Source organism: Stigmatopora argus, chromosome 3 (genome assembly GCF_051989625.1).
Source record: "Stigmatopora argus isolate UIUO_Sarg chromosome 3, RoL_Sarg_1.0, whole genome shotgun sequence".
In the NCBI taxonomy this organism is placed as follows: Eukaryota; Metazoa; Chordata; class Actinopteri; order Syngnathiformes; family Syngnathidae; genus Stigmatopora; species Stigmatopora argus.
Window position 1 is genome coordinate 3,645,376 of NC_135389.1, and position 144,179 is coordinate 3,789,554.

The 144,179-nt window shown below is 41.5% G+C and overlaps 4 protein-coding genes across 14 annotated transcripts in view; 2 read left to right on the forward strand and 2 right to left on the reverse strand.

Moving 5' to 3' along the window:
• Positions 1–1,831: 1,831 nt before the first annotated feature.
• Positions 1,832–33,346, forward strand: cfdp1 (craniofacial development protein 1). Of its 2 annotated transcripts, none has more exons than XM_077596442.1 (7): positions 1,832–2,044; positions 19,403–19,523; positions 23,377–23,572; positions 23,883–23,989; positions 26,360–26,488; positions 31,552–31,710; positions 32,915–33,346. In XM_077596442.1, the coding sequence occupies exons 1-7, from the start codon at positions 1,978–1,980 to the stop codon at positions 33,009–33,011; spliced, it is 876 nt and encodes a 291-aa protein (XP_077452568.1). In that variant the 5' UTR covers positions 1,832–1,977; the 3' UTR covers positions 33,012–33,346. The 2 variants fall into 2 exon arrangements, with proteins under 2 accessions (XP_077452568.1, XP_077452567.1); XM_077596441.1 differs by having other exon boundaries at positions 1,833–2,044; positions 31,549–31,710.
• A 12,405-nt stretch (positions 33,347–45,751) lies between these two features.
• bcar1 (BCAR1 scaffold protein, Cas family member) lies at positions 45,752–87,381 on the forward strand. 3 transcript variants are annotated; one of them, XM_077596928.1, is made up of 7 exons: positions 45,752–46,259; positions 64,077–64,730; positions 73,078–73,227; positions 75,794–76,147; positions 76,264–77,115; positions 77,525–77,614; positions 85,787–87,381. In XM_077596928.1, the coding sequence occupies exons 1-7, from the start codon at positions 46,248–46,250 to the stop codon at positions 86,321–86,323; spliced, it is 2,649 nt and encodes an 882-aa protein (XP_077453054.1). In that variant the 5' UTR covers positions 45,752–46,247; the 3' UTR covers positions 86,324–87,381. The 3 variants fall into 3 exon arrangements, with proteins under 3 accessions (XP_077453054.1, XP_077453055.1, XP_077453056.1); XM_077596929.1 differs by lacking the exon at positions 45,752–46,259 and adding an exon at positions 50,803–51,110; XM_077596930.1 differs by lacking the exon at positions 45,752–46,259 and adding an exon at positions 50,812–51,091.
• Positions 87,382–88,951: 1,570 nt separating this feature from the next.
• On the reverse strand, positions 88,952–95,277 carry tmem170a (transmembrane protein 170A). Its single transcript, XM_077596941.1, has 3 exons — positions 93,869–95,277; positions 92,684–92,854; positions 88,952–92,104 (listed from the first exon to the last, which is right to left on the reverse strand). Exons 1-3 carry the CDS (start codon positions 93,978–93,980, stop codon positions 91,974–91,976), a joined length of 414 nt encoding a protein of 137 aa, XP_077453067.1. The 5' UTR covers positions 93,981–95,277; the 3' UTR covers positions 88,952–91,973.
• A 9,484-nt stretch (positions 95,278–104,761) lies between these two features.
• The window catches only part of ppp6r3 (protein phosphatase 6, regulatory subunit 3), a 69,681-nt gene continuing 30,263 nt past the window's right edge, over positions 104,762–144,179 (reverse strand). For 3 of the 8 annotated variants that reach the window (XM_077596864.1, XM_077596865.1, XM_077596871.1), the window contains 15 exons: positions 143,491–143,640; positions 142,068–142,132; positions 141,521–141,636; positions 137,848–137,933; positions 134,002–134,088; positions 129,532–129,629; positions 127,982–128,036; positions 122,050–122,180; positions 121,207–121,322; positions 115,613–115,694; positions 115,413–115,507; positions 115,125–115,320; positions 113,456–113,473; positions 105,867–105,941; positions 104,762–105,261 (listed from right to left, as the gene is read on the reverse strand). In XM_077596864.1, the coding sequence (XP_077452990.1) occupies positions 105,210–105,261; positions 105,867–105,941; positions 113,456–113,473; positions 115,125–115,320; positions 115,413–115,507; positions 115,613–115,694; positions 121,207–121,322; positions 122,050–122,180; positions 127,982–128,036; positions 129,532–129,629; positions 134,002–134,088; positions 137,848–137,933; positions 141,521–141,636; positions 142,068–142,132; positions 143,491–143,640 (1,422 nt within the window). In that variant the 3' untranslated portion in view covers positions 104,762–105,209. Of the gene's footprint in view, positions 105,262–105,866; positions 105,942–113,455; positions 113,474–115,124; positions 115,321–115,412; positions 115,508–115,597; positions 115,695–116,394; positions 116,508–121,206; positions 121,323–122,049; positions 122,181–127,981; positions 128,037–129,531; positions 129,630–134,001; positions 134,089–137,847; positions 137,934–141,520; positions 141,637–142,067; positions 142,133–143,490; positions 143,641–144,179 lie in introns of those variants that run through there. The other 5 variants (XM_077596866.1, XM_077596868.1, XM_077596867.1 and 2 more) reach the window with 5 other exon arrangements.

The window sequence follows — 144,179 nt, forward strand, 5'->3', positions numbered from 1 at the left end:
GTTAGCGCCTCGGCCTCACAGTGGGGGACCTGGGTTCAAATCCAGGTCGGTCCACCTGGGTGGAGTTTGCATGTTCTCCTCGGGCCTGCATTTTCTCCGGGTACTCCGGTTTCCTCCCACATTACAAAGTCATGCATGGTAGGCTGATTGGACACTCTAAATTGCTACTCGGTATGAGTGTGCGCGTGAATGGTTGTTTGTCTCCTTGTTGCAGGCCACCAATTCAGGGTGCCCCCCATCTGGGGCCTGTAGTTGGCTGGGATTGTTTCCAGCATCCCCTAGTGAGGATAAAGCGGTTCAGAAAATGAGATGAGATGAGAGATCAGTGGTTGTTGAGTGAAAGTCCGTTGATGGTTCACTCGTGTGTTCGTCCAAATGGTCCAAAATGTAAATAATGGAAACAGAGGCATAAATGTGACAAACAACTCGTCATGTTTAATAAACATAGCCCTATGTGACCGTCAATGCGATACAAACAATGGGTTCTATCTCTTTGAGGGCCCCGAGTGTTGGAACATAGAACCATTATATTGGGGAGGAGGATTGGTGGTGTATCTTCATGATGACTCAGCCCCGCAGCCAGCTGGGAGCCGCTGACGCTGTGGTTATCGGTAGTTTTTGCTGATAATGATGCAGACTAGGGAGAGTTCTGCAGACTGGGGAGAGTTCTGCACAACAAGTCCCTTCTCTGTACTTTCTTAAACCGAACTTCCTTATGTCTATACATTCCCCCTTCATGGTATATACTCTTTTCACACTTTCCTGTGAAGACTGCCCAAACACAATGGTGGCACTATGCTTCAGTAAGCCTGAAGCATCCTACATTCTGGAGGGGAAATATCTTTTGAATATGACACAAATGGGAATGTATCTTTTAAACATATTACAGTGGCCAGCCAATTGCAGAGCACAAACAAACGGACGCACGTTCACATACCTGTCAACCTCTGCCGATTACTGCCCTTATAAATGATTATGATTCCCCTTACAAACCCCCCAAAAACCGTATATCTACGCATGCGCATGTCATCCTTTATCGATATTGCCGTACGCACCGCTAAAAAATACATACGATTGAGGATAATTTTTGCTGGTATACCGTGACAATAGTAACGATCGATGACAGTAGCGTCGTTGGCTACCAGCCTACGAGACTATCTGGATTTTAGCCAAAACGGTCTTGTTGAGATCGGTTTTCATAAATATTGGCATTTTTTTTTTTCCCGTACAAAAGTCGGTGTACGGCGTACATGATTTGAAATGGTAAAAAAAACGTATAAAATACGTATAAAACGTACAGGTTGACAGGTATGCGTTCAGGCCCACACTAATACCAAGGGGCAATTTTGAGTTTTCAATCAGCCTACCCTGCATGTTTTTGGGATGTGGGAGGAAACCAGAGTACCTGAGGAAACCAATACAAAAAAACTCCACACACTGAGGACCGACCTGGGATTGAGTCCGCGACCCCAGGACTGTGAGGCGGACAGGATAACCTATCGTTTGTCGGGACAGGGAACAGAAGGGTGCTCTGATGAAATGTCAGACCCCTTTCCTGAAAAAGTCCAACCCTGTAACAAACCATATTAATGTGCTTATGATTTTTCAACAACAACAAAATCACCATACCGTTTATTTTATGCATCTCGGGCGCTAATGAAAAATCAAGCCGTTTGTGATATTTAGCGAATGGGACTGACACAATATGGCCAAAAAGCGATAATGTTCATCCCATTTTATTTACAGCGCCATGACGCATCTATTTTGTTTCATACTCCAGTTCGAAAGGTGGCGATAACGTACCTAAAATCTGTTTGTCATCCTTCCAAAAGTTAAACACGAAGAACAACACGAATTTCGCAGAAGAAGAGTCTTTTCACGTAGAAGAAGGAAGGCTGTCAAAAAAATAATTGTATTTTGAAACACTGGTGTATAGCCTTTTCATTTCGCATTTCGGTCGCTCAAACAGAAACTGCGATGAACTGTTCTGACGATGATTCTGATAGCTATGTATCGAGTGAAGATGGAGATTACGTACCATCAGGTGAGATTCGCCGGCACCATGACGGAAAAGATGGCTAGTTTTGAACATTAATTGTATATCCAACGTTTTTTTTCTCGGAATTAAACCAGGCATAATAGAAAATCGTAAGTATTAACGTGTATTATAATTGAATTTTGCATTTATCTTTCTAGTTATTTTCAATTTCCCTATTGACAACATCAAAATTAACATTTGAAATCGACATGGAACAGTTTTATAGAAAAATACATACTGTGGTTGGAATTATTTTTACTACTGTGAACGAGTGGTTAGCGCGTCTGCCTCACAGTACCGAGCTTGAGGGTTAGATCCCAGGTCTGGACCTTCCTGTGTGGAGTTTGCATGCTTTCCTCGGGCTCGTGTAGGTTTTCTCCAGGTACTCCTGTTTCCTCCCATATCCCAAAAACGAGCATGGTAGGCTGATTGAACACTCAAAATTTCCCCTAGGTATGGGTGTTAGTGTTAATGGTTGTCCTTGTGCCCTTGGATTGGCTGGCCACCAATTCAGGGTGTCCCCCACCTGGTGCCCGAAGTTGGTTGGAATCAGCACCCCCGCAACCCTTTAGAATAAGTGGTACGGAAAGTGAATGTATACATACAGGGGTGACTACCGTATTTACTCGCATAAAAGCCGCCTTTGTCATACATAAAAATGATGACTGAATCGAGGGTACCCTTATATGCGCATAAAAACACAACATGCAAAAAAACTGCAAATTGACGATGCAGCGACACGATGACGTCACTTCAAAATGGCGCTGTTGCAGCCAATACTTTCATTTATTTCAAAATAGAGAAAAGATAAACTGATAAAACATCTATGAATGAAATTCAAGAAAAAGAAAAAAGTACGTATCTTGCATAAAATGTGAAAAAAATCACATTCCTGTCACTGCTCGCTCGGGACACGGCAATCTTACGTAGGTCCCGGGCAGCCATCTTACCTAGGGCGCTGCTGTCTATAACTAGTTAAACGTGCTCAGACCGGCCATACGCGAGTGGCCTTGATTTTGAAATAAAACAAAATTCCACTTTGATTGTTTTAAATTTCCTATGTTTTGTGTTGTTTTCATTAAAAAGCAGGTTACATCCTTCTTTTCGTTCAGGCACCTAGGCAGACAGCTTGGGTTGTAGTTTGAGTTGTAGTCTTTCGTAGAGAGCACTGCGAACGTTTCCAGCGGAGTTTGATTCAGTGTTCATCAAAGTTGACTTGAATGTGTTGTCAAAGGAGAATGCTCTACATTGTCAATTACTTGGATTTGATATTAAAGAAGCTGAAGAATCATCTGTGTACCTTCGTCTCACTCTCTGAACGTAGTATCTTTGGATTGGATTGGATAACTTTTTTCATCCCGTATTCGGGAAATTTCGTTGTCACAGTAGCAAGAGGGTGAGGATGCAGAAATAGGAAAGGCATTTTAGACATAAATAGATAGGTAATAAGTAAGTTAATAAATAAATACATGAATATATATATATATATATATATATATGTATATATGTATATATACATATATGTGTATATATATATACAAATATATATACATATATATATATATACATGTGTATATATACATATATATATATACATATACATATATATACATATATACATATACAGTGGTACTTCGACATACGATCGTAATCCGTTCCGAGACTGAGATCGTATGAAGAGGTTCTCGTAACTCGAGCGGACGTTTCCCATTGAAATGAATGGAAAACAAATTAATTCGTTCCAGCCGTCTGAAAAACACCAAAAACAGGATATTGGATTGGAAAAAATGTTTTATTTCTTCTAATTTGCCATCTATTAACAAAGTAACACATAACTAGTGGTTTAATAGTAATAAAATGTGTTTAATCTAACTAAAATTGGGCAGATTTCGCCAACGGGAGAGAGACGTTTGGGGGCGTGGGGGGGTGGGGTTCGTTTTTGTTCCACGACAACGCACTCGTAAACGGAACAAACGAATTTAAATTAACTTGGATTAATATATACAGACACTCAAACATACGTTTAATGTAACTTTACACAAAACTGAATTCTAGTTTTGTCTTAATTTTTTGTTACCTTCGTTTTCCGGGTTGGCGGTTTGCCACGCCTCCGCCCTCACGTTCGCTATCGTTTCCTGGTCGTAGAGAAACTCGTCTGAATTCATCGTTCCGTGCTCGTAGATATTGTTATACACGAAAGATATGCAAAATTGGTCGCATCACGAAATTTTGATCGCATGACGGGCGAATTATTCGATCGAAATTTCCGCCGTAAGACGAGAATTTTGTATGACGAGCGGTCGTATGACGAGGTACCACTGTATATATATACATATATATACATACATACATATATATATATATATACACACACACATATACATATATATATAAATATATATATATACATATATATACATACACATATATATATATACATATATATATATACATACATACATATATATGTATATATCGTTTTTTTCCCACGACAACGCACTCGTAAACGGAACAAACAAATTTAAATTAACTTGGATTAATATACACAGACACTCAAACATACGTTTAATGTAACTACACAAAACTGAATTCTAATTTTGTTGTAATCTTTTGTTACCTTCGTTTTCCGGGTTGGCGGTTTGCCACGCCTCCACCCTCACGTTCGCTATCGATGGACTGTTTGCTGTTGTATTGCCTTCAAAATATTCCCAAAATGATGCACACAAATGTCCTCACAATAGGATAACCCACGACCACTTGCCAACGAGAAATAGTCTTTAAAGAACGATCGCGGTTGCTTCTTTCCTTAGAAAGAATAACAGGAAATACAATAGTTGAGCTTACCCACGTATTGATTGTGGGTAATGAAGTTTTATTCGGAGAAAGGTTGGCATTTCCTATGGGTGTTGTGTGCACGAGTATACTTCATTACCCAGAAAGCCCTCTTTTTGCCCGCACGTTGTGCGTTTCCTGGTCGTATGAGAAACTCGTCTGAATTAATCGTTCCGTGCTCGTAGATATTGTTATACAAAAAAGATATGCAAAAAAGACCTTGCTTGGTCGCATCACAAAATTTTGATCGCATGACGGGCGAATTATTCGATCGAAATTTCCGCCGTAAGACGAGAATTTTGTATGATGAGCGGTCGTATGACGAGGTACCACTGTATATATACATATATATACACACACATATATATACACACACACACATATATATATATATATATATATATATATATATATATATATATATATATATATATATATATATATATATATATATATATATATATATATACATACGTACATACATACAGATGTACATGCATGCATATGGTAGGTCTTAACACTCAGCCATTTTTTGTTTAAGAGCTTGACAGCTGATGGGAGGAAGGATCTGCGGATGCGCTCCTTCCTGCAGTGAGGGTGCTGCAGTCTATTGCTAAAAGAGCTGCGGAGGGACTCCACAGACTCCTGCAGGGGGTGGGAGGTGCTGTCCATGATGGACATCATCCTGGTCAGCATCCTCCGCTTTCCCACTTCCTCCACAGAGTCCAAAGGACAGCCCAGAACAGAGCTGGCCCTCCTGACCAGCTTATTCAGCCTGTTCCTGTCCCTCTCCGTGCTCCCGCATCCCCAACAGACCACTGCATAAAACACTGTAGATGCCACCACAGTGTCGTAAAAAGTCCTCAGCAGTGTCCTGCACAATGACCATTTCCTTTGTCTTACTGGTGTTGATGTAGAGGTGGTTTTGCCTACACCAGTCAACAAAGGCTGTGATGACTCCCCTGTACTCCAGGTCGTTCCCGTCCGTCACTCGTCCAACAATAGCGGTGAACTTCTGGAGGTGGCAGGTGTGTCTGTATTATGTTTGAAGTCTGATATGTAGAGGGAGAAAAGAAGTGGGGAGAGCACTGCCTTGTGGGCCCCCCGTGCTGCAAGCTACCACATCAGACATACAGTCCTGGAGTCTCACATATTGTGGTCTGTCAGTGAGGAAGTCGATGATCCATGCGGCTAGGTGGTTCCTTACTCCAGCCTCTTCCAGTTGTCCTCTCAGAAGGACCGGCTGAATGGTGTTGAACGCACTGGAGAGGTCAAAAAATATAATTCTCAGCGTGCTTCCCGTGTTCTCCAAGTATGAAAGAGACCTGTGCATCAGGTAGGTGGTAGCATCTTCCACACCAATGCCTGGACGAAAGGCGAACTGTAGAGGGTCCAGCTCTGCATTCATCAGGGGGCTGAGGTGATTGAGGATGATTCTCTCCAATGTCTTGATCAGGTGAGGGGTTAATGCTACCGGCCTGGAGTGGTTTGGCTCCCTGGGGTTCGCAGTCTTTGGAACTGGGACCACACAGGAAGTTTTCCACAAGGTGGGGACCTTCTGCAGACTGAGGCTGAGGTTGAAAATATGCAGAATCACTTTGCCAAGCTGATCCGCACACTCTCTCAGTAGTCTGGAGCTGAGGCTGTCTAGACTGGTAGCCTTCCTTGCCTCGATCTTCTTTAGCTGTTTTATCACCTGATCGACAGTAATGCAGAGACCAGTGGAAAAGGGGGAGGAAGAGGAGGAGGAGAACGAGGGGGGAGAGTTGCTTCTGGTCTGGGGGGTCAGGAGAGTGGGGGCAGGACTGAATCTGTTAAAGAACTGATTCGGTTCAATGGCCTACTCCCTGTCTCCGGACTCCGGGTCTCTCTCACTGTTGCCTCCATGGCCCAAAATGGTCCTCAAGCTCCTCCAGACCTCTTTGGTGTCTCCTCTCTGAAGTTGGTTCTCTAGCTTCCTCCTGTAGTCTTTGGAGATGTGGTGTCCCAGCGCTATCAAAGAACATTGCAACGCTAAGCTAACTCGCTAATATAGATTTTTTTTCCGTTGTATTTCTTGTTCGAAAGTGACAACTATTGGAGTAATATGAACCATCGAAAGAATTGAGATATTTTTACATTAGAAGCAATATGGCTGCCACAACATCTTAAACTTGTGGTAAGAAAATATTAATTTCTGTCATTAGAAAGCATCATGTCCTCATCAAAATAGACTTATTTCTTTTTTTGAATAATTTGATATTTTGCATTTACAAAGACAAGCATATGTGCTTTTGATTCATGCAGTATCTCAGAAATACCACTTGTGATGATTTTTCTTAAGATTTTCCCTTCATAGTAACACATTTGTACTCCCTATTAAAACCATGAATATGGAGGTGAAAATTGGGAATCAGGGGGCGGCTTACATGCGAGAAATTGTAAAAATTCAAAAATTTCAAGGCAATTTTCAGGGTGTGGGTTATACGCACGGGCGGCTTATATGCGAGTAAATACGGTACATTAAATTCAGGCGAAAAACAACATACTCGATAACACCTAAAATCATTTGCCATGACCAAATTGACAACAATCTCATCCATTCCAACCAAACTCTCAAGAGCACTTAATTACCCCAACTTTTTGTATTAATACAATGAGAATAATAATTGAGGAAATAATACCTATATTTATTAATAAATTATAAGTAAATGTAACTTAGATTCTTGTAACTTAAATTATATACATCTGAATTCCTAACATCTGTTTCAAATATCATGCCCAGCTTGATCCTCCATTCAGTTTTTGTTATAATTTTATCCTGTTACTGTGATTTTTCTTTTAATCTGTGCTTTGTTTATTACCTCTATTTGGTTGTCAAGTGTCCTGAAAGGCGCTTATATGTAAATAGAGGTTGAGATACAAGAAACATTTTGAGATACGAGCATTCGAGACAGCCACGAGAGGCTGCTTATGGTTCTGCCCGCATCTCTTGTGGAAAAGCAGGAAGTTCGCTTCGAAGGCCGCGTTGAATTACATGAACCTCTTTGCCTTGGTTATTGCACAAGAAGGTTTAAACTTAGTTTAGCGTAAGATTAAAACTTTTTTTAAGTGTGTGTACAGGAATCTAAGTTCATTTAAGTTAAATTTAAAGTTTGTTACGTTACGAGCGCATCCGTCAAATGTCTCTCTGTCGCTCTCTCCCATCCGCGACCTCCCCGTTGTATTGAATAATGCCTCATTTTATTATTAAACATTATAACCCCTGGGTATTTGTTACTCTGTTAGTAGATGGTGAATTACAACCAATAAATTTTTTTTCCATTGTAATATCCTGTTTTTTGGTGTGTTTTTTCAGAGGGTGGGAATAAATGTACTTGTGTTTAGTTTATTTCTATGAGAATGGTTGATTTGAGATACGAGTAAATCGACATACGAGCTCAGTCCCGGAACGCATTAAGCTCATATCTCAAGGTATGACTGCAAATAAATAAGCAGTCCAAGTGAGGTCAGCAGAGCAGAGCGTCTGATGTCCAGGATGAGTTCCATGGTTTTGGAGACTTTCAGCGCCAAGTTGTTGATAGCGGACCACTCGCTGAGTCTATGTACCCAACAACAAACTAAACACATAGATAATCAATATATAGTAATGATAAATAATCAATAAATAGTAATAGATAATTAAGTGGTCAACATAATAAATAAGTATTATAAGTAGAAATAATAAGTCTTGATTAGGCCACAGGTGCAGAACTTGAGTTGAGCATGGTGACAGCTCTTGGAAAGAAACTCCTTGAGTTTGTTTGTCTTGGCTGTTATGGCTCTGTAGCGCCTTCCAGAGGGCAGCTGGTTGAAGTGGTGGAAGCAGGGATGCGTAGGTAGGCAATCTTTTTGAATGGCAGCTTATTGATAATGTGTTTAATTTGGGACAATAATAGGATAAAAGAGGCAAGTTGGTCTATACCAGGGGTGGGCACTTTTTGATTTGCGGGCCAGAATGGATACTAAAATTTGACAGCATTTGGACACGCAATGTAATTTATCTAACCTGGGGATTGAAATATAAGAAAAAAGACACAATTGAAGGTGAAAATTTATTTTCTAATTTACTTTCAACATTAAGAACATATTATTCAACAAAAGAGAGCAGTCTTTAAATTGAGAGTGATGAGTGGTATTGCAGGGCAAAGGGAAATGAATGAGGTCATCGATTTTTACTATAATTTGGACAATGCCGGCGGCGGGCCGGATTAAAAAGCCTAACGGGCCGTATATGGCCCGCGGGCCGATTTGAAAAACATGTACACACACGATCCGGGGCTAGCGTGCGAATCCCGCAACGGCGAAACGTCCGTTCGGCCAACCATCCGGTCGGCGAAACGTCCGTTTGGCTAACCGTCCGGTCGGCGAAACGTCCGTTCGGCTAACCGTCCGGTCGGCGAAACGTCCGTTCGGCGAATGTCCGTTGGCCAAACGTCTTTCGGCGAATCGTCCGGTCACGTCCCATCCAAGTACCCACTTCAACCTTTCCAAACCATTAGTAATGACCATTAAAAAGAAGTGCTGAAACAAGGTATATTATTATAGTATAGACATCAAACACTTGAGCTCTGGAGCTGTCACTTGAGCTCTTGGTCGACATTTCATCAAAATCAGCCCGTGAAAAGCTAGTGAGTTGGACTACTATTGCTGCCACGCCATCGCAGAGCTTTTTGAATACTGAGCTTTAGATCACAACTTCAACAATCAGCTTTAGAGTTGATTGTGCGTGCATGAGCTTGTTAGCATTAGCTTGTTAGCAGAAGTTTTTCCGCTCCTACGTAACGGACCTTTCAACTTCCAAATGCCTGCGACTACAAGATCTAAAAATAACAGACCTCCAAGTTCATCTGCTGCACCTACCTGCTCATGTAAGTGCAGTTCCTGGGAGGATCGCTTTGTAGATCTCCAGAAAAAGTATGACCAGCTGCAGCAAGCTTTCTCAGAGATACAAATCAAGCTGGATGAGATATCAAAGGCGAGCTCTGTTTGCATAGCCACGCCGCAGAGTCTGCCTGTTGCCCCCTGCACGGGTGCGGAACAGACAGCAAATTGCCATAGGCCAATAAAGAAAAGGAAGGCAAAAAAGACCAAACAGGCTCCGAAGCAATCTTCAGCTGCGAAGTTTAGCGCTGGCGAGGCGCCCGATCATGACGATGACTACGTGTCAGCCTGCTTAGACACCGCAGGTGGCAGTGACGTCATCGGTAGGCAAAGTTATGAGCCTGAAACTCAAGCCCCTGCAAATCCAACTGCTTTCGCGAGATCCAGTAAAGAGGCAGTGTCGGAACGCGAGAGGAGTGTGATAATCTATGGTGTTCCCGAGTCGCCCGAACTCCCAGCTGTGGGCAGCGCGATGAAAGATCGCGAGTTTGCCATATTTTGTATCAAGTCGGTCCTGGAGACACTGGCACCCGGGGCATCTCTCTCACTCGGAAGATCGGTGAGGCTTGGACGCGAGCCACCATCCTCTGCTGACGCGCGCCCCCGTCCATTAAAGATGACTCTTGGCACTCCATCTGAAGTCGAGACCTTCTTAACAAGCGCCAAGAAAATCCAATGGCCTGATCTCGAACTGGATTTTCGGAAGGAGTACTCTTTGAGGGAGAGGATTCGTTGGCGCAACCTTGTAGCAGAGCTGGCAGCGAGGCGGCAGAAGGGCGAAAGAGGTCTGTGCATCCGCAACGGCCAACTAGCCCTGACAAGCTACATCCACCCGCCACTGAAGGTGACCACAGAGACTCAGAACAACTGGGTGACGGTGAGGGAACAAGGGATGGCGGTGGTCCACCCCTAGTCATCATCTACACCAACGCGTGCAGTTTGATCGCCAAGTTCAGTGACCTCTTCAGTATTGTATCAGGACTCAAGCCTGATATGATCGTCATTACTGAAACTTGGCTAAGCTCTGAAGTGCACGACGCTGAGATAAACCTGGTGGGCTACATCCCCTTCCGGTGCGACAGGCGAGACAGACGTGGTGGTGGAGTTATCATCTATGCTAAGGGCGAGCTAAAGCCCTCCCTTTGTCCTCTCCCTCCCGCTGCTCAACAGACCGACTTCTTTGAGGTTGTGCGATGCAATATAACTGTGGGCGGAGTCTGTCTGCCTATCTTGGGAGTCTACCGATCTCCACAAGCTACCGCCGAAGACGACAACCACGTAATCAGTGCAATTCGCTCAGTCGTATCACACCAGGACTGCCTTATTGTTGGCGACTTCAACGCACCATCAATAGACTGGAGCGATGTCGTCTGCTCATCAGCCGACCGGTTCGACCAGGCACTCCTCGACACAGTTGATAACTGCTTTTTAACACAGCATGTTGCAGCTCCGACGCGCTTCCGCAGTAACCAACGCCCGTCTCTTCTGGACCTGGTACTCACGTGCTACCCGTCGTCTGTATCGTCTCTCATCATCCTCCCGCCGCTCTCCATGTCTGACCATGTGGTGCTCAAGTTCAACTGGCACGCAACAATTCCGGCCTTACAGAGCGAGATGCTTCCGAAGAGAAGGTTTGCTACCCTGAATCATCACGCACTGGAGGAGGCTTCCGAGGCTGTTGACTGGGCTTCCTTCATGGAGATCACTTCAGTCGGCGAGCTGTGGGCATTGTTGAAACAATCCATACTCCGGGTGACTGAGCGCTCAGTACCATTGTTGATGCCACGGCACCAGAAGCACAAACCCTAGGCGACGCAAAAGGTGAAGCGGGAACGGACTCTCAGAGATGTTGCTTGGCGCGAATTCCAGGAACGAGGCACGGCAGCTGCATATGAGGTCTATAAGCAGCAACGAAATAGGGCAGTGTTCACTGAAAGGCAAGAGCGGAGCAAGTATGAGCTGAGGTTGGCGCAGTCATCTCGTGCAAACCCCAAACGCTTCTTCGCCCATGTTCAAGCCAACAAACGTCTGCACAATCAAGTGGTTAAACTCAGGGATGCTGATGGAGTCGGTGTCACGGATGCAGAGGGGCAAAGCTCTCTTTTTGCTAGGGTGTTCGCAGGCATTTACAAAGCCGATGATGGGCGACCAACACCCCCATTTGCTCGGGATGTTCCCCCAATGCCTGCAGTTGCCATTACACCTCCTGAAGTCTACCGAGCCTTGATGTGTCTGGACGCCACTAAAAGCCATGGTCCGGATGGTATTCACCCGAGGGTCCTCCAGGCACTCGCTCCGACCATAGCACTTCCCCTCGCATATGTCTTCACACTGTCCTTGCAATCAGGTGAAGTCCCCGAAGACTGGAGACGGGCCGTCATCTGCCCTATCTACAAGAAAGGAGACCGAGAGGACCCGTTGAATCACCGACCGGTCTCCCTCACTTCAGTAATCTGCAAAATGTTAGAATCAATTATCAAAACGTCCATGATGGCCCATCTCCAGAACACAGCGGCGATCTCCGATAGTCAGCATGGATTCGTGTCCAAAAGATCCTGCCTCACCAACTTGCTGATGATGGAGGAATGGGTCACTCAATTAATGGACGATCGACAAATTGCCGACCTGGTCTTCTTGGACTTCGCCAAGGCGTTTGACTCGGTCAACCATCGCTTGCTACTCCGCAAGTTGGAAGCGTATGCGATTCACCCAGCGGTCGTGAGGTGGATTGATGCGTTTTTGGCTGGCCGCACCTTTCAAGTACAAGTCAACGGCAAACTTTCAGAGACTCACAACGCCCCCAGCGGTGTCCCCCAAGGCTCCGTTCTTGGACCACTGCTGTTCGTGGTGTTTGTAAACGACCTGCCAGAGCACATCTCCCAGCGGGTTCTCCTCTTCGCCGATGATGTGAAGCTCGTTGCTCCCCGGAGCGACTACGAGGACCTGCGTAGGTGCCTTCATCATGTGTGGAGTTGGTCGAACCTGTGGGACCTGCGGCTCAATATCACGAAATGCAGTCATCTGGCTATTGGGGCTCCTCCTGATTCACCTCTTGACTTTGAACCGGGACGCCTGGAACTGGAGCGAACTCAACGGTGCAAAGATCTGGGCATCATTGTCGACGACACGTTCAAACCAACGGCCCTATGCATCCAAGCAGCCAACAAAGCTCGCGGAGTACTGTTCCTAATGTTCCGGTCCTTTGCCGTCATCACAGCAGACATCTTCCTTCCGTTGTATGTTTCCCTGGTGAGGCCCATTCTCGAGTATGGGATCCAAGCCGCATCACCGTACCTCGCCAAGGACATCCAGCATCTGGAGCGGGTCCAGAGGCTTGCAACGAGGATGGTCCGCGGCCTCAGCTTAATGTCTTACGAGGAAAGATGCCAGCGACTCAACCTGCCGACCCTTGAGGCTAGGCGTCTGCGAGGGGACCTGATACTGGCCTACAACATCCTCCACGGTATCTACAGCGTGCCCCGCGACCTCTTCTTCACGCCCGCACCTGATCGTGGTCTGAGGGGTCATCCGTGGAAGCTGTACCCTCGCGGGTTCCGGTTGAATCGGCGGAAGGCTGCTTTTTCAGTGCGCATCGCCGGTCCTTGGAACCGGCTTCCGCAGGGTGTGGTCGAGAAGCCGACGGTCGCCCAGTTCAAGCGGGCTCTGGATGACTTTTTGGCCGTGAACCAGTGACTACACCGCGTTTTGTGCACATTTCTTGTATCTTGTTACATGGCCCTTAGCCTGGTGCTTTTTCTTGCCAAATAAATTGAATTGAATTGAATTGAAGTACTGAAAAGGGCCAAACCTGCTTAGGTTCCGAGATTAGACGAGATTGGCCGTTTTTATGGTTGAATGACGTAAATTGATTGATTTTTTTTAAATAAATAGATCAGACACAATATATATAATAGCATACAGCACCTGGTATTCCCAGAGGGTCTCCTATTCAAGTACTAACCAGACCCAACCCTGCTAAGGTCCTGAGATCAGAGGAGATCGGCTATTTATTTTGGATAGTATGGCCGTAAGCCCAGCAACTGCTTGAAAATTAGTTTTTTTTTTAAATAGATCAGAGACATAATGTGTAATAGTTTACAGCACCTGGCATTCCTAGGGAGTCTCCCAAAGAGCGTACGGAGCTACCGCTACCGGCTGCCACTTGAGCGGCGCCATCTTGGTTGCAGTAGCAAAAACGGATACAGACACAAGAAAAAGACTTTGTAGAGTTGGATAAAACTGGAACCACACACAGGAAGTCTTCCACAAGATGGGGAACTTCTGTAGACTGTGACCGCGGTTGAAAATATGCAGAGTCACTCTTCCAAGCTTATCCGCACAGTCCCTCAGTAGTCTGGAGCTGAAGAATCAACAGTAGCAGAGTACAACCCCTCGACTCCGTTTTCGGCCTGGTAAGCGCCGACAGCTCTTCCATCTTATAGGGGAGGGATCTCACTTTCCCCATAATAATAGATGGAATGGTTGGTCTGAAGTGTTGCTTCTTCTCCCAGCACTGTTGTCCAGCTCCGGATTTCCAGCGGCATTGAGGTGTTGCTCATTCTGCTGCGTATTGTTCACAGCTAATCCCATGTGTATGACAGCGTAGGCATGGCTGAAAGGTTCCAAAAAAGAAGTAGCAGAAAGAGGCCAGGCTAATAGAACAAAGAAAGTTGTAGAAACATTAAAGTAAAAAGTATAAAGCAGGGCTCTAAAACTCAATTTACCTGGGGGCCGCTAGAGGCCGAGTCTGGGTGAGACTGGGCCGCATCAGGATTTCCACAAGAAAAGTGCTGATAAAACATTCCAAAGTTATTAAATATCTTAATTTTTTAACAAAAAATAATGAATTAAATAAATTAACTTAAAGATGAATAAAAAATAAATCAATCAGTAATAAAACAAATAATAATAATAATGAGCATACAGTAGATATACACTGGCTGGCTAAATAGAGAAAACTAATTATTTTTATTCCGTTTCAAATGTCTGTATTAACAGCACTTTAACCTTTAACTTTCTGAACTTGAATGGAACATTGAACATGAAATATACTGAACACGGCTTCTCTTGCCTACTTCTTGCTACTAGAGACCTGGCAGCGCTTCTTCTCACATAGTTGAGTCACATTTGGCTTGAGGGAGGAAGCAGTGGAGACCCTCAGTAGAGCTTGACGATACTCATCAGTAAGTCTGGACCTGTACTTGGACTTATTGAGGTTCAAGGTGGAGAAGAGCTTCTCAGGTCAATGAGCTCCATTTGAAGCTCAGGAGGGGCATCTTGCACATCAAAAGAGATGGGGTCCGCAAAAATTTGAAATGTGGCTTTGTGTGTCTTGAAGTCTGCAAATCTGTGATCAAATTCCTCCTGTAGCTTCGAAATGACCTCAACATACATCTCACCACTGAATGGTGTGCCTGCATCCACGAGAGCCTTGCATGCTGGGAAATGGCAAAGGTTTGCTTGAGAGAGCTGGGCTTTCCATAACACAAGTTTAGTGCAGAATGCTCTCACGTTGTCATAGGCAGCACTGACAAGTTGCCCCTGGCCTTGTAGCTTCTTGTTCAGTGCATTAAGCTCATGTGTGATATCAACAAGAAAAGCCAAGTCCATGAGCCATTTGGGATCACTTAGCACAGGAACAGCAACCCCGTCTATCTCCATGAAGTCTTTTACTTCTGCTCTCAACTCAAAAAATCTCTTCAACACGTTTCCCCCGCTGAGCCAACGTACCTCAGTGAAGTAGAGCACATCCCCATATTCTGACTCCATTTCCTCTAAAAAAGCACGGAACCTTCTGTGCTTTAAGCCCCTGGATCTGATTTGGTTGATGCATTTCACAACGACAGACATCACATTGTCAAACTTCAGGCATCTGCTGCAAAGGGCCTGCTGATGGATAATGCAGTGCAGAGCTATGGCCTCCTCCACACCCTCCTCTTCCAGTTTTTTTTGAACAAGTGCTACCAGTCTATTCTTCCTCCCTGTCATTGATGTGGCTCCATCGGTTGTTATTCCAACAAAGCTCTTCCATGGCAAACCGGCATTCTCAATGGCATCACACAGCTGGTGAAATATTTCCTTAGCGGTGGTCTGGCCATGCATTGGAATTACTCTGAGCAACTCCTCCATTACTTCAAAATTGTCATCAACACCACAGACATATATTGCGAGCTGGGCAGTGTCTGTGATGTCTGTGGTCTCATCAATAGCCACTGAATATACACTGAAACATTGTACTTTCTCACACAGTTGATCATAAATGTCACTTGACAGGTGAGAAATGCGCTCTGCCACGGTGTTGGCAGAAAGGCTGATGTGGTTGAACAGACTTTTCTTTTCTGGACAGACAATATGTGCAGCCTGTAATATGCACTTTTTGATAAATTCATCTTCTGTGAATGGCTTTCCTGCTTTAGCAATCAACTCACAAACGGCGTAGCTAGCTTCGACTGCTGGATTACTGTCTTTGGTAGCCTTCTTGAAGAAATCCTGTTGCCTCAGAAGACGTGTTTTAAGACTGGCAACCTGGTTGGCTCTCTCATCTCCCTGGTATTTTTCGTACTCCTCAGCATGTCTCGTAGTATAATGACGTTTCAAATTGTATTCCTTGTTGCACCGCAACTTTTTCAGTGCAAATGAGACACGTCGGGGTGCCCTTGTGTTCAACAAAGAAATATTGCACTCCCCACTTTTCTTGAAACTGTCTGCGCTCATCACCGACCTTTCTCTTCGCGGCAGGCTTTGAAAGAGACATCTCTGGGGCTCTGTAATATGTGTTTCCACTTGGAATGAGTCTCGGGTTGAACATTAACTTTCAGTCGCGCAGGTCTGTGGCGCACGCGCACTTTCGCTCTCCGATCGTATTGGATCACGGCAGTTCTCCGAATTTATCAAGTGTCATGTTAACGCACTTACTGTTAAGTTTCAGTTTCACTCGCGGAGATGGCTACAGACACTGACACAGGCTAGATCACGGATCATAGCGCCTCATTCAGTTCTATGCTGAGAGCAGCGGAGGAGTGTGCGCGCCGAGCGGAGTGATCGGCTTCACGGCTTCTTCTCCGCCCATCTGATTGGAGGAATGAATGAGTGAGTGAGCGAGGCACTGGACAGCCCGGCCGATGTCCCGCCCTCCAGAGCCGTATACCTCACCGTGATTGGTTCATTCAGCTCCGAACACGACAAGTGTCATTCATATCAATCTTGCAGGCCGCACGAACAATCTTTCATATTAAGACGGGGGCCGCAAATTATCGTCCCAAGGGCCGCAGTTGGCCCGCGGGCCGCGAGTTTGAGACCCCTGGTATAAAGTATAAAGTAAAAAGGAATGTATTAAGAAATATTAAAATGTAATTTAAAAAAAGATAGAAAGGCTGTATCTACTGTGTGTTTTACAAAGAAAGAAGCAGCGGACATTCGCAAGACAGCCACAATATCCTTTTCCAAAAACACTAAGCGAGTGGTAACCCCTATGAATAAAAAAATAAACCAGCATAATGGACTTACGCCGCAGATAGGGCCGTAAAGTTGGCATGACAAGAGGACGTCCATACACTTGAATAACTCTGATCTCCTCGCCCCCAATGGTGCCATTGGCGAGTGAATTGAGACATTTTTTGGAATGGGTTCTTTTGATTTTCGCGGCCATATCTGGTCTACGATATTATCCCCGATATTCGCGGGATTACTGTAAATCTTTTTATGACTACCATTATATCTCTACTTACGAATGCCTCTGCGTATGAAATTTTTAGGTTACAAAAGCTTTTTCTATGCAAATGATTGCCCCAAGATATGAAAACAAGACCCAAGTTACAAAATCCCCCCAAACATCAATACATTTCCCATAACTGCTTTTTTATTTTGAAATTGTCGCGGATGCATAGATTCTTACTTTACAATCTCGCTACACTCTACTCAGATCTCATTTCAAACAACCACTATCCATGTTTCAAGATTGCCTTATTTACTTTTGACCGCCGTTCGTCGTCACCGAGTCTTACCGTGTTTTTTGTTGAGCATTATTAAAAGTCATGAAAGGTAGTCGTCTTTGGATAGTTTTTTTTTTTTTTAAACATCTGTCAACCAGCACTGCAGAAGGGCAACTTAAATCCAAACAGGTAAGAACCAGTAACAAGAAATAAAATGGGTGAAAAATTAATATCCACTGAAATCATAAACCGTTAATGTTGGTAATGCTGTTGTTTGAATTCTTAATTTTGTGTTTATTAGTTGTTTGTGTGCTCTCTCTGTTGCCTACCGTTAGCTTCCTCTTGTTCACCTGCGTTTCAACACGGATATATTTTGTATGCTTGTTATTCATTTTAAGACATTCATGAATCATTTTATCATTTTCTTATAATATTCTCTTATTTTCGTGTTTCTCACATATTTCATACAAAATTGGGACACTTGAAGGGTATAGTTGGTAGCTGTGTGAGGACCGGGGAACGAATTAGAGAATTGACTCATACAGTGGCACCTCGACATACGAGTGGCCCGACATACGAGCAATTCGAGATAAGAGTAAAATTTCAGGCAAATATTTATCTTGAGATACGAGACAAATTTTGATATACGAGCAGACAGCGGACGCGAGATGCTGCTTATCAGAACATCATGGGCACTCTCTCTCCCCGCAACTCCCTCGTGTAATGTCTGGTCGCAACTCCCTCTTTGTAATGTCTCTGCGAGCACTGGGCAGAGCGTTGTATTTTTTCAGTGTTTCTCCCCCCCCTTAGTCAGTGTGAATGGCTTATATACTACTTCTCGTTGGCAAGTGGTCGCGCGTTATCCTATTGTGAGGACATTTGTGTGCATCATTTTGGGAATATTTTGAAGGGAATACAAACTCAAACAACCCTCGATATTGACTGAAAGTCACTGTGGAGGCGGGGCAAAAAGAGCCAACCCGGGAGAAGAAAGGTATCAAAATGTCAAGCAAAATTAGAATTAAGTTTAGTGTTAGGTTCAATTAAACTTATTTTTGAGTGTGTCTGCATCGTAATCCAAGTTCATTTAAATTTGTTTGTTACGTTACAAGCGTGTTGCCGGGCAAAAATGCCAAACGTTCGTTTGAGTTACGAGAAAATCGACATACGAGCTCAGTCCCTGAATGAAATAAGCTCGTATCTCGAGGTACCACTGTACTTAAGAAATTTTCAACTTGTAAAAAAAGTTCTGGAACCAATTAATTTCGTAAGTAGATATACAACTGTACTTATTTATGTGTGCACTTTATGGTGAAGCTTTAAATGTCATTGTGCTTTACATTAAATGCATTCAATTCAATATCTGTCCTTCATTGCTCTACTCTGCTGGACACCCTTCCAATCCCTATCTGGCCAGCCTGTACAGCTCTATCTCTGACTCTGTAAAATCCTTCGCAATGTAATCTTTCCCCAATATTGTTTAGCCCGACCTAAAAGCATTAAAAACCTCCAATGGAACTCTATATGAACATTTCATGACAGTTGTGAGAACCAGAGAGCTTTCAGCCAAAAATATTTTGCTTGGAAATCTTCAATAATTGTGAACTATATTTTTTAATATAGATTTTGTGCAGTGTTTCCAACTTGCCAGCCAATCTGAGCCGTTTATAATATTGTTTTATTATGCTTTTCTCAATAGATTATAGTGTGAGTGAAGATGATATTAACGAGTGTGTAAAAGAAGACCCTTTGAATGAAAGCGACGTGCCACAACCCTTCAATATGACCAAAAGGACTGTGAAGAATAAAGATATAGTAAGGTTAGTTGAACATGTTGGTTATGCTCAGTCCAGGGTGTCCGCAGAGTCTAAAAAAAGTCTTAAAATAGACATTTTCAATTTTAGGCCTAAAAAAGTCTAAAATTCTGAGATATTTTCCACTGTAAGTCTAAAATCTCATTTGGGTCATTTAAGACCTAGTGCAAAAGTGCAAAATATCTTCTGTGGAGTGTAGACATGAAGATTTCATCTCCTTCCAGCCAATGCAAGAGAGGCTAGACGTATTCCTTCATGGCTTCATCAGCAAGGCATACCCAGAGCTTTTGGCGTTTTGCCAGAAGCTATTACTGCTATCTCATGGTCAGGCGTCTGTCGAGAGGGGCTTCTCTGTGAACAAAGAGATCGAAACAGAGAATATGCAAGAAGACACATTAGTCGCATACAGGCTTGTTTGCGACTATGTTGCAAAACATGGGGACGTTACCAGGGTTCCATTTACAAACGACTTGCTGAAATCTGTCATGGCTGCCAGATCCAGGTACCGCTTGCATTTGGATGAACAGAGGAAGAGGAAGGAGGAAGAGACACCAGGGAAGAAAAGGGCACATGCAGAGGAGCACTTACGAGACCTCAAAGTCAAAAGGGACAGTCTGCATAAAGTCATTGAGAGCCTTGGCAAAGACGCAGACGCGTTGGCGGAGGAAGCGGAGGGCAAGGCAGGGAGCAAAATGGCCCAGCTCCTCTCTAAATCAAATGCTCTGAGGAGGGCTGCTAAAGACAAACTCTCCCAGTTTAAGAATCTGGAGATCGAAATTGCTGCCAAAAGTGCAGCGCTACGAAGCATGTAGTGCTGCACACTATATGCGCGCACACACTCTATCACTCCTGGGCTCTCTCTTTTTCTGCCCATCTCGATATCAAAAATATGTAGAAATGTGGTTCTTTTCTACATTCAGCATTTTAAGTAGAGGCATTATTTCGAAGAAAAAAAATTAAAAACCTGAAAATGTTGCGTGTTGTAGTCTGTTTGTTTCAATGACAACAAATGTCAGTTGAATGCAATCTGGGTCTGTTTTTTCTTATTTTAATACTTCGTGAAGGTCTTAAATTTAACCCACAATGGTCTAAAAAGGTCTAAAATAGTCTAAAATTGCACTTGTTCCAACCTGCAGATACCCTGTCAGGAGGGGGGGGGATAGGGAGAGGGACGGACAGACGGCGGGACAGACGGAGAGACAGAGAGAGACAGACCGAGAGAGAGACAGACCGAGAGAGAGACAGGCGGAGAGAGAGACAGGCGGAGAGAGAGACAGGCGGAGAGAGAGACAGGCGGAGAGAGAGACAGACGGAGAGAGAGACAGACGGAGAGAGAGACAGACGGAGAGAGAGACAGCGAGACAGACAGAGAGAGAGAGAGAGAGATAGAGACAGACAGAGAGAGACAGACAGAGAGACAGACAGAGAGACAGACAGAGAGAGAGACAGACAGACAGACAGAGACAGACAGACAGACAGAGACAGACAGATAGAGACAGACAGATAGAGACAGACAGATAGAGACAGACAGAGAGACAGACAGAGAGAGAGACAGAGACAGAGAGAGAGACAGACAGAGACAGACAGAGAGAGAGAGACGGACAGAGAGACGGACAGAGAGACGGACAGAGAGACGGACAGAGAGACGGACAGAGAGACGGACAGAGAGACGGACAGAGAGACGGACAGAGAGACGGACAGAGAGACGGACAGAGAGACGGACAGAGAGACGGACAGAGAGACGGACAGAGAGACGGACAGAGAGACGGACAGAGAGACGGACAGAGAGACGGACAGAGAGACGGACAGAGAGACGGACAGAGAGACGGACAGAGAGACGGACAGAGAGACGGACAGAGAGACGGACAGAGAGACGGACAGAGAGACGGACAGAGAGACGGACAGAGGCGGACAGAGACGGACACGCAGAGGCGGACACACAGAGACAGACACACCTTTAGGGTGCACTGTAAGTCTAATTTTTTCTCTAATATGGTCAATGCGCCCAATCGCTCGGTGCGCCTTGTTTGTGCACTAAATTAAAAATTTTGTATGACCCTGAGTGTCACTTGAGTGACTGGTTTTATTTTTTGCCGACACGCTACTTATTGCAATAAACCCATCGAACGTTCACCCTAAAAATAGCCTCCCCGCGTATTCCAAGCGTTACAGTAAATTCATTCAAAAAATCCTAGGGGGGTGGCAAGGCATTTGAATTCCGTGTCCTCGTAGCGCTTTTAACCCTCCAAAACACTCAATACTCAAAGAAACAGCACTTAAGACCTATACAGAGGAAATGCCTGACGTGAATGACAACAGAATGCGGGTGTGAACGCTTGGAAAATGGACTGTAGCCATGGATTGAACACAATTTAACAGCGAGAAGGAACAGCTTTGCGAACGGCTTGGGAGTGATGAATGTTGGATGGCCGCCAACATTGAAGTTCCATACAAAGACGGGCAGGCAGCGTCACACAAGTTACGTGACGATTTGGAATTGATTGTCGAAGCCTGGGCGAAAGTGCCGGCGAGCACAGTAGTTTGAGCTTTCATCAAACCTGAATCACTATTATGAAACCCCCCCGACGAACATGGTGACCCTGACAATGTTATGGAACCCAGCATTGTTGGCAAACTCTTTATGTCGGATACAGAAGATGAGGACTTTGACAGATTTGTAGATGTTTGAATACTTTGACTTATGTTTTCGCGAATATACATTACGTAAATAAAACTAAATCAAACTCAGTTTTGCTCCTGTTGCCCTTTTTAAAACATACGCTAGCATGCATGCTATGTGCTATGCCGTGTGTCATGCTAGCACAACCATAGAAGCTTTAAAACGAAGCGCCCTATGTATTGACAAAAACAGAAAATACACTCGCAGCTGAGCCTGTGCTCTTTTGAGCGGTGTGAGAACATTTCTACCCTCGACTGGGCTCTAATTTCATCGCCCTCATTCTATCATATAATGAGCATTCAATTCAATTGGCTGTCTCACAACAACCACTATCCATGTTTCAAGATTCTCTCTTACATACCTGTCCACCTCGACTAAATCCTCCCCTTATTAACCCCCTAGGACGTGGCATCCACTTGTGGACATCAAATTTTTGGTTCTCACAATACTTACTTTTTCGCAGAAACTACATCATGTAAAAAGATAATTCTTTGTTTTTACACTCATCAGGTCCCAATTAGCCTTAAAATCTAAGAATATAAAAATGCATACCTTGCAAAAGTTTTGGTCTTAGGGGGTTAATGACTGCAATTGCCCATTTTAAGTAATTATAAACCGTACACATTTTCACACACGGCACAGGTCTCATCTCATCTTCTGAACCGCTTTATACTCATTAGGGTTGTGGGGGGTGCTGGAGCCTATCCCAGCTGACTCCGGACCAGAGGCGAGGGACACCCTGAATCGGTGGCTAGCCGATCGCAGGGCACAAGGAGACGGACAACAATGCACACACCCATACCTCGGCGCAATTTAATGTCCAATCAGCCTACCATGCATGTTTTTGGAATATGGGAGGAAATCAGAGTACCCAGAGGGAACCTACGCAGGCCCGGGGAGAAAATGCAAACTCCACACTGGTGGACATGAGCTGGATTTGAACCCAGGACCCCAGAGCTGTGAGGCCGACGCGCTAACCACTCGGTCCACCAGGGCGCCCTAGGGCACAGGCAAAAGTCTAAAATATAGTACAAAGTGGACAGCTTTCGGCCCTGGTAGAACAGGCTCTTGCCGCCGTCTGGTGTATGTGTGTGTATATATAGTTAGTGGTATATATAGTGGTAGTTTTTATGTGAACATTTGTTACCATTGTCATTTTAATGTTATTTTTTTCCACAGAAAGAGGTCAAAACGAGATTTTACTAAAGAGGATGAGGCACTTCAGGATATCGTAGGAAATGTTGCACAAACAGAAAATAATGATGAAGCTGCAAAAAAGAAAACATCTGATTCTCTCTGGGCTCATTTCTTGTCTGATGTTGCCCCTACACCCAAGCCATCAATGGCCTCTTCAGTATCTCACACCACTCTGGAGGTAATTTGAATACTGCACCATATTGCACCAGTTGTCTTTTTTAAACATTAAATCATCAAAGTGCTTTAATTTTGTGGGACAGGAAATGTTAGGCTCACCAGTAATTGAATATTGGGATTTTATAGAAATGTTGACGTGATCATTTGAAAATGCCCACTTGCACAGACTTGAAAACATTAAGTATTGCATATTTCTGTTTCATTGATTGCTTATTATGTTTAACACGTAGACTGATTGATTCGTGGTATCAGTTGTTGAGGAGGCTTGAGTTTCTTGAAACTGTTGGTCATTGATTTTTCCAATTCCCCAGGCTCATTCTTCAGATTCGAATGTGTTTAGGAGAACTGCATCAAAGGAATTAGACCCAGCCAAAGTCACCATTGTAAAAGTTTTTGACTTTGCTGGAGAAGAAGTGAGGTACAGTTTTTGATTATTCTACCAACAATGTTTGTACTTTTAAAGCATTTTTTTGTCATGCACTTTCAGGGCAAGAGAATTGTGTAGAGCAGTGGTCTCCAAACTATTCCACAAAGGGCCGCAGTGGGTGCGGGTTTTCATTCCAACCCAGAAAGAGGACACCTTTTTTCACCAATCTGGTGTCCTACAAGTGCAATCAGTGGATTGCAGTCAGGTGCTTCTTGTTTTCTGCTGAAATCTCATTGGTCAAACTGTCTGTGCTGGATTGGTTGGAACAAAAACCTGCACCCACAGTGGCCCTCAAGGACCGGTTGTGGGACCCCTTTTGTAGAGCTTGAAAAGTGGGCTAAAACGCTTAAGTTACAAGCATAACTATTTTTATATGAATCCGGAATGACTATCAAATAGCAATAAGGTTATTCTGGATTCATCTCATGATTTTAATGGCAACTTTTGGGTACTCACTCCTCTGTTCACATTTTAGACCATCCCACCAGGAATTCCATCGAGAAGATATGTAACCACAGAGTTACTATTCAATTAAAGTCAATTAAAATGAATGCGGTAACACTTGACAACTTTCAACAATTGTGATTGGTTAACCTTACCATTGCGGACATAAAGCATCCATTGTTCTTTTGGTATTTAATTTTTAAGTATATTAATGTGGCACCGTGAAAACAACTTCTGGGTTACCTTCAATGTTTTTAAGAATGGGGAGAGAGGAGCATTGCATTTAAGAGAGGTGAGATGAACCCTCATTGTCAAGTTCTTCTCTACTTCCTTCAAGTTTTGCCCCAAACTTGAAAAGGGGCCCCGATCTTTTCACAGCAGGATCAACTCAAATCCTTCCAGTTTACAATTTTATTGAAGTTTTCCAGTGAGAGGAAAGAATTAGCTTTTTCTGAACATATAGCTTTTGCTGAAAGGGTTAGCTGGTTGTTGAAAGGGTTAGGTTGAAAACCTTAAAAAGGGGGACAGAAGGAAGCAAGCATGTGACATAATTCAAGTGAAAGGTAAGCACAAAGAATGCAACTTATGGTTGTGAAAAAACAAACTAAGCATCAATCAGCTGGCATCTAAGTGGTACTTATATGTGATCCTACCAGTTGCGTGTGATCGGGTCTGAAGGGTATTTCTGGTTCCTTTGTTGCCTGTCTTGTCTTTCAAGGCTGGACTACTGAACTTATATCCTGGTTCATGACCTATGACCTCAGGCAGGAAGTGAGGTGAGGTGAGTTTGATCGGGTTTTTTTCTGCCCCCTTTTGGTCTGGAGGGGGGGGCAGACATATCTTCTCCATAGTTGACTTGACACTCATATTTACGGTCATTCGGGATTCATATAACCATTGGTACCTTTGTAACGATTCTATTCCATGCCTACTGACTATTAGATGGAAGTGCTGAGGGTGTTTTGGTTGTTAGACCAGTATCAGCGAGAAACCTTCTAAAACCTTAGTCAGCCTGTGGGAGCAGTGGAAAGGCATGTCAAAGCCTGCAATCCTGGTACAGAGAGCTGGAGCCAAAGAAGATGGTGATTGCGGAACACTCTTAATCACACTTCAAATTGTATGAATCACCCCAGACGGAGGCGCCCTTCCCTGTTGGAACAGATCCAGCTTAATCGTAAACGTGTGTAAAAGTTATAGGAGAGCAACATGCGGCAGTAACAGTATCATAGGGGGTGTGAGAGGAGGCATCAAATGTAGTGGACACTGCCAGTGAAGAACACTGGGGCTTGCAACTTCCCACAGGTTGAAACCGCATCAGTGGTCAGACACAAGGCCCTCAACCACCTCAAGTGGTGTGTCTGAACCAAGAATGCAATAAGGATCCATGAAAGCGAAAGCAGGAGAGGTTTGACATTAAAGTTCGAGGCCGTGCTAATGATACCACACCCCTAGGGGAATGAAGAGACATCAAACACAAAGTGAATTAACAAGGTACTTATACAGGAACTGGTGAAAAGGTCAAAGGACACATAATATTGGGGCAGAGGAATTTGCATGACTGGAGGAGACTGGACACTTGTGTTCTGCATCTCACGTCAAGAAAATAGGATTCAGAACACTGATGATACTGAAACTCACACCTGCTATATGCAGGCTCAAGGGATCATTCAGCGTCACCATCACCCAGTCTGCAGGGCCCGAAAATAACTTGTAGTGGTATGCATGCAAATTCAAGATAGTTTATGTTTATTGATAATACTGGTCACCTTATTTAATGTATTTTTTTTTATTTCAAATATATGGAAGAAATAACTTTGTTGCCATGTTCCCTTTTGTTTTTTATGTCCTTGTCTCATTATTGATATGAAATTAATTTTTGCTGCTTTTTCATTTGTATAACTGTCTATTCCTTTATAGGGTCAATAAAGAAGTATCAGTAGACTCCAGAGAAGCTAAAATGCATCTAAAGGTTCAATGCACTGAAGAGAGGATGGGTACACACAATCCCACTTCACCTCCACACCAATCGACTTGTTCTCAACCCAGGTATAAAGAACAGCTCATTCTTCACATGGACATTGCTAAAGTTTTCTGACACTGCCGGAATTCGTGCGTAAGATCTATTTGGACAAGAGTCACCCGACCTTTGAAGCTTAAAAAGCTCTTAAATTGACTCCAAAATCATTATAGGTATTACATTTCCGGACCGTATATTTAATGCCAATAGGAACGCACCCTGAAACGTACTCGCAGTCACCCCGTAATGGTGTTTTTAAATGGAAAAGATTGGATGCAACTATTAGAGCCTGCTGTCCGAGGTCCATTTATACACTAAGACCTTTTACCCCGATATATGGTTCATCAACCACATTCCAGCGCATCTCTAATCTTTTCAAGTAGGATAACTTGTACAATTGGTGGTTGACTAAATACTTATTTGCCCCAACGTATATGAATGTGTATAAAAAATATAAAAATCAAAAGCCTTTATTGTCATTATACAACAGCTGAGTATAACGAAATTAGTGGTGCTACTCCACAAATTGCGTGTTTTTCAGTAAAAACATAAATAAGTAATATAAAAAGTCACGTCCGGGCAATGTAAATTCTAAGATATTGCACATTCTAAGATATTGCACATTGTTATTGCACACCCGAAGTTATTACACAGAAGGGATTGTGTGTCGTGCTAATGCAAGTTCAGAGCCCTGATGGCTCTGGGGGAAAAAACTGTCCCCAAGTCTTTTTGTCCTTGTTTTGTGAGACCCGTAGAATCTCCCAGAGGGCAGCAGCTGGAACAGGTTGTGAGCAGGGTGGTAAGGGTCCCTAACAATGTGCTGCTGAAGTAGCGAGGGCTGGCAATGTCATCCAGTGAGGGCAGAGAGCAGCCGATGATCTTCTTGGCGGTGTTGATCACTCTCTGCGTGGCTTTTCTGCCATGCTTCCAGCGTACCACACTGTAATGCAGTATGCCAGGATACTCTCCGCAGCGCCTCTATGAAGGTTACCAGAAGTTTAGTGTCCAAGTTGTTCCTCCTGAGTACCCTCAGGAAATGGAGTCACTTCTGGGCCTTCTTCACCACTGCCGTGGTGTTGGTAGACCAGGAGAGCTTGTCCGTGACGTGGACCCCCAGGAATTTGAAGGACTGGACCCTGTCTATTCATACTCCATTTATGAGGAGTGGGGCCAGATCCGTGCTGCGTTTGCGAAAGTCCAGGATTATTTCTTTAGTTTTCGGTGTGTTAAGTGTGAGATTATTCATCAAACACCACGAAGACAATTTGTTGACAATTTTTCCCCCCAAGATGGCGCCGTCAGGCGGCAGCCGGTGACAGTAGCTCTGTCCACTCTTATTGGTTTTTCGTGTTTTACAGCCTTTCTATCTTTTTTTATTACATTTTCATATTTCTTAATACATTCCTTTTTACTTTACTTTGTACTTTATACTTTAATGTTTTTACAACTTTCTTTGTTCTGTTAGACTGGCTTCTTTCTGCTACTTCTTTTTTGGAACCATTCAGCCATGCCTACGCTGTCATACACATGGGATTAGCTGTGAACAATACGCAGCAGAAGGAGCAACACCTCAATGCCGCCGGAAATCCAGAGCTGGACAAAAGTGCCGGGAGAAGAAGTCACGTTTCAGACCAACCATTCCATCTATTATTATGGGAAAAGTGAGATCCTTCCCCGATAAGATGGCAGAGCTGTCGGCGCTTACCAGGCCGGAAACGGAGTCGAGGGGTTGTACTCTTCTACTGTTGATTCTTCAGCTCCAGACTAATGAGGGACTGTGCGGATAAGCTTGGAAGAGTAACTATGCATATTTTCAACCCATTTTTCCATCGCTGTCTTTTCCCGAGGAAATCACCCCCCTGGCCTGGTTGTAATGTCTCAAAAGCTCCAGTATTTGTATTCAATCAATAAATGCTGCTAGGAAGTGGATTTTAGTTAATTTTAGTGCATTTTTTGTCATTTCACGTGTGGACGTATCGACGTTCATCGCTGTCTTTTTACAGGGGAAATGATACTCCGGGCCCGGTTCTGATGTCTAAAAAGCTCCAGTATTTGTTTTTAATCAATAAATGCTGTCTTCGGCTGGATTTTTTCCCAATTTTCGGGCAATGTTTGCCCGTACGTCATTGACGTTCATCGCTGTCTTTTCCCTGGAAAATCGCCCCCTGGCCTGGTTTTAATGTCTGAAAAGCTCCAGTATTTGTATTTAATCATGAAATGCTGCTAGGAAGTGGATTTTACTCCATTTTTGTGAGTTGATTTATTGATTATTTTTGTGTCGCAGCTCTAGCTGCAGTAGAGGTTTTATAGCCATAAAATAGTTTTTGAGGGTTGGATTGAGATGTTGAAGGCGCTACGAGAAAATGCACCGTACGCCACTGGTGTGTTGTCTGTCTTGCTACTGCAACAAAGAAATTTCCCGAATATGGGATGAAATAAAGTTCTAACCAAACATCATCTCTGGAGGCAGACTCATCCCCCAATGAGATGAGTCTGACCACGGTGGTGTCATCGGCAAATTTGATGATGGAGTAAGAGTGGTGGGTCGGTGTACAGTCGTATGTGTACAGGGAGTATAGAAGATGACTCGGTACACAACCTTGAGGGGAGCCAGTGCTCAGTGTAATGGAGTGGGAGAGGTGGGGACCAAGTCTAACAGTTTGTGGACGGTCGATTAAGAAATTCTTTCTGGGGCGGCCTCACAGCAAACACCGACTCCTCCATCTGACCGGAGAGAGATCTCATGCTGCCATGAAAATGATGGGAATGCTCGGTCTTGAGCGCTGCCTTTTCTATCGAACTTGGACACTAAGTTGTGCTCCAGGTGGCTCAGTGCTGTGTGTGGAGCTACGGCGATGGCGTCCTCAGTGGACCTGTTTGCTCTATAAGCAAACTGGTGAGGGTCAACTGAGGGAGGGATTGTGTCCCTGATGTGGCGGGCGACCAACTTTTCAAAGCACTTCATGATCACAGGTGTAAGTGCAACAGGCCTGTGGGGGGGCCCCACAAGGCACAGTGCTCTCTCCACTCCTCTTCTCCCTCTACACATCGGACTTTAAACATAATACAGACACCTGCCACCTCCAGAAGTTCTCTGACGACACCGCTATTGTTGGACGAGTGACGGACGGGAACGACCTGGAGTACAGGGGAGTCATCACAGCCTTTGTTGACTGGTGTAGGCAAAACCACCTCTACATCAACACCAGTAAGACAAGGGAAATGGTCATCGATTTTCGGAGGAATCCTCAACAGACCACTCAGGTGAACATCCAGGGTACAGACATTGAAATCGTGGAGAATTTTAAGTACCTGGGTGTTCACCTCAACAACAAACTAGACTGGTCCACAAACACAGATGCCCTGTACAAAAGCGGCCAGAGCCGCCTCTACCTACTGAGGAGTCTACGGTCCTTTGGAGTGTGCAGGACACTGCTGAGGACTTTCTACGACACTGTGGTGGCATCTACAGTGTTTTATGCAGTGCTTTGTTGGGGATGCGGGAGCACGGAGAGGGACAGGAACAGGCTGAATAAGCTGGTCAGGAGGGCCAGCTCTGTTCTGGGCTGTCCTCTGGACTCTGTGGAGGAAGTGGGAGAGCGGAGGATGCTGACCAGGATGATGTCCATCATGGACAGCACCTCCCACCCCCTGCATGAGTCTGTGGAGTCCCTCCGAAGCTCCTTTAGCAATAGACTGCGGCACCCTCATTGCAGGAAGGAGCGCTTCCGCAGATCCTTCCTCCCATCAGCTGTCAGGCTCTTTAACAAAAAAATGGCTGAGTGTTAAGACCTACCATATGCATGCATGTACATTTGTGTATGTATGTATGTATATATGTGCTAAGCAACACGCTTATTTAATTATATATTTATTCATGTATTTATTTCTTGACCTACTTATTACCTATCTATTTATGTCTAAAATGCCTTTCCTATTCCTGCATCCTCACCCTCTTGCCACTGGAACAACGAAATTTCCCGAATACGGGATGAATAAAGTTATCCAATCCAATCCAATCCAATCATTCAGGCTGTCAATGGTTGGCTTTTTAGGGACAGGGATAATGGTGGCAGATTTCAGGCAGGAGAGGATGATGGATTGTTGCAGGGAACAATTGAAAATATTTGTGAAAACCCCAGTCAGCTGGTCAGCACAGGCTTTGAGCACCTTCCCAACTTTTTTTTGAATCCTTTAATATAAAATCTCTGATGTATTGAAGGATCACTGTATATTCATTTTGCACTTCAAAGGGAGAAATACTCATTTGTTTTGGGGAATAATGTAAAACGCAAGTGTAGAATTTGTGTTCACGGGGCATTGCTTTTGCTGCTAATTCATCATGTTTATTCTTGACTACATTTTCTATCCATAAAAATGGCTATCTACTGTAATTATGGACCATGTTCTTTTAAATGACAGCAACCAATACAATCACGATTATACAATTTTCAAAAGTGCACAAAATGATCCAGTTAAAATATATTAAGAGATGTACCAAAAACTCAATGGCCCTAGGGCATCAGGGAAATCATTTTTGAATAGTTTTCTCAAAGTTACCCTTGAAAGCACCCTGTAATGCAGTTGGGTCATTGTGAGAACAGCATTATTTTATCTCGATATAATGTTTTGTATACCGTATTTTCTTGCATATAAGCCGTATTTGTAACAAAAAAATGATGACTGAATCAAGGGTATGCCTTATATGCACAAAAGACTTGCTGTACTCTTTTTCACCAGTAGATATCGGCAAAGTAACATTTACAATTTGTTTTGTTATTTTCTGCTTTGCAGTAAGAACACAACCATTACTGGATGAATTAATTCCTTATGTTATTGACACTAATAATGTGCTTTTGATTCATACAGCGTCTCAGAAATACCACGTGTGATGATATTTCTAAAGATTTTCCCTTCAACACATTTGTAATCCCTATTAAACTATGAATATGCTACGTGAGAAATTGTAAAATTCAATGTTTTTTAAGGCAATTTTAAGGGTCCGACTTATACACGGGGGTGGATTATATGCGAATAAATACGGTAGTTACTATAATCTCTAAAGTAGAATTTCTACTTTTGGTGACAGCAGTTCAAAACGGCCAGCCGGAATGTCCAGTTTACTGAATCGCATTGGTGGAAAGAAACAAAAAATAAGCACATTGGAGAAGTCAAAGATGGACTGGGACGCTTTTAAACATGAGGAGGGTATCGCGGACGAGCTGGCAATCCACAACAGGGGTAAAGATGGGTAAGATATTTTGATAATCTTGGTAATCTTTAATTGTTTGTATTACTTTTGCAATAAAATAAAATGCTCATTTTCAGTTCCACTCATCCTCACAAGTGTTGCGGGGGTGCTGGAGCCTATCCCAGCCAAATATGGGCAGTAGTCGGGGCACACCCTGATTTGGTTGCAGACAATCGCAGGGCACAATAATGATTTAGAGTGTTCAACCAGCCTACCATGCATGTTTTGGGATGTGGGAGGAAACTGGAATACCTGGAAAAACCCCACACGGGCACGGGGAGAAGATGCAAATGCCACACAGAAAGGTCGGAACCCACCGGGGATTGAACCTCCTATCTCAGAACTGTGAGGTGGACATACAAACCACTATCTTACTGTGCCGCCATAACCGAATAGAGAAGAGTTTAAATGTTTTTACCGTTAATTTTGTATTTTCTTTGTGTTTATATATTCTTTATCTGACATTTCTTAGAGCTATATTTCAATTTGAAATACTGTTACAGCAAGTTCAAATGTGCGGTGAATGCCTGGTTTTATAAAAGTATAATCAGCCAGAAACATGGTTGGCACACCTAGAATAACAATCGTTTCCCAGGATACTAATGAATTATAGGTATTATAGTGAGTTATATTGTTGAGTTAACCCAACACACCCAAGCTGGTCTTTCCCAACTACCCATATTTTATGAACCAATGAAGTTTCTAATGCTTTGGCAGATCTGCCAGAGGCAGAAGAACCACTGCGGCCAAGTCTGCAACCTAAAACAGTCAGTGAAATGTTCTAGTCCGAAGAAAATGTCGTTTTCTTCTGAAAAATTGCATACACGTTTCATTCTTCAAATTTCAAATCAACTCACTCCACTCCCTCTGACAAAAGCCTCTTTACCCCAAATACAATCCAGAGAAGCAAACCCGACTATGGTACTTATGCAGTGACCTTTACATTGGAGCAATTATGTGGCCGCTTAGCAAACGTTAATGGGTAACCTAGATTTTGAAAACCAAGATTGGAATTTACATCCAGAAATAGCGCTTCATTTTTGCAAGAAGATAGAATGTTTCCTCAAGATAGAGATTGAAAGAGCGTTGTCCTCCGCCCTTAAATACTGACAATATTGTTAGGTTACTTTATCCTATCTCTGTAGATATAGGAAATTGAAAGTTGACATAACAAGCTTTTTGTATCCTCTTTTTTTCTGTTAAGGTACGTGGAGCGGAAGAACTTCTTGGAGCGTGTTGATCACAGACAGTTTGAGATGGAAAAAGCGGTGCGCCTAAAAAATATGAAACCTTCTTCGTAGTCTTCGGACTTAAAATTCTTCTGCACTATAAGCGCCAGTTCTTCCTTTACTCAAAAATATTGAATTCTTTAAATATTCAAGGAGTTTGTAATTGTAAGATGTTGAGGTTTTCATTTATGTTTCAATATCTTGTGTCAGTCATTTTTTTTGGAATAAAAAGAGTGGTTTGTAACAATGGAAAATCTGTGAGCTCAGTAGCAGGTCAACTCTTTTGCTATTTTCAATTATGTTGCTCAGTGATTATTATTTGTGTGGAATAACACTGAATATTTTATCAAATCTTCCCCTCACCCTTCACCTCCGAAAATCATGAATAAAGCAGCATGTGTATTACATTTTTAACCGCCCTATGATGAATTATTGATAGATTTTTGCAATTTGACTCCCTAAGTCACCCTATAATGCCACTCATCTAATCTTAAAATGTTACGCTATTTTCTAAAACCAAATCCTGCAAAGTGAGTTTACAAAAAGTTAACCCAAACACATTTTTCCGACAGCAAGTCGCACCTGAGTATAATTCGCACAAACCAACAAATGTGCAATAAAAGGGAAAAAATGTACCGTATTTTCACAACTATAAAAGGAACCGTCTGATGGGGCGCAGTCTCATTTGCAGGTATATTTTCAGTTTTTTGTCAATACATTGGGCGCTTCTTCAGAAAATGCGCTAGCATGACACTAGGCTAGTGTATGTTATGCTAGCTGCTAGCTTAAGTTAGTTAAAGACAGCACGAGCAAAACTAAATTAAAAGGTACATTCTGATATAAAGAGTTCAGCGTTCAACGTGCTAGGCTCCACTGTCAGTCAGAGTTGTGTATTCCGGGAACTTGATTCCACCTTTGGCGAAAGCTCGGACAACAGTCCTGGCCGACATTTGAGCCCAGTCGTCCACAATCCATTGTAACTCGCGACATGCATCACTCCCAAGCCTTTGATTCTCCTCGCTATTAAATTGGCATCGACAATTGTTGGAATAATGATTCAAACCTTTTAAATCATTATTAGTAATATTTAATTAAAAAAGGAAAAACATCTTTCAACAAATTCTGCTTACAACTTCGAAGGAGATGCAATGTGACGCCGTCTCAGTCCCCAGTGCATTCTGACGAGCGGCCTACTCTTCGGTCCATTTAGCGGCACATAACCAAAACATTCAAAGGTAATCTGATTTAAACAATTGCATACGCAAAAACAACTGTCTCTGCTGTTTTGAACAATTGTATAAGCTCAACCGAATAACATCATGAAGGTTATAAAAACACTGTCCAGCACTCAGTCCTCGGAGCAAGAACTCAGTGTATTGTTTTATGTCTTTGCGTACTTGTATCTCTCGCTGATCCCAGATGTCCTGGAGAGCGACCTTGGCGTAAGCGTTTGTCTTCGTTGAAAGCGATCAACACATATATATATATATATTGTTTAATATAGTTACACATTTAGGATGAGCAAATATATAGATTAATATAGTAAGCATGTATATTATAAGGCTTTATATTCATTGCAAACACATTTATAATAATGATTATTCCATCATTCCCCCCTATATTATAAATTTGCACATGATCCCCTTAATAAAACTTCCTTTCAGCTTTATTCCATTAATTCCAAATGAACATATAGTAACATCCCAGAATGAACCCAACATTCCCCCTTTTTTTTTATTATATGTTCGTTATTTATTTTATGGCAAATCCAAGAAGAGAGGGATATCTCCGTTGGCTGTTTTAATTTTACCCGCTTAGGCCCTACTCGTTCGGCAGGTCTGAAAGCAGAAAACAAAATCATTTTCGTCCAATCCATCCTCGTAATTACCATGCTCCTGGAATTCACTGTTAGTGTCAGCACGTTTCAGTAGGGGATATACAGACACTCCTCAACTTACGAACGCAATTGGTTCCGAGCGATTGTTCATAAGTTGAATTTGTTTGTAAGTTGATTTAGTGCTATATTTTGTATTATAATTTATGTTTAAGGCCTATATACGTATATTGAAGGTTTATATAAGTGCATTGGTTTGTACTGAAAAAAAAAACATTTAATAAAATGGAGAGAATATGTACAGTACTGTTGAGAGAGAGATAGATTTATGTATTAGAAACTGGCCAAAAGAAGCGACCTAATGACGATTGCACAGTTTTCTTCTTTTTTTCATCATAAATGATGCAGTAGCACTGTATGGCATCATTCAATTGATTTGCAAACTTTGTGCAACGTTCAATATTTGGGTCCTGCTGCTCAATCTTTCTGTTTATAAATGGTACTGAATGTGCAACGCTCACCACTCTCGCGCGCATCAAGCTTCGTTATTATTGCCACTCGTTTCAAATGAAATGGCTTGCCTCTTCCTTGCAACTCCCTCAATAGAAGCCTTTTGCTTTTTACCAACCATATTCAATATTGGATGCATGAGATATTTAATGATACAAATGAAAAAGGTTCTTTGCACACTGGAGATACATTCACGCACTTCCGCATTGCAACGAAGAAGAAGGTAGATGCTGGGTGAGCTGAGCTCTCACAGCGCCAGGCGTCGGTATTAGCGGCGGAAAGAAGTACTACTCCGAAAAAGACGCGAAATACAAAATTGGACTTGCGAACATTTTTGGACTTAAACGCAATTTGCAGACATGTTCGTATGTACCGTTGTTCGTAAGTTGAATGTTCGTAAGTAGGGGAGCGTCTGTAATTCATGCAATCTGGAATTTGTAGGGGCAATCGCAGTGGTTATAAGTCGGCTCATCAAAGATCTTAAGCAGGGAATAATACAACACCCACGTGAGTGACCGAGCCAAAGCAACAGCATTTATCAGGGAATATGCCTCGGTCAGCGAACGCAAGAGTGACAAGCGGAGCAGACGAGCAGTGCGTTCTATACGTACAGCTACCCGCAGACTGCTCGGCTCACCGCGACAAGTCCTCGAGCTCCCGTTCACCGATGCTGAACTGCAGACAGCGCTGTCCCAACTTAAAGCGGGTAGGGCAGCTGGACCCGACGACATAGCCCCGGACCTTCTAAAAAATCTTCCGGCAAACATCCTTCCCGAACTACTCCATATCATCAACACCAGCTGGCTAGAGGGTTGGTGTCCACAAGCTTGGCGAGTGGCCACCATCATCCCTTTCCTCAAAAAAGGGAAGTCACCAAAGGACGTTGGGAACTACAGACCCATCGCCCTCACCTCTACGCTTAGCAAAACAATGGAAAGGCTCATCGTGAACCGTCTCGCCTGGTGGTTGGAAGATAAACAGCTTCTCAGCCACTGGCAAGCCGGTTTTCGAAAGGGAAGAAGCACGACGGACCAGGCCCTGCGACTGTCGCAGTTCATCTCTGATGGCTTCCAGTCGACTCAACGGCAACGTACGCTTGCAACATTCTTTGACTTCAGCAAGGCATTCGACCAGGTATGGAGAACAGGTCTCTTACAAAAAATGGCAGACCTGGGGGTCCCCTACCGCTTCATCAGATGGATCGCCAACTGGCTCACAAATCGCACAGCCAGGGTCAGGATCAACAATACCATCGGCAGGAGCAGAACCTTCAAAGAAGGGCTCCCCCAAGGCTCGGTCCTGTCACCCCTCTTATTCATCATCTACATTAATGACCTCCTCGACAAGTTCAACGACTCCACCCTGGTCAGCGCCTATGCAGACGATCTGGCTCTTGCTTGTCGGGGTAGGAACAAAGAGGAGGTGGAAAGCAGACTTCAAGCGGAGGTGGAAAAAGTCTGGAGGTGGAGTTCCGAGGCACACCTAAACCTTAACACCACCAAGTGTGAGGCGTCATTTTTTAGCCTGGACTCAGCTGAGGCCAAATGGCAACCAAAGATCTTAATAAATGGCGCCACCCTCAAGCATAACCCCACCCCCACTTTTCTTGGCGTATCTTTTGACCGACAACTCACGTTTGCAGAGCAAGCGAAAAAGGTCCGCCAAACCATGTCCAAAAGAACGAACCTCCTCCGCAAACTCAGTGGCACATCCTGGGGTTGGCAACCAAACGACCTTAGAACGGTGTATATTGCCACCCAGAGAAGTCTTGCGGAGTACGCAGCACCGGCATGGGCCCCCTGGCTGGCCCAAACTCACCTCAAATCCCTTGAAACCGCCCAACTGGAAGCAGCCCGCGCCATAACCCACCACCTCAGGTCTACCCCCACCGAAGCAGTCCTACATGAGGCACATCTCACACCCCTCTCATCCCGCCTCAAGTTACAAGCACTTCTTAAGGCGGATGCCTGGAACCAGCTGCCTCCTTCTGATCCCCGACACCGCCTCCTCCATGAAAACGTTAAAATGCGTTTGCAAAAGAAGCCAGACTGGCGATCATCGACCCTTCCCCGTCTTACCGCTCTCGAACTCCATACCCCTTGCACATACTCTTCCCATCCCTGCCCACCCTGGCTATTACCCCCCCCCCATCCAAACCGCCTTTACCGCAGTCTCTAAACACATGCCGACCATCACCCAAAGAGATAAGGCAGAAGAGCTCATCAGAAGCATGGGCAAACCGGACCTACAGATCTTCACAGATGGATCCACCAAAGAAGGCACTGCGGACGGTGGTGCAGGTTTTGTCGTCATTAAGGAGAGTGCAATCATCCACCAATGGCATGGTGCCACTGGCAGCCGCAGCAGCTCCTACCACTCTGAAAAAGTGGCACTGACCGAGGCACTCTCCTGGCTGAGGGAAACAGCAGACTGGCAGACATCAATTATCCTCAGTGACTGCAAATCGCTGGTCCAAGCCATGGGAAACCCCCATACGCAAGACCCCGCCATTCGGAGACTTCAGGGTGACATCGCCCTTTTCCCTTCGCCTAAGCGACTGCAGCTACTGTGGATCCCGGGCCACTGCAACATATGCGGAAACGACCTGGCTGATGCCCTAGCTAAACTTGGCTCGTTAGATGACCAAACCAATACCCCCCCGGACGCAGCCACAAGACGTGCCATCATCCAACGTGAAGATCGCTCCCCCCCCTCTCCCACCCCCGCCTTCTGCAGACCTACACTACAAAAGTCACAGAGGAAGAACTTGCCCTATCGAAAGGAGACCGCACAGACCTGATTCGTTTCCGCAGTGGACACCACCCCCTGCTCCGCCGTTGGCTCCACCTTGTGGGGAAATCCGACTCGGATCGCTGCCGCCTGTGCGACGAGGAAACAGAGTCGTCTGAACACTTATGGCTCCGCTGTCCGGCCTTAATGACCGAACGCTACCATCGCGGCTTGGGCAACTCCCTGGATGAACTTATCCGTGTTCCAGTGGCAGCCCTAGCGCTGCTGAGGGTAATCCTCAGGCGCCTGAGGTGAAAAAAGAAGAAGAAGAAGAACAACACCCACATAATGTCAAAATCGTAGCAAAAAGGGCTACCACAAATTAGGCCAAATCATTATTAGTGAGGCCACAAATCTGTCAGCGGACATTATTCTACTCCAGGATGCTTTTTCATCTTGCGGTTTAGGGTCTGCAGGCCATCGTTGGCCCTGGTGTGGGACCCAGTGGGGGGCGTGGTGTTGTTGTGCAACATTTTCAAACGTTGCATACACCCCCTGCTCCCTCAAGAAGCATTTCAACCGCTGCACGATCCTGGAACGCCGTCAGACTAGTGGCTGCCAGTTGTTCCTTTATCGCCACAAATCCCTGTTCAGTATAATTTCCAAGTTTTTGGACATTGTAATGCAGGTAATTTATCCAATCAACATTTTTGTTTGGAGTAATTAAAAGAAAAATATACTCCCAACCTGCTGCGATCTGATTAGCCAACTTATACTCATCTGGTACGCCTCGTGGATGCCAATCGCATCAATGTATGTCGGATCACCCTCTCCGATCGACGCCGTCGCGAGGGGCCCGCCATCATACCGGATTTCTGTGCAGCCAATTGTATCTCCTCTACTGTAGATGGAAAAACAGACACTGGTAATAGCAGTGAGACCAAGGCACAAAGTCCTGCTGTCATTTTGGCAGGAGTCGTATAATTTGTTTTGACCCCACCACCACCATAGGTCAGAACGTGGAATCAGGGGTGCAGTCTGTTTTAGGACGTGGGCACACCACGTCACATTTATCGCTCCCAGTGCCGGACCGTGCCCTGTGAGGACTAAGCAGGTAAAATGATTAAACGCGACATGTGTTGAAAAGTTAGGCTTGTCCTTTGCTGCCGTTGTAACTGGGTAGACATTATTCCATTTCATACATTTTGGGCTTACATCTTTTGTCATTATCTCCTTTACACAATCAGGGGTAATTTGCGCGGGTACTACTCTTAAGAGAGGTCGGCCCCCCATACATGTTATACAGGTTTGATACAGGTTTGATTTATAATAGCTGCATTTTCCATCAACAATAACCAATTATTTCTTACCGCCTCCCGTTTGGGAACTCCCCGTTGCAGAAATGAATTCTCTGGTCATCTCAGATTTTAATTTTACTATGGCGGATCCGGGTGTTTCCATCTCTGACGACCTTCTTACCCATGGACTTAGGAAAAACGTCAGACAAAGATCCACAAGTTAATTTGTCAGTCTGAATTATGATTTGTAATGCCCCACCGTATGGGTTAATTTTATCGAAGGCCTGATGAGACCAGTTTCTGCAACAAGGTTTCCCCAATCTGTTTTAGGACTGTTATGTACCACACATATTCTATAAAATCCATGTGTATCCTTTGAAATGGATATGTAGCTTTTGTAGTTTGACATAAGGGGGAATCGCCCGTGTTTTTGCCATATATCTGCATATAGATTGAATATATAACCTCCCCCTTTTTTGAGGCATGAAATTTACCATGACTCAAAATGGTAGCCCTCCTAGATAAGACTTTTGTTTTTGTTTAGTCCCCCAGGTTCCCAAAATTTCCCATTGCAGAAATCAAAAATTTCATTTGGCGAAATTCTTTTCTTTTTTTGTTTCTGTCCTACTCTGCCACCGCCGTCCTCGAAAGGCTTATCAGCGATTTCAGAAATATTCCACCTTGATATTAGAATATTGATATATCTTGGTGGCTAGCCAATTGAAACACAAAAGACAGACACTCATCCACGCTCGCACTCATAATCAAGGAATTTAGAGTGCTCCCCCAATCATCAAGATTGATGCCTGAAGAAACTAGATAATTAATGTATTAGATTCACATGCCACATATCTAAAAATAGAAATTTGTTCAATTGCCACCGCCCCTTACCCTAGTCAGTCAGCATGTAGACTGCCATGCGAGTGGCTGTGATTAACTATTCGCCAATAATGCAATAACGGAAAAGTTGTGACACATTGAAACACACACACACCCCCTTTTTGTATTTTAACCGTTTGTAAAAACTTTATCTCCATGTTCTGGATTAAGTTACACCCCCTTTCAATGTTATCGAATTTTGCCCATTCTAGTCAACCCATCTACTTAAAGCATTTCTCCAAGGTTGATATTTTATAATTTGGAGATGTTATTTTTAAAACATAGACATTATTTCACTTGTTTCACACCATGGAAGGCCCTACCTGAATTTAGATTTTTTTTTTTTTTGTAGATATTCCCCTTTATCTAAGCTTGTTATTGCCCATCGTTATCACCGTAACATTCAGGTGTATTAACCCCATAATTGCAATGCAGTAAGTTTTGGCTAAATTCTTAATTTGTATGCCCCTAAAGTAATAGACAGTAATAACGTCCCAATAGTCATCAATATGACCTATACCAAAGCATACGCCCCCTTCAGGTCAAACAGGGAACGTCTTTTGTGCACTTAAAGACGCTCCATGTTTCTTCTAGGGAAACTATGCCTATCCTTAACCAATTATCTTATCTACCCCAGCCAGGTTCAATTTACCTAACAATTTGGATGAATGCCATGAAATTTCTCATGCCATTTCTGCATTGTTAATTTCATGTCTGATTTCTTTAACAACCAAATAACCCTTAATACCTAAGACATAAATTGCAAATCACCCCATACTATGTTTACTTAAGATAAGAGCCATTTCTTATAGCTCCCTGTTACCACAAGAAAAATCTACAATAATTAAATTAGAGAAATCCACCTTTTACTAGGCATTTCCTAATTACAATTTTCAATGCTTAATAAAGGACCCACAAATTGTAACCAATATGCCATAATATTGTAAAAAAAATCCATTCATTTTTCTTTAACCAGCCAACCATTCAAAAACAGTAATAATATCGTTTTATCCTCCAAAACTAGCTCTCTTCAATTAAGAGCCCTTTGAACTTCACAAAAAAGAAAATAAAATAATAATAATAGTATTATTCCCAATTCCAAAGCTTTCCCCAAATCAATCTTTGCCAAACAGATTTTCTATCACCTCGAAAGACATTGACCTTCATGCTCGCTGCAGAAGCAGCATCCTTATCTTTTGTTTACAAATTCCAAAGTGCTCTCTTTTCTTTGTGCCCAATGCTTCCCCTCCTGTGCCTCCTGTGAGCAATTATTTTTTAGAGAAGACTAAATTAATAAACTAAATTAATTACTCTCCCGATATCCAACTATATCATCATAATCACAATATGCTGCAAGCACAACTATATCAAGTTTGCTTCAGCACCCCCAAGGCCAATTATTTTAATATTCAGCCGCACCAAAACAGAGCGCTCCCCCCGCAATCAAAGCATTATTCGGCAAGTTTAGAGTCTGACCAAAACGCAGTTTTGGCAACCCCGCTAAACATTTAATTGGCTGTTTTGTATTTCGGTTAACCAAAATATTCCCGCTAGCAGACGGGGACGACACCAGGATAAGCCACAATAAGCACACAAAAAAATCCAATTGAATTCATTCCCAAAGAATGTGATCTCTGGTTTAAAATTAGCTCAACATCCTCATGTTCAAAATCCTCATTCAAATCATTTTGAGAAGGCCTGCCTTGTTTTTAGAGACATTTTTGTCCAGGCAATCAAGCGATATATGTAATATAAATAAGTATAATTTGAATGAGCATGCAACACATTTGAATGAGCATGCAACACATTTTTTAGCTGCTCCTGATAAATGCTGCCCACCGCGTGGTCTTCAGCGAGGCCGCTGTTGGCCTTAAAACAAGCCGTCATCCTGATTTGATAATCTGCAAAAGGCTCACCATCCCTCTGCTTAGCTCTGCTGATCACGGTATAATTAACTTTTGTTTTAAACTTCCCCGTAACCCGATCAATCAGTTCATGCACTCTCAAATTCAAATTACGACCGTCATGACACAACGGGCCACCATTAGCTTTTGGATTCGAACATCCAAATTTAGTAGGAGCCTGCTCCTTGCCCACATTAGTATTAGCAACTTCGATCATGGGATATTGTTCAATAAACACATCACTCATTGGCGGCGCCCCAGGCTGGGGAGATAGCGTTTTCTCCCCATGTCCCCCACGGGCCCTCCCGACCTGGTCATATTTGTCGGAGGGGGCCCTCCTTTTTAACAACAACAACACACTTTTTCTCCACCGGGCCAGTCTCCCCGTCCTCTTTTCTGTGGAATAACACAGCCTCTGTGTTTCCAGTCCCACCGTTATCATCTGATTTAACCCATGTATCATAAACCAATAATAGGTATCATTATATCCCTCCTGCTCCATTTTGTTAAGATTTCCCCCATGCTTAGCACGTATTTTATCCTGCAGTATCAATATCTTATGCATATTAAGCTGGCCAGCAAGTCCATATTTATTTATCCATAAGTTTAGGTGTTTAACCCTTGTAGCGCTTTGATTTTCAACAATCCAATCTTACACGGCAGACGCATCTTTGGATCGTCAATAGCCGCTTTACTGTTTCCACTACCCATTTTTGGAGTGGATTTGTGTGTATCTTTTTAGGTTTTTTTTTTTTTAACAACTACACACACAACCAACCACCGTCGACGTTTATAGAACACAACGTGTCCACCTGCTAGTGACTAGTATTCGCAGGGTTTTAAAATCGCTATCCCCAGGATGCGAGCCTTACTTCTCAAAATAAGGCCTTCGCGTGTGATGCCCTTCGCGCATTTTGGATCCCGTCAACAATATGCAGCCATCACACGCGGACTCGGCAGAAATGTCGAAAGATGCTCACCCAGAGGATAGTCGTCAACCGATTAGAAAACAGGCGCTGCTGAGAAATAGTCCGGCCTGGAAAAGGGATTCTCGCCGTGCACGGTCACTCCAGATATTAAACTGCAGCGTCTGGATTCCTTATCGATGTGTTGACCCCGGCTACTCGAAGGACCAAATGTTGGAATAATGATTCAAACCTTTTAAATCATTATTAGTAATATTTAATTAAAAAAGGAAAAACATCTTTCAACAAATTCTGCTTACAACTTCGAAGGAGATGCAATGTGACGCCGTCTCAGTCCCCAGTGCATTCTGACGAGCGGCCTACTCTTCGGTCCATTTAGCGGCACATAACCAAAACATTCAAAGGTAATCTGATTTAAACAATTGCATACGCAAAAACAACTGTCTCTGCTGTTTTGAACAATTGTATAAGCTCAACCGAATAACATCATGAAGGTTATAAAAACACTGTCCAGCACTCAGTCCTCGGAGCAAGAACTCAGTGTATTGTTTTATGTCTTTGCGTACTTGTATCTCTCGCTGATCCCAGATGTCCTGGAGAGCGACCTTGGCGTAAGCGTTTGTCTTCGTTGAAAGCGATCAACACATATATATATATTGTTTAATATAGTTACACATTTAGGATGAGCAAATATATAGATTAATATAGTAAGCATGTATATTATAAGGCTTTATATTCATTGCAAACACATTTATAATAATGATTATTCCATCAACAATTCATTCCAAAACGGTAACTTGTGCGATACAGCCTGCCCGAACTACTATGGTGGCCATCCATCAGCAAACTGTTAAATTGTGTTCGATCCATGGCTTCAGTCCATTTTCCAAGGGTTCACACCCGCATTCTGTTATCATTCACGTCAGGCATTTCCTCTGTATAGCTCTAATATGCTGTTTCTTTGAGTATTGAGTGTTTTTGAGGGTTAAAAGCGCTGCGAGCACACGGAAATCAAATGCCTTGCCACTCCCCTGGGATGTTTTGAATGGATTTACCGTAATGCTTGGAATGCGCGGGGAGGCTATTTTTAGGGTGAACATCCACTGCGTTGATCGCAATAAGTAGCGTGCCGGCAAGAAATAAAACCAGTCACTCAAGCGGTCAGGGCCATACAAAAATTGAATTTAGTGCACAGACAAGGCGTACCGACCGATTGGGCGCATCGACCATTTTAGAGAAAATTTTAGACTTAAGTGCACCCTATAGGTGTGAAAATACGGTATGTTTTGAGGGGGAATTTTGATTGGTAAAATTCAAAACAAAGAACAGACATGCCATATGTAATGTTCATATTGTAGGTACTATAAAAGATACCGTATTTTCACACCTATACGACAGAGTGGAGACCTCGTTAGACCTTGTTAGAAGAATTTAGACCTCTTTGACAGCCAGAAATCTTGCTTGTTTGTAGGTGAACAAATACTTATCTTCCACCATGTTTTGCAAATAAAATAAAATCAAACAATGATTTTCTGGGTTTTTTCCACATTCCTTCTCTCATAGTTGAGGTTTACCCATGTTGACAATTACAGGCCTCTCCAATCTTTTCAAGTAGGATAACTTGCACAATTGGTGGTTGACTAAATACTTATTTTCCCCACGGTACATTACGTCAATAAAACCAAACCAAACTCAGTTTTACTCCTGTTTCCCTTTTTTAAACATACGCTAGCATGGATGCTATGTTCTATGCTGTGTCTCATGCTAGCACAACCATAGCAGTGTGTCCTTTAAAACGAAGCGCCCTATGTATTGACAAAAAACTGAAAATACACTCGCAACTGAGACTGCGCCCTATAGGGTGGTGCGTTTTTTGGTGTGAAAATACGGTACTTTATCTATTTTATGTTGGCTACACCGGACAGCAGTCCCAAACAAATGATTACAAGACGGACAAAGATGACAACTCTTTTGTCAATGTTACAATATATCTTCAATATATAATCATCTTGCCCTCCTCTCCACGGTCAGATAGATGGAAACTATCTGAGTTTGGATCGTTACACACTTCTCTGTGATTTTTCTTTTTTTGTGATTGTATCAACTCCTGCAAAGCATCACAAATGTGTTGCTTGTTCTATGGATGCTACTACATCTATAAAGCAACAGAGAATAATGAAAAACGTCAGAATTGTGCAAGTTCTCGATATGGCAAAGAAAGAGAACACTTGCACTGCATGCATGTCTTTGGAATGTGGGAGGAAACTGGAGTACCTGCAAAAAACCCACGAAGGCCCGGGGAGAACATGCAAACTCCACACAGGTGGACCGAACTGGATTTGAGCCCAGGTCCCCCACTATGAGGCCGACGCGCTAACCACTCTTCCGCTGGACCGCCCTTATTCCTTAATATTTCAATTTTATGAGGTTGTTATTGATGCCTTTGTTATGTGTCGCAGCTGTGGCTGCAGTAAAGGTTTTATAGCCATAAAATAGTTATTGAGGGTTGGAGTGATTCAGACGTATCACAACTGAAGGCATAGGTGTGAAAGGCATGGCTCGCCACTTCATTCCTATTATATTTATATTAAGGAAATTATGTAGTTAAATATGTCACTGCGTCATTTAAAATGATGTCGTTAATTGGATTTTGTGTGGGGAGTAACTTAGGTGAGATTTGTTTTTGCCTAAAAGTGAAGGAGAAAAAAGAAAACACGTGTGTTGCCCTTTAGTTCGGATAGCTGACAGCTGAAGACGTACACAAAGGTTCATCATGAGGAGGTCCCTTTAAAGCTGCACTGTTTCGTCGGGAAAATGCCCCCGACACTTCGACGGACGTGGTCGTCTGTTCCTGCTGACAGCTTCCTAACCCGTTATTGAGAGTGGGGGATTTTTATCACGAAGGTGCATTATAAGCTAATTTTCTTCATCGTTTCCGGAGAGGTTCGTAATCGTAACAGCTAACAGAAATCTTTGGCGAATCTGATGCTGACCTGCACTAAACTCGCTACTTTCACGCCCAGCTTCTATGAAATAATTTTGAACTGACCATACTTTAAATGAAGGGGTGTAAAGGATGATAGGGGAGAATGGCGGACGCTCCGGGAAAAGTGGATACACCTTTCCTTCGAAAAATAAAAGCTTGGAGCAACCACCACCGTGCGTGAACAAGGATTAAAAGAGTCGCCGTTGGTTTAACAGAAAGAACAAAGACGTAAAGCAGAAAAATGTCTGTTCCCGTAAGTATGACAGTTGTTATATAATGCATTATTTGCACAACATTTTGTGTTATATGTTGAAGTCACGTTCTATTGCGCACTAATTCATACCTGTCAACCTCGGACAATTGCTCCCCTTATTAATGATTGCAATTGCCAATATTAAGCGATAATAAACCGTACAAACACAACGCAGCACATATTTACTCATATAGGGCGTACTTTAAGTCTAATTTGCCCCAAAGTGGACGGGGTGCCATCAGCCTTACGTATGCACTAAATTCAAGATTCTGTAGATGTCGCTGTATGACGCTGACAGCTTGACTGTCTGCTTACGGAAAAGGCGGACGTGACTGATGCGCATGCGCACATCACGCTTAAAGCATGACAATACAGTAATACCTCGACATACGCGTGCCCCGAAATACGAGGAATTTGAGATACGTGTAAAATTTCGGGCAAATATTTATCTTGAGATACGAGACACATTTTGATATGCGAGTACAGACGCTCCCCTACTTACGAACATTCGAGTTACGAACAACGGTACATACAAACTTGTCTGCAAATTGCGTTTATGTCGAAAAATGTTCATAAGTTCGATTTTGTATTGCGCGCCTTTTTCCGAGCAGTACTTCTTTCCGCCGCTAATACCGACGCCTGGCGCTGTGACAGCTCAGCTCACCCAGCATCTACCTTCTTATGCCCACTTCGTTGCAATGCGGAAGTGCGTGAACGTATCTCCAGTGCGCAAAGAACCTTTTTCATTTTTATCTTTAAATATCTCGTGCATCCATTATTCAATATGGTTGGTGAAAAGTGAAAGGCTTCTATTGAGGGAGGTGCAAGGAAGAGGCAAGCCATTTCATTTGAAATGAGTGACAATAATAACGAAGCTTGATGCGCGTTGCACGGGAATACAACTTGAATCGTTTGACCGTCAGTACCATTTATAAACATAAAGATGGAGCAGCAGGACCCAAATATGGAACGTTGCACAAAGTTTGCAAATCATTTGAATGATGCCATACAGTGCTACCGCATCATTTATGATGAAAAAAAGAAAACTGCAATCGTCATTAGATAGCTTCTTTCGGCCAGTTTCTAGTAAATCTCTCTCTCTCTCTCTCTCTCTCTCTCTCTCTAATGTATGTATACAGTACTGTATGTAATCTCTCCATTTTATTAAAGGTTTTTTTCAGTACAAACCAATGTGTGTTACTTATACAAGCCTTAAACATACAAATGCACTTATATAAACCTTCAATATACTTATATAGGCTTCAATATACTTATATAGGCCTTAAATATAAATTTTAATACAAAATATAGCACTGAGCAACTTACAAACAAATTCAACTTATGAACAATCGCTCGGAACCTAACTCGTTCGTAAGTAGGGGAGCGTCTGTATACAGCGGACGCGAGAGGCTGCTCATAAGAACGTCATGGGCACCGTCTCTCTCCCCGCAACTCCCTCCTGTAATGTCTCTACGAGCACTGGGCGGAGCGTTACATTTTTTCAGTGTTTTTTCCCCGTTATTCAGTGCGAATGGCTGGAGCGATCGCCAATACGAGAGGAGTATATACTATGGTGGTACCTCGAGATACGAGCTTAATTATTTCCGGGACTGAGCTTGTATGTAGATTTTCTCGTAACTCAAACGAACGTTTCCCATAGAAAACAAATTAATTTGTTCCAAGCCTCTGAAAAAACACCAAAAACAGGATATTGGATTGGGAAAAATGTTTTATTTGTTCTAATTCGCCATCTATTAACTAAGTAACAAATAACTAGTTGTTTAATAGTATACTAAAATGTGTTTCATAGAACTAAAATTAGACAGATTTTGCGGCGGGTAGAGAGAGACACAGAAAGGGGGGAGTGACTTTTTGCACGGCAACGCGCTCGTAACATAACATAACACATTTAATGAACTTGGATTACGATGCAGACACACTCAAAAATAAGTTTAATCTAACCTTACACTAAACTTAATTCTAATTTTGTTTTAAATTTTGATACCTTTCTTCTCCCGGGTTGGCTCTATTTGCCCCGCCTCCACCCTGACTTTCAAATGCAACCTATCGAGGGGCTGTTTGCTTTTGTATTCCCTTCAAAATATTCCAATGCACGCAAATGTCCTCGCAATAGGATAACGCACGACCACTTGCCAACGAGAAGTAGTATATATAACTCTCGTATTAGCGATCGCCTCGCTGTTCGCAATGACTAACGGGAAAAAATTGGTTGTGCGTTATCCTATTGTGATGACATTAGTGTGCATCATTTTGAGAAAATTTTGAAGGGAAGACAAAAGCAAACAACCCTCGATAGGTTGCATCTGAAAGTCAGGGTGGAGGCAGGGCAAATAGATCCAACCCGGGAGAAGAAAGGTATCAAAATTTAAAACAAAATTAGAATTAAGTTTAGTGTAAGGTTAGATTAAACTTATTTTTGAGTGTGTCTGCATCGTATTCCAAGTTCATTTAAACTTGTTTATGTTGTTACGAGCACATTGCCGTGCAAAAAGTCTCTTTCTCCCCTGTCTTTCTCACTCTCCCCTCCGCGAAATCCGTCTAATTTTAATACTACTAAACACATTTTAGTACTATTAAACCACTAGTTATTTGTTACTTTGTTAATAGATGGCGAATTACAACAAATAAAAATGTGTTTCCAGTCCAATATCCTGTTTTTGGTGGGTTTTTTCAGATGATTGGAACGAATTAATTTGTTTTTAGTTCATTCCAATGGGAAACGTTCCTTTGAGTTACGAGTAAATAATATATGATTCAGATATTTCTTAGGCCAGCAGAGAAGGCCTTGAAGGCCCTGACGGCCCGCCCCTGATATATACATATATACAAATATACATATATACATATACACATATACACACACACATATACGCATATACGCATATACGCATATACACATATACACATATACACATATACACATATACACATATACACATATACACATATACACATATACACATATACATATATACATACATATATACACATATATACATACACACGTCTATATATATATACTGTGATTCTTCGCCACTTTGCGGCTTCAACTTTCGCGGCTTCATTACATCGGAGATTTTTTTTTCTGAAGTATAAGAAAAAAGTTCATAAAAATGGCAAATTCCAGGCTGAAACTCGCAAACGGAAGACAGATGAAAATTTGCAATGAAAAATGGCAGAAGTCAGGGCACCGGTTCTCTCACTGCCAAAGGAGAAGCGATATACCATAGAAAACGAATGGGCGTGCCGAATATGATATAAAGTGCCGAGATGCACTACATCTTGCCATTTCCTGTTTTGTTGCGAGTGAATTTTGCATCGCGCACATCTGTGGAGAAAGACTTTTTTTTGACTCGCCGTTGAAAATGCCCCCTAAATATTGACGCTCCTAGATATGCTAAAGGAGTAGCAGGCCCTTTAGACAAATTGAAGTGGTGGCGCCAGTGAGTGTCTTGAGATTTGTATGAATTGGTGTAGGATAACTGAATTGCACCTTTTAATAGTTGGTTGCAGTTATGTACAGTCTGAAGACTGGGATTTGTAGTGGTGAGTGGTGACACAAGATGTTTGACTTCTTCCTCGATCTTTCACTGTCTTGCTTTTGCTGCAACGATATGCAACTCTTGCTTGTTTTAAGATATATTCCATCACTTTTGTCATCAGCATGTGGACTACATGCTTAATTGCAGTCAGGTCAGGTTATGGACTTGGTCATTGACTAACATTGCTCTTCTTTGCTTAAAACAAATCAAAATATCTCTTCATTAACCACTTCACTGTAGCACGCAATCCAAAGAGGTTGGGAGAATTTGGCTTAATATTTATAATTTTGCATAAAACATCTAAGAAATCCCCTTGCTGCTATTGTCATTATAATCGCTAAATAGAAAAGCATCTGTTTCATTATTTCCAGTTAATTTTGTTCAAATAAAGATTGGTTAAAAGGTTCCCAGTCAGAATTTTGTCCAACTTATTCTCACAAGTGTGCAAACAAATTGTCCTGCCTGCATATTGCAATTCCATTTTGAAAAGTAACTTTGAGGGGGACTTTAAGTTTACTCTCCCTTCTTTATTACTCCAACACCTTGTGCATATGCTAGGGTTCATTTAAACCAAGTCCGGTCCTTGAGAGCCCCAATCCATGTTTTCCATGTCTCCCTCCACCAAAACACCAGAATCAAATTATCGGGATCGGTATGAAGCTTCTGGACAGCTTGCTGATGAGTTGATCATTTGATTCAGGTGTGATAGAGGAGGGAGTTAAGGAAAACAGACTGGATAGGGGCTCTCGAGGACCGGACTTGGCCACCCCTGATTTAAACTTTAAACAGTTGATGTTGACACGATTTTATTAGTAAAAAAAGTGATAGGTATCTATTACATGACATCTTCCTTAACACTGTAGAGGTTTTCTGGCACAGCTAGAGAAAAGGTAGAATGAGGGTCAGGGTTCTATTTGTTAGAGTGACACAGTTTAAAGCATTGGTCACACGGGATCAGGGAATTTCAGGAAGCAACTGTAAGTGACGTGTTGGATTACACTCCCCTCCCACTTTTCCTCAGGCAATTGGGAGGGTAATGGAAGGGGCAAGACATAACAAACACTCATTCTTGTTGTGTGAGATCACAAAGCAGCAGAATTTGTCGAGATCTGCTTGATAATTGCGGGCAAGATCGTACAAGAAAGATTAGATTGACTGAGGAGGCAAGGGTGGACCGAAATATAAGTAGACAGTGGATTTTCTGGTGAGCAGAAGAGCAACGTTGGTTGGAAATACACACATTGGTTAGCCTCAGAGATCTATAACAAGGTGGGAAATGAACTTTTTGGTGAGTATGTGTTTTATACTGTTTTTTACTATTATGTTTATATTTCATCATTTAGTAAATTGGTAGTACTTGTCGGCCAATACGCGGTGTATGACAGTACTTTGGCAGGGCTTGCAAAATCACAACTGAGCCTAAACTTGAAAAAGTTGATGAGATTCGAGTGAGGAGGAACAAAAATGGGTAAAGGGCAAAGGGAACACATTTTCTCTGTTAAAACCTACCTGGTCTATACATTTTTAACTGCTGTGAATGTTTGGACTCGAGCAATAGAGGAGGGTTTGAAATTCATTATTCTTGATCAATCACCTTTTTATCTCCACCTTTGTCCCAAAAGCTAAATGTTTAAAATTGAATAGAAATTCTGTGAGTAATTTTAGCAAATAATAGTCACAGAAGTGAATATCTGGAGCATTACATTTCATTACAAAACAGTAGGTAAAAAAAACCTAATTATATTTTAAGGTAGTTTAATTCTATAACTTTTTTCATAGCAGTGAAACATTTAAATTGTCAACATAAGACAATTTAAACTAGCACACAGGACACTTTTTTTCCTTTGTGTGGAGGACCCACAAAATAAAAGGCCATTTGAATGTTTTTTATCTCCAGGTACCTCCAACAAACTTGTTTTGTACTTTAGTACCTGTATCTTTTCAACAATCAGGTCGCTGTCATCTTGTGTTCCATAGTATAGCGTGTTGACACAACATCATTAATGAGTTTTGGGACTGGAGCATCTGTTACTTTAACTTTGATTTTACGTGTATCGTTAATGGATTTGGGGATACAGATGTGTTTTTTTTTTACAGTAGACTGTTCTATCTTCCTCATTTTCCCCATTTTGTTCACATCTTTCTACCAACGTTTTTAATCGTTGTTAAATCGTCGTTAACCCCTAACCGTTATATTATCTCTTATGAGCAGAACGTTTTCTGCACATATTTTTTGGGGGAAAAAGTTGTTGCACTTAAGTGTAAATAAAAAATATATTGTGGGTTCCAGTGATGGAAAACAAAACAGGAAACACCAATTCAGGGTGTCCCCTGCCTCGTGGCCGAAGTCAGCTGGGGTAGGCTCCAGCACCCCCGCGACCCTTGTGAAGATAAGCGGTTCAGAAAATGAATGGAAAAAAAATTAACACTAAAATCCAATGAGGGCGGCCCGGTGGAGCGAGTGGTTAGCGGTTCGGCCTCACAGTGGAAGACGTGGGTTCAAATCCAGGTCGGTCCACTGGTACTCGGACGATTCGCCGAAAGACGTTTCGCCGACGAACGCTTGGCCGACGGACAGTTCGCCGAACGGACGTTTCGCCGAAACGGGATTCGCTCGCTCGCCCCACCCCCGGATCGTGTGTGTACAAGTTTTTCAACCTCGGCCCACGGGCCATATACGGCCTGTTACAGATAACATTCATTTAGGAATAACAAGGCCATGTATTGCCCCCCGCCGAACATATTTCTAAATACAATACTACAATGTGCTGCCATTTTTTATATATTTTTTATTTTATCCTTGCATTTAAAGTAATAGCCATTTGGAGATCACGCAGAACAGTATGTGACAGAAGAAATAGAGAAAATAAAGTAGTATTAACAGTAAGTACTACTGTAATGAAATAGTAAATCCAGAAATCCTACTCAAGAAAACTTACACCAGCATCGAAAACGTTGAGATTAATCTTTGAATTACGGTTTTCAGCAAATCATTTTGAATATATATATTTCCTAAAATAATGGGAAATTATTTAAAATTAAACTAGAAGTAAAAGTGTGTTCCATGGCATTTTCAGGTATTGTTCTCTAAGTCCGCTAGTCTGTCCAAGGCACTTAGAATTTCACATAAGTCTTCTAGTGTTGTTTTTTATGTGTCAGACATCAATCCCCAGCTTTGATAAATTACATTGCGTGTCCAAATGGCTACTACTTTAAAAGGCAGCACATTTTAGTACGTACTTGTATTTAGAAATATGTCCAGCGGGGGGCACTACATGCCCTTGTTATTCCTAAATGAATGCTATGTGTAACGGGCCGTATATGGCCCACGGGCCGAGGTTGAAAAACATGTACACACACGATCCGGGGGCGGGGTGAGCGCGCGAATCCCGTTTTGGCGAAACGTCCGTTCGGCGAACTGTCCGTCAGCCAAACGTCCGTCGCCGAAATGTCTTTCGGCGAATCGTCCGGTCACGGGTCCACCTGTGTGGAGTTTGCATGTTCTCCCCGGGCCTGCGTGGGTTTTCTCTGAGTACTCCGGTTTCCTCCCACATTCCAAAGACGTGCATGGTAGGCTGATTGGACACTAAATTCCCCCTAGGCATGGGTGTTAGTGTCCATAGTTGTTTGTCTCCTTGTGCCATACGATTGGGTGGCCACCAATTCAGGGTGTCCCCCGCCTCTGGCCCAAAGTCAGCTTGGATAGGCTCCAGCACCCCTGCGACCCTACTGAGGATAAAGCGGTTCAGAAAATGAGATGAAAGAAAATCCAATGAGTTCGAATGAAGAAGACATGAGCCGGCCAGTCTGATAACTGTTAACTTTTAGTTGTGAAGGGATTTTATTTATTTTTTTAATTACAGTGGCACCTATACTTAGGGAACTTTCCCTACTTCGATTTTTTCGTCGGTAGAAGCATTTTTTAAATTGAATAAGGATAATTTGTTCCACAATCTTTAATACTAGCCCCTAAACCCTTTACAAATGATGAGTACCATATTTTCACACCTATAGAACTCACCACCTGAGAGGGCAGGTTGTCTGTTGCGGGTGTCTGTTCTGTTTTTTGCCCATAGATAAGGCGCTTTGGCCCAAAGGGCACTAGCATGAATGACACTGTTAGCGTATGTTATGATAGTGTATGTTAAGCTATCGTATGTTATGATAGTGTATGTTAAGCTATCGTATGTTATGCTAGCGGGTGTTATGCTAGTGTATGTTATGCTAGTGTATGTTATGCTAGCGGGTGTTATACTAGCATATGTTATGCTAGCGTTATTGAGGTAAATGGTACTCGCGTTAATAGAAGGTAAAGCAGTTAAACATCAACAAAACCATCAAACTCCTGATCTTCTGTATCTGATATAAAGAGTTTGGCCAAGCGGATGAGTTCGCCGTTCAACATGCCATGCTCCATCTCACTGTCAGAGTTGTCAGAGTTATCTTGATGCCAGCTTTGGCGAAAGCTCGAACAATACATAGTGCGGGCCGTCACTTTAGCCCAGGCATCCACAATTCATTGACATATTGTCGCGTAACTGGCCCCCCGCTGTCTGCCTGTCTTTGTATAACTATGTATACAATCGGACCTCCATTGCTCCCAAGCCGTTTTCAAACTCTTTGATTTGAATGCTCTGTTTATGGCAATGTGCAGCGGTTGTAGTTCCTTCGTCTAGCGTCCCGTAATGACGGCATGCCCGCAGTTGTAGTTCCTTCGTCAAGCCTCCCGTAATGACAGCATGCCCGCAGTTCATATGCCGGACTGCCAAACGTCCACATTTTCACAATATATAAATATAGGGTGTCAGCAAGAAATGCACCCAGACAGTCAAGCGGTCAGCATCATACAGCGACATCAACAGAATCTTGAATTTAGTGCATACAAAAGGCTCTGCGACTGATTAGGTTCCATGTCCACTTTGGGGAAAAATTTTAGACTTTCAAGTGCGCCCTATAGGTGTGAAAATATGGTATAGTAATTTTGAATGAACTATGTATGTAAATGCATGTTTGTATCCAAAAAAGATAAGAAAATTATTTATTAAACCATTAAAATGAATAAGAAATGCAAAGCCATTTTCCAACTAGGAGGAATTTTGAGTAGTAGTGGAGTAAAAATACATGCGCGCATAATTACATAACCAAACATTGGTTTGGGCACGCTCAGAGAAACTCAACTCTGTGAGGAACAAAGGCATATGAATCAGGAATTCACTGCCAGTCAGAACTGATCAGCCATGGTTCCGTAGAAAATTTAAAAAGGGGCTGTTTGTTCGACAGTCGCGCTCAAACTCTGCTGGTGGCCGCAAGCCCATTTTGACCTGGGTCTCACGTCCGCCTGGAGCGTACTCTTTTTCGGTCAGATTGGTGCTGTGCTCCCCTGTCGGACCCAGAGGTCATTACCTCACACGGGGCCCAGGCTAGCTCTAGTGGTCGCCTACAGTGCGCTACCCTCGGTTCCGGCATCATAGAGACACATGGATGTTTTGTTTAGTTTGATGTTTTGTAACTTGGTTTGTTTTCGTATCTTGGAATTAAAAGTTTGCCGTGGAGAAATTTGATAACCTGAATAATTTGTATATGGAAGTCTTTGTAAGTAGAGGTAGCACTGTATCTGATTGAAACCTGACTTAATGAGGTGTATATTTAAGTTATACAACCACATTAGCACATGATTAGGAATGTTTAAAAAAAAAAGTAATTAAAAAACAAAATATCTGTCCGTGCTTAATTTAATACTGTATAATTTAACTCTTAAGGTCCTGAGTCTTATTTGGGGTAGTTTTTGGCTGTTTTCTTTGTTTACTTTTATTTTGTTTATTTTCTCTATGTACCATGTGAAACAGTTCAACATTCCCCACGTATCTTGCTTGGTATAATTTCAGCACAATGCCATCTATATGATTTATTACACTATAACTATTACTTTACCATATTAGGACAAAAAGACACAAAATGATCAAATTCTCACCGTAAAAATAGAAGTCAAGTGTCAGTTCTCACGTTTCAAGAGCATGAGAATGCCTGGGCCATAAAACGATAAAGGTAATTATCGCAATACAATGTTGTCATCTGAAATAGTAACACGTTTGATAAAAGTTGATACATTTAATCTGTAATTACACCACCTTTCTCCTCTGGGCCTGCGTGGGTTTCATACGGGTACTCCGGTTTCCTCTCACATTCCAAAAACATGCATGGTAGGCTGAATGGACACACTAAATTGCCCCTAGGTATGGGTGTGAGTGTGCATGGTTGTCCGTCTCCTTGTGCCCTACGATCGGCTGGCCACCGATCCAGGGGGTCCCCTGCCTCTGGCCCGGAGTCAGTTGGGATAGGCTCCAGCAACCCCGCAACCCTAATGAGGATAAAACGGTTCAGAAAATGAGATGAGATTACTCCACCAAAAACAATGGTGCCTTTGATGCGACATGGACGTTCAGGAGACAAAGTAGATTGTGAGGAACAGCCAATCGTTTCGCAGGGTTACTGGTAGAGCGGCACAAACAGCATGAAAACAAAAGGACTTTAACACAGCCAAAATGAGTGATTACGAGATGCAGGACAGTACTGAGCCTATCCACTAAAAGTTCCAATTGAAGACTTTCTGATGTGTGCTTTATCTGTACTTATATGTGTGCACCTGAGGCACAGTGAGAGCAAACATGATTGACGGAACCTCACATCGTCCCAATTCCTCACGCCTGCAGGTAATTTTCAAGACATCAGTCCATATGGCCCTTATTTCTCTAACGTGACTACAGCACATCCTAGAAGAGGTAATTGAGTGGCTAACTAATAGGGCAACATGTGAGGGAAAGCCAATAAGAGAAATTCTGGCAGGGTAGGGCGGGTTTTACTACTTTGGCTCTTCTAAACACAGACACTGAAAGTATTTCTTTCTTTAAAAAAAATACAAGTTGCTTCAAATTTTATTTCTGATTGCACAGGAACGTTTGTTTTGAAGGCAAATATATACTGTATTTTTTATTTATAAATTGCAGTTTTTTTCATAGTTTGGCCGGGGGTGCGACTTATACACTGGTGTGACTTGTGTGAAATTATTAACACATTATTATGTCATTTCACATGTTATTTTCACACTAAACCGCAAGAGAGGGCACTAGGGCTGTGTTGATAATTTCAACATTGCCGGTAATTTATAAAAACAACTGAGAAAGGCTGAACAAAAATGGCACCGAGAAGAAAATCATATTCTGCAGATTACAAGGTGCAAATAGTGAAATATGCAGCCGAAAACGGTGATCGAGCACCAGTAAGAAAGCTTGGAGTTAGCGAGAAACTTGTAAGGGACTGGCGAAAAGCGGAGGTTACCCTTACTAAAATGAAGAAAACAAAAAATGATAATCGCGTCTTTTTGGCTGGTGCGACTTATAGTCCAGAAAATACGGTAACACTTTTTAAAAGATGCCTGTCAAAATTTCTGCAGGTTTTATTATTGGTTACTTTTCATATTGTTAGGAGGGAGTTTTTTTAATCTCTTGCAAGACAGAACAACAAAAATTCTCTTTTAAATCATATTTTATATTCTGTCTTTCATTGTTTAAATAAAGTAACAAAGTTACTTTCGTAATTGAATATTGAGGAAAAGTTTATTTACTTATTTACAGAAGTTTCAAATTTATTAGTTCATTTAATGAACCGCTTATCCTCGACGCGGGGATGCTGGAGCCTATCCCTACTAACTACGGCCACACAATCAAAGGGCACAAGTTTCAAATTTGAAAGAAAAAAATATGTGATAGTTATAGTGATAATTATCAATATCGACTGATACTTTTTTGGGTGGTTTATCAGTGCTAAATAAAACTGGGTCAGAGTTTAAAGTCAGCACTTTTGAGTTATTCTAATGGCAGCGCTTTATATGAAATATTTTTTTAACGTTCCATAAAGACGCCACGCGATTGATCAGGTACAGGGATCAGCGTGAGAAACAGAACATTTTGTGCAGTAGAAAATGTGTAAGCAGAAGCTCTAAAATAAAATTGTGAAAAACAACTACTACATTAAAAAAAACTTAATGTAACTTTTTGATTGTTGTAGTCTATGCCAGTGTTTCCCAACCTTTTTTTTTTAACTACGGCACACTTTTTGGATTGAAAAAATCTTAAGGCACACCACTAGCTGAAAATCTTCTCATTTAAAACTATATTAACATTATAAATTCGTTCTCATCAAAGTTTTATTGACAGTAATTAAATACCTCCTCCCCCCAAAAAATTATTCCAAAATCTACCTTTTGCATTGAAAAAAATCTCAAGGCACACCACTCGCTGAAAATCTTCTCATCAAAGTTGATAACCCCGAACAGCTTTCAGTTCGACTGATGTTGTAATAATTATTCCAACATTTTTTTAACCTTATTTAATTTTTGACTTTTTCTCTCAATATTACACAAAAAGTATTGTGCTTACAGAGACTTTACGTCACCAAAAGTTGATGCCTCTGAAACCAAACAACTTCCGGTTCATGTACCGTAAAAACAGGAAAATGACTTAAATTTCGTGATTTATGACTTTTTCCCTCCCAATATTACTTCAACCACCTATCATTACGAAAAGAGCCGTTTTGTGCTCACACAGACTTAACGTCGACAAAAGTTGTAGCCCGGAAAACCAAAGAGCTTCCGGTTTACATAAAACTTAGCAACAAAATGAATCTAATCTCATAATATTACGATTTGAATCTTGTTATCGTACAATCTATGATTTCATATTACAGTTTAACCTTGTAAAAGTTCGATTTTAATCTCTTAAAATTGAAATTTCTCTCTTGGATTATTACGATGTATGACTTCTTGTAATTTTCCTCGGCACAACTGAGCATCGCTCACGGCACACCAGCGTGCCGCGGCTCGCTGGTTGGGAAACACTGGTCTATGCTGTTATGTGTCTTCCGCTATCTTCACGACAAGCAGAAACTTCAGTAAAACCTTATGATCCTCCAGCTTTTTGCTTTTTGTTGTGTTCCAGCAGTACACTTGGGTTTCTCATCTCATCTCATTTTCTAAACCGATTTATCCTCATTAGGGTGGCGGGGGGTGCTGGGAGCCTATCCCAGCTGACTCCGGGTCAAAGGCGAGGGTCGCCCTGAATCGGTGGCTAGCGGATCGCAGGGCACAAGGAAACGGACAACCATGCACACTCACCCATATCTAGGGCCAATTTAGAGTGTTCAATCAGCCTAGCATGCATGTTTTTGGAATGTGGGCGGAAACCGGAATACCCGGAGGAAACCCACGCAGGCCCGGGGAGAACACGAGAACTCCAAACAGGTGGACCGACCTGGATTTGAACCCAGGACCCCAGAACTGTGAGGCCGATGCGCTAACCACTCAAGCCGCCGGGCTGCCTTCAGGCTCCAGACAACACCCTTGAATTTTTTTTCTTCAAAATATCCATACTTTGGACTTTCTTGCATGCTTTTTGGCTGTTTCATTGTCATGTTGTCCTTTTTCCCACAACAAACCCGTATTCGGTGCTGGGAGCCTATCCCAGCTGAATCCGGGTCAAAGGCGAGGGACACCCTGAATCGGTGGCCAGCCGATCGCAGGGCACGAGGAGACAGACAACCATCCATGCTCAAACTCAAATCTAGAGGCAAGTTAGAGTGTCCAACCGGCCTACCATGCATGTCTTTGGAATGTGGGAGGAAACCGGAGTTCCTGGAGGAAACCCACGCAGGCCCAGAGTGAACATGCATACTCCACACATGTGGACCGACTTGAATTTGAACCAGGATCCCGTAACTGTGAGGCTGACGCGCTAACCACTCATCCGCCAGGCCGCCCTGATTACATATATGGTACAATAAAAACATGGATATAATCTTACGTAGAAAGTAAAAGAAAACTTTCAACCGATTGCGACAAACCTATTTTAGTAGTCTGCGCTTGTTTTAAATCTTCGTTCAAAGATAATGTACATATCCAAAAGGAATGTGCAAGTTTAAAATGCTAAGATTCTACTTTTTCCTCACATTAAGAACAAATGGCTATTTGTTCAAAATATTGCATCCAATGTTGTATTGCATAATTCATCCACTTTCCAAAGGTTAAATTTTTTATGCTGAACAAAAGCCTTGTCCTCCACCATATTTGAATAGTTGTACAATCCACGATTGTGCAGCTACTTCATACAATAAAATGTGTTTTAGGCCCTAACACGACTAGGTTCCCTACCTCATATTATTGTAGTGCCAAAAATTTCTGACATTAAAACAACAACAACAAAATGTATAAAGTGCAGGCATCTTAACTGCATTGAGCCTGTTTCCCGTGCATTTCACGCCCTGAAACACCTTACATTTCTCTGTTTCCGGATAACCGTTTACAATTACTGCAACTGTCATTGTGCATTGTCAGTACAAAATTATCCGCTTCATAGATCACATACCATATTTACTCGCATATAAGCCGTCCGCGCATATAAGACGCCCACGCGTATAAGCCGCACCCTGAAAATTGCCTTGAAATTTTAGAATTTTACAATTTCTCGCATATAAGTCGCCCCCCTGATTCCCAATTTTCACCTCCATATTCATGGTTTTAATAGGGAGTACAAATGTGTTACTTTGAAGGGAAAATCTTAAGAAAAATCATCACACGTGTTATTTCTCAGATACTGTATGAATCGAAAGCACATTATTAGGGTCAATATCATAAGTTAATATGCCTGTCTTTGTAAATGTAAAATATCAAATTATTCAATTTGAAATAAGTCTATCTTGATGAGAACCCGATGCTTTTTAATGACATAAATTACAATTTTCTTATCGGAACTTTAAGATGTGGCGGCCAAATTGCTTCTAAGGTCGAAATATCTCATTTTTTTTCGATGGTTCATATTACTGTCAATATGATAAGGAAGTTAATATGCCAGTTTTTGTAAATGCAAAATATCAAATTATTCAATTTGAAAAAAGAAACAAGTCTATCTTGATTAGAACCTGATGCTTGTTGTGGCAGCCATAATGCTTCTAATGTCAAAATATCCCAATTCTTTCGATGGTTCATATTACTCCAATAGTTGTCACTTTCGAACAAGAAATAAAACGAAAACAAATCAAGGTGGAATTTTGTTTTATTTCAAAATCAAGGCTACTCGCATCTGGTGAAGAAAATGTAGACGGCAGCGCCCCGAACTCACTAAGATGGCTGCGCCCCGACCTCACTAAGATTGCCGTGCCCCGAGCGAGCAGTGACGGGAACGTTTTATGTTTTATGCAAGATACATTTTTGTCATGAATTTCATTCATAGACGTCAAAATAAATTTTGTTTAGTGTTTTATCTGTTTGCGTCCCGACGTCACAGGGCACGCAACGGCACAATTTTGTCATGACGTCATCGCGTCACGGCGCCGTCAATTTGCAGTTTTTTTGTATGTCGTGTTTTTATGCGAATAGAAGTCGTACCCTCGATTCAGTCATCATTTTTTTGTCCGACAAAAGCGGCTTATATGCGAGTAAATACGGTAATCGATAAAGATTGAAAGTTGTAGAAAACCAATGCACATAAAAAATAAATCTCTATTTATGGTTAACTAATTTAGGATTTTGCTGGCCAGCTTAATACACAAAGGAAAAAATGCACCTGAACCCTTGAGTCTTTCCCCCTATCATTGTTTTTTTCTCATGCTGAAGTGTATGCGTTAGATGGAAAAGTTTTGGAAAATATTGAGCGAGCAAGTGAAATGAAAGCAAAAGCAGTCATTGTTTACAAATTACACTCACTGCGGAAATGATCTCTTCATTTGTAATTATTTATATTGACATTACTGCAGACTAACCGACGCAATGTTTGGTGTGAGCTTGGGTATTTCCTACAGATGTGTGCGTGCGTTTTGGCACTGTGGAGTCTGTCCAAGCTGTGGATTGTTTTGTGTTTACTGGAAGGATGTTGTGATCTTTTTTTAGGTGTCTTGATTTTGGTGCAGAGATAATCGTGTGATGTGAATCTGACTTGAAAGGATGTCGACACAGGTTTAAGTAAAGATGATCTTCGGCAGTGCTTATTTGGGTGTCAAGAATTAAAAAGCAGTCTTTACCTATTTTCAAAGAAAAACATTGACGGATCCCTTCTGTGAAAACAATATATCAATTGACGTTAATCATTGCTGAAGCAAACGTGTGTTCTGAAAAAAATATAGTTTTTTGCTATGTGATTAGTTTGTGTTTGCAGTATTTTTAAGCTTAGAGAGCCTTGGCAAATTGTGTGGAGACCAGATGGGAATTGATTGTGGACGGAAGTGTTAGCCGACAAGTCTGGCGGGAGTGTTCACTCATTCATCCTCCTTTTGGATGTGAGAGACGATAGCTGACAGGCGAGGGGTTTCTATTATTTGTGTTCAGCTCTCTGTGTACAAGTTTTTGACAATTGAAAGAGAATTAATGCTTTTGTTCAAAGTGTAAATGTTTCTCTGTTGTGGTGTGTGGGTGAGATAAGCTTGACGCGATATGCAACAAATTCATTTACCGTTCCATTCATCCGTGCTCTCGGCCCACAAGTATATTTAAACTTCACCAATTGAATGCATAAGAGGCTATAGTTCCGTTTACACATTTATTAGTCATCAAAACAAAGCAAAAAAGCATGTCTCAATTCCAGTAATCTCTCGAATATCACGGATACTGTACACCAGACATGGTCGCAAAGTAGGATCATCCCAATTATTACTACATACCATACTACATGTTTTCACGCCTATACAAAAATACAAGTACACGAGTACAATGATCAAAAAGTGTATGTATTAAATATTACAGTTATAAGCATATGAAAAGACTGTAATGTATTAATATCTAAATATAATGTATATATATTTTTAATTAAATACCAGTGGTACCTCGACATATGATCTTAATCCGTTCCGGGACTGAGATCGTATGACGAGATTCTCGTAACTCGAGCGGACGTTTCCCATTGAAATGAATGGAAAACAAATTAATTCGTTCCAACTCTCTGAAAAAACACCAAAAACAGGATATTGGATTGGAAAAAATGTTTTATTTCTTCTAATCCGCCATCTATTAACAAAGTAACACATAACTAGTGGTTTAATAGTAATAAAATGTGTTTAATCTAACTAAAATTGGGCAGATTTCGCCAACGGGAGACAGAGACGTTTGGGGGGGTTCGTTTTTTTTTCCACGACAACGCACTCGTAAACGGAACAAACAAATTTAAATTAACTTGGATTAATATAAGTGGGTTGGAACGAATTTATTTGTTTCCCATTCATTTCAATGGGAAACGTCCGCTCGAGTTACGAGAATCTCATCATACGATCACAGTCCCGTAACGGATTAAGATCGTATGTCGAGGTACCACTGTACTTTAAATACTGTACTCAGTAAAAATAGTTCCTGGACAAAAGAAAGGGCACCACACCATTGAGGAACTGCGACAAGCGGTCCTAAACATCCGTCCTCCTTGCAAGTGAAAATTCAAAAGTGGTGTCTTTCCAATTTCTTTATGCATGCTTTTGTGGATGTCTAACAGCAAACCTGACAGTGTGCACAAGTAGGGAGAGCTTGAAGCTTCCTGTGCCGCCATCTTGGATGTGTTTGAAAAGTGGCTCTTATACTGCGTTTTCACCGAAACTAGTGCAGGTTTTTCAATTTCGCCATCCTACTTGAAATGAAAACATGTGATAAAAATAAAATGAATGACATTGTTCTTGGTTCTTGTTTCTTTTGGCCTTGTGTTGCATTACTCGCTTCTGTCTTTTGCCATCGCCGTCATTTCTCTGAATTAAGTCATGCCCCGCCCCCATACACCAGTATGCGAGAAAAAAGGGAGAGCTTTACCGTCTCTGTTTTAACTGCATAAGAGACGAGCTGGGGTAACCACAAAATTTGAGGGCCTTCCGCACATGCTAGGCTTGGGTCAGTTTATGGGTGTTTTATAGAAACCCTAACTTTTTCCCTGTGACTGAAGGACCTGAAGAAATGAGAATAGTATTCACCGGCATGTTTGATGGCCACTATTTCAATTGAAATTTGCCAGTTACAGATGTTTCAATTGTAAGCATTTTTGTTCATAGCATTATGTGCATTCATGGTACCCACCCAGCCTTTCCTTTTTGAACAGAATAATTTGGTTATGTAAATATATTTTATAAAATCTGGAAGATGTTTGACTTTTTAGTTTCCTTTGAAGTTAAGAAAAAATATATATATTTCAATTCTGAACTAATTTTAAACTGTTAATTATTTGTTTTATACCTGTTGCAGAATGTCCTGGCTAAGGCTCTGTATGACAATGCTGCTGAGTCTCCAGATGAGCTATCCTTCCGTAAGGGTGACATTCTAACCGTGTTGGAACGGGACGCACAAGGACTAGATGGCTGGTGGCTCTGTTCACTTCACGGTCGCCAAGGCATTGTCCCTGGCAACCGTCTTAAAGTCCTTATGGGCATGTATGATAGACAGCAAAATCATGGAACTCCTTGCATTACCGAGCCAACTTCAGCCTGTTCCACTTCCCAGATGATGAGACCTCTTCCACAAAGTGGTCCTAATCAACTGACAGCAGCTCCTCACACACAATTGCCATCACTTTCTTCCACATCAGAGTCTGTCTACATGATTCCTCCTTCGCATGCGACAAAGCCAAGCCCACAAAGTCTGTACCACATACCTTCTGGCCAGTGTTTACCTCCGCGTAATGTCAAGCCAGAACTCAACATTAAGGTCCCAGCATTAGCACAAATTCAGTCTGAAATATCTGGGGAGGATGTATACCAAGTGCCACCTTTAAGTGTTGAGCAAAACCCAGGGCTTACCCAGGCAGCTTATTCTGTTGTACCAGGCAGTGGAAAGGATGTGTACCAGGTTCCCCCATCTCTTGAAAAGAAGATCTGGGAGAATAGCACTCCACTTGGTAAGGTAAGCGAGAAACTGTCTAATTGAGTTTGGTTTAGTGAAGCAGAGTCAGATAAACCAATTTGCAGGAGGCAATGCGATACGGGATGAAAATTTAGACCAAAATTACTGAAGGTGTTTAAAAAAAATATTCTTTGACCTCACATTGCACAAAACTTTCTTATCGATTCTTAAACTGTTTGAAACGATAACTCCGTGTCTTGCCAAAATAACTCCACAGAGTTTGCCAAGAACTGAGCATGTTGACCAACTTGTCTCATCTCATCTCAATACTATAATACGGACAATACTATATTCTAATTAATAAATATGATGGTACACTAGCAGTTGGATAGGTTGAGGGAATTACAAGTGAATTATATTGGTGGAATAAATACTAAGTAAAGTGTAGGAAACAGAGGAGGGGGCAAGGGTAAATAATCTTTTGAGCAGACGAGAAAAGGATTCCGCTCAAAACTATGGTTCGCAGACTCTCCGTGGTTTGTCGTTGCAATATGGGACCATTGACGGTAATTGCAGTTTTTTCTTAAAATTGGCATTGTTGGAACTTTTTGATCTCTCTAATTACAATTGATGACACAAAAAATTGTGAGACAAACAGAAGAAAGATCAATGAAATTAAGTGCTTTGTTTTAATAACAATGAAGTATTATTGATTGATGACTTATCATGCAAATTTGAGTCAAAAAGCTAGAAAAAGTAGATTAGGATAATATTGGAAATGGATGTGCAGGAGGAATATTACAATATGCTTCGCCAATGTACATGTGGACATTCCAAACTGCCTTCTGAATCCGAATCCAAAACAAAAAATAAAACAAAAGTAAGTAAAAATAAAAGTAGTTTGCCGTCATGAATTGAAAAAAAATGCTACATTAAAAAGTTGTATTAGAGTCTCATCTCATCTCATCTCATTTTCTGCACCGCTTCATCCTCTTTAGGCTCGTGGGGGGTGCTGGAGTTTATCCCAGCTGACTCTGGGCCAGAGGCGGGGGACACCCTGAATCGGTGGCCAGCCGATCGCAGGGCACAAGGAGACAGACGACCATGCACACTCACACCCATACCTAGGGGCAATTTAGAGTGTCCAATCAGCCTACCATGCATGTATTTGGAATGTGGGAGGAAACCGAAGTACCCAGAGGAAACCCATGCAGGCAAACACCACACTGGTGGACGTGACTTGGATTTGAACCCAGAACCCCAGAGCTGTGAAGCCAACGCTCTAACCACTCGCGTCACCGATGTCAGGCGAGTGAACCTCTACACCACGAGGCGGCATGGGAACATGCGTTTTGTTTATAATTTTGGCCGTGCGAGATTTTGTAATCAAATCCACTACAATTAGTGGTACTCCCGTGTGTATTGTGAATGCCTTTTTGAACCAGCTTTTTTTATTTTTAAATTGACTTTCATAACCAAATCAGTTTTTAAGAAAAAAAATAGGCTTCAGATATCGGTATCAGCCTGTAAAAGTCTCACATCCATTGACCTCTTGTAAAAACTGAGAATAATGAGTTCCCATAAATAAATTCATTTCATTTTTTTGTCCAAAGTGACATACAAATATCGCAATTATTGTCTTAAAATGTAGTATCCGGATCCAATCAAAACATGAAATGTGATACGAATCGTATCGCCAGATATTGGATTGGATAACTTTATTCATCCCGTATTCGGGAAATTTTGTTGTCACAGTAGCAAGAGGGTGAGGATGCAGGAATGGGAAAGGCATTTTAGACATAAATAGATAGGTAAAAGTAAGTTAATAAATAAATACATGAATAAATATATGAATAAATAAGCGTGTTGCTTAGCACATATATACATACATACACATAAATATACATGCATGCATACGGTAGGTCTCAACACAGCCATTTTTTTGTTGAAGAGCCTGACAGCTGATGGGAGGAAGGATCTGCGGAAGCGCTCCTTCCTGCAATGAGGGTGCCGCAGTCTATTGCTAAAGGAGCTTCGGAGGGACTCCACAGACTCATGCAGGGGGTGGGAGGTGCTGTCCATGATGGACATCATCCTGGTCAGCATTCTCCGCTCTCCCACTTCCTCCACAGAGTCCAGAGGACAGCCCAGAACAGAGCTGGCCCTCCTGACCAGCTTATTCAGCCTGTTCCTGTCCCTCTCCGTGCTCCCGCATCCCCAACAGAGTACTGCATAAAAAACTGTAGATGCCACCACAGTGTCGTAGAAAGTCCTCAGCAGTGTCCTGCACACTCCAAAGGACCGTAGACTCCTCAGTAGGTAGAGGCGGCTGTGGCCCCTTTTGTACAGGGCATCTATGTTTGTGGACCAATCTAGTTTGTTGTTGAGGTGAACACCCAGGTACTTAAAATTCTCCACGATTTCAATGTCTGTACCCTGGATGTTCACCTGAGTGGTCTGTTGAGGATTCCTCCGAAAATCGATGACCATTTCCTTTGTCTTACTGGTGTTGATGTAGAGGTGGTTTTGTCTACACCAGTCAACAAAGGCTGTGATGACTCCCCTGTACTCCAGGTCGTTCCCGTCCGTCACTCGTCCAATAATAGCGGTGTCGTCAGAGAACTTCTGGAGGTGGCAGGTGTCTGTATTATGTTGGAAATCCGATGTGTAGAGGGAGAAGAGGAGTGGGGAGAGCACTGTGCCTTGTGGGGCCCCCGTGCTGCAAGCTACCACATCAGACATACAGTCCTGGAGTCTCACATATTGTGGTCTGTCAGTGAGGAAGTCGATGATCCATGCGGCTAGGTGGTTCCTTACTCCAGCCTCTTCCAGTTTCCCTCTCAGTAGGACCGGCTGAATGGTGTTGAACGCACTGGAGAGGTCAAAAAACATCATTCTCAGCGTGCTTCCCGTGTTCTCCAGGTGTGAAAGAGACCTGTGCATCAGGTAGGTGGTAGCATCTTCCACACCAATACCTGGACGATAGGCGAACTGCAGAGGGTCCAGCTCTGCATTCATCAGGGGGCTGAGGTGATTGAGGATGATTCTCTCCAATGTCTTGATCAGGTGAGAGGTTAATGCTACCGGCCCAAAGTGGTTTGGCTCCCTGGGGTACGCAGTCTTAGGAACTGGGACCACACAGGAAGTTTTCCACTAGGTGGGGACCTTCTGCAGAGTGAGGCTGAGGTTGAACATATGCAGAATCACTATACCAAGCTGATCCGCACACTCTCTCAGTAGTCTGGAGCTGAGGCCGTCTGGACCGGTAGCCTTCCTTGCCTCGATCTTCTTTAGCTGTTTTATCACCTGATCGACAGTAATGCAGAGACCGGTGGAAGAGGGGGAGGAAGAGGAGGAGGAGGAGGAGAACGAGGGGGGAGCGTTGCTTCTGGTCTGGGGGGTCAGGGGAGTGGGGGCAGGACTGAATCTGTTAAAGAACTGATTCAGTTCATTGGCCCACTCCCTGCCGCCAGACTCCGGGTCTCTCTCGCCGTTGCCTCCATGGCCCGAAATGGTCCTCAAGCTCCTCCAGACCTCTTTGGTGTTGCCTCTCTGGAGTTGGTTCTCCAGCTTCCTCCTGTAGATGGTCTTACCCTTCCTTAGCTCTCTCTTCAGCTCCTTCTGGACCATTTTCAGGCTCTCTTTCTCCCCAGACCTTAAAGCCCTCTTTTTCTTGTTCAGGAGGGCCCTTAGATCCCTGGTGACCCACGGCTTATTGTTGGAGAAACAACGGACCTTCTTGGAGGGTACAATGTTCTCAACACAGAAGTTAATATAATCTGTGATGCAGTGGGTCAAGCTGTCAATGTCGTTACCATGTGAATTGCACAGCACCTCCCAGTCAGTGGTCTCAAAACAGTCCCTCAGTACCATGCTGGTCTCCTCGGTCCATCTTTGTATGATCCTCGTGGTAGGTTTTATTTTCCTCACCATAGGGATGTAGGTGGGGATCAGATGGACCAGGTTGTGGTCTGAGCGGCCCAGTGGGGGGAGGGGGACTGAGCTGTATGCCTCCTTTGTGTTGGCATACAGCAGGTCCAGAGTTTTTTGTTCCCTGGTGTGGCACTTCACATACTGAGTGAAGGTGGGGAGAGTAGAAGCCAAGGGAGCATGGTTAAAATCACCAGAGATAAGAAGGAGAGACTGGGGGTGTGACGTTTGCAGCCGGGACACAGTGGCGTGAAGCAGCTCGCGGGCGACTGTCGCATCGGCCGAGGGACGTATATACGCAGTTATTATGATAACGTGCGAGAACTCCCGGGGGATGTAAAACGGCCTGATGCTAACAGCTACTAGCTCGATATCTCGAGTGCAGAGTCACTCCTTCACAGTAATGTGCCCGGGGCTGCACCATCTACTATTAATAAAAACAGCTAGTCCCCCCCCCCTTTCTTCCTACCGCTCTCCTCAGCATCTCTGTCCGCCCTCACCAGCTGTAAACCGTCCAAGGAGACGAGAGAGTCCGGAATTGGTTCATTCAGCCAGGTCTCCGTGAAGCACATAATGCAGATATTCCGATATTGTCGTTGTTGTTTGGTCAGCGCCGTTAGCTCTTCCATCTTATTGGGGAGAGATCTTACGTTCCCCATAATAATAGATGGAATGCTGGGTCTGAAGCGTCGCTTTCTCTCCTGACATTTTCATCCAGCTCTGCATCCTCTTCTCTTCCTCTTTAACTCCGCGGGGAGGTCCAGGGGAATCCAGGTGTTGCGTAGCGCTAACAGCTGATCCTTTGTGTAAAACAGCGGAGGCATGGCTGAGTGGGTAAAAATATAATGTCCAGAATTCGCAAAGATAAACTAAACTAATAGCTCAAAGACTGCCTCTCGCACAACTTGAGTCTTGGAGTAGAGTCTTGAAAGTAAAGTTTTAAAACATTAAAGTTTGGAATATAATATATAAAGCAAAGTAACAAGTAAAATCCTAAGAGACAATAAAACGTAAAAATAAAGGATAAAAAAGCCCTAAAAACAGAATACGAGTGAGGGTATAGGGAGCTACTGCAACTAGCAGCCGCTTTGAACGGCGGCTATGAGGAATTATGAGGCATTACACTCCATAGAAATTACTGTATAAATAGAACTGAGGAAAAGTTTCTCCATTATTACAGTTATAAGTATATGAAAAGACTAATGTATTAATATCTATAAATATATACTATATATAAAAATATGGTAATTACTATAAATACCGTCTGTACTCATAGCGAAAGTTGTTCCTCTCCGCTTGATGTAAATCCAAAATAACAGGTTAATGGGAGTTTTAGCCCAAGTCCATTATTTGCGGATGAAGCCGTTTAAGAACTAGTCCTTTGTGAGGGCTTTCGTGATCCAGGCTTTCCTGTTGCTCATCCAGTAGACAGGTATCAAGGCTTTGTTCTTGTTTTTTAAAGCAAGAGGATGGTCGAACTTGTAGATTAAGGCTGGCTTTACCATGAAGCAACCAGCAGAATTCCCACCCATGATGAGCGTCAGGCAGTCGATCCTTTTGAACCTTGAACCTTGGCACTTTCAGTTCATCTGTGAATAAGAATGTCCAGAAAGGCATCCTCCTGCAAAAAAGGCCAGTCTCATCCATGTTAAAAACTCCAGAAGATAACCATTCTCCTGAATTATGTGAGGGAACTCTTCCTTGATGTACCGTTTCGCTGACTCTTGGTCTGCTGAGGAGGTCTCTCCATACAGCAAAATGCTTGGGAGACCATACCTTTTCTTAAACTTTTCAAACCAGCCCTTGCTTGCAATAAAACAACAAAGCTCACTAGCAGCATTAGTACGAGGTTGAGGTTCATCTTCACTGTCTTTGTCGGGAGTTCAGCTATTGTCTTTGCTTTGGTCCTAATCATGTTGATATCCAGAGGTATCTTCTCCCTAAAGTCTGAGATCCAGACTGGTAGGGCATGCTCTATTTTAATGATTTTATTTTATTCCTAGTGGTTACCACTTGGATTGGATTGGATTGGATAACTTTATTCATCCCGTATTCGGGAAATTTCGTTGTTCCAGTGGCAAGAGGGTGAGGATGCAGGAATAGGAAAGGCATTTTAGACATAAATAGATAGGTAATAGATAGGTAATAAGTAGGTCAAGAAATAAATACATGAATAAATATATAATCAAATAAGCGTGTTGCTTAGGACATATATACATACATACATACACATAAATGTACATGCATGCATACGGTAGGTCTTAACACAAAGCCATTTTTTTGTTAAAGAGCCTGACAGCTGATGGGAGGAAGGATCTGCGGAAGCGCTCCTTCCTGCAATGAGGGTGCCGCAGTCTATTGCTAAAGGAGCTTCGGAGGGACTCCACAGACTCATGCAGGGGGTGGGAGGTGCTGTCCATGATGGACATCATCCTGGTCAGCATCCTCCGCTCTCCCACTTCCTCCACAGAGTCCAAAGGACAGCCCAGAACAGAGCTGGCCCTCCTGACCAGCTTATTCAGCCTGTTCCTGTCCCTCTCCGTGCTCCCGGATCCCCAACAAAGCACTGCATAAAACACTGCAGAGGCCACCACAGTGTCGTAGAAAGTCCTCAGCAGTGTCCTGCACACTCCAAAGGACCGTAGACTCCTCAGTAGGTAGAGGCGGCTCTGGCCCCTCTTGTACAGGGCATCTGTGTTGCTTGGTGTCCTTGGAAAAATAAATCATTGCCATTTTCCGAATGCGGCTTCTTCGTTCTTGATGAAACACCTGATAGATTTATGATGCTCTAGATCAGGGGTTTCAAACCGGTCCTCAAAGGGCCACAGTGGGTGCAGGTTTTCATTCCAACTCAACAAGAGGATACGTTTTGCAAGTGTAATGAGTCAATTAAAGTCAGGTGCTACTTATTTTAGAAGACACCTGATTGGTTAAAATGTCGGCACTGGATCGGTTGGAACAAAGACCAGGACCCACTGCGGCCCTCGGCAGAATCGGTTTGACACGTGCCCTAGATGATGCAAGGGGCATTTTCAACGGTAATTCAAAATCCAGGGCGGCTTGGTGGAGCGAGTGGTTAGCACGTTGGCCTCAGAGCTCTGGGGTCTTGGGTTCAAATCCGGGTCATGTCCACCTGTATGGAGTTATGCCAAATTCCAAAAACCATGCATGAAGGCTGATTGGACACTCTAAATTGCCCCTAGATATGGGTGTGAGTGTGCATGGTTATCCAGCTCCTTGTGCCCTGCGATCGGTTGGCCACCGATACAGGGTGTCCTCCGCCTCTGGCCCGGAGACAGCTGGGATTGGCTCCAGAAAATGAGATGGAATGAGATTCAAAATCCAAACAATGCTGAAATAGGCTCGACATGGTCTTTGTGTGCAAGATGCGAAATGTAATCCAAAGAAAAGGGCAAAAGGCAAGACAACTTCCTTCTCGGCTTTTTGTATTATTCGGCGCATCGTTCTTCTATGGTGAAATTTTGCTTCTTTTTTTGCGCCGAGTGCCACCCATCTCAGCACTGAAGAAGTGGTGCCCTGACTTCTGCCATTTTTCCATCTCCTGTCTTCTGCTTGTGAGTTTGAGCGGGAATTTTAAACAGAACTTTTGTGTAATACTTAATATAAAAAATGCGATGTACTGAAGCCGTGAAGTGGTGAAGGATCACAGTGCTCCGGTTTCCTTCCACATTGCAGAAACATACATAGTAGGCTGGTTGAACACACAAAATTGCCATCTTACTTCCGCATTAGATTCAACTGCACTGTAAACCGGATGAATTCGGTTACACGAGTGCATTGTGAGTCATTCGAGTTACAAGTTCTGACAAATGATTCGTCTTTGCGACTTCGGCGTGACAATCGATTCGGAATCGGTTGCATCCTATCATTTCCGGGGTTGTTCTAAAGGAAGTAGTAGTAGACAGCACTGCTAAGTTTTATCAATATGCCTGCTCGGGATAAGTGCAAAATGGATGGCAATTTGGATTTAACTTTTAATAAGAAACCCAGCCACTCGCAGAAGTTTATTGGTTCGTATTCGACAAAATATGCCATGTTGAAGCGGTCTCCAAAAGGACCGGCATTTGCACATTGCACAACATGCAAGTGCGACCTCAGCGTGACAAAGGGTGGAATTACTGACTTTAAAACGCATGTAGAAGGACCCAAACACAAAGATAAACATATTTTCATTATGATGTTCTTTTTCAACAGTTTGCAAAAACACAATATTTCAATTAATGTAAAAACATGATAATAACAGTTTTAATTTAAATTCTCCTAAGCTATTTTTTTTTACATTTCATATCGATTTTGAGTGAATCGCATTCACTCCGGACAAGCTCCGGAAATGGGACAAGGTTACTCCTGAAATGGGGTCGACGGAGGTCTGCAGCTCTGTATAGACGTTATCAGGCATGATCCATCGTGTTTTTTTTCTTTAATTTGTATTCCTTTTCTCACATTTTTTCTTAAGGGAGGTACTGCTACTCAAGAAGACTCAGTCTATGCATATGATACAATGAAGAAGGACCATGATAAGTATGATATACCACCCAGGCATCCATTTTCAACTCAGCAGGATGTATATGATGTGCCTCCCATCCGTGACAAATACAACACTCAGGTTAGTGAGCAGCATTTAACGTGGAAGACAACACCTTGTAAATAATAACATCTATTTGTCCATCTACCCATGTATAATTTCTTGACACACCACACACAAAACGATACATCAATTCCAAAATAACATGTTTGAAGAGAAATTAATACAGTTGTACCTCGACATACGAAAGCCCCGACATACGAGCAATTTGAGATACGAGTAAAATTTTGAGCAAATATTTATCTCGAGATTCTAGACAAATTTTGATATACGAGCAGACAGGCTGCTCATACATCATGGCCACTGTCTCTCTCCACCCAACTCTCTCGTGTAATGTCTCACTGGTCGCAACTCCCTCTTTGTAATGTCTCTGCGAGCACTGGGCGGAGCGTTGCATTTTTTCAGTGTTTTTTTCCCGTTAGTCAGTGTGAATGGCGTATATACTACTTCTCGTTGGCAAGTGGTCGTGCGTTATCCTATTGTGAGGACATTTGTGTGCATCGTTTTGGGAATATTTTGAAGGGAATACAAAAGGAAACAATCGATAGGTTGCATGTGAAAGTCAGGGTGGAGGCGGGGCAAATAGAGCCAACCCGGCCGGGAGAAGAAAGGTATCAAAATGTAAAACAAAATTAGAATTAAGTTTAGTGTAAGGTTAGATAAATTTTATTTTTGAGTGTGTCTGCATCATAATCCAAGTTCATTTAAATTTGTTTATGTTATGTTACGAGCGTGTTGCCGTGCAGTCAGGGTGGAGGCGGGGCAAATAATAATTTGGAAATAAATTCTTTAAATATCAAACAATGGGATTTTCAGGGTTTTTTTCCACATTCTGTCTCTCATGGTTGAGGTTGACCCATGTTGACAATTACAGGCCTCTCTAATCTTTTCAAGTAGGAGAACTTGCACAATTGGTGGTTGACTAAATACTTTGCCCTACTGTATACACACACACACATACACGCCATTCAACAATGTTTCTCCTCATAAGAGGTCTTCTGAGCCATTCTTTGTCTGGTCCCCAGAGCTACCAACTACCCCTGAATTTCTGGGGTTAACCCGGAAATACAACGCAAACACCGGGACCCCATACAACCTCCCTAAAATCCCCCAAAAATTGTCACTTACATTTTTTTAAGCAACCATTTCGGAAAAGTACCAAATTTCCAATTTAAATGCCTCGGAAATCACACCATTGCTACGGCTTCTGCCTTCTTGATTCAATTGCACTGTAAAGCGGAAGAATTTGCTAACATGAGTGCATAGTGAATCATCCGAATTACAAAATCTGACGAATCATTCGTCTTGTGCGACTTCAGCATGGCAATCTATTTGGAATCAATTGTATAGGTAGCTTTAACATTTTAGTTTTCATTTTTTTCACAAGGGTAGTAAGTATTATTAAGGCTGACTAAAACCCCTGTGTTTTGTTTTGAAACAAATTCTATCATTTCCGGGGTTGTTCTAAAGCAGGGGTTCTTCACCTTGTCGGAGCTGCTGAACCCCACCAGTTTCATATGCACATTCACCGAACCCTACTTTAGTGTAAAATAAAATATGATTTTTTTTAAATTTCAAGATAAATAAATTCCTTTCAGCACTTATTGGCCAATAAATGTCACATGATCATCTGCAGCCAGTGATGGTCAAGCGGGGCATGTTATCGTGAATAGACATGATGAGTCGATGTGTCTTGACCTCCGTGGCAGAGGGTCCACCGAACCCCTAGGGTTCGATCGAACCCAGGTAAGGAACCACTGTTCTAAAGGAAGTAGGCGTACACAGCACTGGTAAGTCTTATGAATGTGCCTCCTCGGAACAAGCGCAAAATGGAGGATGTTGAGGCCGTCTCCAAAAGGACCGACATTTGCACATTGCACAACATGCATGTGCGACTTCAGCGTGACACATGGTGGAATTATTGACAGTAAAACGCGCATAAAAGGAGCCAAACACAAAGATAAACGTATTTTCATTATGCTATGCTTTTTCAATAGTTAGCAAAAACACAATATTTCAATTATTGTAAAAACATGATAATAACAGTTCGATTTGAATCGTCCTACGTTATTTTTTTTTTACATTTTATATCGATTTTGCGTGAATTGCAATAACCCCGGAAAACTCCGGAAATGGGACAAGAGTACTCCTGAAATGGGGTCGATGGAGCTTGACAGCTCTGGGTTCCTCACCTCAGACCAGTTTGCCATGGGTGACCCTACCAGGGGCACAAAGCCCCAGACAACATAGCTCTGAGGATCACTGGGACACACAAACCTCACCACCACGAAGGGTGATGACTCATCGGGAGTGAACCAATCAATTTTTTTATTTATGTTGACATTCACCTGGGGTGTCCCGTAGAGAGAAAATTAACTTTTAACTTTTTGTTGTTGCAGCCATGTTATTTCTTTATGTATGTATAAGTGTATTTGTAGTATATTGTTGTCAAAGAAACTATGAACAGTATATTTATAAATGTATTTGTTTATCAGGGAATGTTTATGAGAACCCTGTGAAATTAAAATTTAAAAATTCTGAATTGAACGATTGTTCAAATACATATTTTCTCTGTTTTTATTTCTAGGTTTATGATTTCCCACCCACAGTTAGTAAAAATATTTCTGTCACTCATCTTACAAAAGAAGAGACCTATGATGTGCCCTCTCATTTGACCAAAGAGAAACTCCAAGCGCCTACACTTCCTGGCCAGTACATGGTTAGTAGTCTAAATGAAGACCACAAAGCAATTTCTGCAGAGGTATATGACGTCCCACCCCTTACATTATCCAAAAAACATGGCAAAAAAGAAAAAGCTACCAATCTGGCTCAGGAGATATACAGCTTTCCAGCTGTAGGTGAACCTACTATGGATGTGTATGACATCCCAAGAGAGCAAGAAGAGCGGGAATGCGCAAATGTCTATGACGTACCACCACAGGTAGGGGATAGACTTACATAAGCAGATCTAAATTTTAGCTGCTTATTCTGTTCAAGATTTATGATTACATTTAGTTCGTTCTTCTTTGTGTGAGGTCTCTAAAACGTGTGTTTCAGGTTGTCCGTGATGCCCCGTTCCCAAGTGAAAACATGACTAGACCTTTCAAGCGACACTCTGCTTCAAGCACTGGGAGCACATTAAGCAACAGCTCTTCTTCATCCTTGGATTTGCTTCCTATCACTGACAATGAGAAGTACTTGTCATCTTCTGCCCCTGGTTTATTTCCTGGAAAGCCTCTCCTGTTAGACCTGGATCCAGCCATGGAGCGGCTTTCCCGCCTTCACCAAGCAGTTGAGCTAAGCATCTCCATAATGATGTCGTTCGTCACAAGCAACTGGCGTAGTCCGGAAAACTTGGAGAGTAATCTCCCAGCTATTCGCCAAGCTGCCGATCGGGTGGGCATTACTCTCCGAGACTTTTTGGAATTTTCCCGGGGTGCGGTAACAAACGCCAGCCAGGCAACCGACCGCTCTCTACAGACCAAACTCGGACGACAGGTGGGAAAATTGGAGGAAGTCTTTAAGAGTTTAATCACACAGACTCAGAGTTTAGATGCCGTTTCTTGGTCACATACAGAACTTGCCAAACCACAACAAAGTGATGCTTTAGACCAGCTAATAATGACAGTCCGTGGAATCCCAGATGATGCCAAACAGCTCACTTCCTTTCTGCACGGCAATGCCTCATTGCTTTTCAAACGGAGTCTCCAGCAGTTACCGCTTCCTCCATTGCCAGGAGTGAATAGCTTGGGGAGTGTGAGTTATCCACCAGGAGACAGGACGAACATTCAGTCACGGCCGTTACCCTTGCCACCAAAGTTTGCTGCTGCAGACCAAGAAAGTGAAGAGAGTCTCTATGAAACCACCGAAGAAGGATGGATGGAGGACTATGACTATGTCCATCTGCAGGTATTCTTCATTGTTCAACTCTGGCCTTACAATCCATCCATCCATTATCAATACCACTTAGGGCAAAATACACCATAGGTTGACAAGTCAGTTAGTTGTCGGACACACATAGAGACAGAAACCCATTCGCCCCCACAATCACACCGCCTCTGAGTAGGGATCAATCCCACACTGCCTGCACCAAAGGCAGGAGAAAGAATCACTGCACCTTTCGGTTTAAAAGTAAAATTTGAAAACAAAGTGAAGTATTAGGTGGGGACAGAGATGAATGATTCATCAAATGAGCATTGTCTGTTCCTACAGACAGTGTTTTCAATGCATCTTGCACAATCTTATATTCAAAACACTCCCAACGTTGCAAAACATTCAACAGCATGATAATTAAAACATATTTATGTTATTTTTTTAGGGTAAGGAGGAGTTTGAGAAGAGTCAAAGGCGGCAACTGATTGAAAAATGCAGCATCATCAAAAACAAGGCACAATTGGAGCAGCAGCAGGTGCGAGACCATTTTATTTTGTCAAATATGGATTTCCACAGTGCGTTGACTGTATGTCAATAAAGTCAATACGGAAACTACTCGCAGGGTTCTCGAAATTGTTTAGTGACGGTATTTGTGTTTTTGTCTAGTATTGTTTTTAGCAGCAGAGGCAGAATTTTGGAGGTACCATATTTTAACACCTATAAAACGCACCGCCCTAAAGGGCGCAGTCTCAGCTGCGAGTGTATTTTCAGTTTTTTGTCAATACATAGGGCGCTTCGTGTTAAAGGACGCGCTGCTATGGTTGTGCTAGCATGACACAGCATAGCACATACCATGCATGCTAGCGTATGTTTTAAAAAGGGCAACGGGAGCAAAACTGAGTTTGATTTTGTTTAATTGACGTAATGTATATTCGAGAAAATATTAGTCAAAGTATTCAAACATCTACAAATCTGTCAAAGTCCTCATCTTCTGTACTCACTGGCCAACAATGCTGGGTTCCATAACATTGTCAGTGTCAGCGTGTTCGTCGTGGGGTTTCGTGATAGTGATTCCATGTGGACGAAAACTCAAACTACAGTGCTCGGCGGCACTTTCGCCCAGGCATCGACAATCCATTCCAAATCGTCACGTAACTCGTGCGACACTGCCTACCTGTCTTTGTATGGAACCTCTATTTAGCGGCCATCCGACCTTCATCACTCTGAAGCCGTTTGCAAAGCTGTTCCTCCTCGCTGTTAAATTGTGTTCGATCCAGTGTTCCCTCTAAGCTGCGCGCGTGCGCAATTGCGCACTACTCTCGTCTTCTCTGCGCAGCAGCAATCATATGGCGCGCAGTAAAAAAAAAAAATCGGATTTTTATTTTTTATTTTTTTTTATTTATTTTTTTTTTACCCATGATGGCGCCGTTTAAGCGGCAGCCAGTGGCAGTAGCTCTGTCCACTTATGTTTTTCGTGTTTTACAGCATGTTTTACATGAAAAATGGACAGGTCGCCGAATGGACGTTCTGCCGAACGTTCATTCGGCGACCTGCCCGTCTGTCAAACGTCCAATGCGCGAAACGTCTTTAGGCGAATCATCCGAGTACCGATGATGTCGCTCACACTGGTACTCAGTGCGCTCAGGGAGGTTGACTTTCTGCTCAGACCAACGAAAAATTAGAGGGAACATTGGTTCGATCCATGGCTTCTGTCCATTTTCCAAGCGTTCACACCCGCATTCTGTTGTCATTCACGTCAGGTATTTCCTCTGTATAGGTCTAATGTGCTGTTTCTTTGAGTATTGAGAGTGTTTTTGAGGGTTAAAAGCGCTACGAGCACACGGAAGTCAAATGCCTTGCCACTCCCCTGGGATGTTTTGAATGGATTTACCGTAACGCTTGGAATGCGCGGGGAGGCTACTTTAAGGGTGAACGTCCGCTGTGTTGATCGCAATAAGTAGCGTGTCGGCAAGAAGTAAAACCAGTCATTTAAGCGGTCAGGGTCATACAAAAAAAAATAATTTAGTGCACAAACAAGGCGCACCGACCGATTGGGCGCATCGACCATTTTAGAGAAAAACTTAAGACTTTTAAGTGCCGTTACTCTATAGGTGTGAAAATACGGTAGTTCTTTTACAGATAAATAGAAAAAAATCTACTTCTTCTGCTTATCTGAGGTCATGTCGCATGGGCAGCTGCAAATTATCTTTTCATTTGTTGAGTAGAAATATCTATTACTCATTCATTTATTCTTCTGTACCATGCATCCTCATAAGGGTTGCGGGGGTTGCTGAGGCCTTTCCCAGTTGACTTTGGGCAAAAGGCAAACTACACCGGTCGCCTGTCAGCCGTAGGACACACAGAGAGACAGACAGCCATTCGCACTCAACCATACCGCCACCTGAGGAATCAAGCCCGCCCAACTGCAGCGAAGCCAGGCGATACAATCTTTTTAACTAACAATGTGGAAATGAGGCATAAGAAGCACTTATACTGTATTTTACGCATATATATGGCGCACCTTCAATTAATGGTCTATCTTAATTTTTTTTCATATATAAGGCGCACGGATTAGAAAACGCAATAGTAGTAGTAGTGGTGATAGTAGTAGTACTAGTAGTGGTAGTGGTGATAGTAATAGTAGTGATTGTTGTGGTAGTACTGGTGGTAGTGGTAGCAGTGGTAGTAGGGGATTGTGTTATACATCCTCTAGATGGAGCTGTAGTACTAGTAATAGTAGTTAGGAATTGTGTTATGAATTAACTTGATGGTGCTGTGCTAAAGGGAATTTCATACAATGATTAAAGAATATTGATCCATATATTAGGCACCTAGGATTATAAAACTTCAAGTAGGCATTATTTTCCTAGATTACTAATATTGGAGACATGAATAGTTACCTGTCAGTTATTTTACATTGGCCCATTTGAAAACATAATAACAAGTGTGTTCTGTGAAATAGTTTTATTGAAACCTGGTTTATCATATACATCAGTGATGCAGAAAATTTAATGTAAATTTAAGCACATAATGTCGTTTTTTTTAATTCAGCTAGAATCATAGCCAACTCATCTTAACCCATTAGTAGAGGGTAGAGTACTACTAGTAGTAGAGTAGTAGACTTCCATCTCTTCACTTCATCTAGCTCTTCTGGGAGGATCCCAAGGAGGTCCAGGGCCAGCTAGGAGACATAGTCTCACTAGCATGTCCTGGGTCAGCCCCCGCAGCCTTTACAGGTGGGACATGCAACACCTCACCAGAGAGGCGTCCAGCAAATGTCCATAAAAGTTATGAACAGTATCTGTGACATAGAGCAGCCTTTGCAGTGTCCAAGGCTCACTGGAAATGGATTTGACTTCCTGACAGCTACATGGACCAAGGTATGACACTGGTCATACAGGTATCAGATCCCCTGTTCCCAATACTCCCGGAGCAGCCCTTAGGTCAATATTTTTCCATCGGAAAACTCGCTTACAACTTTAGCTTTGCTGCGTGATTGCACCAATTTCACCGCTTGTTTTTCTATTTGCACATACTCCGACAGCCATTCCATCTTAAAAGAACCATACGTATTTCTTTTTTACTTTCGCTTGTTGAGTGGCTCTGCTTAGCCCAGTCATTTCACCATGATAAAGGCTTGGCAGCAGCTCCACAGAACCATTAGCTATATGCTAAGCTGCAAGACACAGGCACGTACAATGGGGCAAATAAGTATTTAGTCAACCACCAATTGTGCAAGTTCCACTACTTGAAAAGATTAGAGGCCTGTAATTGTCAACATGGGTAAACCTCAACCATGAAACAGAATGTGGAAAAAAAAGAAAATCACGTTTGATTTTTAAAGAATTTATTTCCAAATTATAGTGGAAAATAAGTATTTGGTCACGTACAAACAAGCAAGATTTCTGGCTGTCAAAGAGGTCTAACTTCTAACAAGGTTTCCACTCGTTACCTGTATTAATAGCTATATTATTAATATCTGTTTTAACTCATTATCGGTATAAAAGACCCCTGTCCACAACCTCAGTCTCTCACACTCCAAACTCCACTATGGCCAAGACCAAAGAGCTGTCGAAGGACACCAGAGACAAAATTGTAGACCTGCACCAGGCTGGAAAGACTGAATCTCCAATAGGTAAAACACTTGGTGTAAAGAAATCAACTGTGGGAGCAATTATTAGAAAATGGAAGACATTCAAGACCACTGATAATTAATCTCCTTCGATCTGGGGATCCATGCAAGATCTCATCCCGTGGCGTCAAAATGATAAAAAGAACGGTGAGCAAAAATCCCAGAATCACACTTGGGACCTAGTGAATAACCTACAGAGTGCTGGGACCACAGTAACAAAGGCTACTTACTATCAGTAACACAATGCGCTGCCAGGGACTCAAATCTTGCACTGCCAGACGTGTCCCCCTGCTGAAGCCAATACACATCCAGGCCCGTCTGCGGTTCGCTAGACTGCATTTGGATGATCCAGAAGAGGACTGGGAGAATCTGTTATGGTCAAATGAAATCAAAATAGAACGTTTTGGTAGAAACACAGGTTCTCATGTTTGGAGGAGAAAGAATACAGAATTGCATCCAAAGAACACCATACCCACTGTGAAGCATGGGGGCGAAAACATTATGCTTTGGGGCTGTTTTTCTGCAAAGGGACCAGGACGACTGATCTGTGTAAAGGAAAGAATGAATGGGGCCATGTATTGAGAGATTTTGAGTGAAAATCTCCATCCATCAGCAAGGACATTGAAGATGAGACGTGGCTGGGTCTTTCAGCATGACAATGATCCCAAACACACAGCCAGGGCAACAAAGGAGTGGATTTGTAAGAAGCATTTCAAGGTCCTGGAGTGGCCTAGCCAGTCTCCAGATCTCAACCCCATAGAAAATCTGTGGAGGGAGTTGAAAGTCAGTGTTGCCCAACGACATCCCCAAAACTTCACTGCTTTAGAGGAGATCTGCATAGGGGAATGGGCCAAAATACCAGCAACAGTGTGTGAAAAGCTTGTGAAGAGTTACAGAAAACGTTTGGCCTGCGTTATTGCCAACAAAGGGTACATAACAAAGTATTGAGATGAACTTTTGGTATTGACCAAATACTTATTTTCCACCATGATTTGTTTTTTCCCTCCACATTATGTCTCTCATGGTTGAGGATTACTCATGTTGACAATTACAGGCCTCTCTAATCTTTTCAAGTAGGATAACTTGCATTGCAAAATGGTACAGAAAGCATTGTAATGTGTCTATTTTTTTACAATACTAGTTGGATTTTATTTTGTGCGCTGCATATGTTTGCTGTGCGCAAAGAACACGAGAGTAGTGCACAATTGCACACACTCGCAGCTTAGAGGGAACATTGCTTCAAACCCGGTCTGCCAATCGAGAGGCACTGTCAAACACAAGACAAGATAAACACACAACATCCAAGTCTTTTAGGAACTCTGGGCGCATATCCTCCATCTCCGGGGCTTTGCCACCAAGGAGCTTTCTAACTACGTCAGTGACTTCAACCCCAGAGATAGAAGACTCTACCTCAGAAATCCCGGGCTCTGCTTCCTCGTGGGAAGGCATGTCAGCGGAAATCATCTTCAAAACCAACCCTATTCCTACTATACACAGTGTTGGTGGTGCACAGCATTGCCCTCCTGAGGCGCCGGTTGGTGGAGCAAAATTTGTTTGAAGCCGTTTTTCATGGCTTCGCTGAACTCCTACCATTTCCGGGCTTTTCCCTCAGAGACCACCAAAGCAGCTGCCGTTTTGGTCAGCCGGTACCTGTCAACTGTTTCCAAAAGAGGCCTGACAGGAGTCCTTCTTAAGCTTGACAGCAGCTCTTTTTCTGGGATTGTCGCCACGGCAGGCACCGACCACCTTACAGCCGTAGTTCTGGGCGGCTGGCTTAGTAATAGAGGTGCGGACCATGGTCCAGTCTGACCCAATGTCTCCCACTTCCCCTGGACATGGGCGAAGCTCTGCCAGAGATGGGAGTTGAAACTCCCTGTAATAGGGGAGTCTGCCAGGCTTTCCCAGCAGACTCTCACAAAATGTTTGGGTCTAGCGCGGCATACCAGCACCCCCACCAACAGAGACCAAATGGGTGGCACTCAGGGCAGAAGAAAAAGCGAAATTTCACCGTAGAGGAATAATGCGCCCAATAATACAAACAGACGAAAAGGTCGTTGTCTTGCCTTTTCTTTCGTTTTTTTTACATTTTGCATCGTGCACATAAAGACTATGTCGAGCGTATTTCCAGCATTGTTTGGATTTTGAATCACCGTTTAAAATGCCTGCTAAGCGTCCTGCGTCGTCATCAATGAATCTACCATGCGTTACATCAAGAAGGAAGAAGCGAACATTTGGAAGAGGGCAACAATATCCATTTCCAGGGACACCAAGCAAGCGGTAACCACAAAGAATAAAATCATCGTTAAGATGGAGAATGTCCCATCAGTCTGGATCTTGGACTGTAGGGAGAACATTCCTCTGGATAACAACATGATTAGAACCAAAGTCAAGACCTTTCACGATAGCTTAGCTCCTGACGAAGACAATGAAGATGAACCTCGGCCTCGTTCCTGTGCTACGAATGAGCCTTGTGGTTTTATTGCAAGCAAGGGGTGATTTGAAATGTTTAAGAAAAGATATGGTCGACAAAGTGTTCCACTGTACAGGGAAGCCTCCTCGGCAGACAAAGAGGCAACGAAACGGTACGTCGAGGAAGAATTGCCTCACATAATTTAAGAAAATGGTTGGTTATATTCCAGAGCAAGTTTTGAACATGGATGAGACTGGCCAATTTTGGAAGAGGATGCCTTCCTGGACATTCTTATTCATAGATGAACTGAAAGTACGGATCATCATCATATCTGGAAATGCTGCAGGCTTCATGGTAAAGTCAGCCTTAAGTTCAACCGTCCTCGTGCTTAAAAAAAAACAAGAACAAAGCCTTGCTGCCTGTCTACTGGATGAGCATCGGGAAAGCCTGGATCACAAAAGCCGTACAAAAAACTGGTTCTTAAACTCTTTCATCCCAAACGCAAAGCTGTACCTCGTTGAAAGGGGGCTGCCCTTCAAGGTCTGGACTGTGCAGGAGGACTCCCATAACCTGTTTTTGGATTTATATTAAGCGGAGAGGAGCTATTTTCACTGTGAGTACAGTATTTGAAGTATTTACAATTTTTTATACAGTCATACCTCTACTTACGGATGCATGTAGGTACGAAATTTTCAGGTTATGAAATGTTTTATATGCAAATGAGTGACTCGAGATATGAAAAAGATCCAAGTTACAAAATCCACCAAAAAGTAAATCTATTTCCTTATCCATTATTTTATTTTGAAAATATTGTCGCGCATGCATTGATTCTCACTTTAGAACATCGCTAACCTTTCCTGGGCTCTCATTTCATCGCTCTCATTCTATCTCATATAATGACAATAAAAGCATTCAATTCAATTGTCTCACAACAACCACTATCCATGTTTCAAGATTCTCTCTTAGATACCTGTCCACCTCAGGTAAATGCTCCCCTTATTAATAATTGCAATTCCCTTTATTAAGCTATTAAAAACCGTACAAATGCAACGCGGCACATTTTCACACACACGCACACAGGGCACACGTAAAAGGCTAAAACAGGGGTCGGGAACCTTTTTGATGGAAAGAACCACAAACAATTCAGATTTTCAAATATTATTCCTTGAAAGCCATACTCAGAATTTAAAAGTATACATATATGAAAGTGTGCATTTTTTGTCATTTCACCACTTTTAAAGTAAGAAAAAGTCTCTGAATTCTTTTGACAACATTTTCACACTGTTTCACAATGTGTGCAGAAATCTAATGAAGAAAAAAAAGATTAAAAAGGCGCTACAGGTAATGTCAACGCCACAGAACCGACGTGATGCTCCTATTGATGTGTACGGGGCTCAGCTCTCTCACCAGCAGTTTCCCTATTTTACCTCACAGGTTAGCGTAGAGCCTGATGCACCAATTAAAAGAGCCACATATGGCTTCCGAGCCATATGTTCCCTACCCCTGGTCTAAAATGTAGTACTCTTGCCACCTTCTGGCGGACAAACGCAGGTATCACATCTTCCATTGTAACGGCCGCGGAGGGAACTATTTCAGCGGCGCAGGGCACATTTTCATATGCTTTATTTATTTTAAGACATTAATAAAATCGAGTTTGAGGGCACGAACCGAGTGCTGGACGTTCTTCAAAGTTTGCTGGTAGACAGCAGAATTCATTCTTCCATCAATCACCAGCCCGTCATCCTGGTCCTGAGGTAGCAAAGCAGCCCCAGACCATCACACTGCCACCACCATGCTTCACTGTTGGTATAGTGTTTGTTTGATGAATGTGTTGCCATTTTTTCGCCAAATGTAACATATCGCACACCTTTCAATAAGTTCAACTTTTGACTCATCAAGTAACAAGTTAGTATTTTTTCTCTGCCTTGATAAATAAAATCTTCATTTAGAAACTGCATTTTCACTTCCCTTGGGTCGTCTCTGTGTCATACCAAAATTGATTTGATGGTCTGAAACCTGTGTGTGATAAATATGAAAAAAACGTAGAAATCAGGAAGGGGCAAATACTTTTTCACGGCACTGTATGTTGTATGTTCTTTTCTTGAAATTGATGTGCTTTGTATAAAGTGAAATGCAACTATCTAACACACCTACAATTATAACAGATTAAGCAGTTTGATCGACTGGAGCAGGAAGTGAGCCGGCCTATCAACAATGACTGTTGGGGACCTGTTTGGGTCCCCTCTTTGATTCACGCTCAAGGCCACCATGTTGCACAAAATGGCTCCTCCAAGCTCTCCGACTCTGACCGCCAACTTCTTCTTTTCTACCAAGAGCAGTCTGAGCAGGACTTTGCAACCGTTAACAACGCAGTCGATGCCTTCTTTAGTACCGTAAACTCCAATCAGCTACCTAAGATCTTTGTGGCTCACAGCAAGCTTGTCGTCCTGAGTGCGCACAAGCTGGTTTTCATTGGAGACACATTATCCCGTCAGGCCAAGTCACCTGAAGTCAGAGCTGAGATTAGTCAGAGCAGCAACATCCTCTGTACTAAACTCAAAGACATTGTAATCAGTACAAAAGCAGCAGCACTGCAATATCCGTCAACAGGAGCAACCAGGGAAATGACTGAAAAGGTGAGCAAACTGGCAGAATGTACCCATCAATTCAGAAATGTGCTGGGACAGCTGCTGTTGCTTTAGGATGAATGACTGGGAATTATGGGAAGGACCACTTATTTACAAAAAATAATTCCTCCCTGGCAAGCAGTAGCCAAGCAGCATCGTTACAAGGGAGGAAACTTGTAAAACATCTGGTATTGTTTTCCTATGCTCTTATACAGCACAAATGATATGGACTTTCGATCAAATGAGTGTGACTCTTTATACTAACTGACTTCGGGTAGAGGTTTAGCCTTGCTCATACCAACAGCCGAATGAAAGGGGGGAAAGGTTGCGTTTGTGTTTAATTGAGCGAGCGCGTATAAAGTTTTAATATACGACATGTATAAGTTTGTATATAAGATATATGCATTTTTCATGCACAGTGCATAATTCCCAATGAGTTATTTTAAAAATTCTGAAATCACAATGGGGCGGATCGGTGAGGACTGGTTAACATATCCACCTCACAGTTCTGGCATGGAGGGTTCCATCCTTGTGAATGCATATTTTTGCTGGTTGTTCATAGACTCAAGGTGACCTATTCCTTTTGAAGTGAGTCCAAGACACTGTACTGCTATTTCCCATAAAATGCTCCTGAGGTGGCAACGTGGCAAAGTGTGGACGAGCTTTTAACATTTCCCCTCTATTAATATCAGTCCACTGGAAACATTTAATATTCCAAATTGAAATTCTTGCCGGTATAGTATTTTGGTATTTGTGTGGGTGCATGTAATCTCACCAGTGTTTCTGTCACTTTTACTGTCTTTTACTGTCAAAATGACTGCTGAAAAAGATCAATCTTTAGTGGTAGTCCAAAATCTTTGCATGCTACTGAACTTGAAACAATATTAACCAATGTCACACTGGATACTGAATTCATATTTAAATACCCATTATTTGTGTTTCAATTTTATTTGTTTCAATTTGGATCAGAAAATGTCAATATTTTTCTGGCAAATTGAGATGATTCATCTCACAACATTGATACATTTAGTATGGTAAAATGAACAGTGTTGTTCTATATACACCATGAATATTGGACCAATGTTTTTGTAGTATTTTGTTCAGGGTAATACCACAATAAATGACTACAAAGATTTTTGGGGTGGATGTATTAAATAATGTTTTAAAAGTCATATTAAGATTATATTGTACTTGAAATACTGTAATACTTGACTCTCCTATAACACTATATACAAGCAACAATGATATACAGTGACAAAGTAGGCAAATTGTTCTTTTTAACTCATTGCCTGCCAGTGATGATAGACATCAAATTTATTTAAACTGGGAGGACTGTCTGTGAATGCTCATGATTCAGTCACTCCAAGTTTACTGGGAAGGGTGAAAGAATTAATTTCTTCACCCTCACTGTCAAAATGGATTAGATCTCTAGTATTGTCAATGGCAGCCAAGCAGTTAAGCTGTTGTTTTAATACTGCAGTTGGAAAATTGGCACCATATTTCAATATAAGAAAAATAAAGTGTACTTAATGATTCAAAAAAGGGAATCACATTTAAAACAGGTGCAATTAAGTAATTTATATTTTGTTCAGGTCTAGATTTTAGTCGAGATGGCTCACCATATAGCGCTTTTGGACCCAAATTCTACGGTAATGGTACATTATCGTTTCTTGTGTCTTTGATTTCCTGACCCCCTCTGCGTATAAGACCTACCCTTAAAATTGTTGAATTTTACAATTTCTCTCGTATGAGGCCCCCTGATTCACATTTTTCACCTCCGTATTCATGGTTTTAGGGAGTACAAATGTGTTACTTAGAAGGGAAAATCATCACACGTGGTATTTCTGAGATACTGGATGAATCGAAAGGGTCGTCTGCTGGATTGCACATTCCATTGAATGTTCCGAAAGGGTGTTGCCTGCAAGTGGACGAATTAAAAAAGGAAGTCACGTGAGCAGTACGACCAGGAAGTGTCCGTAGCAGTCTAGTTTGTCATAGCATCCCTAATCAACAAGTCTCTGGATGCAATAATAGCAAGAGATACACACTACATAGGTAGATTAGATTAAACTTTATTCATCCCGTACGTATTTTAATGATCGAGCACAAGACCTTCGATTAGCCTTAACAACTATTGGGATGTGCTGAAATGGTAAATACTACGAACACAAGTATCAAGGCTACTCGCGTCTGGGCAGTCAGAGCACGTTTATCTACCAGGAAAAGGTAAGATGGCGGTGCCCTCAGCGAGCAATGGCAGGCACAAGTGAGTTTTTTTCCACGTTTTATGCAAGATACATTTTTTTTCCCTCTTGAATTTCATTCAAACGTCAAAATACATTTTGTTCTATTTATCTTTTCTGTATTATAAAATAAATGACTGTATCGGCCGCATTGTCTTGCATTGTGGCGTTTGGTCGTCTTTGTTACCTTGCACTTTTGTGCATGTCAAGTCTCATTTGTGCATATATAAGCCCTACCCTTGATTCCGTCATCATTTTCTTAGTTAAAAATACGGCTTATATGCGAGAAAATACGGTAAATGTGCCCGTACTAAAAGTAATACTTGGTTATAGGAAGGTTGTACTGTACATCATTCAGAGTTTTTGACAACCTCCCATTAAGAGATGTTATTCAAATCAAATGTTGCTATAGAACAGGGATTTCCAAGTGTAGGAAAAATAAGTAAATCAAAGGACCAACTTGAAATCTACCACTTTATTTTGTTAAACTAAGGTGGGAATTGGGTTTAAAAAAATAAAATAAAAAATTGTTTTAAATTTTACTTGAAATATTTACCCATTGGAGGCTGGAGCCATTGCACACTAAATTGCCCCCAAGTATGAGTGTGAACGGTTGTCCGTCTCCTTGTGCCCTGCGATTGGCTGGCCACCAATTTACGGCATCCCCTGCCTGGTGCCCATAGTTCCTTGGGATAGGCTCCAGCACCCCCGCAGCCCTTGTGAGGATAAGTGGTTTAGAAAATGAATGAATGAATGGATGCCATTTACAACAATAGCCATTCAGTCCAATTTGACTGGGGGCTGACACTGAATGACGGCCAATGGCAGTGAAACATAAATATTAGATCACTGAAATAAACTTTGGAGAGCAACGTAAGACTGTCCAAAAATAGAGCTAACAGAAAAAAATCTTCAAAATACAACCAACAAATCTCAGTCTATCACACTGGGTTGCTGGAGCCTATCCCAGCTGATTTCGAGTGAATGGTAGACTACAACCTAGACTGGACATCAGTCAGTCGAAGTGGACAAGCAGAGATCTCATGCTGCCCGCACCAGCCAGGTAAATGAACCACTAAACCAGGGGTGGGCATTCCGGTCCTCGAGGGCCGCTGTGGGTGCAGGTTTTTGTTCCAGCCGATCCAACACAGACAGTTAAACCAATTCGATTTCTGCTGAAACATGAAGCACCTGACTGCAATCCATTGATTGTATATCTAAGATTGGTGGAAATGTTTCCTCTTATGGGTTGGAACGAAAACCTGCAACCACTGCGGCCCTTAGTGAAATTATTTGCCGACCCCTGCACTACACCATCAGTGACCCGCTGATTTGATTTTTATATAAATGTATATATTTTTAAAGCCATTTACTCATATTCTAGTTTCCTATATTGATTGAAACATATCAGTTTTTACTCCTAAACTAATGGAGAGGTGGACAGTTTAAGTGACTTGCTCTATCTAGTGTTAAAACTGAGAAGTGAAACAAATTTGCCTGAATAAGCTTTTTGTCTGGGCTATATTCAATATTTTCTGAATTTCCAGCAGACCCCAAAACAACTGGGAAACTGGCCTCGGCTGGCCCGCTGGCTGAAATTTTGTGTAGAGATCTCCTGACTAATCCTGTTGCATACACAGTAGATGTCACAGAAGAAATGGTAGACAGCAAGAAAAATAACAGGTACTCGATGTCATCGAGTATTTATAAACTTTTTTGGGGTGATATGATTACCAGTCACAATTACACCAATGATAGTGCATTCCGAAATTAAGACACTTAACTATTTTTACATTTTATTGTCACTAGAAATGTTATTAATTTCTTGCCTAAAAATTCCAAACAATGTGAAATAAGTTTTGAGTTACCAATTTTTATTTATTTTTTAAACTGAGAAACGATGTATACATTCATTCTCTTTACCTAAACTTTAAAACATCTATGGTAGCAATAAAAATCTCAATCTTTTTTCTAATATGATGCCACAAATTTAGCACATTTGCCCAATTCTTGTCAAACTCTTTATCAAATTGGATGGGTGACACCTGTGCACGGCCCCTTTCAAATTTATTTTCAACTGGATTCAAGTCTGGACTCTAGTTGGGCCACTTCAGGACGTTCACGGAGTGTTTCTGAAACCTCTAAATCTAATCTAATCCTCTAAACTCTAATTTAGATTAGATCTAAGATCTTGAATTTATGAATTAGATCTTTGTTTTGCTGAAAACTGAACTGTTGCACCAATCTAAGGTCAAGATCACGTTGGAGAAATTTTTAATCCAGGATGTCTCTGTACAGTGCTATATTCAATTTACTCCTCTTTATCCTAATTTGGCTGCAATCTGATGAGCAATGCCTGTTTTTTGTTTCTCATTGTCTGACATCCTTTCGATGCTTTTTGGCACGTTTTTTTTTTACCAGAGTGTTTTTTGTCTGGCCACACAAGCCTTATCGGCAGAGTTGCAAAGATAATTTTCCTTCTAGTAAGGTTCTTCTCTCCAGACAGAAGAACACTGGAGCTGACAGAGTAACTGTCGTACTGTGCTAATTGGAAGCTTTAAATCAGCATAAGGATTTCTGTATCTGTACCCAGATTTGTGCTTCAAGACAATCATGTCTGCAGAAAATTCCCTTGACCTCATGCTCGTCGTTTACATTCTGACATGCCGTCAACTGGGTACAAACTAAATTCACAAAAGGTGTGACTACTTCATGTGGTTTCTAGTTTCTTGCTTATTTTATATCAATTAGGAAAATAAATTACATTGTCACTATGGATTATTGAGTAGAATTTCTAGGCAAGAAATGTATTTAATAGAATTTGTAATATGACAAACATAAAAACTGGAGGGCGGCCTGGCGGCTGAGTGGTTAGCGTGTCGTGTCCTCACAGTGGGGGGACCTGGGTTCAAATCCAGGTTTGGACCTTTCTGTGTGGAGTTTGCATGTTCTCACCAGGCCTGCATGGGTTTTCTCCGGGTACTACGGTTTCCTCCCACAATCCAAAGACGTGCATGGTAGGCTGATTGGACACTCTAAATTTCCCCTAGGTATGAGTGTGAGCATGAATGGTGGTTTGTCTCCTTGTTCCCTGCGATTGGCTGGCCACCAATTCAGGGTGTCCCTCTGACCCGAAGTCAGCTGAAATAGGCTCCTGCAACTCCCATGACCCTAGTGAGGATAAATGAGATGAGATAAAAACTGGAAACAATGAAGTGTTTTCAATAGTTCCTGAATGACTCAAGATCACAACTGCTGCTACGCAAATGAAAGGCAGCCATCCAAGCCATCCACACTAGCAGGATACTGCTGCATATTTATTTTTTTCACCCATGTTCACTCCGTGTTGTTTAAGCAGCAGAAATTCAACCCTTGAACTACGCCAGTAGCAGGAAATGAAATCACATAACAATTCGACTCGTCTCAATTTGTCCGAGCCACAGCATGTTGTGACTAGTGATGAAGCCAGTTGCATCTTGCCGCTAAAGTGTGGCAAGCACTCGAAGGAATGAAATAACAAGGATCAGGAAGGACTGTCCAACACCAAAAAATAAAGCTTGCAAAGAGATCATTTTCTTCCCAGCTGCCTTGTAAACTCCTGCTATGGCTGCACCTGCATGAAACAGAAGCGAAAACAAATTTAAAACGCTTGCTTGGGATTATGCTCAGCTGACTAGTCTTAAATCACATCTTAAAACTCATTTTCTCATGCTCACATTCTGCACTTAGCTTTCAAGAGGCCATTTATGCTTACTTGATTTTTTTATTTTTATTTTATTCTGGGAGGCACTATCTTCAACATTTTTCTGTTAAAAGGAGCTATACAAATGTATCTTGATTGATTTGACAATATTTTATTCAAGTGATTAAACATAACTACCGTATTTTCACGACTATAAGGCGCACCCTCAATGAATGACACATTTTATTTTTTTTCCATATATAAAGCACACTGGATTATAAGGCACCCTGTCTATTTTGGAGAAAATTTAAGACTTAAGTGCGCCTTATAGTCATGAAAATACGGTAAGTGATGCTTGACTACAAAACAATAAAACACTAGGAATTAACTTATGTAAACCAGAAAAAATGGTACATAAAGACACTGAAACCATAGTTTTAATTCATGTTACAGACAGAAAGCATTGACTACCAACATAAAATAAAAATACCCCAAAAATCTGAAACTCACTGGTTAGTACACCACCACCTACAGGTCCAACGATGCCCATTAAAAGGATGGCGATGGGCACGAATCGGGCCATTTTGTGCTGTCTAAGTGCAACAAACGATAGCAAAGATGCAGGCAGGTGGAAGATCAGAGATGAGACGGCCGCCCATAGAAAAACACCATACCACATCTCTGGAAACACAATCATATTCAAATAAGCTGTTAATGCTGTGCCAGTGTGAACATCTCAAGAATATTGTAATATCTCTGCGGGTGACGACTCTAATTAGGTGATGGTAAGAAGTGACACCTGAGCTCAAAATGGCACCCTAAGGAATTGTAATTGTTTTGTGTAGTGAGTGTCATCTCCCATCTCATTTTCTGAACCGTTTTATCCTCATTAGGGTCACGGGGGGTGCTGGAGCCTATCCCATCTGACTTTGGGCCAGAAGCGGGGGACACCCTGAATTGGTGGGCAGCCAATCGCAGGACAGAAGTAGACAAACAACCATCCACGCTCACACATACCTAGGGGAATTTTTTAGTGTCCAATCAGCCTATCATGCATGTCTTTGGAATGTGGGAGGAAACCAGAGTACCCGGAAAAAAACCATGCAGGCCCAGCGAGAACATGCAAACTCCACACAGGTGGACCGATCTGGATTTGAACCCAGGTCCCCCACTGTGAGGCTGACTCGCTAACCACTCGGGCCGCCCTAATGAGTGTCATGCGACCTAAATATCCAGATCAGGAATTTTTCTCAACCATAGAATATCTAGTATTGCCCAAATGAAGCTTTATGAAGCAACGAGGCTTTGCAGCCAATTGCAAAGCTGCCAAATACTACGAATTTTCTGTAGTTTACTACGCCAATCTTTACCAAACTAGTAATTACTAGTTACTTTCCCTTTAATTTCAAAGGGTGCGAACGCGTAGTTTTCTTCGTTATGTTAGCAAAGATGTACAATAACTTGTTTGTCTTGAGATTTCATATGATATTGTGTTTGAGGAACGACTGCGTATCAACTTTAGAACATCGATGTCCAATTTGTGTGGAAATGCTGCTAATAATGTTATCTACTGGACAGCAGCGCAAGTTGAATGACCTCTCAAGTCGTTTTATAAAGTACTGGATAGGAAAACCTTGATTTAAACAAGAATCATTTATATAAGCACTGGCGTATACACACATATTATTAACCTACCTGAGAAATCAGCAAGAGATGTGTCGTTGAATCGGTGTGTGCTATTTATTCTTGGCACTAAATTAATACCAAGTATTTGCTGGAAAATGTCATTTCCTCTAGCTTGGTCCATGTTTCACGAGGATCTTCTGAAGTTTAAAATGTTAAATAGAAGAAATTGCGTTTTACTGGCCGAGTTCAACTTTTATTTTTGTTTTTCTTCACCATTTCCATCTTCGCATTCGGCTTCTTCGCGTTATGGTACGTGAGCAACCATATTTGCATATTACTGCCACCTACTGTTGGGAGTATGAATATATGCGAGTGTTGTCAAATATTTTTGATCCCATTGCTGGTGTTGATTCTGAGAAAACTTCGGCTTTTGTCAATATTGTTTTTTTCCTATACTTATTGCCCACCCCCTAATATTTAGTGTCTATATGTGGGGAAGAAAGACTCTTTGACCTGCTTGCAATTGAGTCCCATGCCCTCAATCTGTTTACTTGTATGCCCTGCTCAATGCCAGGTAAAACGTCAGTGGTCATACAATTCTCCCAAAACATGGCACAACGGGTTTTTTTTTTTTTTGAATATATTGGACGCTTTGTTCATACATTGATCATTTAAGTTAACTTTTTTGATTGGAGTGATTGTCTTAACCAAAAAAAAGTATAAGTTAATTACATCCTACTTTTTTCTTTCCTAAATTTTATGAATACAGTGGTACCTCGTCATACAAAATGCTCGTCTTACGAGGGAAATTTCGATCGAATAATTCGCCCGTGATGCGGTCAAAATTTCGTGATGCGACCAAGCCAGGTGGCCATGGCATTTTTTTTTTTTGCATTTCTTTCGTGTATAACAATATTTACAAGCACCGGATGAGTTATTCAGACCAGGAAACGCACAACGCGCATGCGCGGGAAAAAGAGGGCTTTCTGGGAAATGAAGTATACTCGTGCACACAACGCCGACAGGCAATGGCACTCTTTCTCAGAATAAAACGTTACCCACAATCAATATGTGGGTAAACTCAGCTGCTGCATTTCCTGTTATTTTTATCTAATACGAGGAGTATTATATTACTTCTCGTTGGCTGCTCATAAGAACATCAGGGGCACTGGCTCGCAACAGCATCCCCGGTAGCAACTCTATCATAGGCGCCGTTCAAAGCGGATGTGAACACAGATGCTACAAGCTAAAAGGGAGCCGCTAACCAGCGCCCCCGAAGCTCTCATGAGCAGCGGAGCGATCGCTGATAAAAGACTGCTGCTCGTTGGCAAGTGGTCGTGCTTTATCCGATTGTGAGGACATGTGTGTGCATCATTTTCGGAATATTTTGAAGGGAACAGTACGGCAGCAAACAGCCCATCGACAGCGAACGTGAGGGTGGAGTGTTTGTTCCGTTTACGAGTGCGTTGTGTGGGGAAAAAAAACGAAGCCCCCCGCCCCTTTTGTACCCCTCTCCCCTCGGCGAAATCTGCCCAATTTTAGTTAGATTAAACACTTTATTTCTATTAAACCACTAGTTATGTGTTACTTTGTTAATATATGGGGAATGAGAAGAAATAAAACATTTTTCCAATCCAATATCCTGTTTTTGGTTTTGTTTCAGAGAGTTGGAACGAATTAATTTTTTTTCATTCATTTCAATGGGAAACGTCCGCTCGAGTTACGAGAACCTCGTCATACGATCTAAGTCTCGGAACGGATTACGCTCGTATGTCGAGGTACCACTGTACTTTTGGTGTTGGGTTTGGTCACAAATAGAGGATTCATTCTCAATCTTTTTTAAATTATTACACTTATTGGGCGACAGTGGCGCAAGTAGTTAGTGTGACATGCTAGAGTGTTTGATTTATTAACGATTGCATGTAAAGAAGCTATGACGAGTTTGGATTGAATGTGTGTATCGGTGTTCGATTGGTGATCCTTGGATCCACATGGCAAGTGTGGGGCATGTTAAAGTAGATCGGTATTCGATTATTGATGTCTTAGCAAATAGCTTGAGGCACGGGAGGTGTGCTGAATCATTACAGTAAAAGTTTGGATTGAAGTAACAACAACATCTCGCTGTTCTGATTATTTCCCCCTGTGTGTCAAGGTATGCTGTTTGTTTAAAAGGCTGTTTGAGTTTGGGGTTTGTAATATACACTGTTAAGCGTGTGAGAAAGGAGATAATGGTTATTAATGTTTATTTACGTTTGAATTACGGGCGTGAATGTGAGAGTCTCGGGTCACGCACATGGAATAGCATTTAGCACGCTACCTTCGGCCACCATTATCGTTGACAGTGTCTATAACGGTCATAGAAAGGATTTTATATTATTGATATTGCATTGTTTGCCCTGTTGAATAATAGTAGGACTACTACAAGTTGTAAAAGGAAAAGATATAACAAGTTATGACCGTGTGTTGAACGAGTGTGTGTGCATTGTGTTTTGGGTTCTAAAGTGTTGATAATATATATATTTATATATATAGGGGTAATTGTACATTATGTTTTGGGTTCTAACGTGTTGATAATGTATATATATGGGTTTAATTGTATGTTATGGGTTTTTGTGTTAATAATGACAGTAAAAGTTGGATTGAACTAACAACAACATCTCGCTGTTCTGATTATTTCCCCCTGTGTGTCAAGATCGAATGCAGGGTGTAACATTTTGGAGGCACCGCTGGGATTGCTGTTCAGATGTCCAGTGTCCATGACCTGCTCACTGAATTCTGAGCCAGCTAAATTCCCCCACAAAACCAGGCCGATGGCAGTGAGAGGAGGTGTTGCTGTTTAAGAAGAACTGGAAGTTGGCGGTTGAGTACTTGTCATCTGAGGCCAGTACGAGATCATCAGAGGGACAGTAAAGACGTGCCAGTTCACAGTTCACTCCTGAACAGTCAACAGAGCTCCTAGATCGTCAACAAAATGGAACAGTTACTCGAAGAGGTGGTAGGAACATTGAACAACCTGACGGAAAATAACCTACTGGAAATATGTGATTTTCTTAACATATTAAGAAGTGTTAAACGGAAATCGCGTCTATCATTAGTGGCTCACATTGTAAAGTACCTAGAAAGAGAAGAACTAGAGGAAGTAGAGGATGAAGGCATGTCTGAATTGTTGAAACTGAAAGATAAAATATCAGATATGAAGCATGAAGCCAAAAGAGATGAAAACGAAAAGCAAGGATCAAGATTGGAAGAGACTCCAATAACTTTGCCCCAGCTACCAGATGCTGCGGACCCTCAAGGGGGTGTGTCTCCCCAGCCCCAGCCAAGCTCATACTGGCGCAAGGACTTCAAAATTGCTGGCCAGATAGGTGAACCAGGCCAAAGGGACAAGCTGACATTCTCCAGCCTTGTTCATCAAATTGAAAATGGACTGAATAGGGGTTACCTAGATGTGGAAATTATTGATGCAGTTATCAGAGCTATCTCCCCCAGTTTGCAGCTACGTAATTATTTGGAAGAGAAACCTAACCTCACTCTTCCCACACTCAAACGCATCCTACGCGCTCATTTTCAGGAAAGGAGTGCTACCGACCTCTATGTGCAGTTAGCTTCAGAAGTGCAGCATATCAAAGAGACTCCTCAAAGTTTCTTAATGCGAGTCTTAGTTCTTAAACAGAAGGTACTGTTTGCATCTCGAGAATCAGAATCAGGACTCCAGTATGACCCAAGTTTAGTCCAGCGTATGTGCTTGCACACGATACTCACTGGTCTCCAGAGTGACAGTGTTAGAGTAGATATGCAGCCTCTCTTGCTGAACTGTAAGACTTCAGATGAGCTTTTGCTAGAGCGGTTAAATGTAGCCTGTGCTAATGAAACAGAAAGGAGAAATAAAAAGAAGTTTAGTACCCCACAGGCAGCGACACATATTAGCAAGGTGCACTCAGAAGAACTACGACCTACCAATTGCCCTGGAGAAGAAAAACCAAAAGTGTCCCGTGAGGTACGAGCGGAGTTGACTGAACTTAAGGCAAGTGTTGCTTCTCTTAAAGATCTCAGTGCAGAGATAGCTCAGATCAGAGAGACACTACAGCAGGCTATGTTTCAGCCTCAGTCCTACCTCCCACCTTCAGTTAGAAGACCAGTTAGGGAGCCCCAGCCACCTTTTGCAAAACAAAATTACTACAGCAAGCCCCCAGCACCCCCCTGGAACACTAGCCGCCCTGCTTATGTCCCAAGAAGGTGTTTTGCTTGTCAGCAGGGAGGGCGAGATGTGAAGTGCACACATTGTTATCGGTGTGGGAGTGGAGAACATTTCCAAGCTGGATGTAAAATCCGAGGAGGCAGACCACTAAAAGAAGAGACAATAGCAGAGCTAACTCAGGAAAGGGAAGGTGTGGTTCGTGTGCTTTGTGGCACACCCAGTCCACTGGCCATCGTCAATCCTCCCAGCATGCAACAGCAGCAGGTGGGAACTCAGCAACACCTGATGGTGGAACCTACCGATTCAAAGGCAAAGATCAGACGACTTAGACAAGAGCTAGAAGAGAGGAATAGACAACTGCTAGACAACAGACACCAGCAGGAAAACATGGAGGAAGAAATAAAGAGGCTCCAGCAGGAGAATTTGAAGCTGCTCGTAGACGCCCGTGCAGCCCGCGCCTATCGTGATGAACTGGATGCGCTGAGAGAACGCGCAATCAAAGCTGACAAGCTGGAGTTATACAAGGCCAAAGTGGAGAAAGGGAGACAAGGGATGGAGGAGGCGTACACCATTGCCACCGTGAGTGTACGAAAAGCTGCAGAACGAGGTAAAAAGCACTATGACACCAAAGTGAGGAGCTCCGTGCTACAACCAGGAGAGCGCATCCTGATAAAAAACCTGACACCAGAAGGAGGAAAAATTGACAAGAGTATGGAGAGAAATAAACAGCAGCCGGTATCTCATCTTCAAGAGACAGACCAAGACAGTGGTTACGAAGATGACTTTCACTACGAGCCCCTCCAGGTGCTAAATGAGAGAGATGCCCAAGGGATGGAGTCTGAGCACAGGCCACTGTCAGCGAATCAGAGACTCGGAGTGAAGGGCCCTGCTTCCGGACCAGTACAACGAGAAGATGACTATCAGCTGGAGGACCTGCCTGGTGAGGGAACAAATCTGGCTGTTGAAGATCCTCGTGATGATCATTTATCAGAGACCTCTCCGCCAACCACTGTGAATGAACCTGAGGCGTTGACTTATGAACGGCCAAGAAGGGAGAGACATCCACCACGACGAACGACCTATGATCAGCTTGGTGTCCCCTCCTGTTATAGTACTCAGTCACCACATCAGCTGCTACCTCCTTACCCTGCACCAGGAGTGGTTCCTTGGTTAGTACACTTGCAGCCATATTACATTCAACCACCCTTTATGTATGGACTCCAACAGGCTTGAGCCTACAAGGGTGGCATGTATTATGCGAACATGGACTGTTACGACTGTGATTACAGTTTCCATCCAGTGAACGTGGACCGTACGAGTTGTGGATTATATTTGAACTGTGGCCCTTGCCGCCTGGAGTTTTCATGAGTATCAGTTTACAGAAGAGGATGTGAAATGACAAGTTCGCTAGACTGTTCAGCATAACAACCAACAAGGGGAAGATATTTGGAATATACTGATGTCGGGACGACATTTGTTTTTGTGGGGGAGAGTGTGACATACTAGAGTGTTTGATCTATTAGTGTGACATACTAGAGTGTTTGATTTATTAGTGTGACATGCTAGAGCAGGGGTCTCAAACTTGCGGCCCGCGGGCCAACTGCGGCCCGCGGGACGATAATTTGCGGCCCCCGTCTTAATATGAAAGATCGATTTTTTTTTTTTTTTTTTTTTTTTTTTTTAATTTTTTTTTTTTTTTTTTTTTTACCCCTTTCCCCATGATGGCGCCGTTTAAGTGGCAGCCAGTGGCAGTAGCTCTGTCCACTCATGTTTTTCTTGTTTTACAGCATGTTTTACATGAAAAATTAGAGGGAACATTGACATGCACCTGCTTGTGGCAGGTGTGATACTGGTGTGCCGATAGCGAGCAATGATGATGTCGTGACCGGATGATTCGCCTAAAGACGTTTCGCCGACGGACGTTTGACAGACGGACAGGTCGTACTAGTATTTGTTAGTTTAATGATTAAATACAAATACTAGTATTTGTATTTAATCATTAAACGCTGTTTTCAGCTGGATTTGACCGAATTTGAGAGCATTTTGAGCCGTTTGGCGAATGGACGTCTATAGACGTTTTTTTGCCTCCATCGCGATATCATCCAGTATTTGTATTTAATCATTAAATGCTGTTTTAGGATGGATTTGACCCGATTGCTGTCATTTTACGGCTCGGTTCTGCTACATCTGCCTGCCCAAGAGTGCTTATTCCCGGACTGCCATTGAAGGTAGACGAACATTGATTTTTACTATAATTTGGACAACACCGGCGGCGGGCCGGATTAAAAATCCTAACGGGCCGTATATGGCCCGCGGGCCGAGGTTGAAAAACTTGTACACACACGATCCGGCGGGGCGAGCGTTCGAATCCCGTTTCGGCGAAACCTCCGTTCGGCCGAATGAACGTTCGGTGGAACGTCCATTCGGCGACCTGCCCGTCTGTCAAACGTCCGTCGGCGAAACGTCTTTAGGCGAATCATCCGAGTACCGATGATGTCGCTCACACTGGTACTCAGTGCGCTCAGGGAGGTTGTCTTTCTGCTCAGACCAACAAAAAATTAGAGGGAACTTTGGTTCGGAGCTGAATGAACCAATCACGGTGAGGTATACGGCTCTGGAGGGCGGGACATCGGCCGGGCTGTCCAGTGCCTCGCTCACTCACTCATTCATTCCTCCAATCAGCTGGGCGGAGGAGAAGCCGTGAGGCCGATCACTCCGCTCGGCGCGCACACTCCTCCGCTGCTCTCAGCATAGAACTGAATGAGGCGCTATGATCCGTGATCCAGCCTGTGTCAGTGTCTGTAGCCATCTCCGCGATTGAAACGGAGAGCGAAAGTGCACATGCGCCACAAACCCGCGCGACTGAATGTGAAAGATCAACCCGAGACTCATTCCAAGTGGAAAAACATATTACAGAGCCCCAGAGATGTCTCTTTCAAAGCCTGCCGTGAAGAGAAAGGTCGGTGATGAGCACAGACAGTTTCAAGAAAAGTGGGGAGTGCAATATTTCTTTGTTGAACACAGGGGCACCCCGACGTGTCTCATTTACACTGAAAAAGTTGCGGTGCACAAGGAATACAATTTGAAACGTAATTGTACTATGAGACATGCTGAGGAGTACGAAAAATACCAGGGAGATGAGAGAGCCAACCAGGTTGCCAGTCTTAAAACACGTCTTCTGAGGCAACAGGATCTCTTCAAGAAGGCTACCAAAGACAGTAATGCAGCAGTCAAAGCTAGCTACGCCGTTTGTGAGTTGATTGATCCTGTGCTAAGTGATCCCAAATGGCTCATGGACTTGGCTTTTCTTGTTGATATCACACATGAGCTTAATGTACTGAACAAGAAGCTACAAGGCCAGGGGCAACTTGTCAGTGCTGCCTAGCATTCTGCACTAAACTTGTGTTATGGAAAGCCCAGCTCTCTCAGACAAACCTTTGCCATTTCCCAGCATGCAAGGCTCTCGTGGATGCAGGCACACCATTCAGTGGTGAGAAGTATGTTGAGGCCATTTCGAAGCTACAGGAGGAATTTGATCACAGATTTGCAGACTTCAAGACACACAAAGCCACATTTCAAATTTTTGCGGACCCCTTCTCCTTTGATGTGCAAGATGCCCATCCTGAGCTTCAAATGGAGCTCATTGACCTGCAGTGCAACTCTGCACTCAAAGCCAAGTTCAGGGAGGTGAGTGGAGAAGCAGACAAGCTTGGGCAATTTTTGAGAGAGTTGACCCCCAGCTTCCCTGAACTTTCCCGAAGGTTCAAGCGGACCATGTGCCTTTTTGGGAGCAGATACTTGTGTGAGAAGCTCTTCTCCACCTTGAACTTCAATAAGTCCAAGTACAGGTCCAGACTTACTGATGAGCATCTTCAAGCTCTACTGAGGGTCTCCACTGCTTCCTCCCTCAAGCCAAATGTGACTATGTGAGAAGAAGCGCTGCCAGGTCTCTAGCAGCAAGGAGTAGGCAAAAGAAGCCGTGTTCAGAATATTTCATGTTCAATGTTCCATTCAAGTTCAGAAAGTTAAAGGTTAAAGAGCTGTTAATACAGACATTTGAAACGGAATAAAAATAATTCATTTTCTCTACTTAGCCAGCCAGTGTATATCTACTGTATGCTCATTAGTATTATTTGGTTTTATATTACTGATTGATTTCTTTTTTATTCATCTTTAAGTTAATTTATTTAATTCATTATTTTTTGTTAAAAAATAAAGATATTTGATAACGTTGGAAAGTTTTATCAGTGCTTTTCTTGTGGAAATCCTGATGCGGCCCAGTCTCACCCAGACTCGGCCTCTAGTGGCCCCCAGGTAAATTGAGTTCGAGACCCCTGTGCTAGAGTGTTTGATTTATTAACGATTGCATGTAAAGAAGCTATGACGAGTTTGGATTGAATGTGTGTATCGGTGTTCGATTGGTGATCCTTGGATCCACATGGCAAGTGTGGGGCATGTTAAAGTAGATCGGTATTCGATTATTGATGTCTTAGCAAATAGCTTGAGGCACGGGAGGTGTGCTGAATCATTACAGTAAAAGTTTGGATTGAAGTAACAACAACATCTCGCTGTTCTGATTATTTCCCCCTGTGTGTCAAGGTATGCTGTTTGTTTAAAAGGCTGTTTGAGTTTGGGGTTTGTAATATACACTGTTAAGCGTGTGAGAAAGGAGATAATGGTTATTAATGTTTATTTACGTTTGAATTACGGGCGTGAATGTGAGAGTCTCGGGTCACGCACATGGAATAGCATTTAGCACGCTACCTTCGGCCACCATTATCGTTGACAGTGTCTATAACGGTCATAGAAAGGATTTTATATTATTGATATTGCATTGTTTGCCCTGTTGAATAATAGTAGGACTACTACAAGTTGTAAAAGGAAAAGATATAACAAGTTATGACCGTGTGTTGAACGAGTGTGTGTGCATTGTGTTTTGGGTTCTAAAGTGTTGATAATATATATATTTATATATATAGGGGTAATTGTACATTGTTTTGGGTTCTAACGTGTTGATAATGTATATATATGGGTTTAATTGTATGTTATGGGTTTTTGTGTTAATAATGACAGTAAAAGTTGGATTGAACTAACAACAACATCTCGCTGTTCTGATTATTTCCCCCTGTGTGTCAAGATCGAATGCAGGGTGTAACATTAGCGTGCGGCCTCACAGCTCTGGGGTCATGGGTTCAAATCCAGGTCACGTCCACTCGTGTGGAGTTTACATGTTCTACCCGTGCCTGCGTGGGCTTTCTCCGGGTACTCCGGTTTCATCCCACATTACAAAGACATGCATGGTAAGTTGATTGGACACTAGATTGCCCCTAGGTATGAGTGTGAGCATTAATGGTTGTTCGTCTCCTTGTGCCCTGCGATTGGCTGGCCACCAATTCAGGGTATCCCCCGCTTCTGGCCCTGAAGTCAGCTGGGAAAGACTCCAGCACCCCCTTGCGACCCTAGTGAGGATAAATGAGTGGCCAGCCGATCGCAGGGCACAAGGAGACGGACAACCATGCACACTCACACCCATACCTAGGGGCAATTTGGTGTCCAATCAGCCTACAATGCATGTTTTTGGAATGTGGGAGGAAACGAGTACCCAGAGGAAACCCACGCAGGGCCAGGGAGAACATGCAAACTCTACACAAGTGGACCGACCTGGACTTGCCAATTTAATTAAAGATTTTAAAAAAAAACATATAGAACAGTTTAATATTGGACTTTATGAACGCATGAACTAGCCACAGATACAATCTGTCCACCCTTAGAGTGTACGTTTTGTGCTCACTCAAATGTTCCCCTTGGACATCAACGTTGAGCTCAAAAATTATCATTTTAGGTTGAATTTGCAAAAACAGAATGGAAGTGAACATTTTACTTGATGACCCAGCTGAGAATTGGACATGACCATCCGTATATAGTATTATTAAAGGGACTGCACAGTCATTTTGATGTCTAAAACATGGTCTGAAGAAGACGACATGTGCACCAGATGAGAGCAACTTCGTGCTGAATCGCTGCTTTATAACAGGAAAATTCTCTTCAAGTGGCAGGACTTTGTGGGGCGGGCCTAATCAGGGTTAGAGGTGAATTGACAGAGAACGCCTCTTTCTGGGCGGGTCGGCGGCTGACTGGTTAGCGCGTCGGCCTCACAATTCTGTGGTCCTGGGAGTTAGCATGGTCTCCCCAGGCTAGTTGAAATCTTCTTGAGGAATAAAAGGAAGATGAATTTTGTGTACAAAAAGGATTTGTGAGTAAATGAATTTTAAATAGTATTGCAATTTTATAAGGTTATTTGTTTTTTGTATGGGTTGCAGCTGTAGCTGCAGTAAAAGTTTTATAGCCATAAAATAGTTGTTGAGGATTGGATTGATTCATACGGAGCACTACTGAAGGCCTCGGTGTGAATACTGTGAATATGTTGATTTGTTATAAATTGTATTACAAAATCAAAGTGAAACACCTCAATAGGGAGCACCTATCACGACAAATCATTTTTGAAAATTAGAGTGTTGACATACTTTCCATCGCTGTTATTGTTATTACCTGACACATTGTCACAACATATCCCAACGTGCGTGCAGTGTGCCCATTCTTACATGCATAGAGAAGTAAAGCATCATGTTGCATCCTTCATTGTCTGTCCGTTCTCCAAAATTAAAGTGTGTGTGTGTGTGTGTGTATGTGGTGCATTCAAAATGACGCAGTTACCAATCCTCAGCCCCCTGGAAACAATGAATGAAAGTGTGATGTGTCCATACTTAAAATTCATGAACAAAGTTTATAAGGTAGAAGAGATTTTTTTCCTGCCAGTGGAAGGTTAAAAGCAAAAACATACCATACTTAGATTTTTAAACCATCTGAAACAATACAAAATCAATCAACAAGCATAGTGCGAGAATAACTTAGGCTCTATTTTGACATTATCTCTTTAGAAAACAATTTAGCACATCTTACTGTTTATCTAATTTTGTGGATTCTCCATATTATCAAATTACATTTTAGAAAATATTTTATTGAAACAATCATCTTTTCAAACATAGTGACATTCCTAAATAAATCTAATCGAGAAGATGTCATGTGCAGATCAAAACAAGAATAAGTATAATTGGTATTTCATGACTTTTTGACCAGTAGCCTCTGCTCATTAATGAGGAGAATCTTCTCAATTGTTGATTATGTTGGCCAGAGACTGAGAATACACCATCCTCATGCTGGACCATTTACAGTGGCATCTGAGGACATGGCACTCTGCTCCAGTCTGCGGAGGGAAGGGGGAAAAACCCATTAAAACAAGAAGAAAAGTCCACGGCAATACTCTGTTTCGTGACTGCTATTGGCAATGTGAGCACAGAAATATAAACAGAACTTAATGTTGACAGAAGGATCCCCAAGTAATAAATTGCTGTTTTTGACATTGTTGAAAAAAACCTGTTCAATAATGATGCTTCTGATGAAGACATTCAAATACAGGACGGTTGGACAGGAATGGAAAAAAAGAACTGTCTGGCTTATGTCGCACTCTCGCTCTCTCGCTCTCACCTCTTTTATCAATTCAAAGTTCCATTATCATGAAATGAACATTAGGTCAAGTTCATGATTTTAGAATTCTCAGACATAATTTATCAGTTACTTACCGTTTTCATAACTAACCATTTGGCGAATCCTAAATATCATCAGATTTTGCCTTTGAATAATTTCACCTCATTATGAGCGGAAATGACTAAATATGAAAGATTTTCCAAAATAAAAAGTACTGCTTGTACAGTATGGTATATAGCACTAAAGCAAAACTGAACCAATTTAAATTGCATCCGTTTATTGACAAAATAAGGATTAAGTGGAATAAATGGCAATTAGACTCACTTGGCATCATCTATATTTGACATTTCCTCCCGAGAGTCACATGGAAATTCCATTGTGTACTTGCACTTCTCACTGCTTCCAAGAGGAGAAAAACAATCATGATAATGACAAAAACAAAAGTTGTTGCAACCCATTTAACTTTTTGCAAATTAAAACAGGATGCACACAATAAATAAATACACTTTGGAAAACAATTACCCAATTATATAAATCATAAAGCAAATAAAACTGGAAAAAAACATGATGGTAAAAGACAATAACAACTGATATTTTAATGTCTAGATAAACCAGTTACATTGACCCAGATTGATCCCGCATTAAGAAGAATGTGAATAGCTGTCTATTGCAGTAATGTGACCCTATGAAATTGTAAAACAAATCAATATCCTAAGTACTCTTCCTCGGCCAACATGGAACTAACAAAATGAATAATACCCATTGCTGTCCGGGTTAATAAAAGACTATAACTTGTATAAAAATTGTAACAAGTTGTATACAAGGAGACATCGGGTTACAATGTCCCTAAACTACGACGTTTCGACTAGTCAACGCCTGTGCCTCGCCCGCCATTTAGTCCCAGGCACAAAAGTTTCTGTATAGTGCTTAACTGTGTTTGTGAGCCGGGGGGATATTTGCCTTTTTCAGCTTCCTTTTTTCACATTCTGACCCCGAAACTGAAATCTGGATCCGCTAGCTCCAACCAAAAGAAAAGTTATTATCATGGGAAAATGGAGACACCGAAAAACATCAGTAAAGATAATTTTCCGTTCACACCAAAGTTATGGTGTTGTGCAAAACACCCTGCTTGTTACCAAATTCAGTTTGGTTGTCACAGACCTTACGTCACACCTACAGTCAAAGTCAAGCAACTACTGGTTCACATAACTTGAAAATAAGGACAGTAATGTATTAAATTGGGTTGCCAGTATGCTTTAGGGTTGGAATGTTAAAGTGCTGAAAATGTGTTTTGTGGGCTGTCTCTAAGCACACCATGTCTGACTGGAGGAAGGGAGGAAAAGATTATTTTTCTGGGGTTGGCGATGGCCTACAGTAGTTGTGTTCTGTACTTTCGGTTGCAAACAGACCATTGAGATCTTAACTTTCCTTTAATCTATCAGAGGAATATTAAGTACATAATCGTATACTTTTATTTTAAAATATTTTACTATTATTATACAAAACATTTATATTTTTATAGGAAACATTTTGATGCCTTAAACCACATGTGTCAAAGTGGTGGCCCGGGGTAGAAATCTGGCCCGCCGCATCATTTTGTGTGGCCCGGGAAAGTAAATCATGAGTGCCGACTTTCTGTTTTAGGATCAAATTAAAATGGAGTATAGATGTATATTAAATTCCCTGATTTTCCCATTTTTAAATCAATAATTTTAATGTTTTAATCATTTTTTTCTGTTTTTAGTTCTAAAATAATTTTGTAAAATCTAAAGTTATATAAAAAAAAGCTAAAATAAACATTGTTTTAGATCTATAAAAAACTGAATATTCAGGACTTTTAATCCAGTTCTTTTAATCCATTTATAAAAAATATATATAAATATTATATCTAAAATGGTCCGGCCCACATGAAATCGAGTTGACATTAACGCAGCCCGCGAACCAACCCGAGTCTGACACCCCTGCCTTAAACAGTTAAACCCGCAAGCAAGTTGCTTGTAACTTGAGGACAGCCTGTATACTGCACGTGTTATTTGCAGATTGATAACGAAATGTGTCCCTTACATACTAACCTGGAAATAATAATACAGTGATACCTCTACTTACAAATGCTTCTACATACAAAATTATCATGTTACGAAGCCCTTTTATAGACAAATTACTTTTCCAATACATGAAAACTAGATCAAAGTTACAAAATTCCCCAAAGCAGAAATGTATTTCCTGTGTCTGTTATTTTATTTAGTAATTGTCGCGGTAGCGTGGCATTCTGCTTGATAGCCTCCCTATTCTCCGCTGGAATGCTGCATTGGCTGTCTAACATCAACAACTCTCTTTTGACCAATATTGTCACAGAGTTCTAACAGGTTTTTGTCGGTAAAAATGATGACTGAATCGAGAGTACAGCTCATTTGCGCACAAATTAGACTTGACATGCACAAAGCTGCAAGGTGACGAGGACGAAACGTCATAGGGCAAGACAATACGGTCATTTATTTCAGAATAGAGAAAAGATACAGATAAAACGCTTACCGTATTTTGCCGTTTAATATACCCTGGTATATTAAATGATTTTTGCTTTTTTGAGCATCCCGTTTGTGCGCCATTTGATATACCGGATATATTAAACGGCAACTCAGCTTTTTTGGCAAGATTTGTATGGTGTTCATGGGGGCATAATTATAGATACTTAAGTTCATTAAAATTCCAAGTTAGACTTTATACAGCAGTAAGTAGTTTTAACCTGAGCAGTAAGTAGTTTTAGTCTGCAAAACGTTGATGCACCCCGTCATGGCATAGAGTGCGTAGTGGATCGTACCTTCCCGTTTGTGCGCCATTTACTATACCCCTGCCGTTTAATATACCTGGGTATAGTAAATGTGGGGTATATTAAACAGCAAAATACGGTAATAAATTTTCTTTTGATGTTTACGAATGAAATTCAAGAAAAAAACAAACCTATCTTGCATAAGATGTGAAAAAAACCTCACTTGTGCCTGCTATTGCTTGCTCAGGGTGCTGCCATCTTACCAAGGGATGACAAACTAGACTGCTACAGACACACATCCTGGCTGTACTGCTCACGTGACTTCCTTTTTGAATTTGTCTACGTGCAGGCAACACCGTTTAGGAATGTGCAATCCAGCAGACGATCCTTTCAATTCATACAGTATCTCAGAAATTCCACGTGCAATGATTTTTCTTAAGATTTTCCCTTAAAAGTAACACATTTGTACTCCCTATTAAAACCATGAATATGGAGGTGAAAATTGTGAATCAGGAGACGTCTTATATGAGAGAAATGGTAATATTCAACGATTTTAAAGCAATTTTAAGCGTACAGCTTACACGCGGAGGCTGCTAATATGCGAGAAAATATGGTACTTCTTTGGATTTCTAATTAATACTAATTTGTTTTGAATTCATAATTTGAGATTATTAAGGTGTGTTTATCTGCATGCGTTCGTATCCTTTGTTTGTTGCTATCTAAAATTCTTATTATTTTATCACATTTTTGTTTTTTTAGCACATCTTTCATACAAAATTGCAACACTGATCATTTTAAGGGTATATTTGATATTTTTAAGGACTGTGGAACGAATTAGAGAATTTACATATAAAATATAGTAATACCTTGACATTCGAGTGTCCCAACATATGAGAAATTTGGGATACAGGGAAAATTCAGAGCAAATTTTTGCCCCGAGATACGAGACAAATTTGACATATGGAGCATAGGTTCCCGGTTACTGATGCGGCCACCAGGTGGCTGAGTATGCGAGAACAGCATCGCTCTGTCTTTCTTGCCACATCTCCCTCGCGTAAAGATATCTACGCGCACCCGACGTGCAGTTTGCATTTTTGACGTGTTTTTTTTTGTTAATAAGTACAGAATTGAGTGAGAAAACAATGGGTCAAAAGAAAGACGGTGGAATGAAGGGGCGTGAGAAGAAAAAGCGTATGATGACAATCGATATTAAGCATGAAATAATAGAAAGAGTGGTGTACGCGTGACAGGTGGCTCGCCAACGTGAGATTAAAACTTATTTCTAAGTGTGTGTGCAATCTACGTTCATTTAAGTTACATTTTAAGTTTCTGTTATGTTACGTAGTATCACAAAAGTGTAGCGAACCGAAACATGTCAAGTCTCACTCCTCCTCTGCTGCACACAGGTTTGGGTTAGTAAGAACTCCATACAGTACTGTACATAATAATGTCACATTTTAGTATTGACAATCATAACCACTAGATAGGCATTTATTATTTTGTGAGTCTAGGTGGTGAATTAGAACAATTAAAAACATGTTTTCCATTGTAATATCCTATTGTTAGGTGTTTTTTTCAGAGCGTGGGAACGGATTAATTTGTATTTATTTTATATGGGAAAATTGATTTGAGATATGAGTTGATTGACAAACGAGCTCAGTCCTGAAACGCATTTAGCTCGTATCTGTACTGTAATACTGTACTGCTTTATTTATGAAAAATCCAAGTTATGAAACAAGTTCTGGAACCAACAATTTTCGTGAGTAGAGGTACCACTGTATGTTTCATCTTGATTCTGTTGTGCATTCAGATTGGGTAGATTCTTTGTGCAATTCATATTCTTAATGCAATTGCTATTAGTTTGCTGCACTGAAGTAATAAAGGGGCCGCATAATATTGCATGGTCCACTTTTCAGTTTTTTATTATTTAAAAAAAAGTAAAATATCCAACAAATTTCGTTCCACTTCAAACAAAGATATAAAAAGGGAAAAAAAGTATCAACAACAAATGGCTATGACCAGTGCGTGCCGGCTGCGAGCAAGGTCTGCCCCGCGACCCGGCCCTGACCGGAACAGACAGCGAGCCTTACTCTACAAATTTGACCATCCTCTTGCTTTAAAAAAAACAAGAACAAAGCCTCGCTGCCTATCTACTAGATGAGCAACCGGAAAGCCTGGATCACGAAAGCATTCACAAAATGTTTCATCCCGAACGTGATGCTGTACCTCCCTGAAAGGGGCTCCATTTCAAGGACACAGACTCCCATTGACCTGTTCGATCGGAGAGAACCTATTTTCACTGTGAGTACAGTATTTAAAGTATTTACATTTTTTTATATTTACATATTAATACATTAGTCTTTTCATATGATTGTATCTGTAATATTTAATGAATATACTTCTTGTTAATTGCTCTTGTGTACTATTTTTGTATAGGAGCAAAAACTAGTAGTGTGATAGAAATAATAGGGTTGATCCTACTTCGCGGTTTTTATATTATCAGGCCATGTTTGGTCTACATTATCCGCGATATTACATATTATACACACACACTAGAGTTTGGCAAGCAGACTATGTTCAGCCTCACAAAAAGAAACAGTAAATTTACCCCACATAAGGTCATTTACAAAATTAAATAAATACTGTTCGGGGGGACTTTATCCACGGCAACAATGCACTCGTAAACGAACAAACAAATTTAAATTAACCTGGATAACTCTATACAGACACTCAACGTTTAATGTAACTTCAAACCAAAACTAAATTCTAAATTTGTTGTAATCTTTTTGACCTTACGTAGTTCTACGGGTTGACACCACCAGGCCGCTCCGCCGAAGTCTTCAAAACGAACACATCAAGAGTTGTTTGTTTTTGTCTACCCTTCAAAATATTTCGATAATGTCGCATACAAATGTCATCACAATAGGATAACGCACGACCACTTGCCAACGGCAAATAGTCTTTAAAGAACGATCGCGGGAGCATCTTTCCTTAGAAAGAATAACAGGAAATACAGTAGTTGAGCTTACCCACGTATTGATTGTGGGTAATGAAGTTTTATTCTGAGAAAGGTTGCCATTGCCTATGGGTGTTGTGTGCATGAGTATACTTCATTACCCAGAAAGCCCTCTTTTTGCCCGCGCGTTGTGCGTTTCCTGGTCATATGCGAAACTCGTTTGAATTAATCGTTCCGTGCTCGTGGATATTGTTATACACGAAAGATATGCAAAAAAAGACCTGGCTTGGTCGCATCACGAAATTTTGATCGCATGACGGGCGAATTATTCGATCGAAATTTCCCTCGTAAGACGAGAATTTTGTATGACGAGCGGTCGTATGACGAGGTACCACTGTAAATTAAAAAGATGGATGAACTTAACCCATTTTAAGCCAAGATTTTTGCAATGCTTTCTGAACATTTGCAAAAAAATGGGAAAACATCTTGATATGAAGTGCAAAAAATATTACAGGCTGTCTTCAAAGGAGGACAGAGGGTTAAGGACATTTTCAATAAGGCTGCTCTTTGCACAGGTACGAGGCATTTAAAAAAAGAAAGAAAACGGCAGGGAGAATTCACTTGGATCTGTTAGTGCAGGGGTGTCAAACAGATTCTGCAGAGGGCCGCAGCGCGTCCTGGTCTTTGTTCCAACCGATCCAGTGCCAACAGTTTAACCAATGAGGTGTGTTCTAAAATAAGTAGTACAGACACTCCCCTACTTACGAACGAGTTAGGTTCCGAGCGATTGTTCATAAGTTGAATTTGTTTGTAAGTTGCTCAGTGCTATATTTTGTATTATAATTTATGTTTAAGGCCTATATAAGTATATTGAAGGTTTATATAAGTGCATTTGTATGTTTAAGGCTTGTATAAGTAACACACATTGGTTTGTACTGAAAAAAACATTTAATAACATGGAGAGAATACATACAGTACTGTATACATACATTAGAGAGAGAGAGAGAGATTTACTAGAAACTGGCCGAAAGAAGCTATCTAATGACGATTGCAGTTTTCTTTTTTTCATCATAAATGATGCGGTAGCACTGTATGGCATCATTCAATTGATTTGCAAACTTTGTGCAACGTTCAATATTTGGGTCCTGCTGTTCGATCTTTATGTTTATAAATGGTACTGACGGTCGAACGATTCAAGTTGTATTCCCGTGCAACGCGCATCAAGCTTCATTATTATTGCCACTCATTTCAAATGAAATGGTTTGCCTCTTCCTTGCACCTCCCTCAATAGAAGCCTTTCGCTTTTCACCAACCATATTCAATAATGGATGCACGAGATATTTAATGATAAAAATGAAAAAGGTTCTTTGCGCACTGGAGATACGTTCACGCACTTCCGCATTGCAACGAAGTGGGCAGAAGAAGGTAGATGCTGGGTGAGCTGAGCTCTCACAGCGCCAGGCGTCGGTATTAGCGGCGGAAAGAAGCACTACTGGGAAAAAGGCGCGCAATACAAAATCGAACTTACGAACATTTTTCGACATAAACGCAATTTGCAGACATGTTCGTATGTACCGTTGTTTGTAACTCGAATGTTCGTAAGTAGGGGAGCGTCTGTACCTGACTTTAATCAACTGATTACACTTGCAAAAGGTATCCTCTTGTTCAGTTGGAATGAAAACCTGCACCCAGTGCGGTCCTTTGAGGACCTGTTTGACACCCGTGTTAGTGGGTCGGCTTGGTGTTGTCCTGATAATCACTTATTTTGGCCGTGTTATTGTCCTTTTGCGTTCATGCTCGGTATTAGCCTCTATTGCTAACATGCTAAAAACATGTTTACCTATCATCCACTATTTCTCCTGAGCATTGGTCTGGAACTAGCGTTCATCTCGAAACAGCACCCTTTTCTCTGTGCTGGTCGGGTGGTGTAATTACAGTTTAAAATTTTTTATCTAAAGTTTTAATATTATGATTGACAAAAAATATTTCAAAATAATTATCGTTTTATCTCCCAGCTCTAATACACATTCTATTAATAAATAAACTTTTTCAAAACCCCAAATTCAAAACAAAAGTGATCACAGAACATGCAAAACAAGAGACAATAAAAAAAATATGACAATATTAAAATATGGACAGAAATGTTTGAGGTTGATGGCTGCGAGCTGAAATTTAATTGGTGGTACATACCGATATGATTTCAACACTCTGACGAAGAACCACACCGACAGTGCACAGCAAGAAGAGAGGAAGGGAATCTTATGTCGCAAGTGTCATTTGATTTATGATAAAAAATATTAATCAGCAAATTAGTGTGTAATGCAATATGAACAAGGGCAGGCTGATACAAAAAATATTAGAGAACTAGGGACAAAACTAAATCCATTGTATCAAAAGTTGATACAGTTAATTTGAAAGAACAGTTTCAGTGCAATTAAAACCAACTACCAAAACATTACTTCTGCTTAATCGTTTGCCACCCAAGACATTCAATTTTTAATTCTGTACATGCATAATCCAACATCTCTACCAAGATATTAAAGGTGCCATGACACGGTTTTGATTATATTATTGTTAATAATCTTTGACTTACCAGATCACATAAAATTTAAATTGGTTGTAGAGTGAGTCGTTGGCAATCGTGTGGCTATTGGCAGTGGGTGAGCTGATGAGCAAGCACCAGCCTCATCACTTAAATGACCTCAAACTGCGCTAATCCGCAATTTGACATTTTACGCCGACCCATTATGCTGTCCATTGAAAAAAACACAACCAAGAAAAATTGATGCTGAAGGTCCTGATATTATAATAGGAAGGAATAAATAGCAAGCACTAAGTACATGAGCAGACCTGTATATCAAGTTGCTGTGATTGGAAAGACGCCTAGCTTGCCCCTCACTGCGCCTGGTATAAGTGAGCAGGTGCTTCCATTTTCAGGTGCACATCACCAATTTTATATACGTGAATTTGTAGTGAGTTGACTTAATTAAGCAATTGCAATAAGATCACAAAAAAAAAAACACTGACAAATTTTGTCCAGGCGAGACACTAATTTTCATTAACCCAGCCATTTTTGAGCTCCGGCACACTTTTTGCATTACAAAAATGTCAAGGAACACTAACATCTGAAAATGTTCTAACTTAAGACTCTGTTGCCTATATTTACAATATAAAGTCCTTATCATCAAAGTTTTATCAACAGAAATCAATGATACACAAAAAAAGTATTTCAATATCAATTTTTTTACACTGACCTGATATAATCAAAAGTTGTCCGTGGATCCCAAACAACTTCAGGGACGTGAAGTAGAAATAAGTAATGTACTGGTTTTATTCTCATAATTTTATGACTTTTTCTCACAAGATTACTTAAATCTCTTAATATTTTGCGAAAAGCAGTTCTCTAGTCTGACAGATTTTATGTCGCCAAAAGTTAATGCCAGGGAAACTTCCAGTTCACGTTGAATTAAAAATAAGCAGCAAAACGACTTTAATCTTGCAATACTACGATTTGAATGTGGTAATATGAAAAAAATTGACTTACTGTTCATCATCTTTCAATTTTAATCTCGTAACATTATAATTTTTCTCTCAGAATATTACAATCTATGACTTCTTGGGACGTAATTTCCCACAGCCCACCTTGACCATTGCTCAAGGCACACCAGTGTGCTATGTCACAGTGGTTGGGAAACACTAGAGTAGTGAACTAAATTGGAAAAACTGCATCAGGGCACCTTTGAATGCAAAAGTGAACATCTGTATCATTATTCTTCAGTGCATTATTACAGAAGACAATATTTTGCCCTGGAGCTTCTACTACAAAGAAAAAGAATGATTAGTTTGTGTTCTGGCTAACCTCTTAAAGACAGCAGTCTCAGTCTTTGCATCAACAGTGAGGCTGAAAGTCTCTTTTAAAGAGCCATTGATGACTGTGTCCGTAATACTGCGTTGCACATTACAAGTAGATTCCTCCTCCATTTTAGATCTTCCACAACCCTTAGATGTGACAGTGGAGGAAGATGAAACAGTAGAACTTAACCATCCATTGTTTTCTGTAATAAATAAATAAATAAAAAAGAACCACAGAAAGGTTGTCAACAGGACTGATACAATGACTTAATATATTTCAATACATTGATCTCACCCTCCGAATATAAAGGTCCAATGACGCCCAGTGGATCCAATTTCTCAATGTTTGTTTCCATAGCAACAGGAGTATTGCACAGTGGATCAATGGGGCTAAAAGATATACATATATATATATATTTAATTTTTTACTCCAAAGTACCCATGTATTGTATAAAAGAATGATGGATGCAGACAGAATACCTAATCAACGTCTACCTGATGGGGGAGAAGTTTGAGAAATCAGCCCAGCCTGTCTCAGAGATTGAATCAGGACTAGAATAGCCACTCCATGCTGTGTCTGAAGAACAAAAAAATAATAAAGAATGATTAGCAGCAAGTTTTTTCAGGCTGTTGGTTCGGGTAATTAGGGCCCATGAGGATTTCTGTGGAAACAATCCAACAAGACGATGAATGTTTAGTATTTTGAAAACTCTTAAAAGTTGGCAAGGATCAATCATCACATTCAATTAGGTGCATTTGTATTCGCATTCAATTGAAAAAGAATATATACTTGGGATGTAGCTGATCTGAACACGTGATTGAAAACTGGGCCTGATCATGTAATTTTCAGAGATTTGCAACCGGGTTAAAAATGTTTGGGTTGTAAAATGTATTTATTTATTTATTTTCAATGTTAAGGCGTGACATATTAGTTGCAATTGACAGCAAGAGAATAATGACAGCAAATTGGATTATAAATAAAAACTGGCAAAAATCAGACCAAAAGAGTTGCTGCCTATAACTCTGACATTCAGCACTCATTCTCAGATCGTGCCCATCTTTTTAGCACTTCTTACGAATGCCTCCAAGTACGAAATTTTCAGGTTATTTTTTATATGCAAATGAGTGACTCGACATACGAAAAAGATTCAAGTTACCAAATCCCCCCAAAAGTAAATGCATTTCCTTATCTGTATTTTATTTTGAAAATATTGTCCCGGATGCATTGATTCTCAGTTTAGATCATCGCTCTCATTCAATCTGATATACAGTCATACCTTGAGATACGATCTTAGTGTTCCAGGACTGAGCTCATATGTCGATTTACTCGTATCTCAAATCAACATTTCCCATAGAAATGAACTAAATACAAATTAATAGTTGCCACGCTCTGAAAAAAACACAAACAAAAAGATATCACAATGGAAAAACAGTTTTATTGGTTGTAATTCACCATCTATTAACAGAGTTACAAATAACTAGTGGTTATGTTTAATAATAAAATGATACAATACAACGCCGAGTTCAAGAATGGGAGAGAGGGAGAGAGACTTGACCGATGCACTCTTAACATAACAAACTTTAAATGTTATCTTAAATGAACTTATTCTTATTCACACACTCTTAAACGTTTTAATCTTACGTTACACTAAATTTAAATTTCTTGTGCAATAACCAAGGCAAGAGGTTAATGCATTCCACCGCGGTTTTCGAGGCAAACTTCCTGCTTCTCCAGCCGTATAGGCGAGCCAGCTCAGTCACGCGTACACTACGTTTTTCGATTATTTCGTGCTTAATATTGATTGTCATCGTACGCCTTTTCTTCGCACTTCCCTTCATTGCACCGGCTTGCTTTGGACCCCTCGTTTGCCTGAATTCTGCACGGACTAACGCAAAAAAACATACAATAAATGCACCGCTCTGCCAAGTGCTTGTAGAGATCTTTGCACGAGGAAGATGCAGCGAGAAAGTGCGATGAAATCGTAAGCAGCCTCTCGCTGTCTTGTATGCTCGTATCTCAAAATTTGTCTTGTATCTCAAGGTAAATATTTGCTTGGAATTTTACTCATATCTCAAATTCCTCGTGTGTCGAGGCACTCATATGTCAAGGTAATTACTGTAATGACAATAAAAGCATTCAATTCAATTGGCTGTCTCACAACAAACACTATCCATGTTACAAGATTCTCTCTTACATCCCTGGCTAAATGCTGCCCTAATTATCGATTGCAATTCCCCTTATTAAGCGATTAAAACCGTACAAATGGCTTTGGAACGGGCTCTTGCAGCCATCTGGCGGACCATCACGGGTATTACGTCTCCCATAATAACGGCCCCGGAGGGAACTATTTCTGCGGTGCAGGGCACATTTTCATATGCTTTATATATTTTAAGAGATGAATGTATCATTTCCTTATTATTTTCTCTGATTTTTGTGTGTTTCCTCACATCTTTCATACAAAATTGGCACACTGACCAATTTTAAAGGGTTTAGTTGGTAGTCGTGTGAGGACCGTGGAATAAATTTGAGAATTTACATATAAAGTACACCTCTACTTACAAAATTTTCAAGTTACGAAAGACGTTCTGGAACCAATTAATTTCATAAGTAGTAATTTTACTGAGTATGACATTGCTTTTTCAGGACAAAGCCGTAAAATCAACCAGTTATGTGGTAAAGCAGAGGCAAGCAAAATCATTTTCGGGTTGGTTAGGCAGCTGAAGTCATCGTTAGTCAATTTAAACTGTATTGGTTTTCATGGAAATAACAACAGGTGCATGACAGTGGCAACACTTAAAAACCCTCAAAACCAGTTTTCCATGTGGAGGTCATTTTAAGTTTCTGCCTCTGATTTTTTTTTTTGCGCTGGTATTCCACTTGTCCTGGTTTTGGTTTGAGTAACTATCTCTATTGGCAGTATGACGCGATTTGTTAACAGAGGTTGCACAGGTTGTCCAACTTCAGAAGACTTGGTGTTATTCTTGGAGAGGTAGAAAAGGCCATAAAACTCCTCAATCTATCAGCAAGACCGACACCTTCTCCTTTAGGAAAGGCGGAACAGCCTGAGCACTGCTCATTCCCTAAAGAATGACCCCAGAGCCATTGGTGTGACTGTTTCTACCCAAACAATCAGTAACGGACTCCATGAAGGTGGCCCGAGGGCCTGACGTCCTGTAGTGGGTGGGCCCTGTGCTCACTGCCCAGCACAGTGGAGCTCGACTTGCATTTGCATAATAACGCTAGAATTGGCAAGTCCAACACTGATGCCCTGTACCTTCCAGATGAACGATAGCAGGTTCACCCTGAGCACCTGTAATAGATAGGAAAGAGTGTGGAGAGGACAAGGAGAACGTTATACTGCCTGCAACATTGTTCAAAATGACAAGGTTTGGTGGTGGATCAGTGATGGTCTGGGGAGCCATATCCATGGAGGGATGCACAGACCCTTTGCTGCCTAGGAAATGGTGATCTCACTGCCATAAGGTATTGGGATAAACCCATTGTCAGAACCTACGCTTGTGCAGTCGGTCGTGGTTTCCTCCTAACGCACGCCAATGCCCGACCTCATATGGCAATATATGCAGGGAGTGCCTGGAGGATGAAGGAAGTGAAACAATTGAATGGCCTTCACGATACCCTAACATAAACCCAATAGAACATCTGTGGGACATTATGTTTTTATCCATCAGGCACCGCCAGCTTACTCCTCACACGTTACATGAGTTCAGCGATACCCTCACACGGATCTAGAAACAAATATCACAAGACACCACATACATCTAATTTGGAGCATACCGCAGCGTTGTCAAGCATGCATACAAGCCAGTGGTGGTTACACAGGAGAATTTCGAGGTGCAGAAATTAGGTTTTTAAAAACTGGACGAGCCTGTCACATATTTTCAGTCGGATTTTAAGGTTTCTACACAATTGAGTCCTCTGTAGGCTGAAAGCTTTTATTTCCATTAAAAGACTTGGCATCCTTTTGTTCCTAAGACCTTGCCCTGTCATTATTTGCATAGATATTCACCTTAATATTGAGATCTGATGTATCGAATGGGTTTCTTTAAAGTTTTCCTTCAATTTTTCTGAGCAGAGATAAGCTATGAAACCTAGTCATCCGGCCGGGATGGGTTCGGGGTTACTGGAGCCTTTCCTAGCTGACTTGGGGCAAAAGGCACACTACACTGTCGACTGGAGTGTATAAATTTATTTACTGTATTTCCACACCTATAGGGGGCACCTAAATCTATTTTTTTCTCTAAAATATACAGTGCGCCTAATCAGTTGATGTGCCTTGTTTATGGGCTAAATTCAAAATTTAGTATCACCCTGACCGCTTGGCTGACTGGTTTCATTTCTTGCCGACATGCAACATATTGCGGTCAACCCAGCGGACGTTCACCTTAAAAAATAGCCTCCCCGCGCATTCCAAGCATTACGGTAAATCCATTTAAACCTTTCCAGGAAGATGGCAAGTTATTAATTAGACTTCTGTGTGCTCGTAGCGCTTTTAACCTTCAAAACACTCTTCATACTCAAAGAAACAGCACATTGGAGCTATACAGAGGAAATGCCTGACATGAATGACAACAGAACGGGGGTGTGAATGCTTGGAAAATGGACTGAAGACATGGATCGAATACAATTTGGGAGTGATGAATGTAGTAGTAAATAGTAGTTCCATACAAAACGAGCAGGCAGCGTCGCAGGAGTTAGATGACGATTTGGAATGGATTGTCGATGCCGATATAACAGGAGAATCAGCGTGGCGAATGGCTTGGGAGTGATGAATGCCGGATGGCCAACATCTCTGATACTGGTCATAGGGGGACTGGACCCCACGTATCAGGGGTTCCGGTACCTTATACTCCCGGAGTTCCCCCCACAAGACTCCCGGTGGGCACGGTCGAACGCCTTCTCTTTTTTGAAAAGCGGAAACACCACCCCAGAGGTACTGTAACCAATTTCCCCGCGATTTCCCAGACAACCTCACAACATCCATAGCCTTTAGAAAACTACGGCCAGATCTCATCCACCCCCAGGGCCTTTACAATGAGGAACTTTTTAACAGCCTCAGCAATTTTAGCCCCAGAAATCGGAGAACCTGTCTCTGTCCCCAGGCTCTGCTTCTTCATGGGAAGGCGTATCGATGGAGTTGAGGAGGTCTTCTAAGTATTCAGCCAACCGATTCACCACATCCTGAGTCGAGGTCAGCAGCCCCCCCATCCCCACTATATGCTGTGTTGATGGTGCACAGCTTTCTCCTCCCAAGACGTCGAATGGTGGACCAAAATTTCCTTGAAGGCACCCGGTAGTCGTTCTCCATGGCCGCACTGAAGTCCTCCCATTTCCGGGTTTTTTCTTCAGAGACCAGCAGAGCTTCGTCCCGCTTGGCCAGCCGGTACCCATTAGCTGCTGTTTGGTGCATACGCACAAACAATGGTCAGTACCCGTCCACCCACCCGAAGGCGCAGGGATGCTACCATCTCATCTACTGGGGTGAACCCCAATGTACCGACACCGAGCCGGGAGGCAATAAGTATGCCCAAACCTGCTCGGCACCACTCCAGAATGGAAGTGTCCAACCCCCCTTAAGAGGAGTGGTAACAGAGGCCGAGCTGTGCATAGAGGTGAGTCCAACTACATCGAGCCGGAACTTCTCAACCGCACGTACAAGCTCAGGCTCTTTCTCAACCATAAAGGTGACATTCCACATCCTAAGAGCCAAATTCTGCAGCCAGGAATGGGAATGCCAATATCGCTGTTTTGGCCGCTGCCCAAATTTCATCGAACACAACCTCTTTGGCCCCTCCCACAGGTGGTGAGCCCATGGGAAGGGGAATTCACAGTCTCTTTGGGCTGTGCCCAGCCGGGACCCATAGGTGCAGGCCCGGCCACCAGGTGCTTCGTCATCGTGCCCCACCTCCAGGTCTGGCTCCAGAGTGGTGCCCCGCGACGCGTATCAAAAGAGATCTTCTGAGTCATTATTTGACTGGTCCATCACCTCAAACCAGATGACAATGGGTGACCCTACCAGGCCCCCTCTATTAGAGAGAGACTAATCTAAAGAGAGGTTAAGTTCACCAACCTGTTTCGACTTCCATAATGTCTTCAGGACTGGGATTAGAAGCTTCAAATACATCTTTCTTGGAATCCTCTTCCTCAGAGTCAGTGCTTTCTTCACTGTCTGTGCTACCCGCACTCCTAAGGTGCAAACATGTGCATAAACAGTAGGTATGGTAGATACTTAAGTAAAGGCTGCAATATTGCCACTTTCCCCAAGGTTTCCCCAGTGTTTAATAAGCCTGGAGGGCCACTGAGGTTTTCTTGGCCACCACCCCAGACTAAAAAAGACAATTCAAAAAGTATACAGATTTTAATCACGTCTGTAGACACACTTACAGGCGAAACAGCGACATTTTATAGTCGATATGAGAATAAAACCTGTCCAAACTCTGCCATTGCACTGACAATCCCTTTCTGGTATAATAGGTAGATTTCTTGGGTATGAAGAGGGAATTTTGTTTTCAGTTTTCTGGTAGTAGATAAAATAGGTATATGTTTTTATTATGTCAGTTACGTAATAAGATTGCTTGCACTGGTACAGCCTGCACAATGTGCCAAAGAATGTTGAGATCAAATCGCAAAGAATATTTCTTCAGCTGCTGTATTACCTAGTTTTACCAAATGGCCATATTTGCACTTTTTATTTTAGTTAATTTATTTCCCTTTTAAAAGTCACCAGCAACTGATTGTCCAGACTGGACTTTAAATTACAAGGTTAGAAGAAAGGGAGAAAAGTAGCATATTTTAGTCCGAAGATTATGGGAGTTAACTTGCATGCGCATGTGTTGTGATTTTTATTTGTGTTTATTTGACACTGAACAAAATATCATTGGATATTTTCATATTCCATTCGTATTTATCTGACCTGGGTTGCCTCTGTGACTCTGCCCCAAAGGGGACATCTTTTTCATCCCAGATATCCTCCTCATCTGAACCAACATCCTCAAATTGTTGGATTTTCTCTCTACAGCGTGCTTCAAACATAGCTACTTTCACCTGTGGAAATACACATACACATCATATTGTCACAAAAGCATTATACGCAGCAGTAAACACACGCGAATGACATAACTTTAAAGCAAACTAAGAGAGCTATCCAACATGTTCTCAATACATTAACATACTAGAAGTCCATTCCTTGTTGTTTTTTCATTCTTTTATTTATAATTAGGTATTCTAAGAAAATAAAATACAAAATGAATACATTTCTAAGATCATGCCAATAGCTGTGTTGAAAAAAATAGATTGTAAACAATATAATTTTTGACCTGAATTGAATTGAATTTGAGACCTGTAATTTCGATACTTTCAACATGCTGTTAAACTAAGGTATGCATTGTCATATATCACCATTAGTTTATATTATTAGTATTAGTAGTGTATATCTGCATTCTTGTAATACTGGAACGAATTTACAGAAAATTATTATTCTGTTTGTTTTAACATCTGCATTCAATACCAGATATACACACGATAATTTTAAGTTATATGTACATACTACCATATTTATTCGAGTATAATGAGCACCCATGTACAACCCGCACCCATGTGTGACTAAAAATTGGTAGATTTTTTTTCCCACTTTTTCTCAGCTCACACCAAGGATTGCACCGGTACTGATAACTAGCAAATGCTGAGCACGTCGCCATGACAAAACATTTATTCACAACATATGGTACGGAAACCTGGTAGAACAAACTACCAGTATGAACACAATTCTCAAATGGAATTTACCATTTTAAATCCTTAAAGTATAATTTATCATCAACATCGTAATATTTAACATTTTTCAAAGTCTGATTCATCATCAACAGATTCACCAAACAATTGATTCCATTCTTCTTGAGTTATTTTTTCTAAGTGTGAGCACAGGCCAATGTCGGCGTGGCGAGCCACGAAGCCTATCCGAGGATAGCGCTCCCTGGGTAAAGCCAGAGCAGGGTGTCCGGACGTCACGTGACGTCTTAATAATCTTCGCCTCCGCAATATGAAGAAGGATTAGAAGTTAAGGATAAACTAATGGCGGGAGAACTCAAAAGACAACACACAGCTGTAAGAGCTTTAAAAAAAGCTTCAAATTGATTGTTGAATATGCTAGAGAAACTTGCATTGGCTTTGCTGAATCTAGTCCATGTGGCGCTTTGCTCTCATACGAGAGCAAAAAGACTGGCACCTTGACACTGAGCAGGCATTTAAACAGTTGAAATCCTCAAACATCTATATTACCATATAAAAGGTGTAAATGCTTATACAGTCTTGTTTAACTTAGATTTCGTTACACAAGCTTAAACCTGTTATCATAAATCACGCCTCCTCCTCCTCCCGACTCAGAAGGGCCGAGTCATCACAAATAAAATATGAAATTTTGGGTTTGCTTCGGGCTCGGTCGTGCAAATCACGTTAATTCGCCGGGTTCTAAAACACGAGGGCTCTAGAACCGTGCCCTGCTAGTCATCCTTGCCTTTTCCCGGGGATAGCCGCAGTTTTAATACATTTTTGGAACACTTTGACAGAACACTGCTGGTGTGTGTGTGTAGTCCGCCATCTTGCCTTCTATTCTCACCTGAAATCTCGGGTGTGATGAGAGTTGGGTCGAGAAAAGAAAATTCAAAATGGCGGACGTTGAAACCTCCGAAAACCTTGCAATGTGGTCATAAAAGCGAAGACCTCATGTATAGCGTGCACCCAAACTTTTCTTGTTTTTTGGTACATTTTGTGCATTATAATCGAATAAATACGGTATATATCAGGGCACACTGGTGTGCTGTGTGCTGTGAGCGATGGTCAGGTGTGCTGCAGGAAATGCCAAGGAGTTATACATCGTAATATTCCGGAAGAGAAAGCTTCTCTCTACTTGTGCACTCTTTTCACATGTTTTGTGTGTCTTGTCAAAAGTTGTTTGTCAAAACAGGACTTTAAATTCAGCTATAACCATTTAGACTTATGAAACATCAGTTACCAACAGCAAATTAAGGCTTCTAGCAACTTTGACCGAGAACATAGCGTGACCGGACGATTCGCCGAAAGACGTTTGGCCGACAGACGTTTGGCCGACTGACAGTTCGCCGAACGGATGTTTCGCCGAAACGGGATTCGCGCGCTCGCCCCGCCCCCGGATCGTGTGTACATGTTTTTCAACCTTGGCCCGCGGGCCATATACGGCCCGTTACAGATAACATTCATTTAGGAATAACAAGGGCATTTATTTACGGCCAAACACACGCAGAACAGTACGTGACAGAAGAAATAGAGAAAAGAAAGTAATGAAATTGTAAATCCAGAAATCCTACTCCAGAAAACTTACACCAGCATAGTTGAGATTAATCTTTGAATTAAGGTTCTCAGCAAATCATTTTGAATATATATTTCCTAAAATAATGGGAATTTATTTAAAATTAAAATATTGTTCTTATTGGCACACATCACTACTACTTTAAACGCAAGGATAAAATAAAAAATATAAAACATTGGCAGCACATTGTAGTACGTACTTGTATTTAGAAATATGTCCAGCGGGGGGCAGTACATTTTGAGCGAGGCTCGGTTTTTGGGAACGACCCGAAGAAGATCGCATTTTAAAGAAGAAGAGTGGAATGCGTTGACCTTTTTGGAGACCACAGACAACACATTTTGAAATTTTCACCCGAAAGTTTGCCACGCCGATACTTGCTCAGAGGTAGATGTAAAGATTATTTCAGTAAATAGTCCGTTATAATTTGAAGACGTATATTTCTTGTAGTAGTGATGTGTGCCAATAAGAACAATATTTTAATTTTAAATAATTTCCCATTATTTTAGGAAATATATACAGTGGTACCTCGTCATACAAAATGCTCGTCTTACGGGGGAAATTTCGATCGAATAATTCGCCCGTGATGCGGTCAAAATTTCGTGATGCGACCAAGCCAGGTGGCCATGGCATTTTTTTTTGCATATCTTTCGTGTATAACAATATTTACGAGCACCGGATGAGTTATTCAGACCAGGAAACGCACAACGCGCATGCGCGGGAAAAAGAGGGCTTTCTGGGAAATTAAGTATACTCGTGCACACAACGCCGACAGGCAATGGCACTCAGAATAAAACGTTACCCACAATCAATATGTGGGTAAGCTCAGCTGCTGCATTTCCTGTTATTTTTATCTAATACGAGGAGTATTATATTACTTCTCGTTGGCTGCTCATAAGAACATCAGGGGCACTGGCTCGCAACAGCATCCCCGGTATCAACTCTATCATAGGCGCCGTTCGAGGGGATGCGAACACAGATGCTACAAGCTAAAAGGAGTCGCTAGCCAGCGCCCCCGAAGCTCCCATGAGCAGCGGTGCGATCGCTGATAAAAGACTGCGATTATACGATTGTGAGGACATTTGTGTGCATCATTTTCGGAATATTTTGAAGGGAATAGTACGACAGCAAACGGCCCATCGATAGCGAACGTGAAGGTGGAGTGTTTGTTCTGTTTACGAGTGCGTTGTGTGGAAAAAAAAACGAAGCCCCCCACCCCTTTTGTGCCCCTCTCCCCTCGGCGAAATCCGCCCAATTTTAGTTAGATTAAACACTTTATTTCTATTAAACCACTCGTTATTTATTACTTTGTCAATATATGGCGAATTATAAGAAATAAAACATTTTTTAAAATCCAATATCCTGTTTTTTTTTTTTTTTTTTCAGAGCGTTGGAACGAATTAATTTGTTTCCCATTCATTTCAATGGGAAACTTCCGCTCGAGTTACGAGAATCTTGTCATACGAGCTCAGTCCCGGAACGGATTACGCTCGTATGTCGAGGTACCGCTGTATTCAAAATGATTTGCTAAGAACCTTAATTCAAAGACTCATTTCAACGTTTTCTATGCTGGTGTAAGTTTTCTGGAGTAGGATTTCTGGATTTACAATTTCATTACTTTCTTTTCTCTATTTCTTCTGTCACGTACTGTTCTGCGTGTGTTTGACCGTGAATAAATGCCCTTGTTATTCCTAAATGAATGTTATCTGTAACGGGCCGTATATGGCCCGCGGGCCGAGGTTGGAAAAACATGTATACGCACGATCCGGGGGCGGGGCGAGCGTGCGAATCCTGTTTCGTCGAAACGTCCGTTCGGCGAACTGTCCATCGGCGAAACGTTTTTCGGCGAATCGTCCGAGTACCAGAACATAGCATACCGGATGAGATCGCGAAATTAGAGGCGCCCCCATGGTTTGTTATTGGGACTGGTCGGAGAAAGAGAAGTCGTCGGGAAAGAAAACAGAAGCGAAGCTGTCGAGCGGGCCTGTTGTGTAAGCTCACAAAACAACCACTCAAACCTCTGCCTAGCATATACCTCTCCAATGTCAGATTCATTGTAAACAAAATGGACAATTTGGAATTAGAGCTCGCTACTAATCACTATTCGCGAACGCCCCATGCTAGTAATCAGAGACGTGGCTACAGCTTCAAATACCCGACGCCACGGTGCAGCTAGCAGGCTACACGCTAATTGACGTATTTAGTCGCATAAAGGCCGCTTTTGTCGGACAAAAAATATATGAATCGAGGGTTTGGCTTATATGCGCATGAAAACACGACATGCACGAAGCTGCAAGTTGACGACGCCATGACACGATGAACACAATGACGTCACAACAAAATGGCGCCGTGACGTCATGACACAAGACAATGCGGCCAATACGGTCATTTATTTAAAAAAAAAAGAAAAGATAAACAGATGAAACTCTAACAAAATGTATTTTGACGTCTATGAATATAATTCAAGGAAAAAATAAACCGCATCTTGCATAAAACGTGAAAAAAACTCACGTTCCCGTCACTGCTCGCTCGGGGCACGGCCATCTTACCGTAGTTAAACATGCTCTGACTGGCCAGACGCGAGTACACTTACATGTGTCTGCTATTGCTCGCTCGGGGCACCGCCATCTTACCGAAGTTAAACGTGCTCTGACCGTAGCGTTTACCATGTCACCACATCACACTAGTTAGGCGGTCGATCGTTAAAATATAAACCTTGATACCTGCGTAATGTGTATGCTATTATTGCACCCAGAGACTTGGTGAAAACTACGTATACCGCTATGGGCACATTTCCTGATTGTGCTTACGTTACTTCCTTTATGAATTTGCCTACATTTGTGATTATGAAATAAAACAAAATTCCACTTTGATTTTTTTGTCTTTTTATTTGTTGTTCGAAAGTGACAACTATTGCAGTAATATGAACCATCGAAAAAAATTGAGATATTTCGACATTAGAAGCAGTTTGGCCTCCACATCTTAAAGTTCTGGTAAGAAAATTGTAATTTATGTCATTAAAAAGGATCGGGTTCTCATCAAGATAGACTTATTTCAAATTGAATAATTTGATATTTTACATTTAAAAAGACAGGCATATTAACTTATGATATTCACCCTAATAATATGCTTTTGATTCATAAAGTATTTCAGAAATACCACCTGTGATAATTTTTCTTAAGATTTTCCCTTCAAAGCAACACATTTGTACTCCCTATTAAAACCATAAATATGGAGGTGAAAATTGTGAATCAGGGGGCGGCTTATACACGATAAATTGTAAAATTCAACAATTTTAAGGGTATGGCTTATACGAGCAGGCGGCTTATATGCGATAAAATACGGTAATACAAAATATTGACTCAAGGTGAAGTGTTAAAGCACTTTTAAATTGACTACAAACATTTGACCTCTTGACTTTTTGATGGAGATCATTCATTAATTGAGTACAACTGTAAATACACTGCAATCTACATTCATATTCAAAATGAATAATGAAGGTACTTACACTTTCATTTGTATTCAGTGAAAAACTGATGTCTGATATTCTGTCAAAGGGAATACTGCAATGTTAAAGAAAAAGTGTGTTAGTTATAGAAAAAAAAAGTTAAATAGAGATTTGTCAGATACGTCCAAGGAAACTAAAACTTACTGTAACATGCAGATTAAAAAAAAAGTTAATTAAATTGAAGAAGTACATCCTTGGTAATGATCTCCCTTTTTTATAAGATGACGTAAATTTGTACTAAGAATTTAGAAGATTGTATTTACATACAGGTCATTTTGGATGAAAAAGACATTTAAATCAAAACGAAATCACATGATATGTTGCAAAGCACGAGCGACGAACAACCAAGCACCGGGCTATTTTGATGAAATTGAAATAAAAAAGATAGAAAGTAAAGTAAATAAAATTAAAAGCATCGTTTTTCACTTCATTATCATTACAACCATGACATTACAAAAGTGTTCATTTAAAAAAATGTATGCTTGCTTACAATTTATATTCCTTGTGAAAGAAATTATTTTAAGAAGGTGCCAATCTGAAATGTAAACCACTCAGAACCAAATAGACACTGAACATTTTACAAATAAGGTACAAACTACTTTTTTCTTTTTATATCACATCCATTGCAATTGAGAGCAATAGACGTAAAATCTCGTTGAAATGAAATGAGTGCCGTTGAATGGTCATGTTTCAATTCTACCAGCGGCTCTGATGGAGGCCCAATCCATCATTCCATCGCTTCTAGTACTCCTGGTCCAATTGCTTTGAACCTCCATCATCATGAATGAGAGTCAATTAGTTAACTAACAAGAACATTTTGAGTGAAAATGACGAGTAGCGTGGTGTAGAGGTTCACTCGCCTGACTTTGGTGCGGGCTGACGCGGGCTCGATTCCCGCTGGTGGTGGTATGATTGTGAGTGCGTATGGTTATTTGTCTCTCTGTGAGCCCTACGTCTATAGGCTGTAGTCTGCCTTTCCCCCAGTCAGCTGGGTTAAGCTCCAGCAACCCCCACAACCCTTTCGAGGATACGCGGTATCGAAGATGGATGGATAGATGGATGGATGGATGGATGGATGGATGGATGGATGGATGGATGGATGGATGGATGGATGGATGGATGGATGGATGGATGGATGGATGGATGGATCAATGGATGGATGGATGGATGGATGGATGAATGAATGACGAGCAGATTCTGGGTAAAGTGTGGGAACAACATTCTGAGCAATCTACTCTGAAAACGGAACAGATTCTTAAACCTAATTTCTAAAAAGTATTGGGACAGCACACCATTGACTTCAAAGTGGCTGTGTAATGTATTGGATCTGATAAATACAAATATATTGGTACCAGTTTTGAATGATAAAAACGATTTATGAGAACAGTAGCAAAGTAAATAAATAAATAAATTACAATTAAAAAAATGCCAACATAAAGGGCGAAATCCCGGTTTGACAAAATGCTTGCCAGCTTTGGACTGTCTTTAGTGTCTTGTCCCATTAGGTTTGTTAAATATTAATTCTGAACATGTTTAGTGATTGTACTCACTCCAAAACATCATCCGGATCAGCAAACTCTTCATCATTGAAGCCAAACTGCTCAATAAAATTGGACGTCATTTGTTGCATCTGATAATCAGAAAACGCCTAGCAAAAGCCAAAATCAATATTGATTAATGACGTACTTTCTCAAGCAGGGGCCAACGCATAGTGGGGCATTGTAATTTTCTTATGAATAATGTAGACATGATCATTTGAAAACTTAAAAACATGCAGAGACGTAAAAAAAGGTGGGGTTTACTATAAACAGTACTCAAAAAGTTAAATTTGGTATGTATCGCTTCATGATTTATTAATAGAGATGTTGTGATCGGAAATCCGGCCGATCTCGCCATTTTCGGTGAATTGGAATCGGTAAAAATAGATCCGTGTTTTGGAAATTCTGTTTAAATTTTTAAGTATGACCTAATTAGGTTTTACTGATACTTCTCTCCGTCAGTGGCAGGGAAATATGATCACTTTTTATTGCCGTTAATCAGTTAAGATGACAAGTAGCAAAATGATCCATAAGTATAATGCAAACATTTATTTACAGAATGTTTCATATTCCAATATTGACACTACTGAGAAAATCAAATCCTACAAAAATAGCTCAATTAATCACATTGAGTGGCCAACTTAATTCGCTGTATAAGTTTATGTCAAATACGTAATTTGTTTCCAACCTTAGTTTGGGGGTGCAAAAAGGAAGTGTGATTTATTTTCTCCTTTGTTGAAATTGCCCTTCCAAATGATTATAATGTTGCGATTGCTCTATTTAAATTGGATGGAAAGATATACAGGATATACTTTCACCCATCAATACATTTCCTCAGCATCGGATCGAGACTTGGTATTAGATTCTCAAAATCATGCCACTTGACTTGGAATCACATGCAAAATTATGTAATCGGGACATCCCCATTTAATAAGGTAATAAACTCATGAGATGACTCATGAATAAGATGAATAATTCTCTTCACCATAATGATGAATTACTTTATAGAACATTAAACAATTTTTATTAGTTTATTTAAAACGGATACCCTTTCACATTTTTCAGCACCATGGGAATAGCCATCAGTTCCATAAAGGTTGGTGAACCCTACTTTCAAGCCTACATTTATTTTATAAATAAAGGACACTTTATAATACATGATAACAAGTGATGTACAAAGCAAAAGTTTATTGTCAATTTTTGAGGGGCATTCAGAAATTTAAAATAAATGTTTAAGAAAGATGGTTAATATTTGTGTGTTTTTGTAGAAGCAAGTAGAAGTCAAATATTTGCAGTTGTAAAGAATTAAGATGCATTGCTCTATTTATGCCTTTTTAACAAATGTGGCTCATACTGTTGCGCCCAGATGTTTGATTTTAACTGTTCATGCCATGAATCCAATAAATATGACTTTGCGCAACAGTGCCAGTGTTTTGGGTGATGGCTGTATCTCTATCGAGGGTTGTGGAGATGCTAGGGTGAAAACAGCGCGGAAAAAGTACCACACCCGTAGGAAGGACCACATAGCACAACAGTCATCAAGAAGAAGTCTAGGATCCATCACCAAATAGTTGACATTTTTAGTTTGTCCACATTGGTACTTGCACTGGACTCCACAGTTAATATGCGTGCATATTATATTATATACATATGTATATGTAGGTACCTAGACATTTCGTCGCCAGACACTTCGTCGCCGGACGGTTTGTTGAACGGACGCTTCGTCGCCGGACAGTTCGCCTAACCTTAACCACTATTAAAAAGGACAAAGGAAATTCACATATCCTTTAATAAAGAAAATAAAACAGCAAAAACTCGCTCGACAACACAAACACATTAACATTTGGGCGTGTGCAAGTACTAAATGTGCTCGTCTCTAAACACACTATGCACAAAACGGTTCCTACGTTGAGCGCTCCACGTTTGGAAAGACCCCAAAAATAATCAACGTGACATCTGAGTTGTTAGGTCACGTTGATTCTTTTTGGGGTCTTTCCAAACGTGGAGCGCTCAACGTAGGAACCGTTTCGTGCATAGTGTTTAGAGACGAGCACATTTAGTACTTGCACACGCCCAAATGTTAATGTGTTTGTGTTGTCGAGCGAGTTTTTGCTGTTTTATTTGTTTTAATAAAGAATATGTGAATTTCCTTTGTCTTCTTTTTAATATTTTTTTTAATAAAATAATTTTATGTATTGCCTTTTATTTTAAAAACAATCGTTCGCGAGTCCGGCAAAGAAACTGTCCGTCGACGAAATGTCCGGCGACGATATGTCTGTTCGACGAACTGTCCGGCGACGAAGCGTCCGTTCGACGAACCATCCGGGGACGAAGCTCCCGGCGACGAAGTGTCCGTCGACAAAATGTCCGGTCACGGTATATGTATGTATGTGTGTGTATATACGTGTATACGGTTGTTGTGGTCAAAAGTTTACATACACTTGTGAAGGACAATGTCATGGCTCTCTTGAGTTTCCAGTTATTTCTACAACTCTGATTTTTCTCTGATAGAGTGATTGGAACAGATACTTATTTGTCACAAAAATCATTCATGAAGTTTGGTTCTTTTATGACTTTGTTATAGGTGCACAGAAAAAAGTGATCAAATCTGCTGAGTCAAAAATATACATACAGCAGTGCTAATATTTGGTAACATCTCCCTTGGCCGTTTTCACTTCAGTTAGGCGCTTTAGGTAGCCATCCACAAGCTTCTGGCAAGCTTCTGGTTGAATCTTTGACCACTCCTCTTGACAGAATTGGTGCAGTTCAGTTAAATTTGATGGCTTTCTGACATGGACTTGTTTCTTCAGCATTGTCCACAAGTTCTCAATGGGTTTTAAGTCAGGACGTTGGGAAGGCCATTCGAAAACCTTAATTCTAGCCTGATTTAGCCATTCCATTACCACTTTTGATGTGTGTTTGGGGTCATTGTCCTGTTGGAACACCCAACTGCGCCCAAGACCCAATCTTCGGGCTGATGACTTTAGGTTGTCTTGAAGAATTTGAAGGTAGTCCTCCTTCTTCATTATCCCATTTACTCTCTGTAAAGCACCAGTTCCATTGGTAGCAAAACAGCCCCACAGCATAATACTACCACCACCGTGCTTGACGGTAGGCATGGTGTACTTGAGGTTAAAGGCCTCACCTTTTCTCCTCCAAACATATTGCTGGGCATTGTGGCCAAACAGTTCGATTTTTGTTTCGTCTGACCACAGAACTTTCCTCCAGAAGGTCTTATCTTTGTCCATGTGATCAGCAGCAAACTTCAGTCGAGCCTTAAGGTGCCACTTTTGGAGCAAGGGCTTCCTTCTTGCACGGCAGCCTCTCAGTCCATGGAGATGCAAAACACGCTTGACTGTGGACAATGACACCCGTGTTCCAGCAGCTTCTAATTCTTGGCAGATCTGCTTTTTGGTGATTCTCGGTTGAATCTTCACCCTCCTGACCAATTTTCTCTCAGCAGCAGGTGATAGCTTGCATTTTCTTCCTGATTGTGGCAGTGACAAAACAGTGCCATGCACTTTATACTTACAAACAATTGTTTGCACTGTTGCTCTTGGGACCTGCAGCTGCTTTCAAATGGCTCCAAGTGACTTTCCTGACTTGTTCAAGTCAAGGATTCGCTTTTTCAGATCCATGCTGAGATCCTTCGACTTTCCCATTGTAGCGTTTGTGGGCGTTTGCATCCAATGAGGCGAGCCCTATTTAAATGGCCTCACTGAAGTCACCAGCTGTAGTCACTCAATCACTCACAAGAAGTTAAAAGGCCATGCTATGAGGCTCATTTCAGTGACACAACTTTCTAAGTCACCAAAATTGCTAATTCGTGTTGCTGTATGTATATTTTTGACCCAGCAGATTTGATCACTTTTTCTGTTAACCCATAATAAAGTCATAAAAGAACCAAACTTCATGAATGTTTTTTGCGACAAAGAAGTATCTGTTCCAATCACTCTAGAGAAAAATCAGAGTTGTAGAAATAACTGAAAACTCAAGAGAGCCATGACATTATTCTTCACAAGTGTATGTAAACTTTTGACCACAACTGTATGCACATATAAATATAAAGAAAAATTAAACACCCTTATACTCTCCATTATGCTATCAAATGAGTAGTTAAAACAAGTGTTTCTTTAAAGTAAATGTAATGATTATTGGTGGATAGCAGTTAGCAATCTATTCTGACGGTGTGTGCTGCTCATTGATTGAGAACATGTTACCATACATTACCGATCCACTAAATCAAATATAATTCAGTGGCTTTTAATAAAAGTAATCAAATTTGTTCAGAGGTTTTGGTTCTGGCTATTTTGGCCTAGAAGTTAAAGGACCCCTTTTAGATTTAATTGAATAGACCAAAGAAATGGTGAGTGTTTGTTTATGAAAGGCCACAAGTAAAGTAAATAATAATATTTGTACTTCTGCATAAACTATGGGCCTGCTACATGCATACATACATGGAAGTTCAATTGTCAGTCTTACTTGTTGTAGAGACGAGTCATGGTGAAAGCTGCTATCTTTAAATTCGACCTCATCATCATTTGAGGATTGGATCTGGTGTGTGTTCACCTGACAATGTATAAAACACAGTTGCCATTTCTGCCATAACAAAAGAACAAACATAGCGAAGGCCTAAAAATACAAATGTTGTGAAACTGGGAAAATGTCAGCCTTTTTTGTGATGTTATGGTTAAGTGCACTAGGGAAAATATTTATTAAAAATAAATTTAATGTGGTATTCACTTCAAATGTACAGTATATGACAAATGTCAGTACACGCCTCTCATTTCTGATTTTTTTTGGTCATAACTCCTCATGGAAAAACATTGAAGAAATGACACTTTGATACAAGAGAGAGAGAGAGAGTAGAGCTTGGATAATATAAAGCTGTGACCGAGTGCCTTCGACGGACTGGCAGTCGACAACAACTCTTAATTTTTCAAGATTCTCTTAAGTTTTTTACACCATCGTTCGTCATTGTGGGCTGTGCGATATGTATTTCTTTTTACAACGATAAAAAAAATCTGTGATATTGATAATTATCCTGATAACTATCCCATTTTATGCTTCAAATTTGAAACTTCAAACTTCTGTGAATAAGTAAATAAATGACTTTTGTCCTCAAATATGAAACAAACTATGTTATCTGACTTTATAAGAAAAGATAATATGAAACATGATGATTTTAAAAAGTATTTTTATTGTTCTGTTGTGCAATAAAGATAAGACAACTCCCTCCTTCCACTATGAAAAGTAAAGAATAAAAGCTGCAGAAATTTTGATGGGCGTCTTTATCTTTAGTTCCCTTCAAACCAAAATTTGCTGGGCAATATGAAATGGAATAGATAACCAACTGAAGACATCACCATTGGCAAGCAGACCATTTTCAGCCTCACAAAAAGAAAGTAAATTTACCTCACATACGGCCATTTACAAAAAATAAAATAAAAAAACGTGTGAACTTAAACCCATTTCAACCCAAGATAACAAGGTTCAAAATTTTGAAAAGTTTTCAGAAGGTTTACATAATGGGAAAAAACCTTGATATCAAGTAAGAAAATATATTACAGGCTGTCCTCAAAGGACAGTGGGTTAAGAACATTTTCAATAAGGCTGCTCTTTGTACAGGTACGAGGGATTTGATATTAAATTTTAAAAAAGAAAGGAAACGCCAGGGAGAATTCACTTGGATCTTTTAGTGGGCTTGCATCTCATAATCGCTTATTTTGGCCGTGTTGTTGTCCTTTTGCGTTCATGCTCCGTGTTAACCTCTTAACATGCTAAAAGCACGTTTCCTCGTCATTCTCTTCCCCAAAGCGTTGGTCTGGAACTAGCGTTCATCTCGCAACAGCGCCTCCATTCTCTGTGGTGGCCGGGTGGTGTAATTACACTTTAAAAGTATTAAATTTTTATTGAGTTTTTAATATCACATTATAATATTAATATTATCATTGACAAAAATATTTCAAGAGAATTATCGTTTTCATTTTATCGCCCAGCTCCAGCTTGAACTTTTGCTTGGAAAAAGCTGTGGCCGCCGAGTGCCTTCGACAAACTCGCGGTCAAGCTTCAACCTGAACCGCAGCCTACGGTGGGCCCAGCAATAAACAAGGAATTCAACAAGGCAAATGAGGAAGCAGCCATCATTCCAATAGCACAAATCAGAAAAAAATGGGGGGGAAATTATACAAGCTTTCCGACTTTGTGGAAAAAACATCTTGAAAAAGTGTTCACGACTCGTGCGATAACCCTTTTTGACGGCGTTTGTCTTGTGCATTTTACAAACATTATTAAAAGTGATTATTTTTTTTAAAACATCCGTTAACAACCACAGAAGGGTGATTTAAATCCAAACAGGTAAGAAGCAGTGGTGATAAATAAAATGGGTGAAAAGTTAGATGCCAAAGAAATCATAAAACGTTCATGCAAAAGACTAAAGGTTCAATGCAATATTGTTTTGAATTCTGAATTATATGTTTATTAGATGTGTGTTCGTGCGCGCTCTGCCTCTGTTGCCTAACGTTAGCTTCCTGACACTTGCACTTAAGCACGAATAGATGTTACATGTTTATTCATTCTAATGGCTTATTAAATAATTGTATGACCACTTTCTCTATCTCTCTCTTTTGTCCTACAAAATTGGGAAACATTGAGCAGGCGGGCTAATAAAATGTGTTTAATCTAACTAAAATTGGGCAGATTTCGCCGACGGGAGACAGAGACGTTTGAGGGCGGGGTTGGTTTTTTTACACGACAACGCACTCGTAAACGGAACAAACACATTTAAATTAACTTGGATTAATATATACAGACACTCAAACATTCGTTTAATGTAACTTTACACAAAACTGAATTATAATTTTGTTGTAATCTTTTGTTACCTTCGTTTTCCGGGTTGGCGGTTTGCCACGACTCCACCCTCACGGTCGCTATCGATGGACTGTTTGCTGTTGTATTGCCTTCAAAATATTCCCAAAATGATGCACACAAATGTCCTCACAATAGGATAACGCACGACCACTTGCCAATGAGAAATAGTCTTTAAAGAACGATCGCGGGAGCTTCTTTCCTTAGAAAGAATAACAGGAAATACAATAGTTGAGCTTACCCACGTATTGATTGTGGGTAATGAAGTTTTATTCTGAGAAAGGTTGCCATTGCCTATGGGTGTTGTGTGCACGAGTATACTTCATTACCCAGAAAGCCCTCTTGCATGCGCGTTGTGCGTTTCCTGGTCTTAGGAGAAACTCGTCTGAATTAATCGATCCGTGCTCGTAGATATTGTTATACACGAAAGATATGCAAAAAAGACCTGGCTTGGTCGCATCACAAAATTTTGATCGCATGACGGGCGAATTATTCGATCGAAATTTCCGCCGTAAGACGAGAATTTTGTATGACGAGGTACCACTGTATCTACGAGCCCTGAACATTTATTCAGACGAGTTTCGACCAGGAAACGCACAACGCGCATGCGCGGGAAAAAAGAGGGCTTTCTGGGTAATGAGGTATACTCGTGCACACAACGCCAATAGGCAATTGCACTTTTTCTCAAAATAAAACTTCATTACCCACAATCAATACGTGTGTAAGCTCAGCTGTTGCATTTCCTGTTATTATTATCTAATACGAGGATTGTTATATTACTTCTCGTTCGCTGCTCATAAGAACGTCAGGGGCACTGGCTCGCAACTCCCTCCCCGCAACAGTATCTCTGGTCGCAACTCTCTCATAGGCGCCGTTCAAAGCGGTTGCGACCAGAGCTACTACAAAGAGGGAGTTGCGAGCCAGCGCCACTGATGTTCCCACGAGCAGCGGAGCGATCGCTAATACTACAAGACTACTTCTCGTTGGCAAGTGGTCGTGCGTTATCGTATTGTGGGGCATTTGTGTGCATCATTTTCGGAATATTTTGAAGGGAATACGTAGTACAACAGCAAACAGCCCATCGATAGCGAACGTGAGGGTGGAGGCGTGGCAAACAACTAACCCGGCCAGAATGAAGGTTAAAAAAATAGATTAAAACAAAATTAGAATTCAGTTTCATATATATATATATATATATATATATATATATATATATATATATATATATATATATATATATATATACACACACACACACACATATATACATATATATATACAACAAATATATGGAGAACAGAGTATTATGCACAACAATGTCATACTTGTTTCTTCAAAATATAGAAAGAACTTGCAACGTATCATCTTGGGTTAATAGACGACAACAGAGATGACTATAGACAAAAATGGTGTTGAATTTGTAGCTCGACAAGAGTGGCAACTGGGCTTGTGATAACTCACCAGGTCAACAGTGTTTCTTTTGTTTGTGTCAGCCAGATGCCCTGAAATGAAGGCCTCCCATTTTTCTCTTTCCTCGACTTTTAGCTCTGTCACACACACACATCATATATAGTACACCACATAATACCATAATTAGTGTGGTCTCATTACAAAGGATGAGAGTTTGGGTGTGACATATACAGTATGGTAGCATATACTGACCACAATGATAAATGCTCCTCAATTGGTTGGTTATATGCACAGTAAATAGCGCCATGGGTATTTCTTTACGACAGGCATATTATAGTTATTGAATAGTACGTTATTCGTGCCGCACATACCAAAATGACACGTTTTAATTTTGACACTGATGTGTGAAGCATAGATAAAGAGAGTAGGCTCCTACAGAATATATACAGTAATACCTCTAGATACAAGCGTAATGCCTTCCAGGACTGAGCTCGTATGTCAATTCACTCGTATCTCAAATCAATTTTTCCCATATAAAATATAATAATGAAAAATTAATCTGTTGTCGCCCTCAGAAAAAAACACCTAAAAATAGCAATATACAATGGAAAAACGTCATTAATTGTTTTAATTCACCACCTACGCTCACAAAGTAATACACGTCTAGTGGTTATGTTCTACAATAAAATCGGACATCTAAAGTACTGTATGGAGTTCTTACCTTCGAGACAGATGTGCCCGCTAACGGCAGTGTGTGCGGTGGCGGAGAAGAGAGACTTGCCGCCAACACATTCAGTTTGCTACACTTTTGTGACACTACGTAACATAACAAACTTTAAATTTAACTTAAATGAACTTCGCTTACTATACACTCTTAAAAATTAATGTAACCTTGTGCTATAACCGAGACAAAGGTGTTAATGTGTTACACCGCTGCGTTCAAGACGGAACTAGCTGCTTCCTCGTGCCTCACAACCGAGCATATCCCCAGTTAGTTTTTTTAAGTTATCGAACCAGCCAATACTCGCTTTGGATTGGATTGGATTGGATAACTTTATTCATCCCGTATTCGGGAAATTTCGTTGTCACAGTAGCAAGAGGGTGAGGATGCAGGAATAGGAAAGGCCTTTTAGACATAAATAGATAGGTAATAAGTAAGTTAATAAATAAATACATGATATAAAATACATATACATATACAAATTTATAAATACTTAGAAGGTTTCCGTTGGCGTGGAAGCCTCCTCTTTCTCAGTTGATTGCTTTACTTTGACGTCCTCGTAGATTCCGCTGACTGTTTCTCCTTTATCCATATTTAAAAAAGCCCCTACCTCTCGTCATGAATATCACTTCGCAGCTTGAAAAGGACCACCTAGTGGCCGCATCCTATGCTCGTATGCAATGTTCCCTCTAATTTTTCATATGTCTGGCCATACAATCTCCCCGAGCACATTGAGGACCAGTGTGAGCAACAGCATAAGTACTCGCTATGGGGACACACTAGTATCTCACCTGCTATAAACTCTCAATAATCTGCGCGCTAAATCATCTTCACCTTAATCATACTGCACAGGTCTTTCATTGTCATTTTTTGGATTAACCTAAGACCCAGACTCTTGCAAGGCATGCATTTTTATTTTCTCTCTGATATTTAGGCTAATTGGGACCTGATAAGTGTAAAATCAAAGAAGTATCTTTTGACATGTAGTTTCTGAGAGAAATGATGTTAAGCGGACGCCAGGCCCAAAATTTAACATTGTAGCCTTGTGACAAACAAATATGTGATGTACACATGTGGACGCCAGCCTAGGAGGTTAAAATTAAGCAAAGCGCTATTGTCAGAGGTGAGTAGAGTACTTAAAGTATTCACGCATTTATATAATTGTGTAACCTTTAATATCTACACTTCTTGATATTGTAAATAAGAGGGGTGATCCTATTTCACGTTTTTTTTTAATTATCGTGGCCACATTATGCGCAAAATCTGAGAGAATATTGTACCTATTTTGTGATCATATTCACAATAGATCTCGGAAACAAATGGTCCCCGATCAAGTTATAGGCAATTCAGGGTTTCGCCCCCACCTACTGCCCCTATGTGAGCATAAGCGTTACGGAAAACGACTGAGTGACAGAAAGCATTGCTAAATCTTCATTTTAACATCTTCAGTTGAAGATAAATTCAAAAGGGGGACGGTGGGTTAATGCCATCAAAGAAAATCTAATTTATAAAAAGACAAAGCCAGATATGTAGCTAAGGGTTATAAGCCAGGTGATAGGGTTGCTTGGTTTTGTTATACAGTGGTACCTCGTCATACGACCGTTCGTCATACGGAATGCTCGTCTTACGGGGGAAATTTCGATCGAATAATTCGCCCGTGATGCGGTCAAAATTTCGTTATGCGACCAAGCCAGGTGGCCATGGCATTTTTTTTTGCATATCTTTCGTGTACGTATAACAATATTTACGAGCACCGGATGAGCTATTCAGACCAGGAAACGCACAACGCCCATGCGCGGGGAAAAGAGGGCTTTCTGGGTAATGAAGTATACTCGTGCTCGCAACAGCATCCCCGGTAGCAACTCTATCATAGGCGCCGTTCGAGGGGATGCGAACACAGATGCTACAAGCTAAAAGGAGCCGCTAGCCAGCGCCCCTGAAGCTCCCATGAGCAGCGGGGCGATCGCTGATAAAAGACTCTGCTCGTTGGCTGCTCATAAGAACATCGGGGGCACTGGCTCGCAACAGCATCCCCGGTAGCAACTCTATCATAGTCGCCGTTCGAGGGGATGCGAACACAGATGCTACAAGCTAAAATGAGCCGCTAGCCAGCGCCCCCGAAGCTCCCATGAGCAGCGGTGCGATCGCTGATAAGACTGCTGCTCGTTGGCAAGTGGTCGTGCGTTCTCCGATTGTGAGGACATTTGTGTGCATCATTTTCGGAATATTTTGAAGGGAATAGTACGACAGCAAACAGCCCATCGATAGCGAACGTGAGGGTGGAGTGTTTGTTCTGTTTACGAGTGCGTTGTGAGGAAGAAAAAAAAAACTGAAGCCCCTCTCCCCTCGGCGAAATCCGGCCAATTTTAGTTAGATTAAACACTTTATTTCTATTAAACCACTCGTTATTTATTACTTTGTCAATATATGGCGAATTATAAGAAATAAAACATTTTTTTCAATCCAATATCCTGTTTTTGGTGTTTTTTTCAGAGAGTTGGAACGAATTAATTTGTTTCCCATTCATTTCAATGGGAAACTTTACCTCGAGTTACGAGAATCTTGTCATACGAGCTCAGTCCCGGAACGGATTAAGCTCGTATGTCGAGGTACCACTGTACTTGGCTTACTTTCTATGATTCCCGCCTAAGTTATTGAAGTTTTGGCAGAGCACCCCTTCCTCGTTCATTGCCTGCTTCCCTGGATCCACTTCCACGCACTACGTCGCCAAAGACGTGACACCAGGCAGAGGCTAACGATTATGATGAAACATTTTCTCCTGCTGCTTATATGATCTCTGTAATGCGAATTGCATCTTACTTTCAAGCGGTCCAGCCAAAATTTGAATTTGAAACAGTAAAGAAACAGCAATAAAAGTGTCAGGGACTGTGGAATTTTGTGTTGATGTTTGCTCTCAACTTCTGGAGTGTTTATACTTTATACTATTTAATTTCTTATTATGTACTGCTCGTGTATAGATGTAATCTGGATATATGTTCTTACCAGAGATGAGCTGTTGTATCTGCAATCCATTAGGGCCTTTATCGCAGTTATGAAGTATTGAATTAGCTATTCTAGTGAGGTGACCCATGTATCCTCGCCGTCGACCACCTTCGACCCTATGTACCAAAAAAAAAACATGGCATCTATTTATCTTAGTACACACAGACCATCCAAATTTAGAACTATCATTTGGGCTTTGATATTTTTTAGTTTGTAGTTGGGGCCCTAAAAACGTATTATTTAATTAGTTATGTTTTAAATTAGGATTAATTAATAATTAAAAAAATATTTTTATATTTTTATATTTTTTAATTTCCTTTCTTAAATGTGTATGCTGGCGACGGTTAAAAGTAAAGAGTGAAGTTTTCAACGTAAAAATTAATCCAGCTAGATAAAAACTTTTTGCAAAAGGACTACAAGTAAAGATCAGGCAATTGCATACAAGACAAAGAATAAATCAAACACCTCATTTGAATTTGATTCCACAGATACAACAACAAAAATATTTTTATACACGTTGAATGAGTAGAATAAAAACAATACTCACTGTTCCTTTTCATTAGTGTTCCAGGCTTCAACAATTCTTTGTATGAAATGGCATTTTTGAAACAACTGTTAGAGAATGGAAAAAATATCTCTGTAATTATTAATAACAATTGAATTATGATTCAAGTTCTGCCTGGTCTAAACGTTCAGGAAGATTAGTTTTCAACTGAAAACACTTTGGCTGATGAAATATTTATCACCTACATAGTATATATAATTTTGTAAAATGCAATTGTGTAACTAAAAAAACTTACCACTTCTTTGAAATAAAATAAAACAACTACAATTAGAGTAACGGGCAAGTATATTTAGCTTTCACTTTTTTGCCTTAAACCATTAGAAGTAACTCATCAACTATAAACAACATTCCACTGCCTTGGTATAATTTACTGTTTCTGTTTTATACTGAAATGCAATTTATTAACAGTGAACTAATAATTTTTCCCAAAAAAATGTTTATGATTAATGTGAACATTGTTGTTTATAATAAACTATGTCCTACGGCAGTTGGACATTTCACCTAACTGAGCAAACAGACAGGTTCTAATTAATAAGCTCTGATTAACAATTGGTGGGTCAAGCGTTTATAATATCATAACCGTGTCTTTTCATGATTTGGAAGCCATGTTAAAGCTATTGTTTCTTAAGTAATTCTATGGATTCGCCAGGAAAGTGGTTAACGCGTCGGCAATACAGTTCTGGGGTCGAGGGTTCGATCCCAGATCGGTCCTCACTGTGTGGAGGTTGCATATTCACCCCAGGCTTGCGTGGGTTTTCTCTGGGTACTGTTTTCCTCCCACATCCCAAAAAACATGCTGTGTAGGCTTTTGGAACACTCTAGATTGCCCCTAAGAATGAGTGTGACCCTGAATGGTTGTCCGTGTACTTGTCCCCTACGACTGTCAGGCCACCGATTCACGGTGTCTCAGTTAGATGGTTTGCCACTTAGCCAGCTCACCGAGAGATGAGATTAAGCCAAGTGAGTAGGACTTTTCATGACAAGGCTTTCAACCATTTTAAATACACTCTTGAGTCAAATGAGTCACTTTAACCATGAAATGTAGACTGATCCAAATAAAATGTTTTCAATTCTGCCATTAATATGGAAAAAAGTAGACAGGTTTATGAAAAACTGGATAACGCAGGGGCGAAGCTGAGGTGGTTGCAGCTGCAACCAGGCCCGGCCGGCCCTCTAAAGGGCTTAGTTTACGGGAGCAATGAGAGTCTGGGTGAACGAGGGGAGGGACTATAACTAAAATGGATGATGCACGGAGCTATAAAGCGTTTAGGAATTTAAATATCGCTGCCGTCACAATCAAACTTTAAACTCATCAACAATGAATGATAAGCACATTATTTAAGTTCATGTTGCACAACTCTATTTGAAAGTAGCGAAATTCATGTTGTACATATTCTCATCTTACATGTCTAACAAGGATGCTCTCTCTACCACGTTCCTGTTCTGTATCTAGCTGGACGTCGGTGGTGAAAGGAGGCATGACCAAAATCACAGCTGTACAGATTTCCACCTGAATGTGGAGGAAGTTATTCCAGATGTACCTGAAATACATGTCCTGTAAAAATAACAGTTTACATTAATAGCAATCACAGTGAAAACTAGGTCAAATTGAATTAGTTCAACAATGCTGGCCTTCTACTTTCCCTAAAAATACATATATTCTTTTCTAGACAATAAAAAATAAGTTGTTTTAAACAATTTCTTTTAAAATTGACAACTTGGGGCTGGGAGAGGTTTCTATCTTTGAAGGACACTCTAAATGGCACTCTTACATGTTACAATTGTTACATTCTCAGAGCATTAAATATATGACAAGTGGATTTCACTGGGTGTCTTGGAAGACACTTTGCTTCTCATCCAACAATATTACTCAATTAAAACAACCGGACTTTGTTAGGACAGCATTGGCCTTGTGGCAAAACTTTGAAAGGAAAGCCAGAAAATTCCAGTTGTGATCAGTCAACCCCTTGGGAATTGAATGACCGGGATAAATGACAACTTCGTGGTACGAATGTCTCTTCACAAAATATTCAGGTTACCAGGTCTCAATTGGAACATTTTGTTCCATGATACAAAAGAAATACAGGTTGCAGA

Coding starts and splice junctions, on each gene's coding strand:
- cfdp1 (XM_077596441.1), top strand. CDS start 1,978: ATGAACTGTTCTGACGATGATTCTGATAGCTATGTATCGAGTGAAGAT. Junction 2,045..19,402: donor TGGAGATTACGTACCATCAG/GTGAGATTCGCC, acceptor TTTTCTCAATAG/ATTATAGTGTGAGTGAAGAT. Junction 23,990..26,359: donor TTTGCTGGAGAAGAAGTGAG/GTACAGTTTTTG, acceptor ATTCCTTTATAG/GGTCAATAAAGAAGTATCAG.
- bcar1 (XM_077596928.1), top strand. Junction 64,731..73,077: donor ATAGCACTCCACTTGGTAAG/GTAAGCGAGAAA, acceptor TTTTTTCTTAAG/GGAGGTACTGCTACTCAAGA. Junction 76,148..76,263: donor TCTATGACGTACCACCACAG/GTAGGGGATAGA, acceptor CGTGTGTTTCAG/GTTGTCCGTGATGCCCCGTT.
- tmem170a (XM_077596941.1), bottom strand. CDS start 93,980: ATGGACCAAGCTAGAGGAAATGACATTTTCCAGCAAATACTTGGTATT. Junction 92,855..93,868: donor ATCTCTTGCTGATTTCTCAG/GTAGGTTAATAA, acceptor TTGTGTTTCCAG/AGATGTGGTATGGTGTTTTT. Junction 92,105..92,683: donor AGGTGGTGGTGTACTAACCA/GTGAGTTTCAGA, acceptor TGTTTCATGCAG/GTGCAGCCATAGCAGGAGTT.